The 126,262-nt window shown below is 37.3% G+C and overlaps 3 protein-coding genes and 2 long non-coding RNA genes across 22 annotated transcripts; 2 read left to right on the top strand and 3 right to left on the bottom strand.

Annotated features, from left to right (window-relative positions):
* Positions 1-9,380: 9,380 nt before the first annotated feature.
* Positions 9,381-11,052, bottom strand: LOC148114944 (uncharacterized). Its single transcript, XR_015733427.1, has 2 exons — positions 10,872-11,052; positions 9,381-9,958 (listed from the first exon to the last, which is right to left on the bottom strand). It is a non-coding gene; the product is annotated as an uncharacterized LOC148114944 (long non-coding RNA).
* On the top strand, positions 9,949-17,427 carry KLF10 (KLF transcription factor 10). The gene is made up of 4 exons (XM_034422140.3): positions 9,949-11,267; positions 13,922-14,158; positions 14,315-15,233; positions 16,077-17,427. Exons 1-4 carry the CDS (start codon positions 11,220-11,222, stop codon positions 16,334-16,336), a joined length of 1,464 nt encoding a protein of 487 aa, XP_034278031.2. The 5' UTR covers positions 9,949-11,219; the 3' UTR covers positions 16,337-17,427.
* A 13,110-nt stretch (positions 17,428-30,537) lies between these two features.
* ODF1 (outer dense fiber of sperm tails 1) lies at positions 30,538-33,514 on the bottom strand. The gene is made up of 2 exons (XM_034422312.3): positions 33,114-33,514; positions 30,538-31,063 (listed from the first exon to the last, which is right to left on the bottom strand). Exons 1-2 carry the CDS (start codon positions 33,407-33,409, stop codon positions 30,676-30,678), a joined length of 684 nt encoding a protein of 227 aa, XP_034278203.1. The 5' UTR covers positions 33,410-33,514; the 3' UTR covers positions 30,538-30,675.
* Positions 33,515-39,253: 5,739 nt separating this feature from the next.
* Positions 39,254-42,015, bottom strand: LOC117668426 (uncharacterized). 2 transcript variants are annotated; one of them, XR_004592285.3, is made up of 2 exons: positions 41,892-42,015; positions 39,254-39,597 (listed from the first exon to the last, which is right to left on the bottom strand). It is a non-coding gene; the product is annotated as an uncharacterized LOC117668426 (long non-coding RNA). The 2 variants fall into 2 exon arrangements; XR_009620095.2 differs by lacking the exon at positions 41,892-42,015 and adding an exon at positions 41,124-41,257.
* A 185-nt stretch (positions 42,016-42,200) lies between these two features.
* On the top strand, positions 42,201-122,468 carry UBR5 (ubiquitin protein ligase E3 component n-recognin 5). Of its 17 annotated transcripts, none has more exons than XM_087890812.1 (59): positions 42,201-42,633; positions 55,957-56,001; positions 56,824-56,905; positions 57,059-57,135; positions 57,877-57,996; positions 59,557-59,746; positions 61,371-61,530; positions 69,304-69,453; positions 71,683-71,894; positions 73,731-73,847; positions 74,673-74,783; positions 75,262-75,416; positions 78,474-78,591; positions 78,952-79,136; positions 79,749-79,858; positions 80,920-81,032; positions 82,001-82,144; positions 83,008-83,119; positions 83,790-83,944; positions 84,711-84,908; positions 85,595-85,805; positions 87,136-87,259; positions 87,938-88,089; positions 88,475-88,570; positions 88,894-89,017; positions 89,307-89,404; positions 90,149-90,294; positions 91,476-91,567; positions 92,489-92,635; positions 92,725-92,843; positions 93,868-93,994; positions 94,099-94,228; positions 94,422-94,582; positions 95,923-96,162; positions 97,712-97,835; positions 98,216-98,327; positions 98,880-99,011; positions 99,775-100,032; positions 100,786-101,054; positions 101,865-102,076; positions 102,286-102,516; positions 102,959-103,032; positions 104,162-104,334; positions 105,453-105,566; positions 107,839-108,056; positions 109,561-109,681; positions 109,766-109,864; positions 111,879-112,122; positions 113,293-113,407; positions 113,525-113,669; positions 114,437-114,567; positions 115,100-115,160; positions 116,218-116,393; positions 116,580-116,664; positions 117,282-117,437; positions 117,622-117,735; positions 118,405-118,549; positions 118,908-118,993; positions 119,975-122,468. In XM_087890812.1, the coding sequence occupies exons 1-59, from the start codon at positions 42,572-42,574 to the stop codon at positions 120,185-120,187; spliced, it is 8,391 nt and encodes a 2,796-aa protein (XP_087746938.1). In that variant the 5' UTR covers positions 42,201-42,571; the 3' UTR covers positions 120,188-122,468. The 17 variants fall into 17 exon arrangements, with proteins under 17 accessions (XP_087746938.1, XP_034278023.1, XP_087746939.1 ...); XM_034422132.3 differs by having other exon boundaries at positions 90,146-90,294; XM_087890813.1 differs by having other exon boundaries at positions 87,133-87,259; positions 94,105-94,228.
* Positions 122,469-126,262: the final 3,794 nt, after the last annotated feature.

The following is a 126,262-nucleotide window of genomic DNA, read 5'->3' as shown; positions in this document are numbered from 1 at the left end:
AGGTATCAACCAAGGTGTATCTCAAAGATGAAAAGGCTTTGAACTAAGCCACACATTTACCCGATTATATTAAACAATCAAATAATCTCATTAGAAAATGGATAATTTACGATTAGGGACTCCTAACAGGACAGCAGAGCTTATGATTTGTATCAACTAAAACTCTGACTTTGCCAGCCAGCATAAACAATGCAAAGGAGCACAATCACCCTACTGATTGTGTAGGTAGTCCTCATCAGCAACCAGTCAGTTACAGTGTTCTCCCAAAAAAGTACTTATGACCAGGTTCAAGGTCTTAAGTCTGTACCTTCCTGGTCATGTGATCAAGTTTTGGGTGCTTGGCAACCAGCATGCATTTACAGCTACTGGTATTTGCAGTGTCCTGTGGTTCTGTGACTAATTTACAATGGTTTTTTATGGGAACCAGCATTATTACTATTTCCAGCAAAATGTGCTCATTGGCTAAAATGGATTCACACAATAACTAAAGCATTCACTTAACAACTGCCATATTCACTCTACGACTACTGCATTCTCTTAACTGCTGCTAAAAAGACATAAAATTGATTGTCACATGATTGTGCTTAACTGGCACAACTTACGACCGTAACTTCAAACTCAATTATGGTTGTAGGTTGACTGCGTGTGCAACTTATTTGTGCACGCAGCAGCAAAAATTGCATTGTGAACTGTACAGCTTTTGCTAGTTTTAAAATTGCTCCAGCCTTTACCCAGCCTGTCCCAGGTCATTTTTCAAAAATAGGACTGGACTGAAGGAGAGTTTACTCATTTAAAATGTATATGCCATCTAGAATAGAATATCAGAGTTGGAAGGGACCTTGGAGGTCTTCTAGTCCAACCCCCTGCTTAGGCAGGACTACACAACTTCAGACAAATGGTTATCTAATCTCTTCTTAAAAAGTTCCAGTGTTGGAGCATTTACAACTTCTGGAGGCAACTTGTTCCACTGATTAATTGTTCTATCAGGAAATTTCTCCATAGTTCTAAGTTGCTTCTCTCCTTGATTAGTTTCCACCCATTGCTTCTTGTCCTACTCTCAGGTGCTTTGGAGAATAGCTTGATTCCCTCTTCTTTGTGGCAACCCCTGAGATATCGGTACAATGCTATCATGTCACCCCTAATCCTTTTTTTCATAAGACTAGACATAACCAGTTCCAGCAATCGTTCTTCATATGTTTTAGACTCCCATCCCCTAATCATCTTTGTTGCTCTTCTCTGCACTCTTTCTAGAGTCTCAACATCTTTACATCGTGGTGACCAAAATTGGACGCAGTATTCCAAGTGTGGCCTCACCAAGGCATTATAAAGTGGTATTAACACTTCACGTGATCTTGATTCAATCCCTGTTTATGCAGCCTAGAACTGTGTTGGCTTTTTTGGCAGCTGCAGCACGCTGCTGGCTCATATTTAAGTGATTGTCCACTAGGACTCCAAGGTCCCTCTGACCTCCCTACTATTGAGCGAGATACCATATACTGTACCTGTGCATTTTGTTTTTCTTGCCTAAATGTAGAACCTTACTTTTTTCACCATTGAATTTCATTTCGTTAGATAGCGCCCAATGTTCAAGTCTGTCAAGACCCTTCTGTATCTTAAGCCTATCTTCCAGACCGTTGGCTATTCCTGCTAGCTTGGTGTCATCTGCAAATTTGATGAGTTCCCCATCTATCCCCTCGTCGAAATCATTGATGAATATGTTGAAGAGTACTGGGCCTAAAAAATCTATTTCATTATGTGTCTAGGCAGCAGATAATGATAAATACATATACAAAAATTATAATTATGCAGCCAAGAACAATATCCACATAGTCAGGAAGCAGGTTCCCTCACATACTCGGGGCCCCAGGCCTAAGCACAGAGTTGTCTCTTTAGGGCCTTGCAAAAGGCCAGGAGGACTGGGGGCTACCCTATCTCTGGAGGGAGAATTTACCAGAGGCAGGCACTATAGCAGAAAGTCTTGTCTTCTGGGGGGCCCCACCCCCACCCTACATTCCTTAGCAGATGGGACCTGCTGGACTGGGATACGATAGGTAGAAACAACCAAAGAAAGACAATCCTTTAAATAACCTGGCCCCATGCCGTGAAGAGTTTTACAGGTAACAACCAACAACTTTAACTACACCTAGTCTACTGGCAGCCAATGCAGTTCAAGGAACAATGGTACAGTACGCACGCATCAATAACCAGCACTATTAACCACTTGCACCACTGCATTCTTCTCCAGTTGGAGGTAAGGATTTAAGTGGGTGAAATGAGTGGAAGACAATGCAACTGGCATTGTTACCTGTGCTATTGCATTCTGCACCAGTTGAAGCCTCTGAAAGCTCTTCAATGACAGTCCCGTGTAGAGAGCATTGTAGTAGTCCACACGGAAAGTCACAAGGTACGAGTAACAATGAGCAGGACCTCCCAGTCCAAGAATTGGTGCAACATGCACAAATCTTGAAGGTGTGCAAAGGCTTTCTTAGCCAGAGCTGCCATCTGTTCTTTAAGCAGGAGTCATTAGTCCAGGAGGACTCCCAGATTGTACCCTGAGTCTGTCTGAGACAGTGTTACTTCATCCAAGATTTGCAATACAAAGTCCTTATTACCATAAAGTCAAAGTACTCAAAGCCACTCAGTTTTGCGTGGGTTAGGCTGAAGACTGTTGTGCTCCATCCAGCTTCCCAAAGCCTCCAAACATTGAGAAACTACATTCATGTCATCACACAAATGGCTATCAACAGGTATCAGCAATACACTGCTGCTCCATACAGTATTGGTTATTTTTCCCCAAATGTGAATCCTTGCTTAAATTTTTTAAATGATGTATGTGCTTAGAAATATCTATGGAACATACATAAGCCAGAGGCATTTTGTCAGAAGTTGGATATTTTGCTTTATAATACGTTGGCTTCCATTTTTTGTTTCTCAATATTTGTTTTAAACAATAGGTAGGGCAGGAAGCAGAACAAATACTCCGTTCTTTCAAGTAGAGACTCTGAGTTACTGTTTCAAAAAAAAAAGAGCAAACTTTTAGATATAATTTGAAAGAAATGTTGGATTTCTATCAGCAAGATCTGGAAGATTTATTGTCAATTCATTTATTTTCTCAAAACATTGGCAGAAGGTATTCCATAGGCAGTGATGGTCAACCTTTTTGCCATCGCATGCCAGGAGAGGGGGAGGCGGGGGAGGGTCGTGCATGCACATGCCCACATGCATGTGCGCGCAACCCACTCACCCCCCGCTCCTGGCACATGATGGCCTGGTAGGCCCGTTTTTCTTTCTTACCTGGTTCCAGATCCTCTCTATTTATTTATCTGGGAAGGGCAAAAGCAGCCTTTCCCACTCCCTCGAAGGCCCTCCAAAGGCCTGAAACAGCCCATTTCCCAACTCCCGGTGGAACAGGAAGTGACATTTTTTGCTGTCCCCAGCCTCCAGAGCCTCTCTAGGAGTCTCTGGAGGCTGGGGACAGCAAAAAACATCACTTCCTGTTCCACTGGGAGTTGGGAAATGGGGCTTTTCAGGCCTCCGAGGGAGTGGGAAAGGCTGTTTTTGCCCTTCCCAGATAAATAGAGAGGATCTGGAACCAGGTAAGGAAGAAAAACGGGCCTTCCCCCCCACCCCGCCCCGCCCCTCCAGAGGCAGGAAACAGCCTGTTTCCCTACTTCTGGTGGGCCCAGGACGCCCGAAAATCAGCTGGCCGGCGTGTGCATGTGCCCCAGAACTGAGCTAGCATGCCCACTAATATGGCTCCACGTGCCACCTGTGGCAAGCGTGCCATAGGTTCGCCATCACGGCCATAGGCTCACACATTCAGAAATATTAATTAGTAAAATACTCCTTACAGTTTCTTCCTGAAAACATAAATTTCAATATAAAATGTGGGGTCCTGGGTGCTCTCCGAGCTTCGTTATTTCCCTGCAGATGTTTCATTACCAAACTAGGTAACATCATCAGTTCACATTAGGAAACAATCAAGCTCATACAGCATTAAGGACTTCACAGTTCAACCCTGAGCCACAATATTCTCTTCTACTAGTATATAACTCTCTGTAGTAAAGATGCATACTTCTTTATCCGGTGGCCCAACCATTCCCTAGATCACCAGCCTTTCTCACCTGAGGTTCGGTGAGAGATTGCTAGGAGTTCCACAAAAGGAGCTTCTCATGAGATTTAGCATACTTGTCATCCACTGTCCACTAGAGGTCGTATTTTACTAACCTATTCAGAAGTCAGAACATTCTTCGAACTATAAGCTAGAAATTTATTGCTGACAACCTGATAGTTTTAACCAAAATGCTATGTGCATATTACAGATCCTCTCTACAGGCAAAATGACTTCATTAATTGTTGTTCCACAAATAAAAGTACAGTATTCATAAAACATACCTGATAAGTGATGGAGCGGGACAAACAAACAATTTTGGAAAAGAGAATCAAGATCTCAATTTTTGAGGAGCATATGGATAGACTTAAAGTAGATGAAGAACTACTGAAAGATTCCTAAAATAATTGTACATCAGCCATAATAACTGGTTTTCAATTATATTAATAGTTTCCTTGGTCAAGGAGGAGCAGCTTGCCTTTTTAAAATATGTATTTAAGCAAATGACTTCTGTTTTTTGTAAATATATATCTGCGCTCTTATTATATTATTCTACATTCAAAACACAACTGGACAACCTAATCAATTTCTTCTATTCATGGAGCAGCACAAAAATGTATCCTCCAAGGTCCCTTCCAATTCTGTTATTCTGTTTTGCTCTATATTTGACCTGATAGATAGACTCTAGGCTGCCACACTAAGAGACAGATGAGCAGCACAATAAATTTTTCATTTAGGTTTAATGGCTTCCAAATCAAACAGCAGCATATAAAATTAAAACAGCATCAAACAACATATAAACTACAAATACAAGACATTGTTGCATAAAGTGCAGCAACTAATGGATTTTCTTCTCTTGGAAAGAATAACTGGATAACTGGGTAACTGGAACTGTGAGGACAGGTTTTGACACATGGCTGGACCTTCGGCTTTAGTCGTCTCAGATCCTGATAGTGGGGGAGGGGGGTCCTGTCTCCCAATAATGCAGGAAAGGTGTTTCCTCTGCCACTTTACTGGAAAATCCTGGCCCACTGTGTGGGTGATCTGCAGATTACTCCTCTCTTGCTCCATCTTGCTTGCTCCATCTGTTTCTCACTCTTAACACTCGGTTCACCTGTCTCCCTCATTTATCTTTCTCATTCTCTTTTCTGCTTCTTCTTTGTTGCTGTAATTCTTTTCTACCACTTTCTCCCTCATTTCCTCAGTATTCTTCCACATTCATCTGTCTCACTAAAAACAGCTGATGGGGGAGTTAATGTGAGCTGCCTGCCGGCTGGAGCATGTTTCCTATGCGAGTCTCACATGCAGATAAGGATTTTACAGGATGCCTGTCAACACTTTGCAAAGCACCGGTGAGGCATTACATAGGCAGATACTTTGTGCCTGATCCTTTCTACTGTGAAAGCCAAAATGGCCATACTGTACAGTAGAGGAAAGTGATGAGCAATTGGAGAAGACAGAGCATCCTAACAATAGCCCAAAGTAGCACCCCTGCTTGGGGTGCTTCAAGGTATGTGCTGAGAAAATATGGATAACAGTACAGAAGTGGGTTCCCATGTATGTTTGCTTGAATTGCTGAATGGCTCATTAGAAATCTGAACTGGTTGTGCTGAGTTATATTTCTGAATCGATGACTCATTTCTTTGGATGAAAGTTAAGTTACCATCTCCCTCTGGGCTTGCAATTTCATTCAGTTTTGGTTTTTTAGTTTGTTATTATAAAACTGATGTTATTGTCATGCCTCTTGGATCTGATCATTTTAAATTCACAATTTAACACTACCAACCTTATTTATGTCTTCTCAAAAGGAACCTGAGTCCATTGAAATTTACTGCCAGGAAGACAGAATAGACTGTCTGGTGTCTGCTGCCTATAGGTGTCATGAATACTTCTCGACTTCTTTTGTTCTTTAATTATCTGCAATACCTTTCTTAATCAGTTATTAGCAGTTCAGTTCTCATCTGTAAATATGAAAAATAAATAGTAATCACAGGTGTAAGGGCCCTTATAATTATCAGGGGCCATTAGCAGACATGGAAAAAGAGTCTAATTCTTTCCTTTTGTGCTCATAGTGAAACAATTTCTTGAAGTCATTCCTTGTACTGGCAGAAAGTATCCCACTTATACTAATAAAGGATTTTAGTCTCATTGATCCTTCTTCAAATCCCATAATTATCAGCCTATTCCTTTGTCAACTACCTATCTTTACATTTTTAAAAAGTGTCTGTTAAATATAAAATGTCATTCATAGTTTGTTCTATAATAGAACAGTTGTAAATATCTATGAGGTTCCAAACATGGACCCCTACCATCACTAGAGAAAAATCCTATTGCCATCATCAGTCTTCATTTATTCCTCAGAATACTAGCCAGGCATGAGAAAGTATCTTCCCACTTCTTCCTATTTAACACGAAAATGGCTTGTTTTAGCTATATCCCTGCTGTGACTTAAATATAAATATTTTTTACTGGACAAAATTATTGCCAGTGCATAGATGTATTTATGTATATTGGTTGGGGGAAGCCATAATTAGGATTTACTTTTTACCCAAAATTCTTATGCAAATCAGGGGAACAACCCACCTCCCCAAAATGTGTGCCTTTAAAAAAAAGTTCACATATCCAACTGGTAGATGTAACAGCTTGTTGGTCCTTGGATATATTAACAATTCCATGGTGATATAAAATGAAAATTATGTTGTGAACCTGTAGCTTTCATGAAAGAATAAGTTCCAAACATATATTATTTTAAATAACTTTGAGCTACAATGAGAATTAAGCCCATTCAATGACCTTTTGACAGGTAGCTACAGAGTACAGAATCAGATTGCAGACAAAGAACAGCCACTACAAACAAAAGCGTAATGAAATATGGGGAAAACAGGTTAAATTTCTTACATTAGAACAGAGTGGCCTTGCATAAATCAGGCTCTTAGCTGAGGGACTGACAGAAGGCCACAACATAAATCCTAGGCCAAGATACAATGTAAACAGTATCATCCATATCCAAATTTAGCATTCCCAGTATAAGCTTGTTTACTCCCTGAAATATATTACTTTGAATTAAACTTTGGTGGTATGAATTTTCCAGTCTTTTTAAAAATGTGCTAATTTTTCATTTTACAATACTTATCTTCATAAAAATAAAACAAAACCTTAGTAGACAATCATCAATAACATTCTTAGATCCACAGTTAATTTGTTAACTTACACAACTGAATTCAGCTGCCTGCATTCACAAAAAAACAGATCAGTCAAATCCAGTGCTGTGGAAATACATATTAGTAGAATGGAAAGTATGGAATAGTCTGCAACAGAACAAGAGGGGATATTGTTTTGATTTGTATAACAATTTCTGGAAGCAATGATTCTTTTCTAACTTTGCCGATTACTTTTGGGTTGACAATGCTTAAACTTTCTGGTGCATGGGGGTAAGAAAACATGCTTTCCCCATAATGGAAAAGGTTCTCAAATGGTGGGTTACATCATCCCAGGGATCTTGATGATTGTATGAACTTAGGAAAAGTACAATGCTTTTTAAAGCTAGTTAAACTTGAACAGGCAAAGCAGGAGGCAAAGGCCCAAGAGACTTGAGGGAGTTGCCTAAACCTCTGGGTATTGTTGGAAGAAATGTCCATCTGAGTTCAGATCCAAGTGGGGAGAAAGACACTGGAAACATGGAGGCTATTTGGAAAGATGGTTTAATGGTGGACAGGACCACATAGTTTAAGATCCTGAGCAAAATGAGCACATGGGTGAGAGAGGGGGAGAGATTTATACCCTCGTTTGGGGCCCGACTTGGAGCTTCTTGTTCCTGTGTAAGAAATGTACTCTGATTGGTTGTCAGACTCCCATGGGGCCATGCAGGGGTAACTTTGTAGTTTGTCTTGAGTCCCAGGCTGGTTGAAGCTTGCTGGGTGATGATGTAATGAAGGGGCTTTGGGCAATTCCTATTATGGCTTAATGGCTTTGTCCTGGTTTGCATCTTGAGTGAGGACTAATCCTATCACGTCCTAAGGGCCATGTCTTTTGTTTTGTAGATAAGCTGGCCCAGCCTTTGTCTTGTAAATAGGTTGGCACCAAAATATCTGCTGGAGGGGAAGCAGGGAGCTAAGGCTCTGAGTTTGTCTTTAGAAACTTGTTTCTCCTTAGGGAAAATATAATATTCTGCCTTTTTAATATTTCCTAGAATATTTCATTTTTCTAGGAGAGGGGTGGGTGCTAACTTCCTACAGTATAAAGATCAATTTAAAAAAATATAGCAATCAGAATTGTTTCATTTATTCTTACTTATTGAAAGATCATCCATGTACATTATTATTTTAGCAATCACATAACACAATGTAAGAATCTATAGACATTTAACTTGAAACTCATTGTACTCCAACAGTTAAGATAGTTAAGATACCACCACTGAAAATCCAAGATAATTACCATGTGATTGGTATAGAAAAGAGCAAGAGTGTACAGAGCTTTAGTAGCCAAGTATGTGCAAGTGACTGCATTGGAGTTTCTTTTTTGTGCACTTTCTATGCAACCACCATCTTTATATATAGGGATTGAGGTTTAAGAATTGAAGTGTGTGTGTGTGTGTGTGTGTGTGCATGCGCGTGCGCGCACACACACACTTTATTACACTTACACTTCATTTTAATTAATCCAATTTTAGGGATACATGTGATACCTGAATTTCATAGAACATGACTGGTTAAGATGTAATTTGCTACTCAATAGTTTTATGTAGCATGTAAAAAAGTCAGGACTATTTTTAATTCCACTGATTAACTTTGCTTTAAATCAAGAACCATCCCCAATTAAATCTTATTTTTTTCACATTAATTAAACATAACAAAGAAATAGCTACCATGCAGAACATGAACAGATTATTCTCAAATGCTCTTTTATGCAAAATACAACTAAGAGCAAAGGCTTAATTTCCCTTTGAAATTGTAGGAACTGATTCAGTCTGACATCGTCTTGAAATACTCAAGAAATTGTGAATGAATGCTTTTTAAACCTTTTATTTTAAAATATACTAGCATAAAACAGTGTTTACTAAAAGCACTGAATGAAAATGTAGAATCAATAGTTTCCATTTTGAAATCCAAGATCGATTGTCTTTCAGGCAAAACAGCCATACCACCACACTAATGTCCAAATAGGAACACTTTTATAAGTTCTGCCCAAAGTCAATTTCATGTAAGATGAGAACTAGATAGATAGATAAATAAATAAATAAATAAATAAATAAAACACTTTACAGGTAGTCTTTGACTTATGGCTATTTATTCAGTGATCATTCAAAATTACAACAGTGTTGAATGAAGAGACTTATAACCTGTGCCTGAATTTACAGTTGTTGCAGCACCCCCACCGTCATATGATAAAAATTTGTGTGCTTGGCAACCTGCTTCCACTCACAATTGAAGAGATACTGCAACTCTCCTCTAAGGTATCTCCGCCCAATTATGCTCTTTTGACTGTCCTGCAAAGTGTTAGCAGTGGTATAGGAAGGTTATTAGGCAGAGGGCAGTGGGGTCTGGTCTGCAGTTCAGAAACCAGGAGCAAAGAAGGCATAAAAACAAAAAAAAGGGTAATGCAGGTTCAGGCTGTTTGATTTTGTGCAATGTCAGAAAAGAGGCGAAATTGTTATGATCAAATGAGAAACCTAGTGGTCTATCAAAATGAGTACCAAAAAAGTAACCTATATAGCTAAGTAATATAATCCAAAGTATTCAACATAGTCAGGAGTTATTCCCAAAGGATTCCACACAAGAGAAACAGGCAGATAGGAATGAGGTGATGACATAAAGCAATGCTAGGTATTACCTTCACTGCCTTCAGTGCCTGCAAAAAAGATGGGATGTAAATACAAATTAATAAATAAGGCTAACTGTACGCTCTGTTGCTATATTACATTTTTACAACAGCGTTATGGAAAACCCTGCAATGGCCTTTTCTGCACCTTACCAAGTTGTCTTTCACAGTAACATTTCTTTTCACCCAACTAGTACGCCATCTACACTTAGTCTCTTCCTCTGTAACAAAGGTCATTCTAGACACAGAAAAAGAAAATGCCAATAAAGGAGAATATTTGTAGCCCAGGATTGAAATGAGGGATCCTTGTTCTGTGAGCTTGCTTGTTTTCTTGCAGACGTTTCATTACCCTAAGTAGGTAACATCATCAGTGCTACTAAGGAGTGCTGTTTCCTGCCAGTTTATATTCTGGTGACTTGCCTGTCTATGTGGGTGTGGGTAGTCTTAGAGATCCTTTGTTTGTGCTGTTTAGTGATGGCTCTTTGGCACGCCTTCTATCCATTTCTCCCATCCCATCATCACTGCACAAAATTACCAACTTCATTCATATCCATGTTTTTTTTAGCAAACAGCGCACTCTTCCTTTAAAAAAAGTCGCTAATAGATGGGACTTCTGGGATACTTTTACGCACAAAAGTAATTTATTTTGGCCAGTGAAAACTTACTGTATTTAAGGTACAGTGTGCGGTGCGGTACTTTTGAGGTGGCACAAGACACTGACCACCTCCAAAGCGTTTTAAAACTGCACTCCATAAAGACTTTTTTTTCCCGACACGATGGGCGTCTTTATTTAGATGCTTTCCGGAAGAGACCCAGCATGGCCCTTTCGTTATGAAGCAAACGATCTTCCCTGCCCACCTCGCTTCTCCCACAGGAACCCGGAGAAGGAAGAGAAGGGGTGGGAAGGGACGTGACACTGACTCAGCCAACAAGAGGGACTTACCCAAGAGCCGCGCTGGGACACGCTGCCGGTTTCTGTACACGCAGGAATGACTCCCTCTTCACGCTGCCGGGCAGCCGCTGATCACGCGTGACCCCCGCTCGCCGATTGGCCCGCGCTTCACACACCTTTGAAGGCGATTGGCCGGGCCCGCGCCCGCCTCCGTCTACGCTTCAGCTGGGGAGACACTACCTGAATGGGGAGCTGCCCGCGAACAAAAAGAGAAAAATAAAGGCAGCGCCAAGCACAGAACGCCTGAGGCGGGGAGGGGGACGGTGCTTGTCAACAACTGCAGCCCGCTCTTTTAGCATCCGTCCACCGCCTAACACTGAAGGCTTTGCCATTAGAGTCATGCTAAATTTTGGAGAGCCTGCTTTCCAGCACACCGTCCAGCACACCGTAAGTACAAATCTGAGCTGCTCGAGGGAGTGGTGGAAATAATATCGCTTATCGAGGCAGGATAAATAACCCTCGGAGGGAGAAGGAGGCGGCATACACGCCAGGCCACCGGTGGGGAAGTTTGCAGGGTTGGGTCTCCAGAATGAACGCACGACTATTAAAAGTGATCTATTTTTGAGGAAGGCGAGCGAAAATGGGGGGGGGGCAATGGAAAGGCGCGCAAACGTTGCTAGGTAACCTATTGGAATTGGCAAAGGGATCCCAAGCAAAACTTTGCTGGGAATTGGGGATTTGGGAGCCTCCAGGGGGTCAATGGAGAGAGCCCTTGGAGGACGTGAGGGAAATGGGTGTCTTGTGTTGAGAGGGCAGTTAGGGTTCGACGGGGCGGGACACACTGAGGGACGGGGAGAAGGGGAAGACCTCGGCTGAAGGGTTAGCTAATTTAAGCAGTTGCGGGGCCGGGGTGGGGGAGGGAGGGCCGAGACGTGATGGCAGCTGGAAGGGCTGCTCCGGAAAGCGAAGGCGGGCAAAGAGATTGCAGCCTCGGCGCTCGGGAAGTCGAGGCATAGCAAGGAGTGAACAGTCGCTGAAAATAGCCTCGGCAATAGGGAGGGAAGAGCCGTGAAATCCAAGCGAGAAACCGGAAAGCAAGAGGGGAAGCCGCCCCCTGGCTCTGGCTTTCGACGGAGAGGTCGAAACGGCTCAGGAAGCGCTGCTCCTGGATGGCCTAGAGACGCCTCAGGGAGGGTGGGGGTCGCAGAGGCGGAGAAGGCCAGCGGGGTGTGTGTGTGTGATGTGAGGGGGTGGGAAGGGCGGGAGAAAAGCCTCCCTCATATTTCCGACTCTTAATTCTTGTGACCGGTCTTGGCGGGAATGTTCGCCCCCACAGCGGCCCGTTTCCCCCACCCCCCCACCCACCCCCCAACAGCTCTGGGGTCTTGGCGCTCGTGCCGCGAGGCGAGCGAAGAACTTCAACCGTCCAGCGCCTTTCGCGCTTTCCACGAGGCGACCCCCGCGGCTGTGGAGCCAATCGGGCTGGCGCGGGAAGAAGGTGGGCGGCGGGGCCCGCTGAGGCCAAGGTCTGTCCGTCGCGCCGCGCCCTGGTATTGGAGCCTTTCTGGGAAGGCGGGATGCCGCCCTGCTCCGGCGAGCCTGCCAACCCGCCCACCCAGCTTTGCCTCCAGGCGTGGGAGCGGCTTGCGGATGGCGGGCGGGGCGGGGCGGGGGGGGAGGAGTGAGGAGGCCTCGGAGAAAGTGGGTGAAAGGTCGTCGCGCGGCAAAGCCCAGTTCACGTTCCCCGACGCTTGAGCAGCAGCCCCCGATCACGCTTTGTTCACATGTCTCCGCCCACTTTTTCGGGCGGGGACAACCAATCGCAGCCCGTGCTGCCTGCCCCGAGGAGCCAATGAGGGAAGGATGGGGGCCGCCCTGGAAGGAGGGGGTGGCGAGCTGTTCGGAAGGCCGGGTGAGTCACGTCGGAGGCGCTCTGAGGTGAACGTGGCTCGCTTCCAAGATCCGGCTGCCAGAGCGAGGAACTCCCTGGCCTCGATTTTCCCCCTCGAAGCCTGACTGGCTCAGCGGCCTCTGCTGGCAACCTGGTTCCCTCCGGAGTTTCCAATTTGAAAATAGTCTTTCCGTCCGCCCGCGTAGACTCTGCAGAGGCCAAGGCGTCAGAGCCGCTCAGTCTCGGGGAAACTAAATCACTTTCGGAGGAATCCTGATTGTATACGGTGTTTTTTCTCTCTCTCTCTTCCTGGAAAGGAAAGCGGTCGACAAATCTTACAAATGAAAGTCTGGTTGCGTTTTAAGACGGTGTTTCTCAACTGCAGCAACTTTTAAGATGTGTGGACTTCAATTCTCAGAATTGCCAATGTTGAGATAACGCTGCTTTTAAGACGAACCATACGCAAAACGTGGTTACTTTTGCACGAAGAAAAACATGGATAACCAACAATCGAAAGATAATTTACAGCATAAACAGTGGTAGAATTACAGCGTGGGGCTACAAACATTCAGACTACCGCTTGAGGGTGGCAAAAAAATTGAATGTTGTTATGATGTTGCATTTATTTAAGCAATTGTTGTGGCTGCTCATCTGACAGTACTGCCTCTAGGTAGCAAAAGAAGAATAAGACCAAATCACAACTGAATACAATTTGTTAAAGTAACTGAAAATGTTACAAATACCCAAGATCTGAAAACACTCATATTCACACTCGGTAACAAAACTATAAACAGGTCGAACAAGTCAGCCGATGTGGTTCACTTAGCATTCGGGCCCAAGGCTACAACCAAGTCTTCAATCCCTTGTGAAAGGCTTAAACATAGGATTTTTGGTCCAGTGGCCTACTTCAACTTAACAGCCTTGCTAACTCAGCTTCTAAATATTTTGTGATCAAAGGGAATTATTTGACTTCCTGATAGTGTTGATAGATTGATAATTGTCATGATTACTATGTTTATACATCCTAAAATCTTATCTCAAGGATAGAAAAAAAATAAATATGGACTGAAACTTACTGTTGTTCTTTATATAATTCATTTTGTGACTTCGGCAGGTTTTGCATTTTTAATCAGTTTAGCTGATCAACACCTTTGTGTTACTTAATAACTGAAAAATGGTCCATTCCCCCCCCCCTTTTTTTTTTTTGTAGGAAGAGGGAATGGAGATGATTGCTAAAAAGCAATGCCTCAGGAAGTGTTATTGGAACTATACCAATGAAAAGAGTGCTTTTGAAGCAGTGGAAGCTCTCATGTCCATGAGCTGCAGTTGGAAATCAGACTTCAAAAAGTATGCTGAGCGGAGGCCAATGACGCCAGCTTCGGATACATCTGAGGAGTTTGAAGACAACTTGCTACCTCCTGCTGATTTTCGTACAATACCAGCTTTTGTAAGTTTTATTCTGTTATAAATTACTAATTTACAGCTTAGTGCTGTGCTCTGCTTAAATAAATAGCACTTATTCTAAGATAACATCTCTAAGATAAAAGATAAAATCTGCAGGATTCAAGTCCTCATAAACTTCTCTTTGCTTTGTTTTGTTCAGTGTTTAACTCCACCCTACAGCCCTTCTGCTGACCTTGAAATGTCTCAGGCAGTCCATCCAGCAACATCTGCGCCACCTTGTGTACAGAACAAGCCATATCCAGACCTTTCTGATCAAGTCTTTACAGCATCTCCTAAAGACACACAAAATGTTCAAGTGCCAAGAATATTGAGAGCTCAGGCAACCAGCGTCATTCGCCATACAGCAGATGCTCAGCTTTGCAGTAGCATAACCTGTCCAGCAAGAACAGATCATGTTAGGAAGTATGATGATAACATGGGGGAAGCAAACCAGAATGGCAGTACAAAATCACATTCAGAAGACAATACAGAAGAAAAACAAAATTTATCTTGTAAAAACATATTGCTGAATACTGCATTTTCTGAAGATAGGCTGTCAACCATAAAAGAATCCAAAAGTCCACTACAGGCCATCAGCCCACTGCCTTTCCCACAGACTGTACTTGACACTTCTCCATCTGTCTCTTGGGCTTCACAGGTAACCCCTCCATCATCTATGCAAGTAGGAGGAGTCTCTTCTATGCCATTGGTTTGCCAGATGGTTCCATTGTCTGCTAACAACTCTCTTGTGACAGCAATAGTATCTAACACTCCTTGTGGTCAATTGCCATCAAACCTTTGTCATCCAATGGTCCTCATGGGAACTCAAGTTCCCAAAGCAGCAGTTATGTTTGTAGTGCCACAGACTGTTGTGCAGAATGCCAAGGTTCCGGTGACCAGTCCTCACAGCACCAGACTGTCCCCTATTGCTCCTGCTCCAGGTTTGGCCCCTCCTGCCACAAAGATCACTCCATCTGTTGACTCTCTCAGAACAAGAAGCCATGTCTGTAACTACCTGGGTTGTGGAAAAACATATTTCAAAAGCTCCCATTTAAAGGCACACATTAGAACACATACAGGTAAGTTGAGGAATTGTCTAGTGTGAAAAATTCTAAATGAACTTCTCGGTGACATTAACATGATGGGCAGATTTGCTGTTACTCACTTATGCAACTCTTTCCAAATGTTTTGGTCTGTATCCATGATGGTGAATTTATGGCATGAGTGCCAGAAGTGGCACGCAGAGCCATCTCTGGGCCCGCAAGCCATCGCCCGTTGCTCTTCTGGATTCCGGCGCACTGGCCAGCTGGTCTTCACGCATGCATGCGCACCAGAAACCGGAAGACAAAGTGGCTAGTGCGCATGCATGTGCCAGAAACCGGAAGATCATCTTCCCGGCACACACATGCACACTGAGCAGCTGCTCTTCCAGTTTCAGCACTCTGTGCCGAAAAGATTCGCCAACACTGGCCTATATGTTTTTGTGAGAAACCATGGTATCAAATAAGGAAAGAAAGAATCACTTGAAGATAAGGAGCTTTTCAGATTTATAATTTGAAATTTAGATTCCTTCTCAGAATAAAACAGCTATTATCAGCCTTCACAGATTGTTACTAAAATATCATTTAATATAAAGAAGATCTGCAAGGTGTAACTTGGAGACATTAATTATAATTTGTATTCTGATAATATGGAACTGTAAAAATATAGTAGATACCATGTAAGATTTTGCCTGGATTATGATATGATTACTATTATTACTTTTCAAAAGTTTTTTTTCTGTTTGTTTATAAATAGATACAGAAACAATTTATTTTCTGGTATTAATAAAGGTCTGTCCCCTGCTAATTAAAAAAAAAACACTTGTGCCACTTAACACTTAACTTAATTAATAAGACTTAATTCTTCATTTTGTATTTTAGGAGAAAAGCCATTCAGCTGCAGTTGGAAAGGTTGCGAGAGGAGATTTGCCCGTTCTGATGAACTATCCCGCCATCGCAGAACACATACGGGAGAGAAAAAATTTGCCTGCCCAATGTGCAGTCGACGATTCATGAGGAGTGACCATTTAACAAAACATGCACGTCGCCATTTGTCAGCCAAAAAATTACCAAACTGGCAGATGGAAGTGAGCAAGCTAAATGATATTGTTACGCCGCATACTTCTGTGGCTGATCAATGAATAACTTTGTCTAAAGAGGCTGTTTAGCTTCTTTTTTTTCCCCCCAGTGTATGACTGGTACCAATGGTAATGTGAAAAAACATTGCAGAATAAGTCTGTGGTTCTATACTATCAGATTGAAACAGAGGCAATGGCTACCTGTATACCTTGGCTGTGATATATAGGGTAGCAGGCATTTTTGTGCTTGGAGAAAGGAGACATGGAAACGTCAATGCCAGTTCTGGAAAGAGCTGTTCCTGTGTCCTCTGTAGCTGACTATAAACTAAAGAGAAATGCAGACATTAGGATGTGGGAATGTTTTCAACACTGTTGCAAACAAAATGCAGAATCTCAGTTTATGGTACAGAATCAGGGATAAATTCCAGTAATACTAGAATGCTGAAAATTTTAAGTAGAAATACTTGCTGTTTTCTCAGTTGTGAATGATGATGAGAATGTAGTTATCAACTTCCCGAGATTAAGTGTATGTATCTTCATTTCCTGGTATATAAAGTATAACTAATTTAGCAATTCTGTATAAGTTATGTATATCATTGAGAAAGTGGTATCATATGGCTGGATTATTCTAAAGACAAATTTTTACTACTTTGAAAGCATCACAGTTAGTACTATTAGCTGTACTTCAGCATCTTTTGTTACTTGTGTGTTTAAGTTGTGTGTTTCTTTTATACGTTTAAATTTCTATATCATTGAAACCTTGATACAGTGCACTTTGTTTAAAGGATAATTTAAGTGTTACAAAAGCTTTATTCTCCAGGAAGAACAAAAGCAGTGTGCTATGTTACTTCCTGAGATTTCTCTAAAATAGATTACAATAGAAATATGATTGACCTTTATATGTTATAGATATAATTTAAAATGACATAAAATTGGAAAATGATGGATTACTTATGAAGCAAAGAAAGTTGAGTCATCAGTCCTAGATGTGTATACAGTGATTTTGCCATCATTTTTTCAATTCTCTTACTATACTAAATAAATATAAAATTATAGAGTATTGTAATATCTATTTTGTGACTACTTAAGATTTTGCACAAGATTTCTTATGTACTTTATACTTGTTTACAATAAACGTAATTTTCTTTAATAAACCATGTGTTTTCTGTTTTTTATATTTTATTTTAAAAATGACATTAAAATTCAGTGTGACACACTAGTGTTCTGAACTTAGTGATCTTTTGTAAATTACTAAGGATGTTATATACAATGAATTTTTGCATGATTGCTTGTAACAATGACCTCTAAATTCTCCTTTGAGCCTTGAGCATTTAGAATAATGGGATATAAGCCACCCATGGTTATCTTGAGGTAAAATGGGCGTGCTATAAATTTTATGAATAAATAATAAAAATATCTAGCATCAAATCACATGGTGATTGAAGATGTTCTGTAAGATGATAGAATTACAAAAATGGTGGTACAGTGTATATACCACTCTTGTACATATGTATGTTGTGACATGTGTCCAAAAGGGGCAAGGTTGGGTTGTGATCTAAGTATATCAGGACATACCCATTAATGTCCAGGTTGCCATGTTCTGTACTACTGTAGTTGTAGCTTCCAAATATTGTTCAAGGGCAGCTCCACATATTGCACGTTTATGTAGTCCAAATGAGAATTTGGGCATAAGTGCTACTGTATAAACATGGCTTCCCAGACCACGAATGGTCACAATTGGCACACAAGATTTAACAGTACCCTCCTAGCCACAGCTGTCCCCTGCTCTTCAAATAAGAGCTGTAAGTCTAGAAAAAGTCCCAGACTGTGGACCACCTGTCAGTAGAATCAGAGATGGAATTTCCCTGGAACTGGTGGGCCCAGAAACCGAACACCACTTTGTCTCGGAGTGATTCAGTCAGTCTTTCCCTCCCACATCCAGACTCTTGAGACTTCAAGAACTGAGTCACCACCTTTATCACCTTTTTAGCCTGAGAATGAGATATAGAACTGGGATCATCAGCAAATAGATGATCCTGAATCCTGTGCTGACAGATTATTTCCTCCAGTGGTTGTAGATGTTAAAAAGAAGAGAAGCAATCCACTGAGTAGAAATCTCTGGCTAGATCTCTCCCACCATCACTTCCTGGAACCATTTCTTCAGAAAGGGGTACCATAAATCAAAAGCAAATGTCTTTGGGATAGAAGCTCTTGGAACAGGACCATTTTACTGCTTCTGAATCAAAAATCTCATATTTTAAATATTGCAAATATTTAAACTTTGGAAATCTGAGAGTCAGATATCAAATGGAAGCTTTTGATATGCAAGCTTGTAGGGTTATTTTTAAAATGTTCAGACATGTTGACACATGACAAATATAAATATCTTACAAGGGCAGTCCTGCATTTAGTGTGCCGTGAGGCTTATAAGTAACGGAATTGGCAAGCATCCAAGTTGACCCAGCCAATTACAAAACCTTCTGAAACTATATTTTCCAAAATCAATCCCATTCAGCTTGTGGATGATATCTGTGCTTTTCATCCTGCAATATATGATTTTTAAAATTGTTTTCAGTTCTTCATAACTTATTAATTATAGTTTAATTAAAGCAGACATGATAGGTTTCCATATACTTCACCAAATTCCATGGATTCACAATTTGTTCAGACCTATGACTGGGGTGTAAACCCTTATAATTGTGGTATGTTCAATAAATCAGATCAATGCAATTTTTTCTTGTGCAAATCCATCAGGGCAATTCTATCTTGTGCAAGTCATGATAGTTTGTGAAATAGTGTATTAGTGAAATAGTATATTATATCAAACACACACACCCCAAATTGTGGTTTATACAATTTAATAAAACTGAGAGGAAATCATATTTGTTATCTGGGTAGTTTTTCTTCATTGTTTTGCAGATTTATGAGGACTAGTATATTGCCCAGTTCATTATCACTTTCTGGCTAGATTCCCATTTGTTTAACATACAATAGAAAAAATTACTGTGACATTAAGTTGAAAAAGTATCATGCCACCTAAATTTATTTTAATATAGCTATTCAAGTTTAAACTATACAAACTATTTTAATAAAAATACCAATAATCATAGTGTTAGAATTGTCTCAGTAATGACATTACACTACATTATAAATGGAGAAATGAAACTTGAGTCTAGCTAAAGAATATCCTTAAATGATTGTAAACAATTTATAAAAATTACCAACAATGTTGACGTAGAAAGTTTTGCTAGAATAGGAAGATTGAGAGTTTAACAAGAAATCAAGAGAACAATTGACTGCAAATTCATTAAGCAAATAGGTTTAATTTACCGTATTTTCCGGCATATAAAACGACTGGGCGTATAAGACGACCCCCAACTTTTCCTGTTAAAATATAGGGTTTGGGCTATACTCGCCATATAAGACTGCCCCTCTTCCAATGCACACCAAATAAAAATTAAAAAACATCAACTGGCTCACCTACAATGTAAAAGCAGCTGTGCTAGACCCAAAATGGCCCCTGTAACAAGCAGGAACCTCACACAGCCACAAAAAGCCCCCCCAAAAAACTTTCACACTCTAAACACACACAACACAACACAACTGGCTCACCCACAATGTAAAAGCAGCTGTGCTAGACCCAAAATGGCCCCTGCAACAAGCAGGAACCTCACACAGCCACAAAAAGTCCAAAAAACCAACTTTCACATTTTACACACACAAAATTCCACATACAGCTTTGTGAGATTTTGTGTGTTTGTGTAGTTGGAGTGAAACACTACAGAAACACACTAAATCTCAGAAAGCTGCACAAATATTGTTTTATTTTATTTTATTTTTATTTTTATATGAAAGCTAAATTTAAAACTTCCTGAACTTTAAATGGCTAGGTCTAAAAAAGAACAACTAAAAAAACCCCAATTGACTATTTTTTTAAAGCTCCCAAAGGGGAAAAAAACTTACCCAATAGAACAGGGGTCTCCAACCTTGGCAACTTTAAGACTTGTAGACTTCAACTCCCAGAATTCCTCAGCCAGCTTTGCTTTGCTGGCTGAGGAATTCTGGGAGTTGAAGTCCACAACTAACTCCTTGCTTGATTGCAGGCAGGGCAAGCAAAGCAAGGCAAGCGTTGCGACTAGCAGCTGAGGTAAGCAAGCTGGAGGGGGAAAACTTTTTCCCTTTTACATGGCTCTGGCCATCCCAGCTGAGTTGCAGGGAACTCAGCTGGGATGGGATCGACCGTCAGAACTGGGACCGTCAGAGCCATGGTTCTGGCGATCCCAGCTGAGTTGCAGGGAACTCAGCTGGGATCGTCAGAGCTGGGATCCTCAGAGTAAAAGGTAAAAAACCTTTTTCCTTTTACGTGGTTTCTGGCGATCCCAGCTGAGTTGCAGGGAACTCAGCTGGGATGTCAGAGCTGGGATCCTCAGAGTAAAAGGTAAAAAACCTTTTTCCTTTTACGTGGTTTCTGGCGATCCCAGCTGAGTTGCAGGGAACTCAGCTGGGATTGTCAGAGCTGGGATCGCCAGAGCTGGGATCGCCAGAGCCATTTAAGGCTCGTCAGAGCCTTTCGGGCTGGTCTGCCTGATTACAGGAGAACTACACCCGGCGTATAAGACGACCCCCGACTTTTGAGAAGATTTTCATGTGTTAAAAAGTCGTCTTATACGCCGGAAAATACGGTACCTTTGCTTCAATTTTTAACTTTTAACCTTTTCATTTTTATAATTATTTCTCCTGTCTAATTCCAGTTAACAATCTTATTGCCTATGGCAATCTCAAACAATTAGTGTTCCAACTTCCAGTTTTGATTCAGGTCACCATTTTTTCCAATCTTACCATTTGTTTTTGATACATTTACTCGGTAAGTTAAAAAGATGTGGGAGAACTATGCATTTTTCTCACTTTTTTCTCCATTCTGAACCAGTCTGTTCCTCGAAATTCAGTTTATTGCAAATATACATTAGAAGAATAAGCAAACTTTCTGGCACACATTTAGCTCTTTCAGATAGGTCAGATCAGGAAGCAGACAAGAGACGTATTCCAGGAATAGTACTTTTTTCTTGTAGTTTATCAGAGTTTAGAAAACCTGACAAACTTTCCTTTTACCCCCTATTACACCAAAGATGATCAAGGAGGGATACCTTGGGTTTCTTTCTAATCTCCTCTTCCTTCCCAGTGCAATGCTAATTTTTATCTAATATTCTTGCATTCCTTCTTTAAGATTAGTTCCGTACTCTTCTGCACAGCTGTGAAATGCACTTACCTTTGCTACCAGTTCAGAAATGTGAGCGCACACACCTCTTCTGCACATGCGCAGAGGGTCAAAAATGGGACGTAATGACCCTAACCCTCTTGCCACTGGCCCTACCAGTTTGTGCAAGCCAGATAGATCCGGCCAGATTTCACCGCTGCTTCTGCACATATCCATTATCCTTAATATACTCCTCATTTTGGAATAATCTACATAGCGAAAGCCATGTAGTATTTAATGTATTTCTATTATCTCTTATGTTTGTTTTTGGTTCCTCTCCCCTTTCTAAAACCTCTTTGTCTCTTTGACATTTGCCTCTTCACTAAGGCTGCACTTTTCTTTGTAAGCCAACACTTAAGACCATGGCGCAGGCTTTTGACATGTGTCCAGCGGTGCATCATTACAATGCTAGACAAATATCAAAGAATAAAAACATTGCTTAGTGGTCCAGAGAATGAGGAAGTTGTGGTGCACGAAAGGTAGGAAAGAATGGAGATTTCCTCATATTTATATTTGCTGAAAGATGAATTTAATACTTGTAGTTTTTGTCTGCTCTGTTATGATGTTATTGTTTCATTAAACTATTACACATCAATAATAATACTCAAAACAATGTAATGAATTGCAACTGGAAACATTTTCAGTATGAAATTTAGTTCATCTTTAAATGCTTGGGAGTTCTTATTGTGGGGGTGTGAGTCAAAAGAAAATAATTTTTAACTTGATACTTACTTGTCAGTGTGTCATGCATCTTGAAAGGACTTTGCAGCAATTAGGAAACAAGCATGCAAAACAACTGGCCAAAGAAGAAATTTGCCAGGCCTGCCTCCGTTCAAAACCCAAGAAAGAAAACCCCAACTTCATTGAGATAGAGAAGGAGTACTTTTACTGAGTTTGAAATGATAGCAGCGAAAGCAAGGCAAGATCTGATTCAAAACACGCAAAAGTTACAGACTGAAAGTTTCCCCAAACCCCTCCCCCCCAGGGTTCCCTGCTGAGTGTCCAATCAACATCCAGTATGATGTTGTGTGAAGCTCATGTTCAGGTATTTTGCCCATCTGGAGTCCTAGGACAGTTGGCCTTGACAGGGTGTAAACAACTCCACTCAGCAGCACAATAATTCTTGAGATCAAACTTTCCTTCCAGTTCACATGGGAGTGCACCTTATCAGCTCACTTCCCCAACTCAAATGCCATGCCCTCCCTCCCCGTTACTATAGCAGCTGTTAGCAAGGATGCATCAAAGTAGAATCCTTTGCTGGAGATACGGCTGACAAAATGGTTCATGAGAGTGCTTCCAGAAAAGGTTGCAACTGGGAAACCTTGACAGCTAAAAGTTTGGTGTTGGAATTCCTTCTGTAAATGAGGCAGCACATCTGATGGTTTTTCATGAGCAATTGCTGCTCAGTACAGGTAGTCCTTGAGGAAAGTAACTGACAACCACTGGTGTTTACAACTGTTGCAGGATTCCCAAAGTCATATGATGTATTTATGATGGTTGCAGGTCCTGGGGTCATATGGTCGCTATTTATGACCTTCCCATCCGGCTTCCAAAAAGCAAAGTCAATGGCGTTCACTCAAAGACTGTCTGATTCACTTAACAACTGCAGTGATTCATTTAACAAGCATGGGGGGGAAAGGGCATAAAATTAGGCATGACTCACTTAACAATTGCCATGCTTATTTAATGAAATTTTGGTCCCATTTGTGATTAGCAATAGCAATTAGGTTTATATACCGCTTCATAGTGCTTTACAGCCCTGTAAGCTGTCAGCATATTGCCCCCAACAATTTGGGTCCTCATTTTACTGACCTCAGAAGGATGGAAGGCTGACTCAACCTTGAGCCGGTTAGGATCGAACTCCTGGAGTGAACAGTGAGTTAGCCTGCAGTACTGTATTCTAATCACTGCGCCACCATGCAGTAAGTTAAAGGCTATCTGTAGTTACAAACAAACAGAACAATGTAGAGTAATATTCAACAAATCCATAAAGGGAGAAAGGCTGTATTTTTGGTGATTTGCAATACAATATTGCTGTTAATAAGGCTGAGGACAGACCATATCTGAAGCTGCACCATTCTATTCATCAGTCTGGGTAAATATAAAATATTGGGCAGCAGCTGAGAGCTGCTAAAGTATCTTAGATCAAAAACAAGTTTTTTAAAAAAGAAATAATATAATTACTAGTTCCTTGAAGGTAGAAAGGAAATCTATTTGCAAAACAGGTGTTAATCTGAGAGATCACTGGCAAGACTGAATCTATAGAGTCATAAGCCAGCCCTTATGGGGTGGGGGTGGGGGGGGAAACTAATATGAAAGTAGTAGTACAAAGAGATCCATGGACCTTAACTAGTTTCTTAGACTACAAGAATCAGAATTTATTCGGACAGATGTTAATAGCCAATGAAGTAGTTACCCAATATGTGTTATTGCTGAACCTTACATTAAAGTTCAAATCAAACTCAAACAATTCTTGTCTATGAATAACTGCCCAAAGTCCTCAAAGGGCATCAGAGTATTGATCGAAATCAAAGGACACTGTGTCATCTACCAGCCACTCTATCATGTTCTTTTTTATTCCATGTATCAACCTGGTCATTGACAGAGTGGTCAGCCTTTTCTCAAATATCCTCTAGATGGCTAACCTTTTTGGGAGGTTAAAGCTTAAAGTTGGCAAATGGGCCATTTCCGGCCTCCGGAGGACCTCGGGGTGGGTGGGTGGGTGGGGAAAGCTGTTTTCGCCTTCCCCGCGCTCCTAGAAAGGCTTTGGAGCCTGGGGAGAGCAAAAAACGGGCCTTCGGGTCCCACTGGAAGTCGGCAAATGGGCCGTTTCTGGCCTCCGGAGGGCCTCCAGGGGGTTGAGGAAGGCTGTTTTCTCCCTCCCCAGGCTCCTAGAAAGGTGAAAAATGGGCCTTCCCCACCCCCTCACCCCCAAGGCCCTCTGGAGGTAGGAAACAGTCTGTTTCCTTACTTCCAGTGGGCCCAGAAGGCCAGAGTACACCAACCTAAACCAGCCCTACAGAACTACTTCCTCAAAAGGCAATCCAGATCTACCACCTCAAAAACAAGTTTCAATAAGATGGCAGGAAAATGGTTGAATTTCACTGTCCACAGTTGCATCTGGACTCTTACCCCAATTCCTGTCTCCATCTCACTAACTTCCACTTGAGATTCAGGGTCTTCTTTCCCAGAATACTTCATGCAATCTTCCTTAGACTCCATTTTGTTATTTTTGACTGAGTCTGAGAAGATTCAACACTGATTAAGCTTTTTGGAAATCCCCCTTTCATTTTTAAATTCTGTGTTTATTCCAGCAAACTGGAGAAGCCTGTCGCAATATCCTCTGTTTTGTTAGGATGGTGCTGTTTTGGCTACGAAAGGTTCCAAACTTAAAGAAAACCTCTATTGCCCTAAATGCATAATTTATTTATTTTTTGTAGCTCTATCTTGCCCTTTCTCCAAGAGTTTAAGGGTGCCTAACATTGGCATTCCCCCCCATTTTTGTCTGTCCTCACTTTGCCCAGAGAAAGAGCCCATTAAGGCAGCCAGATAGTAGTTCAGTTGGAATGGGAGAACATCCGCACATCTGTAACTATACATACATGCAAACCTATGCATATAATTTGGGGGTTTGTTTGTGCATGACTTCTCAAGAAATCCATGAATCAATCTCAACAAGTTCCTGCTGTTTTCTTGGGAGGATTTTTCAGAAATGATTTGCCTTCCTAAAGCTAAGAGAGAGTGAAAGCCCAAAGGTCACCCAGCTGGCTTCCTGCCTAAAGAAGGACCAGAACTGATGCTTTCCTGATTTCTCATTTAATGCTTTAACCAGTACACCAAACTGACTCATGTATATGAAGGTAAAACGATGACATTGTACTATGTACTGTAAAGCAGGAATTGCACGAGAGTTTCTACTAGATTTCCGTTCCAGGAATATCTTTGGCCCACCTAAGGAAAATCAATATCCATGCCCTAAGATTAGCCTAAAACGGGAATGAGGCCATGCTTATTTTGGCCTGGGAAAATTTCACTGGGAAAATATAAATAGAATAATGCTTAATCTATACAAATACATGCCACCTAGTGGTAATGTTATCAAATTTCTCTCAATGTCTTTTATTTTCGTGAAGACTGGAAGATCAGCTGAAGTTTGATTAGGGCAGGGGTGTTAAACTGGCGGCCAGTGAGCCAGATGCATCATGTACTGGCCATGCCTACCCTGGCTCTGCAAAAGCAAAAAACATCATGATACGTCATGTGATGTCACATGACGCGATCAAATTGGACACCCGTGGATTAGGGTATCTATAAATCACAATTTTCTGTGCAGAAGGATTTGCTGGTTGTAAACAAAGCATCTGTGCACTTTGAGAACGATACTAAAGCCGATTTAGGGTAGCTCACAATGAATTACCACCTGTGTACATAGAAATAGTGAAACCATCTCTCACAATGTAGGGACATACAATGTAGTTTATTTTTCAGAGGAAAAACAATTGAAAACAGGAGAGGATAATCAGTGATGGTATGCTCTTGCTTCTAGATGAGCCAATATTTAATACATATAAGGAACTTGCTTATAAATATGGCACAAATAAGTTTTTCTATGAAAGTAATTGTATACTGCCATAGCCATATAATATGTACAAATAGGAGAAAGTGGCAGAACCTGTGAGTGGAGTTAAAAGAGAGATCAGCCTAGAATCCCTACATGGACACAAGCAAACTAAGTCCAACCTCTCTTGATTTCTGTTGACTCTTGTCTTACCTCAAGCAGATGTTAACCGTTAGTTGAGAAGATTCCCATGCATAGGCATGAGCAACAATAAATCAGTTTAATTGGACCTTCATGTGTGGACTTCACACCTGTTAGTGCACATATTCTTACAGAAAATGTATGTCTACATTTGCAAATCATAAAAACACAACCATACTCACAAATTAAGTCCAGACAAATGTCCATTAGCACCATCCAGATGTTATTATTATAATAGAACAATTATAATAATTAGATGCCTACCGTGTGCTGAGCTATTGTCTTGACCTATACTCCAATAATAACTATTGAAGAGTTAAATCATTTTAGTTCCCATGAGATCTTCACAGGTCCTTCCCCTACTAAATTTCATTATTTATACAGATCTGAGTAGAATGCCTGGAATATAGTGGAAGGGCAACATTTTCACAATATAATTCTTTGCCCCATTTTATCTATTGGAGACTGTGTAGGGTTTCTGCTGCTCATCTGGCTACATCTGTTTAGCCAATATGTACTCCCTGCCATATGGGATTACAAAATGCCATCCAATGCTGTGTTCCAAAAACTTTCTCTGTTAATAAACAGGAAAAATGTGAAGATGGTCTAAGTACAATCAGGATCGTGGCCACATTATATCAACATAAAGAGCAGTGAAAGGGGATTGTCTGATCTGAGAACAAGGAGCCAACCCCACATTCCATCAACACATGTTGAGCTCAAACAGATCTAAACTTTATTGGAAACTTCAGGAAATCCTTGACCTGTGCTGCAATTTTTATCGCTGAATTGGAAGAAATTATCAAGTCCAATTTCCTGCATGATTCATTAAATCATCCCCAATAGATGACTAATAGAAAGTGACCTTTGCTATTCTAAAATAAAAGCATTCGTATCAGGAGTAAACGAGGCTCTTTGGCATGAGGGTCACACTGTAGCTGAAAGCCCAGATAAAAATCAATTTTGATTTCATTTCCTTTATATTTAATTACAATTAAATGTAGTTAATTACTGCTAGATTATTATCTAGCATTTAATTATTTTTTCCTACATTCATATAAAATCATTCTCCATTTTTTATTAATGAACATTGGGCAAAGTGTAGAGAGACAATAATAGTGAGCAAAGAAATATAACTAAATATAGTTTACACCAACACAATTTAATATTCCCCCTATATCTATCTTTGCAAATTATTCATGCTTTAACTTCCACATACTGCTTCATATATTTATTGCTTTTTGCTCTTTAAACATCTGTCAAGTTTTTGAGGAGCTAACAAAACCAATCTCAACTTTCTCTTTCTCTTGACCATTCACCCTTCCTTCACAAATGTATTTTGCAGTTTGATCTTCATTCTTTTTCTCAGTATTAGACATACATTCTTTCACACTACTCATTCACTCGTTTATTCACTATCAATTCATTCTGCGACCATTTCCTATTAATCCTTTTGCTTGGTTTACTACACACTGTTCTTATGGTCCCCGTTTCCACTCTATTGGGTGAATTTTTGTTTCTTCTGACGTATGCCACTGAAGGGACATAATAATAATAATAATAATAATAATAATAATAATAATAATAATAGAACAGGTAGAATTGGTGGGAAATAATAGTGGAGTCACTAGAATTGGTTTGACTTGTTGTTTTGCTTCTGTAAGAATTGCTTTGCTAAGAATTAGAACTGCCTCTGCCATTTGTTTCTACCAGTGATCTCACTTCTTTGTTATGTTTTTCTGTATCATTCCGTACCTGGTGGATAGCTCAAGAAGTGGGGTTGCTAAGCACCCACCCACCCACCCTTCCTTGCTGCACTGCCAAAGGAAGGGATGGGCCAGGGGGCCAGAATTGGGTACTAAGCTAATGCCTCTGAGGGTATAAAAAGGATGCCATACCTTCCCCAAGGTGTGGCTATCTCCTCACATGCATTGCATCTGTATGTTCTGGAAATAGTCCCACCCAGTATTTTGTTTTTGGCCATAAATAAAATCTGCTTCTTTTTGCAAGCCTCGTCTTGAGTCTCTCTCTTTGGCATTCTGGTGATTCAGCTATATTTTGGGACCTTACACCGCTCTTCCTGTCAAAGAAGAAAAGGGTAGCTGCACGCTCCTATTCTCAGCCTTCTTCTTTTTAACATTCATCCCTTGAACAGACCACCTCCCACCCACAACCAGCATTTGCACATGCTTTAATTAGCCCAGTTTCCCATTTTCATCTATTTGATTTGTGTCTGTTACCATTTATGTATTATTATTTGCAGTTAATCTATTTCTCTTGTCAAACACAATTATAATTTCTATTGTAAACAGAACAATTTGGCAAACATTTTTAGAGGTCTCCTAAGATTTTGATTTAGCTCCGAGTCTTCAGGATGTACATTTCCGATCTCCATGATAAGAGGCAATAAGATTGGAGAAATCAGAAGTGGGGGATACTGACTGTATAGGAGAAAAAAAAATCACCCCTAAAAAGATATGATGGAAATATCAGAAAATCTATACTGTGGACGAGTGGTAGAAATTAGGCAAGGTTTTTTAAAAACTAAATTTATCTTCTTGTATACAATTGCAGCACAAGGCTGCCTTGTTCTTGATATTTAGCAAACTATGTGATATACTAGGATATATGGATATCCTATAAATTAAATATTATTTGATGAGATAAATTAATTGCATAGAAATTAATAAATAGTGATTCTAGTCCAGATAGATCAATCCTAATTTATATGGATTGCAGGAGTTTTTAAAATTATTTTAGCACCAAATTAAAATGTTTCAAGTGAGTTTTTTTAAAAAACATATTACAAAATACTTGATGATTTAACATTACTGGAATTCCACAACCTAATTCCATTATCAATGTCAAGATGTGAAGGCCCCAACTCTAATTCTCCAGCCAGTTATGGTGGCTGGGTAATTCTGGGAGTTAAACTCTAATTTATATGGACCATGACAGCTGCTGGAGTGATTTCCTCCAATTTATAATCTTAATTTCCTTGTTGTCATTCAACAATGTGCTAATTTTGTATTCCAAGGTTCCCCCACCCCAAAACCCCATCCTTTTGCTGTCCTGCCATTTCCCCTGGATATACAGCAAAACAGCCTGGAATCTTAACTACTTACCTGAAATCTTCCATTGATCTCAATGGGGTTGACTTCTGCATGGATATATATATACAACTATGTCACAGGCAGGGGTGAAATCCAGCAGGTTCTGACAGGTTCTGGAGAACCGGTAGTGGAAATTTTGAGTAGTTCGGAGAACCGGCAAATACTACCTCTGGCTGGTCCCAGAGTGGGGTGGGAATGGGGATTTTGCAGTATCCTTCCCCTGCCATGCCCACCAAGCCACGCCCAACCCACACCCACAGAATGGGTAGTAAAAAAATTTGGATTTCACCATTGATCACAGGTGATACTGTACCAGAAGGCCAGATACCCTTGGAATGAGGCAAATGACAATAGGAAGATTGAGACCAAAGCCAATACAGAAGGGCAAAGTCAGCCCAGACATTTTGTGATGTGACGCAAAAGACATGATGCTGGGGGAAGTTATAGGTGGGAAAGCCCATACAGAAATGCATCAGCTAAATTTTACTTCCCCACTAATGATAATTATCTTTTCTACCACTTGCAAAACAGCAGGATACCTTGTGAATGGTACAAGGTAAGTCAAGGGAGGCACATAGCTTCCTCCCTCACCATCATGCCAACCATCAGTGTGCATTTTCTGAGGAGGTTGTTTTACTCTATCTGGCCCTCGATAGGAGGTAGCCAGAGAGTTAGAAACACAATTTTTTAAACCTTCTAGTAAATGCCGCAAGGCATATCATCATAAAAGGTTGTAGGGATCTAATATTAGGTTGGAACATCTAGTATCCATACTTAATTAAAAGCTGCTTTGGCACAAGTTTCTTTTTATTATACTACAAGTTTAAGAAGTTAAGTTGCCTTCGGTCAGACTATTTGCCATTAATTCCAGTACCTTCTGTTTTAACTAGCAGCAACTCTCCAGTGACTGAGGCATACAGACTCACCTGCCCTCTGCTATTCAGTGCCTTTTTAAATGGAAGTGCCAAAGCATGTGTCTGGTTATTGAATTACTTCCCTTCTCTAAAAGCTTTCTTAAGAAAAATAAAAATACTATTTTCTATCCTTGTTTCAACTGCCAACTAAGCAGGCATTCTTCAAGGAACAAATCACGTCGTTCCCGCCCACCCCCACCAAAAAAAATGTACAGCCAAACCAATTGATGTGCAACATTGTCATTGTTGGAAGAAGTGTACACATTTCCTAACACATGAGCAAAGGGCGGTTTTCATGAGATCAGAATGGTGTCCCATCCTTACACTGTACAGCTACCAGAGCTGCTTGCCCAGTGTTTAAATTAAAGTTTAAGACAACAAGAAGGTGGACAACAAGGAGATGGACAACAAGGAGATGGACAACAAGAAGGTGGACAACAAGGAGGCAAACAACAAGAAGGCACACAGCAAGGTGACTCTATCCTCACAAGACTGGTCGGTCCTATGCTGTACGTTACTTCATTCTCACAAATCCCTGGTGGTAAACAAATCTCCTTGGTGACAGTTGAATAGTTGTATTCCTTCCCTCTACAAGTCTTAAATTCTTCTTCATGTTCAGCACAAACTTTAACCTTCCCATCTTGCACTTTCACTGTAATGTCTTCTGGATCAAAACCTTTAACATCCATTAAAGCTAAAAGCTTTGGACGACTACATGCTGCCATCATTTTACAAACCCTTCTTCGAATCCTGCAGTTATAACAAAGAAGAGGATAAGAGTGCAACATACCAATTTAAATATTAGAATATCCTATACAAATCTGATGTTATACATAGTTCAATATTTAGCAGTAAAAGTTAATACATCTCAAATGTTGATGGAAACTAAACTGTAGAGATTAAAAGAAATGTTTCAGGGTTGAACTCATCTATATTCTACTGATGTTAGCAATGACAAGGTCATTGCAATGTTAAATTAGTGAAATTCTTATCAGTGTTGGCATTACTGACATGATTATACACAAGACACATCCACATAAATTTTGTTATTGGGAAGCACCAGCTAGGAAATGCTGAAAGATTGTCAAAGGTTGCTAAAAAAAGAATTGGAAAAATGTATGATGCAAATCATGTTTCGGAATACTTTTTTTTTTTTGCTAGCCTGTTATTCACACAATGCTGAGTGTGATGTGAACCTATCTACTGGAGTTTGTTAATGCTAAACAAACAGCATTATAAGGTAGAATACAAACAAAAGAGAATATATGTAGCTCAGGTTGGCCAGTGGAGTTCTTGGTATTCCCTATATTTGTTGTTTGCTTGCAGCTGCTGTCTTACCCAACTATGTAACATCATAAATGCTAGTCAGTCTGAGGTTTGCCCTGGTTATATACAGTGGCTTATACCACAAGTGTTGGTGGAGGTACATTTGCACACTATTTGAAAGAGACAAAAACCTAGGAAGGAAACAAAAAGATCAGAACACATCCTCTCCAGCAGCCCACACACACAGATAAGCAGGGATTAACACCATACAAATAAGCAGAAAACAATACCCTAAATCAAGGAACTACGAAGGAGAAAATCACTCCCCCACCAACACAGGCAGGTATTTGTGTTATTATATATAAATAGGAAGCAAACCTCACACTCACTAGCACTGATGATGTTATCTAGCAAGTTAAACATCTGCAGCAAATAATCAAGTTTAGAGAGCACCAAGCACTCCACAGGTTTAGTATGATTTATGGATTGGATACTTTAAACAGGATAAACTGGCCTTTAGTTCAGATAAAGTGAGATCTTGTTCAGGAGTATCAGGGGAATTTAGGCTAAAACAGAAATCTAAAAAAAACCCCACCCTATCAACAACTACACACATATCTTGGAAAAGGCATTAATAAACCATTTTCAAATTTTGTCAAGACAATTGCATGGAACTGTCCATGAAGTTTCTGGGAGCTGAAGAAAACTTGAAGACTTTTAAAATCTTTATTCAATCACAAGTTTCTCATTGAAATTTTATATCTCTGTCTATTTTCCATTGGACTATCCAATTGTATAGTCATGTATGACCTCAAACTAATTATTTCCATCTGGTTGTTCCTAATCAGAATGGCTTGTTAAACATACAATTGTCTAGGCTCAGACACATCACACTAAGCCATACCTACTACAACACTCTCTCTATACCAGTTGGCTTAATGCAATATGTAAACCTAGACAAAATGGTGGTATCAGATTAGAATGATCTACCTTTAAAATGTACCAGTAAATTCTGCCTTTTTCTCAGTCTCAGAATGTAAATATTTTGAACCAAACAGCAAGCAAATTTTTATAATAAATAAAATATAGCTCTAAATATAAGAAAATAACTTTGGCTATGGAAGACTTAGCTATATTCAGACTGCCCAACCAAAATGTATTCAGGATGAGGCTGCCTTTAAATAAATCAGATTTCAGCTGCTACGGAAGGCAGCCACTGGAATCTTTGTTGCAGACAAATGGTTGCATTGTGTTACACCATTTAACCAGGAGCCATATTTGCCACTGTTTTCCCAGGCTGATTCAACAAAGCTGGCTGAGGAATTCTGAGGAAGTTGAAGTCCACAAGTCTTAAAGTTGCCAAGGTTGGAGACCCCTGGACTATTCTTCATCCCAAATAAAAATATGAGGCATGTAAAACAAATTATGCCCAGCCTCTGTTTCAAAGACCAATGGAACTAAGTACCATTCATTCTCATTTCATTCCCCGCTGGTTCTTGATCTAGTAAAATGAAGAAAGAGGAAACAGATTTACCTGGCCAGTTCTTGCTCAGCTTCTATTTTAGCTCTAATAGCTTTCCGCTCCAAGGTTGAGAGGCAGAGCGGCCGACAGGGACGGCAACATAGTATGTCACACAGGCAATGGGGGTACGGATGGAGAAGGCAGCAACAGTAGGGATGGAGATTTATATCACAGCAGCAGTGGGTCTGCACGTCGCAAAATTTAGGGCAGCAACTCATGTCTAGAAGCCTTAAACGCCTTTTTATTTCTCTGTCAGTTCGCTTTAAATCTCGCCTCACAGTTTCCAGTGCGTGACAGAGAGTTGCCATTAGAAAGCATTAAACCATATTCACGTACGAGTACAACCTTTGCCAAAAGGGCACCCGTCAGGAGAAAAAAATTGGTCTTGCAAGCCCTGGCCAGAAGTTTGCATTAAGGAGCCAGCTCCTGATGCTTTAGTTGTACTTCAGTATGCTCTTTATGACATCATTACTGTGTAAATATGTCACAATCTCACCGTTTCCATGGAAATGGCAAACAGTATATCCCAGAGTACCAAATACAAACTCAGTAACAGAAAGTGTCAAAACTGAATGCCATTATTTAATAGCCTACATTACACACATTTTTTTTTTTAATGCCGAGTTCCTCTTAACAAGGAGTGCACTTTGTGCTTGTGTTAAAAGTTGGGATAGGAGAACTCAAAGCTTTGTAAGTCACAACAAGGCATCATTTAGCTTCAGGGGAAAAAACATATTTAAAGAAAGGAAGATAGTGTATCCTGAAAACTGAAATGGATTGACAATATATAGTCATAAAGTTATAGTCTGGGGCTAAAAATAATGTTGCATTATTGATAACCTTCAGTTCCAAAGGAGCCTTCATACCTTTTGATTGAAAAACATTAACAAACAGAAAGCTTTTTCAAAAGAAGAATCATTTATTTGAAAACACTTTGGGTTCAATATGGCTGCTGTTTAGTAGGAGGACTCCCTGAGGGTTTTACTCCACTAGTCATTGCTGACTATAGGGGGCAATGTTCATCTCTTGTCAAGGCCATTAAGAAATGTCCGAAGACATTTCTGTGATTGCTCTTTAACTTGGTGGTTTTTACTATGACTTTCTTGCTATTGTCAGATAGACCTTAGTTACTGTGTTTCCCCCCAAATAAGACCCAATCTTATTTTCTTTTGTGCTTCAAAATAAGCACTAAAGCTTATTTTCAGGGGATGTCTTGTTTTTTCCCCATGTACTATAAGAGTACATGGGAGGCCCACTTCTTCTGCTTGCTTGCGGTGGGGCAGGAAGCCGCACAGTACACCAGTGCCACCGCAGGGCAGGGGGTGGTGGTGGAGCTGCCCCATGCACCCTTCATGGCTTACTTTAGCACCCTGGCTTACAGGCCACCCGCACCCCAACACCTGCCTCGCCTTGTGGTGGTGGCACCAGCACATTGCTTGGCTTCCTGCTCTGTTGCGGCCGCACAAGCAAGCAGAAGTGGGCCGGCAGCTATATCTGAGGTACTGTTGGACGGAGCTCGTGGAGCCACCACTGCAAGGCAAGGCAGGTGTTGGAACATGGATGGCCTGACTGCGGGGGCCCTGAGGTAACCAGTGCAGGGCATATGGGGCAGCTCCACCCCTTGCCTTGCCTTGTGGCCCTGGCACCAGATGGAATAAGTGAGTGGCCAGCTGCACAGGCGCTTAAGTAGGGCTTCTTTTGTGGGATAGGACTTACATTGGGTGCACATGCAAAAAACATGGCAGGGCTTATTTTTGGGATAGGTCTTCTTTTTGGGAAAACATCATATCATAAGCCTGGATGATAAGTAAAAAGATGTAGAGGGTATAGGAATGGCCTTGAGGGACAGGACAAAGAGCCGCTATCAAAACAAGAGTCAGATAAAAGAGTCCAGGCCAGGGATGTTGCTTGAGTAAACATCTTAGACAAAACCCTCCTGAGTTCTCATGAAAGATAAAAGATAAAATCTTCCATTCAGATTCAGATTCTTTTACTACAGCTTTACAATAAAAGTAGTACTGACTTATATGACATTGGATTCCTAGTCTGATCCACCTTGCAGGGCTAACATAAGATTGAGTTTTCACTCTTTTGCAATGGTCAGGAGCCTAAGAGCTTCTGAAGTACCAAATTCTGATGAGGTGAGGGTTTTGGTGATCGAAAGTATAATAATATTGCATAATAAAATAGTTATACTGTAAAGCATTAGCCGAGATTGCCCCGTTATCACTTCATTAACAATATAATACCGAGCTATTATTCATAAATGGTTAGAACACAAATGTCAGTAACTCTACACTGAAGGGCATATTCAAAAAACTGGATGTTCCTAATCTGATGGCTACATACAGTATATCCAACAACTGATATAATTTTGTTTTACATGCCACCACAATTATTAATGAAATATTGCTCTAATTTCTGTTAAAGAGCCAGAAATTTGGTTTGCTTAAGACATTAGGCTAGAAACAGGGAGGGTGTGGGTTCTAGTCCTGCCTTGGGCATGAAGCCAAGTGAGTGACCTTCGATCAGTCACCCTCTCTTAGCCCTAGCAAGGAGGCAATGACAAACCACTTCAGAAAAACCTTGCCAAAAAACTTATCTAGGCAGTCTCTGAGATTTGGACATGATTGAACGGAATAAAAAAATATTCTGTTAAATGCATGTGTTTTGTATGTCAGATGGAGCTAATTTTATTGGAGAATAAATATAACTAATACTTTTGGATGTGCAAATAGAGTCTACCTTGCACTACTTTAACATCATCCTATCTCCCAAAGGGTAAAGCAATTCATCTTGGACAGCTCCAGAACGTCTCATAATGTACTCTGCAAAATTATTAAAGCCAGTAATATGGTGCTAATTATTTACTGACAACTTACAAAACGTTTATTGTCTGTGAATAAGTATCATGTCAATGCAATTGACTGATCATGTTGATTTGGCTCCTTTTGCTAGGAGCTATTTATCAATACTTGCTTAGTGTTTTCCAACGTATGTAGAAAAATTCTCAAGGGAAAAAAAAGGTTGTTGAAATGGGTTTTCAAAGAGAGGACTAAGCCAGATTACATGTAATAAATAACAAAGCTTTACAGTCTGCATCTTATAGAAAACTGGCTCCCAGGTGGCTTTTTACAGTAGTAGCTGATTTCTGTGTATGGATCCAACCATTATCTATATTATTTCCTCTATTTTTAAATTTGGGACACAGCAATAGGTGGTGTTCTTTCACTGCATTCTGGTACATGCTACTCAAATAAGCCAAGTCATTTAATAGCCAAACTAATAGCAAGACAATAGTTACCCTAATTATTATTGTCAACAGATTTTTTTTTCTATTTAGACATACATAAGGTTGTATTGTTAAATACAGGTAGTTCTCTACTTATGACCACAATTGAGCCCAAAATTTCCACTGCTAAGCAAGGTAGTTGTTTAAATGAATTGCACCCCACGTTACAACCTTTCGTGCCACAATTGTTAAGTGAATTGACTTTGCTGGTTGGGAAGGTTACAAATGGTGTCCACTTGATCCTGGAACACACCAACTGTCCTAAGTACAGGCCATTTGCTAAGCACCTGAATTTTAATCACATGACCATGGGAATGCTGCTTATGGTTTTAAGTGTCAAAACCAGTGATAAGTCACTTTTTCCAGTGCCACTGTAACTTTGAACGGTCACTAAAATGAATGGTTGGTAAGTCGAGGGCTACCTGTTTGGATAAGGATCCCACTGATAGGAGAGCTAAAAAGTGCTGGGAATTGTTGCCAAAACCCAAAATATTATTGTTGTGCAGGAAGAAATGCATAAAATCAAAAAAATTAATTATTATTATTATTATTATTTATTGAATTTCTATACCGCCCTACTCCCGAAGGACTCAGGGCAGTGTACAGCCATGAAATAAAACACATAGATATACAAAATTTAAAATCAAATAAAATGAATTAAATAAATTTGGCTGAATTAATACCCATAATTTAAAATACCCATAATTTTAAAATACATTAAAAATTTAAAATTTACACTTAAAAGGGAGAAGATTTAGGCGAGGCCCGCTTGATGAAATAAAAGCATCTTCAACTCGCGGCGGAAGGTGCGCAGATCCGGGATCCTCCGTATCTCTGGGGGGAGCTCATTCCAGATCGTCGGTGCCCCCACAGAGAAGGCTCTCCCCCTAGGGGCCGACAGCCGACATTGTTTGGCCGACGGCACCTGGAGGAGCCCTTCTCTGTGGGAGCGTACTGGTCGGTGGGAGGCTGTTGGTGGTAGTAGGCGAATGAAAAGAACCAGTTCTTCCAGATACAGGAAATTAAATTAAATGATACATCCTGAATATCCTTGGAGATATTGTAGGACTGTAATAACTGGAAAATCTTATATGCATATTCTTATTCTTTTTTTTGGCTACAGACACATATCAATTGACAGCATGCAGTAGTGTCTTTCCAGTCATTTTTCACAGTGGCTGCTCAGAATCCCTCTTCATGGATTTTTTAAAAAAATCCTCTATATTTTATTGTTTGGGAACTATGATGATAAACTGAAGAATTATATTTTACCATTGTTTAATATCTAAGGGGGTAATAAGCATGTGTCCAGGAAGCAAAAACAATACTGTGGGCATATTGTTTTATTGAAAATTGTATTGATTTGTTCTCTCCCCTAATGCCAGCTCAGCTAGACACAAGAATACAGATTAGGGTACTAAAAGTTGGCAATAACATTGGGAAGCAAAACTGCTCAATAAGACCTAAAGAAAATAGCTTTTGGACAGTATCTTCTCCTCAAAGAAGGTAGCCTTTATTTATTTCAATCAGCTACTGTTTTGTAATATCTTAATCACTAAACTTATCTCATCCCCAAACATGCCACTTAGACCAACTGGTTGTACTGTATGTGTACATATCTGAATCTATCAATCAATCAATCAATCAATCAATCAAACTATCTGTATATCTGTATCTATCTATCTATCTATCTATCTATCTATCTATCTATCTATCTATCTACCATCTATCTGAATCTATGTAATTATCTAACTATCTATCATCTACTTACCCATCTATCCATCCAACACATACACAAATATACCCACATATATTGTAATTAGCATAAACCTATTGAATACGGTTGCAGACTTGGCCTAGGTAAATCAAGTCCACACAAAGACTAAGACTACCATTATTGAAATTGGCAATAAGAACAGATTCTTTCAAGTCTGATTGTTCCAAACTGGTAGGGGAACATGGCAGCCCTCACCCATGTTTTGGCAATTTGACATTGGAATATTTATTGACTGACCAAAAGATGGCAGCAGAGACCCAATTTGAATTACCATATGCATTTTGCTAAGATCCAAGTTAACCACTGCAGTGTGCATTTTTTAAAATGGAGGGATCTGCCACATTTATTCTCACAGGTTTAGTTGCCACTTGAAAACAACATGGCACCACAATCTAGCTTATTCATGTTTCTGCTACCTCTTCTATTTAACCTTTTCTTGATTTGGCCCATGAATAAGTCCATGAATAATCACTCTGTTCTTTAAAATCTTTTCTGCCCCATTTTTTGTTTTAAATAATATGTTGCCTGATGAAAATTCCAATGACTTGGAAAGTGTGCCCCAGGTTTTTTGCCTGTTTGGCTGATCCTTTATATAGACTACAATACTTTTTAAGGTATACATTTATAATAATGACTGTAGTTTGAATATTTTTAAATTAGTTTTGAGGATCCCCTTGAGCTTCCTGTCAGAAAAAGAGAGATGGGATATCAAGTGAAATGTGGATGCCACCTCAAAGGCCTTTTATAGTACAAGTTTTCCTGATGGATGAACTGCCTTTCTTCTTGGAAAGGGATTCTTAACTCTTCTACATGCCTTTCTTGCTGATAAGGGCTGCTTCTGTTCCAATGTTAGTTGGGGCTGTGGTTTTTTTTTTAGCTTTACCAGAGTTCAGAGCTAACTGGGGTACTATATCAATCCTAGGAGCCCTAGCACAGCAGCACAATTCATAAGCACCAATCTGGACATGCATAGCTATTTGAGGATTGTCATGGGTGTGGTGTTGTGTTGTGTTGCATTGTATTGTACTGTATGTATTTTATTATATTTAACTTGGAAGAGACTATAGAAATAACTAGAGGAACTATTATAAAGGAACTAATTTAATTGAGGGAATGCTACAGTTATGAATTACATTTTAAAAAATTACACAATGGCTGAAGAAATTCCAACTGAATTTTAGGAGGATTTGACAATGTGAAGAACCAGGTTGGGAACATATCTTCCTGGATTGCGGTATATAGTCAATCAATTTTAACATACGAAAAGGAAATGAATTGCTGCTTAAGAGAAGCACTGATGGCTCATTTAAAAGCTGCTCCACAGGAAGAAAACATTCTTAGAGAAGCAGAGAAGATTTCAGATAAATTGACCTTCTCAAAACATCTGGCAATAGATCTCATTCTATTCCATTACAGAACTTCTAAACCTGAAAGATGAAGTATGTAATATTATTCATCCATTTGTGATACAAAATAATTACTGCTTCATATATGTTCTTCCAAATTAATCACCAAATCTTGTTTGCCAAATATAAACCAAGGAGCCTGCATTTGTTATTCTTTTCAACAGCTATAAATCAGCTATTTTAAATTTTCAAATATGTTTTCCAAACTTCTTAAGACCTTTAAGTTTAAGGCTCCTTCTCATGATCTCCTAACCACAGCATAAAACATGCTACATGTTTTTAAAGATTATATCCTTATCACATAACCTTCATCTCATCTCCAGCCTGCTACAGAGGCAGCTTTAATTCAACATTACTGGTTTCTATTTAAACTTAGTATTTCATCTCTTCTCCCGATACAAATCTTGCAGAATGGATTAAGATGCCAAAAAGGCCACAGGGGACATCCTTTAATTCCTGGCGGGGTTTTCCACTGCTATTCTGCTTTGGCAGTGAGGTAGCTTTTTTTTCAAAATGGGTCTTCCCCCACCCCCAGCATTTCAATGTAGTTAAATTTCATAGGTGATCTAATTGTTTTCCACATCTCCAATTGTATAGATTTGATCCATGGGATTGGGAAACTCCCCTCTGCCCAAGTACCTGAAATGTAAGCTGCCAGGGCTAGGCAGGGTAGCAGGAGAGACAGTGGCAAGCCTCTTTAACTGCAATTTTTCCAATCTCATGGATCAGCTTTGTACAATTAGATTTAGCAGCTGAAGAGTCTGCACCCCTCCCACTTTTCCTCTCACCTCATCCAACCCTAGTGAGGGAGCCTTAGGCTGTTAAGGTTGCAAAAGAACTGGGAACAGGATTTTTAATTTAAGTTCACCCTCAAAAGTACTAAACTCCATCACAAGTCCCTAGAGTAACAACTGGGATAGCACATTGCTGAAACAGACCCCATTTTACCAATATGGCCTCCCAGCACTTGTCATTTTTATTCATCCTAATTAACATGCATTCAGTATAATTAATCTAATGCACATTAATATTTAAGTGATTTTCTTCAGCAAACTACATTTTGCTCCCCATGAACTCAATAAACCTATCAGAATTCTGTCCATCACACTCAAAAACAAAAATTTCACATTTACTTGGGGTTTTTTTCCCCATCATTTCAGGCTAGGCCTCTCTGGGAAGGACTGGATTACAACCAGATGGAAATTAGCACAGCTATTAATACTTGGGAGGGCAGGAGTTGCTGTTTGGCTTATCCACATAGCAGCAGTATGAAGAAAGGCTCAGCAGCAATTTGTTTTTATTTTTATCCAGCCTTTAATATTTTTTTTATAAATAACTCAAGGCAGCATATAATACTCATTCCTCCTATTTTCTCCACAACAGCAAGAACCCTGTGAGATGGGTTGGACTGAAAAAGGGATTGCCTAAAGCAGTGGTTCCCAACCTTTTTTTTGGTCATGCCCCTCCTAAGCATCTCTAAAATTCTGATACCCATCCCCCTTGTGACATATAATTCTTACTTTACTCAAAAAGTGAACTCTACTCACTACAGAAAGATCTCCTGTATGGAGAATTAGTGCAGGGAAAGCATCTCAGAGGGAGACCACAGCTGTGATATAAGGATATCTACAAGAGGGACCTAAAGGCCCTGGGAATGGACATTAATAACTGGGAAACCTTGACCTCCGATCGTTCAGCATGGAGGCTAAAGATACAGCATGGCCTTCTCCAATTCAAAGAGACACTTGTTCGGCAGGCTGAGGCAAAGAGGCAGTCAGAACCAGCAAAATCTGGGGGCTGGGCAGGGGACAGAATGTATCTGCCCTCAGTGTGATTGCCAAAGGGATTGCCACTCTCGAATTGGCCCTTTTGGTCACACTAGATGCTGTTTTAGGACCTCTTCCCAGAGCACGATACCATAGTCTCTTGGGACTGAAGGATGCCAATGTGTAATTGAACTCTACTCACACTGGAGGAAGCCTAAAAGGCCATTAACTTGGTTTAAACAAGGTTCAAATTGCCCCCATTAAAAATCCCCCCCCCCGTGGAGCATGGGCCCCACAGGGGGAACCACTGGCCTAAAGTCACCCAGCTAGCTTCAATGTCTATGGGGAGTCCTGGAACTCAAATCTCCGGATTTCTAGGCCAGCACCTTAGCCAATACACACGTGGCTCTCTGTATGGTCACATATCTGGATGCTCCCCAATCCTCAAATGCACCCCAACGTCCAGAGAGAAAGCAACTAACTAACTAAGAGAAGCCCTTTTTCAAGTTTCCTGCACGTAGCTACCAAGGACAGATTTCTCTCCCTCACCCCTCCACCCCAATCATGGAACTGCCCAAATAGGCCTTCCTGTAGGTTTCACACAGCAGAAGAGACACCATCGCCTCGGCGCCAAGATAGCAAAGAAGCAAACCGCCTCTCCTTCCCCCCACGCGGACTCCGAGCAATCAAAGCTCCGCCCATCGCGGGTGGCCGCGCGTTACCCCCCCCCTCCGTCACCCCCAACGCCTCCCCCTCTGGAAAGAAAGCAGCACTAGCCCTTCCTCCCCTTAAAACGCTCACGTCTGACGCAAGCACGCCGATCCCAGCCCCATCAGCCAATCGCCGCCGACTTTACAAGGATACTGCCGGTTCGCCAGTCAGTGAGGGCTTTCTATTTGCTGTTGCTCAGGTGACGTCCCACCTTCCGCTCTGTTCCCGGCGCAGCGGAGGGAGGGAGGAGGGAGGGAAGCGAGGGGCAGCTTGGAAGTTAAGATGGCGGCTCGTGTGAGAGCGGGGTGCTGACCGAACCCTTTCCTGCCGTTCCTGCGCCCCGCGTTGCCCGGTTTTTCTCCCTTCCCTCGTGCGGAGCGAAGGCTCCCGAGTGTGACCGCGACACCCTGAAGGAGACGCCAAGTTCCCCCTCGCCCGTCCTTCCTCCCGCCCCCCCTCCATTTCCTCCTTGTGCGCCTGGCCCCTGCCCGCCTCCCTCCAGGGAGGGGGAGCAAAACATGACATCGATCCACTTCGTGGTGCACCCGCTGCCGGGCACCGAGGACCAGCTCAATGACAGGTGAGGCGGGAGGGGAGCCCGGTCAGTGCCCCCCGGGGGAGGAGGAGGAGGAGGAGGAGGCGAAGACGAGGGAGGAGCCCCCCGTGCGTGAGGGGAGGAGCCCCGGTAATGTGGGTAGCGAGCGCGGAGGGCTGGAGGTGAAATGCCGGGAGGGGGCCTCGAAGCGGGAGCTCTTTTCCCCGCGGACTCGTTTCCTCTCGCCCTCCGGGAGCGTTGAAAGCGAAGGCCGCGTGGATGTAGCTTGCCCGAGCCACCCCTCCAGGGCACCTCGTCGCTTCATTTACGGCGGAAAAGTTGCAGTGTTGGACTTGCTTATTTGAATTCAGCACGTCCAGCCGGGGTTGTGGGTTGAGATCCAGCAGGAAAACGGGTCGACTAGTTTTTGGTTTAGGTGGAATCTGGGAAAGATGGGCTGGACTCCGTCCTTCCAGATTCTCTCGCCATTGCTGAATCCAAGGGGCGGTGGGCGAGGGGGGAGGGAAGGTTGGGGGCTGGGGCAATTTCATATTTTGTATAGTTGTGATTGTGAGTTGCCCTCCTGCTGCCTTGGATGGCATGAAAATATGGATTTGCAGTATGATGATCCCGTCGGGCTTTAGGACCATAATGGATCTTTTTATTTCTTGCGGTGTTGCCGATAGGATCAAAAATCTGTAGCTTCAGGATTTTTCCTGACCACCTTTAGAATGTTCTGGGATGCTTTTTGTCTTTTCGGTTTATAATTTTTAGTTTTCCATATTGCAGTTTGCAATGGGTTATATTTTATATCATAATTTATTGTTAAGCTCTGTAGCTTTTTTTTTTTTTTTTGTACAGTACTGAATGTAATTCAAGTCCCTGTTCATTGATATCATGCAATGCATTTCTGTGCCACTGATTTAGGATAGCATACAAAAGGATATCTGCTATGAGTAACCCGAGATTATTTCAGGATGAATTTGCCTCCCACTCCCAAATGACTGAAACAAAATGAAAATGCTGAATGCTGAAGGACAAGCATAGATCGGTGTGGGAATTGCATCTCATCCAAATTACAGTATGACTGACCATAAACCAGAAAGGGGATCTATAGTTTAAAATGTCTTGGTTGGGTGTGGTTTTTTGAATGACCTACTGACACATTTTGTACTGCAGTGCCATTTACTGAGAAAAAGGACGATGCTTCAGGGATTGTCTACAGCTTCAATATTACTTTGAGCTGGCATATTGTTTCTAACATAGACTTACCGAGTAGTGGAGATAAGAATTTGATTGTGTGAGAGACCTTTATGAAGCTACTTGATTCTAAAACTCTTCATACTTAAAAAGGACCCATTGGGTTCTGTGAGAATTTCTTCATAGTTTTTTATTGCCTTTCTAGGGTTTATTGTGTTTTCTAAGAGGCTTTTTAATAAAGTACAGAAGTTAAATATAAAGGATTTTTCTTCAGTGTATTATACTTTTATTACACATTATATTATGTATTATTATACATGCACTATGTATTATACATACATATTATACATACATATTATTATTATACATTATTGTATATCTTTGTAGCATACCTGTATTACAGCACCTAGTAGTGACAGGGAGGTAGAGAGAACCCATTCAAATGCTAATATTTCAGATATAGTATCATTATTTTTTTTTCTTTTCATTTCTCTCTTCACATCTACAAATGTTTAAAAATCATTTAATTCTTAAGCAGGTAGTCCTCACTTGAAAACCAAGGCAGTTTTTATGTATTGTCACTGGGTAAGTAACTTACCTGTGATTTACATTGATATAACCACCTAGATTGTATAAATGTAAAGAATATGTAATAAAAGCTACTTGCTATTGTAATATTGTAAGATTTTCTGTTTTTCCCCCCAGAGATAATTGATAATGACATACAGTAGATGTAGTAAAATACATTGTCGTGATGTCACAAGAAATGACAAGTGATACAACACTTCATGGGTGGAGAGTATGGGATGCTTTGCAGCAACATCCTTGAGTTCCTCTGAGTTTTAATTCTATTCATACTCTTAATAACTATTGACACTGCCATAGTTTAATGATACATAGAGCAAATTAGTGGACTGCATTTCATTCTCATGTGAATTTGGTCTGGGTGATTTAGTTTATAGATCAGAGAATCATGTGAATCAGATGAATTGTAGAAACTATGATATATGAACCTGAAAAGTTTTGTGCTTAGCTTGTTCACAATATTTCATTGATATTTAAACAAATTAAATCCAGATTAATTGAATTTAATTTCCACTGAAATTAGTGGAAATAGAAGTCATATTTAGTGTTGATGAAATCTAATCAATACTAATCAATCTGTGTTGCTTTTACAGAACTTGAAATATAAAAATGTGAATGTTATGTTAGACTTCGTTTTAAAGATACAACATATTAAATGAAAAAAAATATTTCCTGCCAGCGAGTTTTAAGGAGAATGTGGATTACTGGATCATAAAAAGGATTTTTTAAAAGTTTATGAAAAATGTATATTCTGAACATTAAAATATGTGTAACAATCTAAAATCCTACATACATGGGAACAGGTTATCTGCAGGACTGCTTCTCCCTAACCCTTCCCCCTAGGGTCTTTGCTTGTCCCACCAAAGCAGATACGGTAGGTAGGTTCCAGGTGTCTTACCTTAAAGACCTTATGGGTCCTCAGAAGTGTGACTTTTCCATGGCAGCCTCTGTGGAACATCCTTCACATGACATTTGAAGGACCCCTACTCTTTTAACCTTTTGGAGAACATTCAAGACTTGAGTCTTCTCCCAGGCACTGGAATTGGGTGAAGTCTGAGCAGGATGAGAATATGATAGGTTGCATCAGTGGAGTATGGTTGCAGCACCAGCTTTTTTTGGTTTTGTTTTCTGGGTTTACTGAGTTAAAAGCTGCCCAGTATTTAGTTTCAAGATATGCAGCTATAGAAATATTTAAAATAAATAAAATAAATGATTTAGTCCACATTGAAGATTTATGTTACTGTTTGTAGTCATTGCAGGATCGCTGCTGTAATCCCCTTGAAATATATGGAGAATATATTGTTATATATCTGTCAGACCTGGAAGTCATCTTTTACTTTTGAACCTTCAGGCCTGCCACAATTTCTATATGGGGATAATGGGAGGGGGATTGTATGGAGTAGGTGTTATGTAGTAGTCTAAATAACATTCTTTCCAGAAGGCCGCTTTGCCCTGCAGCTGCAATGGAATGACTGGAAGGCATCGTCAGATTTGGATGGTGCCTGATTGGGTCGTATGATGGACATGTGGATGCTGGGCAGGGACTTGAACTTTCTTTTGGGTGGAGAAAACCCGGAAGTTCTCAGATTCGGGTTTTCACAGATGTGCCAATATGACAAATTGTAGCTTTGAGGAAATCCAAGACTCGGAGTTTCTTTTGGGGGTGTTACTTGGAACCCTGACAATAACTTTTCCTCTCTCTTCAAAAAATATACATTGGTTCAAATTTAAATATAATTACCCCCTTTGCCTTTCTACCTCAAGAAATTGTGAATTCAATATGTAAACATATCACATTTTTAATAAAAGTCATCTAACAAAAATAACTTTGAAATTATCTAGTTTGACTGGTATGGCTCAATTTATTACATCAGAATTTCCATTGTTTTAAAAATGCAATAAAAGTGCTGAAGATATAGTGAAAATCTTTTGTATAAATTTTCTTCTGTGTCTATACTCTAGCTGATATTCATGTTTTTAAAGAGTGTATGGATATGGCTTGAGAGTGCGCATTTGACTTGGCATAATGAGTAGATAAGTAAATGGGACCACATTGACTTGGAAAATGTCTACTCTTGTTTGCTATATGATTAACCTTTAATCTTCATGTAGTTATCTTCCAAACTTTTATATTTTGCCAATATTTTTATTTCATTGTGACATCCAAAACTAAAAAAACCAACACCACACACATGGCTGAGTTAACACATAATGCTAAGTGATGATGTGGTTAGTTTATTTTACAACTTAGTGTGTTGTGTGACCCTGGTCAGTATATTAAAACAGGTCTTTTAGTACTGTATTATTGTTTTCAAGGCTTTAGATATGACTATAATCCATTAATTTTCAATGGCCTTGTAGTCATTAAAATGTACATTTTCTTTCCCCCAACTCAAGAATCAGATAATCAGGATTTATTGCTGCTCTCTGTGTTACAGGCATCGTTCTGTAATGCAATTCTCTATTTGGTAATAAAGGCTGTAATTATTTTTTTGATGTATTTTGGAAAAGCATGGAATATTTCAGAAATGCAGTGAAAAAAGAATCCTTGAATTCCTACCCATGTGTGGGGTAGTTGAGAATTTTCCCCATAGACTAAGTGTTATGAATATCTCTTCTGGGAAGGAAACTAGAGCAAGACATTGTAGCATGACAAATTGTAAACTTGTAGATAAGATATTTTGATTGAAGCTGCATAAAATAAAATAATTAGCTTTTGTAAGGAATTTATTATGCATTATTTCTTGAAAATAGTGAATTCCTTAAAAATACTATGAAGCGAGAAATCTTGGTTTCTTCTACTTCTCTTCTTAGATGTGACTAATACGAGTAAATGAAATTGTAATATTTTCCCCTAAATTATACTAATCCCATGATAATAGAAGGCAGGGTTTTTGCAGTTTCCAGACCCTCAGCCATTGGTGGGTGTTATGAGGGATATAATTGCTTACATTGCCCTAAAAGTTTCTCTAAATAAAAACATAATTCCCATTAAAGTAAAATAAAATGTAGCTGTTAAAGACAAGGATTAAAAAAAGATATAACTCAAATCTGGTTTAGTGGTATACCTGCTGAAAAACAAACAGCAAAAGTGGGTAATTAAAAGGTGTAAGAGAATAAAACTGGTTCTTGCCCAGGGCTGAAAATAAGCAGGTAAGGACCAAGTGGATTTTCTTAAAGGTGTTTCCAATTGGAACTACCATAGAACAGTCTGTCCCTCAATGGGTAACTTGCTGAACTTTGGAACAGATCTTTGGAATTGCTCAAGTTACTGGAGTTATCAGGTTATTCATCAGCATGGCCTAAATTTTTCTGGACTTGTGTTTCTTAGCCTAGCTTTCATACAATAGGTTTCTAGAAACTAGACAAATTCTGAATTATTTTTGAAACTCACTACTGGTTCTCTTCTCCCACTCCCATCCTGTTAAGTAGTTATGGGGTGATATTTGAATATTAAAAATAGGAGACTGTCCTGGTAATGATGTTTATCATGTCAGAGTGTACTGGAAGTGAATAATAATAAGAGCGTTTCTTTTTGAATCTTAAATATAGCAATAGACAGCACATTTTTTGTTTCATCAGAGTCATATTCTTGTGAGTTGGTTGTACTTAAAAAAAAGTTCAAGGAATTAAAATATATTAAAAATTGCATTTTTCATGTGGTTATATTAAATGCTTCTCTGTTACTTATTACGGTACTTACTTGCTTTTGTCTACTTTTACTCTAAAATTAATAAGCCCGTAAGGCTAAAATTCGAGCAGTTAATACTCAATTGTCCTGGTAATTATTTTCAAGCAACAAATATTGATTTGGGCTACTATATGTTAGATTTTCTCATTAATAAAAGACCAAATAGATTTGATCCAGTCTACTGCAGCTCAGCGGCTCTTATTTTCCTGTTTTCTAACTTATTTTCATTTACGGTAATATACCAGGCTATTGTGAGATATTCAGAAATGTTTGTATTTATTTTATATTCTCATTTAGCTTATCATTGGCTGAATCAGAAAATGTAAGTTGGACATTGCATGCCTTAACTGAGTAGCTTTGACACTGACCTGGCAGAAATTTGAGAGAATCTCAGAAATCTTGGTTAAATTTGATATTAATGGTTCTTTCATAGTAGCCTCTTTAAATTTTGTGATATGACTTGGTCCAGGGAAAGCCTAAATGTGGTCTCCATTGTATTAATACGTATGTTTATTTATTAGATATTTGAACTGCTGCAAGATAAAAACATCCCAAATGCAACAATATAAAGTAAAAGAGTGAAATCATAAAACATTATTAATTTAATTTAAAATGGTACTCTAATTCCCTTTTGCCGGCTCTGGCATTTATTAAACAATTCTTCAGAAAAATTCTACTTTAACCAGCTTCTGGAAGGCCCACAAGATTGTGGCGATACTTTCTCTGGAGGACTGTTCCATAAAATGGGAAGCCCTTTCCTCTACGTTTTGTAGGTGGTTATAAGTGTCAGCTGTTTTTCCCATGTAGTTCATTGGTTAATTCTGTTTGCCAAGTCATATAAGGCTTTATAGTTTAAAGACAGCACTTAAAATTGCACTATACATGTGTGTGTGTGTGTATATATAGAGAGAGAGACGGAGGGGGAGGGGGAGGGAGACAGAGAGACAGAGACAGAGACAGAGACAGTATATGGGCGTGCGCGCACGGGAGTGTCATGTTTATGTAGGGTATATTGGAGGTGGTGACCTTTTGAGAACTGTATTCAACAAAATTTCATTTTAATGTATGATGGTTAGTGTACATTTAAAGCAGTAGTGGGTTCCACTTACCTTCGCCACTGGTTCAGAACTGTGAACACGTGCACGTGCTCGCTTTGCTCATGCTCAATACTTCTGTGTGTGCACAGAACCTTCTGTACATGCGCAGAGTGTCCATGATGACACCTAGGCAGGTGGACAGAGCTTCCCGCTGTTGCCACTACCGATTCTCTCAAACCGGGGCGAACCGGTAGAAACCTACCACTGATTTAAAGTGACAATAACATTATTCTAAGACTAAGTTGTGCTTAAAAACTTGTTGCCTTATTCAGGGGGCTCTGTGAGTCTGAATGGGAGGAAAAGATTGAAACTAGTAGGACTGAGGAACTGTTAGTCTTGGGACTTCCAGACCTGAGCCTTACCCTCTTTTTGAGTAGAGTAGCATTTTCCCAGATGGGATCCACCCCACCCTGGGTTCCTGCTCAAAGAGCAGGTAGCAATCTTGGCTAGGAGAACCGTTGTGCATATCCATCTTGTGTGCCAATTGCACTCATTCTTAGATCAGGAACTCCTATGTTCTCCACTTACAACCAGTCACTTAACAACCATTCAAAGTTATGATGGTTTCAGAAAGAGTAGTTTATGCCCATATAGCACTTCCAGCTATCATAAAATGTCACACAACTGCATTTTGGATGTTTGGCAGCTGGCTTGTATTTATGACTGGTTGCAGTATCCTATGGTAACAGACTTTTTGTGACAGCAAAAAACATAGTTCTGGGACAATGGATTCATTTAGCAACTGCCATAAAAACAATTGAAAAATCAGGTCTCTATCACATGGCTTCCTTGACTTATGACCATAACTTGTGAAATTTCAGATCCAAATTGTGGTTGTGAGTTGAGGACTATCTGTACTGATTTTTTGGTTGTCTTCCATCTGAATTATTGCAGTGCAGTCTATGGCTGTCCTTGAAGCTTCAGCTGATCCAGAATTTCAGTAGTTACTGGTATGCCTTGATAGGTCTCTGTTTTGCAAGATAACAGTGTTTCCTATTGCAATTCAAAATGCTGGTTGTCATGGACCAGTGCCAAGTTATTTGCAGGATAACCTGTCTCCAGTTATTTCTGCCTGTCTTATGAGATTTGACCGGGTGGGTAGGCTATGTGTCCCTTATACCAAAGAACATTATCTGATGAAGCCCAGGAAACAGGCTTTCTCTATCACTGCATCTACTCTGTGCACTAGGACTAGAAGTGACATGATAGCAGTGTTCCAGTATCTAAGGGAAGACGGGGGCAGTCTATTCTCCAAACCACCTGAAGGCAGGACAAGAAGCAATAGATGGAAATTAATCAAGGAGAAATCCAGCCTAGAAATAAAGAGAAATTTCTTGACAGTGAGAACAATTAATCAGTAGAACGGCTTGCCTTCAGAAGTTGTGAATGAGCCATCATTGGAGGTTTTAAAGAAGATATTGGATAACCATTTGTATGAAGTGGTGTAGGGTTTCCTGCTTGAGCTAGGGGTTGGACTAGAAGACCTCCAAGGTCCTGTCTGTTATTCTCTTACTCTGTGCCAGGCTGCAGCCCATTTGGAACCGGGCCTTGGAAGTGGTGGGCGAGTGCATGCAAAACTGCATTTGTGAAAGTGGCGCATGTGCAAGCAAAACCATCCCCTTTCCCCCCCCCCCTTGCTGTCGTCTCCACTTGTCCGCTGAACTGGAAAGGTTGGGGAATGCTGTTCTATGGAAGAGCATTTCTTCTGACATTCCAATTATGGGGACCTTGCTGGTCTTTTGTAAGGTGCTAAGACTTAGTTCTTCCCCTGGCCAGTGTTCTAGGATGCTGGGTAAGGCTGTCTTCAACAAATAGATCGTGTAGCCTATGAAACATCCAAGCATGAAATATGTTGCTTTAATTGTTTTTGATTATTTATGATTGATTGATATTCATTGTTAACTCCACAGAGTCATAGGGCAAGTGAACAGTCATGTAAGTGGCATAAATAGTAAATAACTCCATCATAAATGTAGTTAAATTCCAATATCTTGTAACTTTATTTTTTCCTCAGTTGAAATTGATTAGATTGATTCAGAGGTCATAAAAATGTGTAAGCTTTTAAGAACTCAAAAGCTCTTTATTCAGTCAGATGAGATAAAAGTAAATTAAAAGGGAGGAGGGGGGAGAGAATGGTTTGTGTTGCAAATTCTGCATAGTAAACCTTAGGCTAGAAAGTTAGTGAAAACAAAAAATAACTTAGATCTGTGATTGTAAAAAAAAGCTTTTTGGAAGGAAGAAATGAACTGGAATTGAAAATATCAGATCCAGTTCACTAGAGAAGACACAGGTGCTTTACTAGGTGGAAAACAAAAATCCTCAGCTAGCATATATAGTACTAAATTTTCCCATCCTAAGGGAAAATCCCTATCCCTTTGATAGCACCTCTGCTGCTTCAGGGTAGTAGATCTTGTAGCTCGGGGAGCAGGATGTTGACAGAGATGTTCAACAACCTGGTCCTGCAGAGACAGCTAGAAGCCGGTATTAGCTTTAGCAGCTTCTCTTGCAAATGGGTGCTTATTTACGTGTAGAACATTCTCACAAAATGTATTTATTTAGTTCTGAGTACATTTGCTGTAACATTCATATTTTTAATTTCGATTCTTCACTTCCTTTTCCTTTAAAAATTATACATGGTTATACAAGTAGCTCTCAGTTTATGACATCAATTATGACCGGAATTGCTATACATTTGTGATAGTTGTATTTTATATTCCAGGAGATGGCGGTAATTGACACCTCAAAGATAAATTTGGGAAAACTTGGTCAAAGCTCAAAATGAATGCAATCTAGAGAAAAAATTGTTATAATAAGTGACATAACTAGTTGGGTGGTAAGAAGGTAAGAGTGTATGGAAAAGGTGATAGATCATTCACAAGGATTGGGAATTGTGGCTTGGAAAGTATTTAGCAAAAAGTCTGTTTCTACTACATGGTTTAAGAATAAGTCCATTTACATGTACTTAAGGCAAAAGAATTAACACAATATCTAGCAGCATGATCAATCTTTTGTTAACGATGAAATAATGAGAGAATCGGTAAGGATGCAAGAGGAATGATTTTGGTATATGGTCTCCTGCTTGAGCCGGTGTTTTGATTAGAAGACCTCCAAAGTCCCTTCCCCTTTGTTATTCTGTATTTTAAATGTGAGATGGATCATTTCTATACAGCATCAAAACTGGATCTTGGGGGTGGGGGGGAAACAGGGAAGAAAAGATAGAAAATGGAATGGAAAATAGATGGAAAGAAAGAGAATATATAAACTGGTTGGACTAGAATAAAGAAATGTTATAGAGTGCCACATAAGCATGAAAATGATGCTTGGGGAAAATGTGGGAGAGAAAAAAATACATGTAAAAGAATGATACAAAAAATCAGAACTAGAAAAAAAAATAATGCATAACTATTGCTGAGAATGTTGACAAAGAGAACAAATATTCAGGAAGGAAAGCATGTCCCAGGACTGACCAGATTGGATCCTACAGAACAAATATTGATATTAAAATAAGCATAAAAAAATGCAGAGCAGTTTGATGGAAATAAAAATTATTTTGGAAGTGAATGAAGAGGGCTAAACAAAGAACTTCAAATAGATGGAATTAAATTTTTAAAAAATAGAAAATGATTTGGGGTGAAAATTAAGGAAATCTTGGAAGCACATGTGAAACTAGAAAACAAATGCAAGTTACGACCACTTGTTCAGCAATCATTCAAAATTACAACAGAGATGAAAGAAAGACTTATGATTGATCCATGAAGTTGCAACTGTTACAGCTTCCCCAGAGTCACCTGATTGCATTCTGGGTGTTGGAGTGCCAAGAAAAATCAATAGGGAAGCTGGCAGAGAAAATTACACTTTTTCTTTTGAGCCCCAATACAGAGTACTAGATCCCAGGATAGCAGCCAGAACTGCCCTCTCTAAGTAATGCAGTCACATAATATTGTGCTTTGCAACTACATCACTTGGCGATGGCAATCTTTGTCATGGTTGCCATTGTAACCCGAGGACTATCTATAAATGAAAACTCAATGGTTAGAAAATTATTTTAAAATGCTAAATGAATATTGAAAAATCCCAGGGATCTCATACTCTGTAGCAATCCTGTCTTCCTACACTCAGTGTTGAGCCTGTGGAACCCGACTGTCCACCTATGGCCTGTGTACCCAGTGCTCACTTGTGGCATTGCTGGCCTACCTGTGCTCTCCAGAGCCCACCCATGCCTCTGCTTGTGACTTGTGGCATTCCTCCACCCTCCCATGACACTCATGCACCTCTCTGTGCTCCTTATCTGGAACTCCCGCCTCTTCCCACTTAGCCCATGTGGTCTTTAGGTTATGACAACAACCAGGACTGCTGGGCTTGCCAATTGCTAAATGATGCAATGACGTGATACCACATTTTCGTCCACAACACTTAGCAACAGCAATCTCGGGCCCAATTGCTGTTGTAACTGAAGGATTACCTATATGATACTATCCAAGGAAAATTCAGTAAATAGAAAGTTCTTTAAATACACTAGTTGAATGTTGAAAATTGGAAAGCTTCCAGATTTAAATGATGTAACTGAAAAACGAAAAATAGAAAACTGGTTTGCTTATGGAATCTCAAGTCTTTTCACTTTCTTTAAATCAACAAATATACAATAAACACAATCGTTCCCATGATTTGTGCGTATGTCGTGTTGAAAATTGGTTGGCGAATACAGTAAGAGTGATATGATGGAACTAGAGCAGGAGTCCCCAACTCCCGGTCCGTGGACCACCCCCGGTCCACAGCATGCCAGAAACGGGGTCATGCAAATAAGCGAAGGCCTATCCATGGGATGCAGGCAGCACACAAAACCATGCTCCCTCTGGTCCCCAGAAAAGCCTTTCTCCACAGAACTGGTCCCTGGTGCCCAAAAGGTTGGAGGCTGCTGAACTAGAGAATGCCCTTTAATAAAGGGAATGCTTAGCAGATGATTTCAGAATTGAGCAGGAAATAAGATTTGGTGGTGCAGTATCACCTTGACTGTTTAATTTAATATATGTAGGGATAAATACATAAAAATGTTTGTGACTTTTGAGATGTTTTAGTCAGGGACATGACTGTATATATGAAGTTTTGATAGTGGCTGAAGCTGTACTGTTGGCTGAGAATCTGAATGATTTGCAGTAATATTCAATTGTATGCCTAGAAAATAATTTATTGAAGACCAAAGTAATTGTGTTTGATGATGAAAATGGAATATATAGTTATAATTTTTCAGCAAGGAGGTTTACCTGGATAAACTGGTATAGAGAGGTACAGTAAAAGTTGCTTGTGTAACTTGATTTTTTGTGTAACCTATTTTTTTCTTATGCCTTAATTTATATGGCTGGCTACCTTGTAATCCTTTTTTATGCTTTGCAGAAAGTTCCTTGCTCTGAAAGGGAATAATTGATGTGTATGTATTTATGTACACTATATAAACATTAATTAGTATGTGTGATTTGTTCTGATTTTGTTACCAGGATACCTGTTAAACTGCAGTTCTGCCTTATACAGGTAGACCTTGACACATGACCTTTCATTCAGCGAACATTCAATATTAAAAACAGACTTTGAAATCATGCTCTAAGTTATGGCTGTTTCCGTGCTCCTGTACTCATGTGATTACAATTCAGGTGCTTGGCAGCCCTGCTGTAATTCCCCTCGCCCAATTATTTCTTCCCGCCCTCCCATCTATACACTTTTGGCTGCCTGCTCCCTGCCTTGTGGGATAGCAAGCAGTCCCTAGAACGGTGTGGCTCTGGGACTATTTTCTATGCCTTGGAAGGTCAGTCTGTCCCAGCAAGCACCAGCATTGGTTCACTCCCCACTTGCCTTCTCTTCCAGTTCACTGCACCAATCATTCATCTTCATGCCCAGCCACTGTGGCTGAAGAAGAAGCACCTGGCTCCCTTTACTGTCTTTCTTTTCAGAACCAGCTTCGCTGGCTAATATTCTACATTTGGCCCTGAGCCTTTTGTTAAGTGGTGCTGTTTTCATAAAGTTGTGCTAACTTCAGAACATCTTCGAAAGGATGCCACAGCTTGCTTTGGATAGCTGGCTTTGGACACCTTTGGAAAATTGTAATGATTATCTGTGATATTAACGACTACAATAGAGAGTTGCAGTCATTGGAATTGTGGTTGCTAAGTGAAGGGGTACAGTGATGTCTTGCTTTATAACCACATCACTTAGAGGCTGAAATCCTGATCTCAATTGTGGTCATAGGTTGAGGATTACTTGTAAGGTTTCTGAAAGCACATAAAATGTGTTTGATTTGGCACAATACTGGATGGCGCAATACTGGAAGAAGGAAGAATTGCCTACTATTGAAGAATGGACATTAAAAGTGGCAAATTTGGCAGAAATGGTGAAAATTTCAGCATATTTGAAAGATCATTCACAAGAAAGATATATATCGGAATGGAGAAGATGGATTGATTATATTCAAAATAAATATCGAACTAAAAAGTATCAAATAGCTTATGAATGAATAGAAAAGTTAAGAGTGTATATTTAGTTAAGTAAAAGGCGAGTTAAAGTGTTGGTGGGGGGGGATAGGAATCCGTAGTTAGTTAGCTTAGCTTAGCATATGATTGTTAATTGTTTTACCCTGTATTTTGTTCTGGGAAGTCCGGGAAAGGGGTAGGGGGGGAAGGAAGGGAGGAGGGGGAAGGGGAAATATTTGAATTTTTTTTTCTTTTTTGTAAAACTTTTCAATAAAAAAAATGTGTTTGATTAATACATGCTTATATTTGCTAAAATATGCATTGTTTTCTCTTACAGGTTAAGAGAAGTTTCAGAAAAGCTCAACAAGTACAACTTAAATAGGTGAGGAATCTTTACTGTTTCAATTCTGAATTTGTAAATTTGATATCTTCAAGCTTATTTTTCTTCTCAGCTACCTAATGGGGTGGGCACTAAGGGATGAAGGAGAAGCAGGTGTGTGTACCCATGTGGCTGTATGTTTGTGTTAAACTCTTCATTGGATTCCAGGCTGACTACAACTTGGAACACAAAGGTTTGGTTTGATTGGTTTCAATAGATCTAAAAATGGACTGCCATAACATGACCTGTAGCCACTGTATCTCAAAATCTTTTTTGTTCTGTATGTGGATATATAGATATCTGTGATACATTGAATTCCTATGTAACAAATGAAATCAGATGTTTGTAAAAAAATAAATATGACTAAACACAAGATGATAGCGATACCCCTTTATTTAAAAATAGGTATTTTCTTCATCAAGTTGTTCAGCTAAAAATATTTATTGGAAGTTCTACTAGAAAAGAAAAAGGGAATAATAAAAAAGCAAGAGAAAGAAAGATACCTAAAGAAGCAATCTTCCTTGTGGCTGTTACAATCATAGCAATTACCAACTCCTCCGTCCTATATTGCATATCATCGTTCCCGTCTTCCAATAAACAAACCTCCTAATCAATAAACCCCAAAATTAGCAGTTTACTTTGATTCGTTTTCAGTGAAGAAACCTTTATAGAGAATTTCCAGAAGTGTCTTTGTTTTTTAAATGTAACAATTGAAAATAAATTTTGAGATAGCAATTCATGTTATAACACATGCTACTTCTTTTATTTCTTAAAGCAAGAGTGTTTCACTCATGGGATTTTTCTTTTTTGCTTCTTCTTTTTCAGCCATCCTCCTTTGAATGTATTGGAACAGGCAACAATTAAACAGTGTGTAGTGGGACCAAATCATGCTGCATTTCTTCTTGAGGTAAATTGCACACATTAGGCTGCAATTAAAATATCCTGGTTGTATAATTAAATTTAGTTGTTCAAGGTTAGACCAACTTAATAATTGCTAAAAAATGTTGTTAATGCAATTTAAGTATAATGTTTAATAGACACTCTGTTTCTTCAATTTTAGGATGGTAGAGTCTGCAGAATTGGCTTTTTAGTTCAGCCAGACAGATTAGAATTGGGTAAACCTGATAACAATGATGGGTAAGAGCTACTTTTGTTCTGATTTGTAACAAGTATCAAATATTTTAATCCACTTTGTTTTTAAACGTTACTCATTTGGATTGTTAACAGAATTGAAAATAAACATGGGATAATTTTAAAAAAATATTTTGATGTACCTTTCTGATGATGATTTTATAGATTGCTAAAATTAGTTCGAACCTATTTGCTTATAAATAATAAAGACATGAATCATAAATGTTAAAAACAATTTATATCCTAACCAACATTGACTGCTGAATTGAATAGTCTTAATAGAACTGAATTGACATTATATTTTCATTTATGATGTTACACTTCTCAGGATATGTTTTCTGAATCCACATTTTTATCCTGAGTTTTTAAAAGGATATAGGAGTATTACATTAATTCAAGTCTGGGATTAAAAGCAAAAGTTTGAAATTTGATTATGTTAATCTATAGTCTAACACATAGTAATTCATTTGAACACATACAGAATAGTTTCACCATGACAGTTAATACTACTTTTGTAATAAAACATTTTCTAATAAAAGAACTGTATTGGCATGCTTTGCATGCTTTTCCTTGGTCCCTGTTAGATTGTCATATCCTTTAGCTAAGTTTGGAAGATTCCCCAAGGGTGTTGCTTAAGCTGGTGTGTTACCAGACTAAGTCCCTGAGAATTTAAACCTGGGATTCCAGGGCTTGTTTTTAACCCATTTGGGATTGTATTGTAACTGATCTACCATCTTTTACTTTCAGTTCAAAGTTGAGCAGTGGCTCAGGGGCAGGAAGGACATCCAGGCCAGGCAGGACTAGTGATTCCCCATGGTTTCTGTCTGGTTCTGAAACTCTGGGCAGACTGGCAGGCAACACCCTTGGGTAAGTTTTGATAGGATTGAGGCTGCAACCTGTTTGTATACCATGGTTATAAAAGTTTACCTTGGTTATGGGTGAATACGCATAACATCATATCCATATGTATGAATATTCCATATTCCAATGCAGCGGTGGTTTAGGTAGTTTTCTTTAAATGCTATTAAGAAAGATTTTATATTTCATCAATATAAACTTAGATTTTGAAGTAATATTTAATCTACAAGTAGTCCTCGGTTTACAACCATTCGTTTAAATACCTTTCAAAGTTATAACGGCACTGAAAACAGTGTCTTACAATTGGTCCTCGAACGTACGACCGTTGCAGTATCCCCCCAGTCACATGATCAAAATTCAGGCGCTTGGCAAGCGGCATGTATTTATGATGATTGCAGAGTTCCAGAGTCATGTGATCGCCATTTGCAACCTTCCCCGCCAATTTCAACAAGCAAAGTCAATGGGGGAAAATGGATTCGTTGAACATCTGTGTTATTTGCTGCAGTAATTCACTCAACAACCGTGGCAAAAAAGCTTATAAAAATCGAGCATGACTTACGTAACCACAGCCTTACTTAACAACAGAAATTCCGGTCCCAATTATAGACATAATTTGCGGGCTACCTGTACTTTATTTTTTAATTATAGGTAGTTTAGATTTTTTTTCATCAATAGCAATAAATATTTTAGATGAATATATGTCCTGCATATTTTTCCATGCAATACCAGTATTAAAAATACACTTGGAAAGCTTTTTAGGAGAAATATTTGAAGATATGTGTTGTTTTGTGTTCTAATTTATTGTTGCTTTTTTTGTTGAATAAAGCTAGCATGATTTATAAATGATTCATGATAGCATTTCTAGTTAGAATTGTAACTAAAATCATTTGAAACACTTATGTTTAACTTCTGTTGTGTTGTTCTAGAATATATCACTCAGTTTTAAAGATAGTGGTTATGAGCAGCTGCTAGTATAGATTTATCTTGCATCTGTTCTGCTAGTAAAAACAATTTAAAATGAATCCTGGCTAACATCAATGTTTTTTTTTAGTTTTTTACTCATAAACATTTTAAAACAGTCACTGATTTTTTAGGGGAAAAAAAAGAATATTCCTGAGATAATGTGAGATTTCTTAATATCTATGCGTAGAAAAATACTTAATGTGATAAAAATTTAAGCATATGTTATATTTAAAGTAATTGTTTTTAAATTATTTGTGGATTGATATTCGGATTGTGAAAGTCAGTGTCACATCTGCATGTGAAAAGTTAATCATATTGTCTGATGGATGGATGGATGTTGTATAGTGTTACTTTGAACAAATTACCTTTGAATCCTTTGAAACAAAAGATTTTCACCCCTAAAGTGAGCCTCGGTGCTCAGAGAAGATATATTGGATAGCAAAGGAAAAAGAATGTGTTGCAGTGTTTCTAATCTTTTGCAAAACTGCAGAGTTAACATGAAATAACAGACTGTCTCATGGAGAGGGAACAGTTTAGTTCAGATATGTGATAACTTTACGAATAATTCAGAAACATTGATCCTTTGCTTTTATTTTTTTTTTCCAGAAGTCGATGGAGCTCTGGTGTGGGAGGAAGTGGGGGAGGATCATCTGGTAGATCATCAGCTGGAGCTAGAGATTCAAGAAGGCAAACACGAGTTATTCGAACTGGACGTGACAGAGGATCTGGTCTACTGGGTAGTCAACCACAACCGGTGATTCCAGCATCTGTTATCCCAGAAGAACTCATTTCACAGGTATGAATCTCGCTTAGGATGAATTATTTAAAATTTCTATGACAAAGAAATTGGTTGTGTCAGGGAATTCCATATTTTTCAGAGTATAAGACACACTCCCCCCCAAGAGGGTGGAAATGTTGGTGCGTCATATACACCGAATACAACCATTTTTGGCCTCCCGAAGCCCCGCCCCACTCATCATGTTTTTTGTGAAAAATGGGCCGATTTTCCACAAAAACAGGGCATTTTTGCTCTCCCCCAACCCCCAGGAGTACTCTGCAGGCCTCCCAAACCCTCTGTGTGCCCCGTTTTTTGCAAAAAGTGTCCGTTTTTGCGAAAAATGGGGCACGCAGTGGGTTTGGGAGACCTGCAGAATGCTCCTGGGGGCTGGGGAGGGCAAAACCCTTTTTTTTTCCTTACTTACCTCTTCGAAATCTTAATGCGTCTTATACACTGGTGCATTTTATAGTCCAAAAAATATGGTAGTTTTAAAACTTGTTCCATAATCTCCCCCTCTCCCTCCCTCATAGAGAGAGGGAGAGAGACTTCAGTTTCTTTTGCCTGCCTGCCATTTTCATTTTGCTTCATATGCAGCATATGCTTATCAGCTGTTCTCCCTCAGTCTGACATCTAATAGTACTGGGCTTGTAAGTTCAAGAACTGATATTTAGTATGGATTGAAATAAGAAATTTCCATTGACAGAATTGGAAACAATTGAAAATTAGACTAGTTGCTGAATATCTTTCAGGGTATGTCTACTAGTTTTGCTTGCCAATAACATAACTTATCACTCAGGCTTTTGAAAATATCTTCTTACTGCAGTATTTCCAGAGATAATTGCTATTGTAATCATACACTCTTGTCATAAAGAGTATATGTATGACAAATCTTCCAAGACAAAGAGGTTTATATCCAGGATTCACAATGGAGCAGGCAGTTGCATGTTTCCCAATTACTTTTACCTCCAAGTCACTGTATAAGTGACTCTTGGGATATTTATAGTGAAAGAGACCATTAAAATTCTTATTGAACATCTTCTTTCCAAAAGCTTGTTGATTTTCTGCAGTCAGCATCTTTACCTTGCCTCTGTAATTCCTCTTGAAAAGAATAGTTGCCATAAAAATAAACTAATGGAAAAGTTGCGTGCACCTTTCTGTTTGGGCGTGTGTGTGCGTGCAGTTTGGGCATTCGGTTTCTAAAATGTTTGCCATCATTGCCCTAGAACTAGACTAAGGAAGAGGGATTTTTTGTTTGATGACTTGACCAGATTCTATATGAAAAGGAGTAAGGGAATCTTCTCATCTTAATCTTCTCCATCTCCATTCTGCTAACTACATGGCTGGGTAGAACTCATTCATTTGGAGAATAACCACAACCAGACATGTTGGAATTTAAGTGGAGAGAGTAGGGATAGGTGGAACTCTCAGGAAGGGATCTGGCAGATTTAAGTTTCTCTTTGCCACAGTTCACTTGCATTTTCTGTTGCACAATTTTAATTGCACTAAGATCTTGTATTTACTTTTTAACCTATTTGTAGCATTCAGTTTAATTTCTCAGGAATATTTTCTTTTTTTGTAAATTGGAATTGTCTTGAGAATCATTTATTCAGCTTAATGTGCGCATGCGTTCTGTTTTGCATAGGCACAAGTTGTTTTACAAGGAAAATCTAGAAGTGTAATTATCAGAGAGCTTCAACGGACAAATCTTGATGTTAATCTTGCGGTGAACAACTTGTTGAGTCGTGATGATGAGGATGGTGACGATGGTGATGATACAGCAAGTGAATCCTACCTTCCTGGAGGTTTGTGTGGGAAATGTTTTCTTATTCCTTTTTAAAAAAATCATTTTAAGCTCTTATAAGTGTTTTGTAGATATTCATTCTGCAATATTTATAAATAATTAACATTCTCTTCTAAAAAATATTGGTGTTTTGGAAGAAAGAACAAAAAGAATAGGTAAGGCAAAATCAGGCCAGCTTTTTATTACTTTTACCATTGGAGTGAATATGTCAAATATGAGGGTTGAAAGGAATCTTAGGATTCAAATAGTCCAAAATACTGCCTAGTGCAGGAAGACGCCACACAGAATCATGAAATGTAAGGGACTCTGGAGGTCATCTGTATTAATGTTCAATTTAAAATTCTGTGTTATAAGAATGTACATATTTTGAGCATCTTAATTGATACAGTTACAGTATACTTTGAAAGGTTTTTATTAAACAATTCATACTGAAACAAGTTTCTAATATTTACAAATAAAAAAAAGTCAAGAAAGAGCCTGAGTAACTTGGTTCAAAAACATGTAACTATTGCATAGATTAATGTTTGGGAGTAAGACAGCATTGAGATGCAATAAATAAACCTACAATTAGTGTTTGTTTTTGTGCCACAGATTATGTATGACTTAGAAATAAATACTTTAACAAAGCACACTGCACGCAAAAATAAATCTTTATATCCTGTTTATTTCTTCACAATTACTTTCTAAAGCAGACTTCTATTGAAATAGAAATTGTTGAGGAAAAGAGATTATACTAAAACAAGAAGCAGGAAGGCACTTTTATATTACTTTTAATAACCAGAGAATTAGCTTAATGTTAATATTTTTAGAATAAATCATTTGCAGTTTAAATATTGTATTTTTGAAAACGAATGGAATAGTAGTTCTGAAGGATAAGAAATGCCTGGGGAAGAAATTAATGTGGTTATGATTAGACAAAGGCTTATTTTCTGTGGTGTAATATTTAGCCATATAAGACTAAATAACCATATGAGACTTGCCTTGAGATTCCCATTGATTAAATAAATAAAAAAATGCACACCTAAATGTATGAATTGCCACTGTGTGAGGTATAGAATGTTACTATTCTACTACTGATTCTACTAACTAGTGGTTTTCTAGTTGATTAATATATTACTTTTGATCAATTATTATATAGGTAGTCCTTAACTTACAACAATTCACTTAGTGACCATTCAAAGTTACAATAGCACCGAAAAGACTGTTTTTCACACACTTTCACACTTCACAACTGTTGCAGCATCCCCATGGTCACGTGATCAAAATTCAGACGCTTAGCAACTGACTCATACTTATGAAGGGTGCAGTGTCCTGGAGTCATGTGATCATCTTTTGTATCCTTCTGACAAGCAAAGTCAGTGGGAAGCCAGATTCACTTAATGACCGTGTTACTAATTTAAGAACTGCAGTGATTCACTTAACAACTGTGATAAGAAAAGTTGTAAAACGGGGTAAAATTCACTTAAGAACTGTCTTGTTTAGCAACAGAAATGCTGGGATTAATTGTGAGAGTCAAGGACTACCTATCATCCATTTCTTACGTTTTCATCCTTATATTTGTTGAAATGTCCCTTTTCTTAGTTTATTAACATCATAATAAGAAATGTAACTTCCAAATTTATTTATTTATTTATAACTCCAGTAGCAGATAGGATTAAAAAACCAACAATATAAAACCCCAGAACCCTCCTCCCTATAGTGGGGACAAACACAATCATATAATCATCAATGCATTTCATAGATGACATATCAATGCTGCTAATAAGCTTTTTTTAAGACTAGTTAGTTTGATTTGTATGGTGTCCTGCATTTCAGCAAGTTGAATGGTAGAACAGATCTTAATTTAAGGCAATTTATTATTTCTCATGCTAGAGATACATAATTTAATGCCTTGGTTGCACATAATTTATTTATGGAATTTTATATACTGCTGTTTTTAAAAAGGAAGTACTAAAAAGCATTTCATAGTTAATATGTTCACATTGGCAGTGGTGTTTTTCAATCTGTTTTTGTTCATTTCAATAAAAGAAAATCAAAGTGATTTTTACAGAGTCACCTCACATATTCTACTAAGCCAAAATAGGCCCCTTTGTGACTTGTCGACTTCAAATCCCATAATTCCTGAGCCAGTCATGCTGGCTCAGGAATCGTGGGAGTTGAAATCCACAGGTTGTAAAAAGGCGATAATTGCCCACTCCTGTACTAAGCTATAAGTGTGTAAAATTAGAAGATTGGAATAAAAATCCTTATGCAAATAAATATAGCTGCTGTAATGATAAACACATCCTTGAGTACCTGCTGATAACTTATGGAAACTATGTGGGGAAAGAAATGTCTGTGCCTCGTTACTCAGGGATAGCACGACATGTCAACAATGGATTCTGGTTTTGGGAGAAACCAGAGAATGAAGCTATTAAGAAACTAATATCAGCCCATATCTTCTTTCTTTAATTTCTTCTTTGTAGATGAAAACGTATACATTTACATATCAGACTACACTTTGCTAAGCTAGTGACAGTTAGTTTGTTAGAGATGCTCACTTACAGAGAAATCTGCAGCTAAGTCAGCCTAACTGACAAAATGCTGTCAATGAAAATGATGATGATTAAATTTATACCCTACTTTTCTGCTTAATATATGACACCTTATAGTAGTAAAACAAAATATGACATTTAAAATGGAATATTACAATCAGTACGGTGAGAACGAGAAATTAAAATCATTTTTGTAGTTTAAAAGCTTTCTGGCTATAAGAGAATTGCCAAAGTTATGTCAATGTCAGAAAATATTTGTGTGAAAAAAATCTATAAAGCTAAGTGAGATAATTTGCTCTTTTAAAAGCAGATGTTAAAAGCCTTGCTGGTTGATTGCTAAGGTTCTCTTGCTTCTCATAAGCATTTCCACAATTCTGCTTTATGGTTATGCCAAGCTGTAATTTTGTTTTGCTTATACAAAACTTTTGAATTCTGACTGCAGTATTCAGTAGCAAATGTGTATGACATCTGAGGCAAAGTAGTAATTTAAGAAAAAACTTTGGAGTAGCTATTTTATTATCATTTAAAAACCCGTTTAAATTCTAAGGCAGTAGTTGTTTGTTTGTTGAATGCTTGTGTTTGGCCCCCTCTTGAGGGTCAAATTTATGGGCAATTTAAGTCTAATCTATCATTAGTCTTATACAGTATTATAATTCTGTTCCTGCTGAATTGACCAATTTTCTTTTCCAGAACATTTTATACTTATAATCAATACTACAGTATAGCTCTATTTGTTACCAAATGGCTTTCAAAATCATATCACTTTAGCAACTGTACTGGGGAGATATTAATATGATTTTCACTTAAATAGCATGTTAAATAATGCATAAGGCAGAGTTAATATTATCCTACAGTACTTTTTTGTTTAGTTTTCACTAAGTAGAATTGAGAAGACATACCTCTCAGATAGATGACGGAGAAAGATTCATTTTCAGTATATTTTATTAAAATTTAGAATTGCTCCTAGTTACAGATCTGGAAGAGAACATTACTTGTCTGAGTCCCTTTGCTAGTGACTCTCCCCTTCAGTTTAAATGTAATAAAAAACTCTTTCTGAAATTCTAAAAACACAAGGGTAGCTGAGCAGCTATGCTATCATACAATTAATTTTTTTTAAAAATGGTAATGCCATATATAAAGGTATAAAGAAATAAAGAGATCAGAACATATCATCTCCTTCAGCCAGAACCCAGATAAACAGAGGTTAACATCAGACAAACAGTCAAGCAGAAAGCAATACCTCGATCAAGGAATTGCCGGGAGGTGAGAAGAGAAGAAAAGAAGAATGGGAAAAGGAGGGGAAGAAAGAAGGGGAAAAGAAGAGTAGGAGAGAGGGTAAGAAAGGGAGGAAGAAGAGAGGAGAGGGGAAAGAGAAGAGGAAGTAGAAAAGGGAAGGAGAGGAGGAATGAGGAAAATAGAAAGAGAAGAGGAAAGAGAAGGGAAGAAGAAAAGGAAAGGTTGTATTAAAATAAAGAAAGGAGATGGTAGAAGAGCAGACCCGAACAACTAAATAGCAAATGGAAGTTAAAGAATAAAATGAATGAATAATGATTAATGATGGACAAAAGACTGTACATTTAAATAAGTTGATAAAAAATAAAAATAAAAAACTTTGATTAAAAAAAAAGACCAAGGAATTGCCAAGGAGAAAACCACACCTCCACCAATATTGCTAGGACAAGTACTGTATATAAACAGTAGGGAGCAATCCCCATACTCACTAGCACTGATGATTGCCTAGTCAGGTAATGAAATTTCTACAAATAAACCACCAAGCTCAGAGAACACCAAGAACTCCACAGCTAAATATTTCTCTTCTATTGAAATGGGGAAATGATCTGGATTCTTAATAATCGTGTATTTGAATCGTAGATATGTACCTATTATACGAAAAAGCTTAAATTTTGGATGAATGTAAAGAAAGAATGCAGTATATGTCTTATTCAGGTTCTTGGTGAGAGTCCAATTTGCCAACTGCTCAAGGAAACTGAATACATACTTCTTAAAATTTTATAAGAATATAGGATCATTAATTAGTTCTCAACATAAATTTGTACAACCTTTTTATAGAGTGAAATATCTTGCCCAGGTATGTAAGATTACAAAGGAAAGCAGTAAAAGGTTGGTTTATTTTTAAATTGTAATAAACATTTTTAGATTATGGTGAATTAATATATATTATATGAATGATAGTCTAGTTTTTATTAAAGTGAATAATTTATGAATTCCATTTGCTTATTTAAAATACTTATATACTAATTACCTTCTTAATAGCTCTGGGCACAAAGACACAGTAAATATATACATTACACTATATTAAAAACAATATATAGAGATGTCTAACTATATTTTAAACAGCACCCTAAAATGTAATAATGGGGGGGGTAGGTACTATTGTCAGATTGTCAGTTCTATAATATGGGTCTGCAATGGGCAAAACAAATTGATTTGAATTTTCAGCTGTGTGTGGTGGGGTTGATATCTTTGATGGAATATCTAACAGATAGAAGAGCAAGACAGTTAAGGGAAGAAACAAGCCCATTAGAGAAAAGGAATGGGGAAGTATGAAAAAGAGACTAGGAATAACTTTGCCTTAATTACACTATGTATAAATTGTATGAGAGAATAACTTTGTTTAGTTTTCAAATTTCTTTTATGTTAGTCTACTAGCATTACAATTTTTTCAGAATTCCACATGGTACCTGTTTCCTGACCTTGTCAGTCTTGTGGAGTGTGACATGACCAAAGAATGCATACATGGCCCTGTGGAAATAGGCATTCTATATTGTGTACCCCAAAGCAATTAGCAAATAGTAAAGCAGTTTCAATGTTAGAGTAATGTGGAAACATAAACAGATAATCTTTAGCATATTTGGTTCTATATTCCAGTCTAGCTGAAATTTCTGCACCACCCCAAGAATTAATCTTGCCTTAAGCTTATCATCCCACAAATAACCAAATCTAGGTTTTCTTCTTCAGGATTTATCAGCTGAAGTTAATGAAAAACCTAATTGCCATAGTTGTTACATGGCTGTCTATCATCTGAACACCCATGGGCTGAAAATGTATTACTTAAGGAGGAATATAGGCCTGTGAAAGAACAGGTTACAATCTCCATCCTGAATCCAGCCTACAGAATCAATGTAACACCATCTTGTCAGAGTTACCACCTTATTCTGCTACACTATATCCAGTGCTTTACAGCCTGGAGATCCACAACAGCTCTGAAGATGTTTAGCACTGAGTTCATAAAAAAAGGAACATTATAATTATATACGTTATAATTATAATTTATCGATATTATTAACAGTATTGAGGGCAAACATTTAGTGAGTTGCCTATCTGTATGCATGTAAAAGTAAAAGCTCCAACTTACATTTGATTACTGGTGACTGCGTGGAAATGATCATATAATTGTCCTGGCAACAATACAGAGTGGTTTGTTATTGCTGCCATCTAGGATTTTTCTGCCCCAACTTCTTAGTCTAGTTTACAACTCTGATATTTCCAGGTACCCACTCATTTAGCTAACTAAATCTGATTCTGCTTAGCAGTTAAGATGATAGAGTTACTGTATTGCTGTAGTATTTTGCCTTGCAGTTTCAAAATGGATAAATCAGACTCCGAGCATGAATGTATAAGAAAAGTAATAGCTCTGAAATGCGATGTTCTAAGATGATTCACAGAGCATTTTAAATAGTTACTGGAAAGCAAGAACCAATAATTCTTGGGGGTGTGTGTCAGTATGAAGGGGGATTGAATTATATATTATTCAGTACTCTGATGAGAAGCTTAAATTAGGAAGAAAGGAACTAAGGTGCTGGAAATTATCCTTTTTTTCATTTAGTAAATATGTGGGATTTATTTTTTTTTTTGAATTAAATGCTAATGGTTAGAGCTTCTTTTGTGAAACTTCACATACCTCTAACCTGTTTTTTAAAAAGTAATTGGTTTTTTCATTAATAAGATATGGAAAAGTAGCTAAGATGCATTTAAAAGCAAATCTTCCTGCTCTTAGTTGCTAATTGTAGTTTATAATTCAGAAACGCAATATATTTCCTATAGGATACCATAGGTGGAGAAGTGGAAAGTTATTGAGGTACTGCTCCATTGTGGTGTAATTCTTGGATGGACGCTGAAAGGATTGCATAAACCAGTGTTTTCTTAAAATAGGGCAATAGGACATGGTTTCTGGGAAGAAATACAGTAATGATGGACATGGGAAAATAGGGAACATAAATATTTATATTGTATATTGATCTGTAAAAATCAGAGTCAGGTTATTTGAATTGAAGGATTATTGTAGCAAGGGTCAGACAGATAATACTTGACAGCTAAGAATTCAGTTATGGTAAAAAAAATGGGAAATAAAAGAATTGCACATGATATCATAGTGAGGTCATGGAATTAAAGCGACAGGTGAGTAAGGATAAAATAGTGTCTGTTGTAGCTGGATTACGTGTGGCAAGCGGTTGGTTAGGAGTCTATTAAAATGCAAGTTGTTGAATTTATAAAGCTTGAGTTTTACTGGATAAACTTAACTGCGCCTGCTGACAGTTTAGGCAGCATTTCTTACCCTGCTGGAAATTAAATTTAATAGAAAGTGGCAGAAAAAAAAAAGCTATTACTGGGAGAGCATTTGTTTGTTCTATCAACAGCTGAGATTTTATGCCAAGATTGTGATTCAAAAGTGGGACACTCTCCTGCCCTATCAATGCTTCAGTTAACTTGATACCATAAATGTAGTCTCATAAAATATTTTCTTCAGGAGATATGTGTATGTATTTTTGCATAGTCATCTGTAGACTCCATTAAAATGACATTTTTCAGTTTAGGTAACAATTGTCTTAGTTTTAGATAAAATTAGAGGTTCTTTCTTTCTTTTTTTTTCTTTTCTTTTGAAGGAAGCATTTCACATGCTGTTTTCTGGAACGATTTAGGATCTCTTTATATTGCTTAACTGTTCATAGCTTTGTCTAACATTTGAGTTCTTAGGATGAGGTTAGATTTAATGGCTTGAAGCAGCAAGCAGGCAGTTGATATACAGTAGATAACATTGGATTAGCATTCTAGGATATTTTGTTTGATTGAAATGTGAGCAGTAGGCAAAATATTTATATGTTAGGGAATTGGAAGACAAGATCAGTTTTGTTGGTGGATTTGTCTTGTTTGGTGATGGTCTTTCTAGATTATTTTCAAGTAGCTGATAATTTACCTCAGATCCTTGTCTCCTCTTATAGAGGATCTTATGTCTCTTCTGGATGCTGACATACATTCTGCTCACCCAAGTGTCATTATTGATGCTGATGCTATGTTTTCAGAAGATATTAGTTACTTTGGTTATCCATCCTTTCGGCGCTCATCACTTTCCAGGCTAAGCTCGTCCCGAGGTAATTTTGCACCTTTTTTTCTTTGTAAATAAGTAGTATTGCTGTGCAGTACTAGTTATAGCACATGCTGGTGATTTCTGTCTTAGATTTGTGTGTGCAATTTCTATTCTAAATATAGACAATTAAAAACTTTCTTCTAAGTTGTAACATTTCAAAAATATTCTAGTAAGTTACAAAATAATTACTAGTACTATGTTTGAAATGTCTTGACAGATGAAATGTGCATGAGGCTTTTAAAATTGTCTGCCCGAAGCCAGTATTTTTTAAACAAAGACTTATGGAGGATTGGCCTAAAAACTTATTCTCTTCTGAAACATCCCAGAAGATCACTTGTTTACTTTAGAATAAGTTAAAATTAGTTGGTACATAGAGAATTTTCTGCCTTCTCTGATATGGAGGCATAATTTTATAGCAAATATAGAAAACCTACCTGTGTTCAGATGGGTAGCAGTGAAAGTTATGTATCACTCAGATAGTTAATAATTTCTTTGCAAAATATAATATCAGTGACACTTTAAAATATATTAAGCCTAGTAATTTTTTTTTGCATATAGATATAGAAATAGCAGCTACAGAATATTTTGCATAAAAACAAATTATAAGTAAGATTTGAAAATATATGAAATCCAATACTGGATCTGGTGCTTCCTTCAAAAGAACTAGTACTTTGTCCAGAGCATTTTATCAGTTGTTAATCCAACCTCTGCTACAAATCATTCTTGAATTTCATTCTACCCATTTAATATTTCTCTTAGTATTCACATGCATAAATATTTAGTGCATTATGTTAAGTTAGTTAAAAAAATTATTATGGTTGCTGTACATTGTGAATATAAGGTGATTTTCCAAATTATCATATATGGCTTCATTGTGCTATTTATGAAGCTTCTAAAAGGGTAGACATCTTGAAGTCTGTTTACTTTATTTTAATTCCCATAAAATCTAGCCAGTAGGGCAAACAGTCAGAAATTATGAAAATCACAGTTGAAGGGAAATGGGTTGCTTACTCATGCTAGTGAAGATTAAAACCAAAGGCCTTATCTATATATGCATAGGTCTTCGGGACAATCTTAGAATTATATACATGCCACTACTTCTTTTTAATGCACATTCTCCTAACCCTCCTCATTATAGTCTCATTAGAAGTCAAATAAACTGTGAGGTCTGATTAAGAGGAAAAAAATTGTCAAAACATTAGTAATAGAGAAGTTATGAGAAAGCTAGATGGACATTCATTTTTAAACCAATTGTTGAAGGAAGTGGAGAATAAGATGACAGTGACAGAAGACAGAGTAAAGAAGTAAGGCAAAAGAAAGGAGGCATGTTTTGATTAAGAATGTTACTAAATAAGGAGTAATATAGTTTAAATGCATTATGTGCATGTATAAATATTCATCCTCTGATTTTTCTTAAATCCCTTCCCTTTTCCTTTCTAAGGTTATTTCTATGTTAAGATGAAAAATCCTTATTTTCCATGTATATATTCTCTTGGATATTTAGTTTGATTACCTGACTTAACATTTTAATTGTATGAGAGAACTGGCGTACTGGCTTTAGACAATTTGTAGGCCAATTGAAGGGAAAGCATTTTGGTAAGGAACATTTTCCTTAAAAAAATCTTTCTAGAACTTTTCTGATTTCAAAATTTTCCTTTAATCAACTTTATTCTTGAACTTTTTTTAAAAAAATCACATCAAGTGCTATATATTTTGTTTAACAGGTTGGATTAGCAAATTTACAACACTGTAGGATTGTGTGTTAACCTTTCAAGAGGTGGTGGGGGAACTGCTGAGACTCTCTAATAAACACTCCTTTTTTGCTAGATTAAAAGTCTCTTCAAATCCTTGTTAGTTGAAACCAGGTTTTATTTTGTTTCTACCGTTTGATACATCACCCATAATATACTCTTTGCATATGGTACTACAAATTTTGACAAACACTTTTTATCTTGTTCTATATATCCAATGATATATTTTTAAAAATGAATTCATTTTAGGTAGCTTGAAGCTTCCTGGGTCTGAAATAGATTTTGAGTATCATTCTTACATTTTAAATGATTTGGGCAATAATAGTACATATGCTTGAAAGGGTTAATATTTTGAGTGCTGCATGCCTTTTTGATGTTTATATTTTATAATAGATTGTAATTGCTGTTAGTTGCATCCTGAAGGGTCTTTACTAGAGAGTGGCTTACTTTTATCCCACTGGTGTGACCCAATTGCATACCAGTTCTCCTTCTTCCCTTAGAGAGAGACTCTGAGCTGTTGCGTGAACGTGAGTCCGTTTTACGTTTGCGTGAACGAAGGTGGCTTGATGGAGCCTCATTTGATAATGAAAGAGGCTCTACAAGCAAAGAAGGAGAGCCAAACCTTGACAAGAAGAATACACCTGTCCAAAGCCCAGTCTCATTAGGAGAAGATTTGCAGTGGTGGCCAGATAAGGTACTGATTTTTTTTTTAAATTAATATAAAAGATGTGTTAACTATATATTACATTTCTTCTCTTTCCAACAGTCTGAAAATACGCTGTCTGCTTGTGTTACCTGTATGCGGTTAGCATTGCTTAATCTTTAATTAATGGTCAATACATACATACATACATACATACATACATACATACATACATAAAATATTGATCTTAATGATAGGACAATTCACGTACCGATAGTCCTCAATTTACAACCAATTGTTTAACAGCCATTTAAAGTTCCATCTGCCACAGATAGGGTGCTTTATAGCCTATAAAGCACTTCCAACACTCGTAAACCCCCCTTCCAGTCAGGTGATCACAGTCTGCTGCTTTGCAACCTGTTTACATTTACAACTAGTTGCCAAACACCCATGATCATGTATGTAAACACCATTTGTAATCTTCCCTGTCACCTGCCCCAGAAAATCAGTAGGAAACCAGCAGGGAAGGTTGCAAACTACCATGGAGTTGAGATTCCCTCCTCACTCTTTGAGGGTGCTTGCTGGGAGAGAATCTCAACTCTATGTGGAGCTGAGATCCACAGGCAGCACTTCTAGAGAGAAAGAGCTGCCTGCTGAGGTGGGGGGAACCAAAGGGCTGCAGAAATGGAGGTCAGATTTGAAAGATCTGAGCTCCGTTTCTGCAGCCATCAGAGCAGTTTTCTATGCATGGAGAAGAGATGAATTCCTCCAGTAGGGTCGAGAAACAGAGCTTAGACCCTGAAGATCACAGCTCCATTTCTATAGCCTGCCAGAGCATTTTCTTTCGGTACATTGGGGAGATGAATTCTGCAAGCAGCTCTTTTGCTCCATCCACTTAATGATCTGGGAGAGTCCCTAATGACTGCAACCAGGTGTCTCGCTTTACACCTTTTTGTTCAATAATTGAGGTTTCATATTTCAATTGTGGTTGTAAATTGAGGACTACCTCTACTGCCTTAAACAGGTTAAATGTAACATGCTACTAGTTTTGGCTAGACTATTGGTCGGCAACCTTAAACACTCAAAGAGCCACAAAAGTCCTAACTGGAAGCCCCCCGTTCAATTCTGGAGCCAACCGGAAGTCCGGTTCCCCCACCATAGAATCTCCTTCTAGCACAGTGTCCTTTTTCCTCTGCCGACCGGAAGTCTGGTTCCCCCACCATAGAGTCTCCTCCTAGCGCAGTGTCCTTTTTCCTCTACTTGTCCTAACTGAAAGCCCTATCAATTGTGGAGCCGACCGGTGACAGGGAGCTGCAGCAGACGGATGAAAAAGCCACATGCAGCTCCAGAGCTGCGGGTTACCGACCCCTGGGCTAGACCATTAATTTTGGCATCTGGTATACTATGTCTTTTGGGAAACTTAGCTAATTATTTTTCAGTTTTTCTATATGTTTTTTTTTCCTTTGGCAGCCTGGGATTGTTTTTCCCTGAGACTGAGAGGAAAGACAAAAATCCTTTGTCTTTGTTTTACCTTTCATTATTTTTATTTACCTAATGTAAGCTAACCTTATCAGGAAGGAGGCAATTTTGTAGAATTGTATTAAATAGTAATTAATGATACTTATAAACTTCCTCAGTCCACTCTGATATGGATGATGCGTATGAGCGTTCAATCGACTAAATAAAAAGCTGTGCAGAAAAGTCTTTCCTGATTTTACAGACAAAGTATCATTTTTATCAGTCAGCTTCAGTCTTTGCAGATTGACAAATTTTTATTTAATCAGATACACATTTCTTATCTTGGTATTCCTGTGTGATAACATTAAGGTGTACATTAAATAAATAATTATGACAATGTTGAACATTTAAACTTATCTGATTTTGTAGGATGGAATGAAATTTATTTCTATTGGTGCTCTGTATTCTGAATTGGTGGCAGTGAGCAGTAAAGGGGAGCTCTATCAGTGGAAATGGAGTGAATCTGAACCATACAGAAATACACAGGTACATACAATTATGTTTGTTTGATTGATTCATTATTTGTCATCAAGTTAGTATTGACCCTTGGTGATCACATAGATCAGGGTGTCAAACTCGCGGGCTGAATGTGTCATGTGCTGGCCCTGCCCCTGCCCGGTTTAGCGAAGGGGGAAAAGTCCCGATATGTCACATGAGGCCACTGTGACAACGTGAGTTTGACATCCCTGACATAGATTTTCTCCATGATGATCTGTCTCGGCTTGGTTTTTCAGATGCTCCAGTGGTGTACCGATTGCCATGTAATTAATTCCATCCATCTTGCTGCTGGTTGAGCTCTTCTTTTCTTTCCCTCCTCTTACCTTTTTCAGCTTTATAGTCTCCAGAAAGTTAGATCCTTGTATAAGGTGTCCCTAGTATAATAATTTTAATCTGATCATTTGTGCCTTGAGTAATTTGTTCAGTGATCCATTTGTTTATTTTCTTGGCAATCAATTCTGTTTAATGCTATCAAATATATATTTAATAAAAAATAATGTTCTATGATTACATCAGAGTGTGACCAAAATCTAGCTAGTGCTGTGCAATAAGTGGAATGATTTGGCATCCAGCATAGTTAGAAGGAGCAGTGATAGCAATGAGTTTTTAAGAGGAGGCCTTTTCTGACTTGTAATTCTCTGTCTTACTTGAATAGAAGAAAATCACTTTCATGGCAAAAAGTGTGCTGCTGTTCTTGAAGATAAAATTGGGATGGGACAAAATCTGCTTTTTAGTTGACCCTTGGCAGGAAAGTAATGCCAGGAGTTCATTGATGAGTTCATAATATACTGTCTCATGGTTTTGTTTCCAAAGAATCCATCAATACATCATCCACGTGCAGGATCATTGGGATTAACAAATGAGAAGATCATTCTTCTTTCTGCAAATAGCATTAGAGCAACTGTTGCTACTGAAAATAATAAGGTATGAAACATTTGAGAAAACATTTTCTTTTTCTAGTTTGTATTAGTTTTTTTTATCATTCTAGTAGTAATTTTTCTAAAATTGTTATTAAATTTCAATTATATTCATTTTAAAACTTAAATGCAAGATTAAGGGTTTTAATTGTTATCAACTACGCAAAGCTGTATAATTGGTAAAGAAATACAGTAGTTAAGTAAAAGGGAAACTTCTTTAACAAAAAAAGATGAAGGAAAAACAGCTATAGAAAGTTAATAAAAACCACATTGGGCTTTTTCTGCCTTGAATAAAGCCCTCAAAACTTGCTTCTTAAAATTATTTTTTTTAAAAAAATCTTTAAATTTTTTTGTTAAAATTTCATCTCAAACTTGATGGTAACAGATTGTTTATGTTGGGTATTAAAGAGTTGCCAGTAATTATTGGTTAAAATAAGATTCTGAAATGAAACTATCTGATCACTATTCTTTTTTTTTCCTTTCAGGTGGCTACTTGGGTAGATGAAACTTTGAGTTCTGTAGCTTCTAAATTAGAACATACTGCACAGATCTACTCAGAACTTCAAGGAGAAAGGATAGTTTCACTGCATTGTTGTGCTCTTTATACCTGTGCTCAGTTGGAGAATAATTTATATTGGTGGTAAGTGTATATTTCTATTCAAAGTTTTAAATATACTTATATGTTTGCAAAGAACAAAAAATCTCTGCAGATCAGCTTATGTATTTATATTTGAAGAGGTTTTTTTGTTGGAAAAGTAGTAGGTGAAAACATGATTAAAAAGATGCCAACCTTCTTTGAGTTTAATCTGATTAATTACAATTGTAAGGCTGCCCAATTCAAAACAACCTACTTCCCCATTTATTTTAATCAAATAGAAGAAAATACCTTTCTTAGATAATTTAATAAAGAGCCTTGGTAGTACAAGGGTTTAAGGCACCCTGTTATTAAGCTGCTTAAGACCAGCTGCCTGCAATTACTGCAGGGTTCGAATCTCGCCAAGGCTCAAGGTTGACTCATCCTTCCATCCTTTCTAAGGTCGGTGAAATGAGGACCCAGTTTGTGGGGACAATAAGCTGACTTTGTATAAATATACAAAAGGATGAAGGCTATTGCTTAACGCCCTGTCAGCCACCCTGAGTCTTCGGAGAAGGGCGGCATATAAATCAAATTTTAAAAAATAAAAAATAAAAAATAAATTTTATTTGCTGTATTCATATGGGCTTGAGAGTCAGGCTATCTTGAGAAAGAGGGAGAAAGGATGATTTTGTGAGAGATATTAATAGATATTAATTTGAATACTGGATTTCTGACTGAATGCTTAAAATGGCATATGATACCACAATCTATATTTACTTGATTGAGATTATATTATTCTGCCTTTCAGTCCTTGAATTTAAAAATAAAAAGTTTGTATCTATTAATGAAATAAAACACTGTTGTAACAAACAATAAGGAAAGATTAATGCTGCCTTCAGTTTGGGAACCAAAATCTTTTCCCCTACAGCAAGTTTCTAATTTTTATTGGTCAGGAAGATGGAATGTTAGGAGTAGTCCTGCCTGGACTACTGCAATGCTCTCTACATGGGGCTTCCCTTGAGGAACACCCGGAGGCTCCAATTGGTGCAGAATGCGGCCGCGCGGGGGATTATGGGAGCAAGGGGGCGCTCCCATGTGACACCTGTCCTGCGTGAGCTGCATTGGCTTCCAGTGGTCTTCCGGGTGCGCTTCAAGGTGTTGGTCACCACCTTTAAAGCGCTCTATGGCATAGGTCCTGGGTATTTGCGGGACCGCCTTCTGCCGCCGATAGCCTCCCACCGACCAGTACGCTCCCACAGAGAGGGACTCCTCAGGGTGCCGTCAGCCAGGCAATGTTGGCTGGCGACCCCCAGGGGGAGGGCCTTCTCTGTGGCAGCTCCTGCCCTCTGGAACGATTTGCCCCCGGAGATACGAAGGATATCGGATCTCCGGGTGTTTTGCCGTGCCCTGAAAACTCTTCCATCAAGCAGGGCAGGCGTAACCCCCCCCCCCTTTAGTCTTTTTTAGTCTTTTAACTTTTTAAATTGTCAATGGGTTTTAATTTGAATTGTTTTAAATTTGGGCCAAAGTTATGTAATTCTTTTAATAATTTTAAATTTTGTACTGGTATGTGTTTTAGTTTTGGCTGTGCACCACCCTGAGTCCACTAGGAGAAGGGCGGTATACAAATTGAATAAAATAAATAAATAAATAGTCTCAATTTATCTAAAAGACAGTAGGTTTATTGTGTGTGAGAGAGAAAGAGAGAGACAGGGGTTGATTAATTCCATTAAAGATTACAACAGGTAATATAGATCAAACACCAAACATGCTTTAATAATTATTGGGATTTTAATGCAAAAATTGGACACATGTATTGAAAAATGTTGAAAAACCAAGACTAGGAACCCCCAGTATGTTCAACAATGTCTAATAGATTTCTGGAAATAAATTTGGGCTGTGTGTTGCTAACTTATTTCAGTAGCTCAGAAGATGGCTGTATCCAAAATGTCCAAATAAACAGCATCATAATCTAACAGAATTGCATCTTACATAGTCACAGATGGAACAGTTGTCTGCTGAACTGCAAAATGCTGTCAGATGCTCACTGAGGATCAGACCATCTGCTGCTGATCACAGAAATTTCACATCAATCTAAAAAAGACTAGAAAGGATCAGGTTCCAATGAGATAAAATATCAAAAGCAGGGGTGAAATCCAGCAGGTTCTGACAGGTTCTGGAGAACCGGTAGCAGAAATTCTGAGCAGTTCGGAGAACCGGTAGTGGAAATTTTGAGTAGTCCAGAGAACCAGCAAATACCACCTCTGGCTGGCCCCAGAGTGGGGTGGGAGTGGAGATTTTGCAATATCCTTCCCCCAGAAATGGGGAGAGAATGGGGATTTTGCAGTATTCTTCCCCTGGAGTGGGGTGGGAATGGAGATTTTGCAGTATCCTTCCCCTGCCACGCCCACCAAGCCACACCCACCAAGCCACGCCCACAGAACTGGTGGTTAAAAAAATTGGATTTCACCACTGATCAAAAGCATTCCTGAAGAATATGAGGTCACAAACAGATTCAAAGACATTAACTTTGTACAGAGAGAGCCTGAGAAAGGTAGAAATAAATAAAGAATAATTGCAAAAGAGAAAGGCAGAAAGAAACAAAGGGCAGACTGCCTATTAAACCAAGCCATAGAAATAGTTAAGGAAAGAAGACTATGAAAGCCAGAGAGGATCTTGGGAAAACTAAAGACCTCAATGGAAGCTTTCAGTGGTAGGCAAGAAGAGAATATACTAACTTGGAGTATCGTCAGGTAGAAGAAAATTGGGAAAAATAGGGATCTATTTAAGCAACACAATCATGAGTACACACTGCAGAGTGGTGGATGAAACATGCTGGGAAAACATGCTATCTTCTTTTTATATATGAAATGTCTAATTTTCTATCTTGACCTCCATGGACATATTTTCCATAGATTTCAAAGTATATATTCTTAACTCAGTGTGAACAGTTAACTATTAGAACCACAATTTTAGGAACTGCCTGATATAATCTTACCTTCTAAGTCTTAAAATTCTTTTATTGGCTAGATGTATTTGTCTTTTATTGTCTCTTGTTTTAATTTCTTACTCTACTTTATTATACCCATTTCATATTAACTCTAGTATTTTTCTTCCTAGGGGTGTAGTTCCTTTTAGCCAAAGGAAGAAGATGCTGGAAAAGGCTAGAGCCAAAAATAAAAAGCCCAAGTCTAGTGCTGGTATATCTTCAATGCCAAATATCACTGTTGGTACTCAGGTATGTACAAGCTTATTTTTTAAAAATGAACAAATTGAACTACAAACGAGTTGTAAAATGTCACAGTATCTGTAAATGGAATTCTTATGTTGAATTACCTTGTTTTCTGTACTGACAAAATTTCAGATATCCATAGTATGTACTGTGCCTAGTAAATATATTCTGCCTTTTCTCCTTAATCATTGATTGAGTTATAGTTTTAAGCACGCTGAGAGTCTTACTGTTAGGGAACTGTATCCTGGATATTTTGCATTTAAACATGTATTTCAGTATCACGTTTTTATATATAAAATACAGTTTTTCCTTCTGATTTTTTGATGTTTAATTTACTATAATTAGTTCATTATCTCTTTATTTCAGGTGTGTTTGAGGAATAATCCTCTCTATCATGCTGGTGCAGTGGCCTTTTCAATTAGTGCTGGAATTCCTAAAGTTGGTGTTTTAATGGAGTCTGTTTGGAATATGAATGATAGCTGTAGATTTCAGCTTCGGTCACCAGAAAGTTTAAAGAACATGGAGAAAGCTAATAAAACTACAGAGACAAAGTAAGTGCTCTAACATATTGTGAGGAACTTCTTTAATACACTTGGTCATGGCTGAAAATCTTTGAGAAGCATTGAATTATGGATCTCAGTCTGCTAACATTTTTGACCTAACTGGAATTCTGTTTAATTATAATATATACTGTTAAATATTTCTCTGAGGGTTATAGCAAGTAACGGAAAGAAGCAATTAGGTAGGCAGCTTTGTATAAAGCATAATTTTCAGGTTTTTGAGTTTTCATTTCAATTCTAATTTTCACTAAGGACAATTCTTTAATTTGTACATTTTAAACAGTGTTTTAAATGTTATATTAACAAGGCTTGCTTACCTAAAGATAGCAGAAAAATGAATAGATATATCCAGAGCTTTCACCAGTCTTTATAATGAATTTGTGAGAAAGTAGACTTACTTATTTATGACTTTTGCGTGCTGTCCCAAAAGAGAGATTTCTTACAGTAAATTAACTTGAAAGCAGTTTAGATATAAATTAACAAAATTAGAAACAGTGTAAATGGGATAAGAAACAAATGAAATGGCAATTCCAGAATAAAAATACGAATTCTAAGCCTGACTGATTCAAAATACATGAATTATTTCTTTCTTTGAAATCTTAGGCCTGAAAGTAAGCAGGAACCAGTGAAAACTGAAATGGGCCCACCACCTTCTCCAGCCTCTACCTGCAGTGATGCGTCTTCAATAGCAAGCAGTGCATCAATGCCATATAGTAAGTTACATGGAAGGAAATAGTTCATAATTGCATTGTCACTAATTTCCCAGTTGTAGTAATTTATCAATAATTAATGTCCAAATATTTAAAATCTTAATACAGTTATTTGGAAAATGGCAATTTTTTTATCAATTTATATTTTTTTATTCCTTTTAATCACTGATGTTTTCATATTTTCTTCATTACATTGACTATATTTGAACATAGTATCAAGACGCAGTTGCTCTGAATTCTGCCTGTTGCTTATAGGTAGCACATGGCCCAATTGCTCCCATTGCATTCTGCAGCCAGCTTTGCAAGTTGACAGGGAGTCATTAATTCATCCCAGCAGTGTGAATTCCACATCAGACATATAAAATACATTATTAGGATATTGTCAGATCGATGTAGCTCTGCAGGAAATTTTTGTTCTTCAGCTGTTTCTGGTTACTTTAATTGTTGCCACTGGTGGGAAATTTTGAATAGCGGCAGTTGAGTAACACATATACAAATGGCCTAGTTACTTGTTCTTCCAATATTAATGGCTTTGCAGATCTCTGGTGGGTTAAATATAGACCTCTTTATCTGCAATAAAGGTTGCTGCCACATTGTTTGACTTAGAAGACATTGTGGAGGGGGAAATATTTCACACATTGCAGAATGTTGTGTGGGCTTTTATACATGTATAAAGTACTTTTTTCATCTGTGGTTTCTTTATCTGTGGTTGTTAACCTGAAATGGAACTTCTGTAAATATTAAGATTCAGGTTTATGCAGCTTGTAAACAACAAGCTAGAATTCTCAGCAGTTCTGCTTTATTATTATGTCCAAATGCAGCCAACCTTTTAAGAATAGATTCAGATATCAATAAAATATTTAATAGATGAAAGTGTTTTAATGAGAAAGTTTATTTTTATTTATACTTCATATTTCTTAATCGCCCATCTCACTCGTTTATAATATAATTATATTGTATATAAATAATATAAATTGCATTGCAGCCATATGCAGATTTTCTATGATCAAACTTATTTTAATCTCACTTCTCCCCCCCTCCCAAATTCTTTGTGCTTATCCAAGAACGGCGAAGATCTACCCCAGCTCCAAAAGAAGAAGAGAAGGTGAATGAGGAACAATGGTCTCTTAGAGAAGTTGTATTTGTGGAAGATGTTAAAAATGTTCCTGTTGGGAAGGTTTGTATAAAACAAATTCCATTTTTGTTTACTTTTGGGTATTGATTTTCTGCTTTTTTTTAATTACGTTAAAACTTGTCACAGTAAATACTTTAGTCTCAAATAGAAATGTGTACAAATATTTTTGAATTAGATGCTGTCTATTTTGTATGGCCTTAATCAAAACAAGATACATTACAAGCTGCTTCTCTGCTACAGAATATTATCTCAAATAGATGAATATTTTTCCTCTAGTTACTCTGCTACCCTAGAGCTAGTGTTAAATAGATATTCTCATATGCAGACTGAAATTATAAGTGATGTAGCTATCACAAACCACTTAATTAGAATATATCACTTCAAAATAGCTGATGCATTTTGAGCATATAATTTTTTAACATGACAGTTTTAGTTAGGTAACTGCAGTTTTAATGTGTTGGGAGTGGGGAATACTTTTTTGTTTCGTACTTCTTTAAAGGCAGCATAAAAATAAAATACATTTATTTATCTAGGCAATTATTTGGCAACTTTCAAAGCTCTTTAGTATTCTGTAAGTGATATATTGGATAACATGCTATGTTACAAATTAAGAAAGATTCTTTGTGTGAAGTAAGACACTAGATTTTGTTTTTATTCTGTTCTGATAAAATTCTAAAATGAGCAATCCTGGGAGAATAGATGCTTTTAGTGAAGCTGGAAGATATGTTTAAATTGAACATTGGCCTCTTCTGCAAAAATAGATTATAATACCACAGTGCTGTGTTGCTATCTCGAGTGCATATTCTTTAGCAAAATAAAATTATGTATTATGATATTGTGGTATGCATATGGTAGAAGAACTGTGTCTGGGACTTTAAAAATAAGGTAGGCAGCCTCTATGACGCTAAAGGTATTTCTTAAAACTTCAATATCTTTAGTGTATTTTAAAACTTAAGTTTTCAACTTCATTATGTCTTTCATTTTATTCTATTTACATACTTTTGTTCTAGGTATTAAAAGTGGATGGTGCTTATGTTGCTGTAAAATTTCCAGGGACATCTACTACTGCAAATTGTGCAAGCAGCACTGGTTTAGATCCTGATCCCTCTTCGCTTCTTCAAGATTGCCGATTGCTCCGAATAGATGAACTACAAGTATGTGTAGTAATGAGAAAACATGACAGTTTAAATGGTTAGCAGTTTGCTGCTAAGGGCTACAAGTTACCATTTGCTAATCATCTTTAAAAATATGTCAACTATAGAAGATGCAGCAATGAGCAGATAATAGAAGGAACTGTAGGACTGATAATGTGAAACCTTATATTTCATGAGCCTTGATTATATTTTTTTTTAAAATCAGCTAAGTATGATGCAAGAGCCACAGTGGTTAGAATGCAGTACTGCAGGCTACTTCTGCTGCCTGCTGGCTGCCTGCAATTTGGCAGATCGAATCTCACCAGGCTCAAGGTTGGCTCAGCCTTCCATCCTTCTGAGGTCGGTAAAATGAGGACCCAGATTATTGAGGGGCAATATGCTGACTCTGTAAACAGCTTAGAGAGGGCTGTAAAGGCTCTGTAAAGCATATACTGCTTTACAGTCTAAGTGCTATTGCTAAATTGAGATTTTAGAATTACTCAAATTCTATCTTTTAAACAGAAACCTGGGACCATTTATAAAACCACACTAAATTCAGAATAAGTAAAAAAGTATAACTTGCTTTTAGTTAATATATATAGGATACAATGATAGATAATTTGTTAGATTACATTAAAAAGAATATGTCTAATGATGAATGATAAATTTATATTTTTAGCCAAATCAACTTCAATAATCCCAATTATGTTGAATAAATGTCGGAATGAAGGGAAGGAATTGATTTCTAGCATCATGATGCCCTATTTGTCACCCTGCAAGAAAAAATAGCTTGGCTGAGACTCCAGAAGAATCTTATTACGTTCTTAATGAGAGAAATGATTAGCTACAGCAAGTTGATTGAATTAGAGTCTTATTTGTTACAGGTGGTAAAAACTGGTGGGACGCCAAAAGTTCCAGATTGTTTTCAGAGAACTCCTAAAAAACTATGTATTCCAGAAAAAACAGAAATTCTGGCAGTTAATGTAGATTCGAAAGGTGGGTGTGAACTTTTTTCTTCCTCACTTTCTTGGCTTATGTATATAGTAGTTTAATAATAGATAAACTGTGACCCTTTGTATCATCCTTTCAGAGACATTTCCTTACCCTCAATGCCATAAAAAAAAAAAAAGACAGAATTTCTAATGCCTTCACTAGAAAAGTTATGATGCATTCAGAGATGTATTTACCTTGCAAATAGCCCATGCTGAACTGTAATAGCACAATCAAACATCAACAGAGATAATTCTTTGCAATATTTTATATTATACCATAAACAGTTTTATGATAATTTTTATCTCATAAAATATTTTATAAATTTTTCCAAGCTTCAATTCCATAGGAGTTGTAGGTTCTTGGATTTTGGGTTTGTTTGTTTGTTTATTTATTTATTTATTTATTTATTTATTTATTTATTTATTATCAAATTTATATACCACCCTTCTCCTGAAGGACTCAGGGCGGTGTACAGCCAAAGTAAAAAACATAGATACAAACATTAAAATACAGTTAAAAAGATATTCATTCTGTAATGAATGTACCACTTGAGGTACCTTGGTTCAAAAATGATGAACTATGATGAACTGTTTCACCCAGTTAAAGGTTACAGGAACAAGGCTTTTAGTAGCAGATAGATATGTTAAACTAGCATTTTTTCCCCACTTTTTAGGAGTCCATGCTGTCCTCAAGACTGGAAATTGGGTTAGATATTGCATTTTTGATCTAGCAACTGGAAAAGCAGAACAGGAAAACAATTTTCCCACTAGCAGCCTTGCTTTCCTTGGGCAGAATGAGAGAAGTGTTGCTATTTTCACTGCGGGACAGGTTTGTTTTTATTCTGAATATTTAGAAAGGGGCTTTAGTTAAACTTGAATTATTTTGAACTACGTCTTTATAGGAAAGCTGTCAATATTCTCTATCCGTATACAAGGTGCCTAATTTTTCTCTATATTTGGAATGCAAGGAATCCGAAAGAAAGAAAGTTACAAATATTTAATATTATCGAGAGGGTTTGTCTAAGCCTATGGCACAGTTTAGTGGTTAAGGGGAAGAAAATGTTGGGAAAGTCTCCTCCTTTTCTGTGACATTTGGAACAATTTCATTGGGGAATATACCATCCCTACACAAAATAGGAATGATCAGTTCCCATCATCCCTAAAATTTGTGATATTGTGAATTCTATGTTACTGGATGAAATAGTAAAATGTGTGCATATAGTCTTTTATACAAATGGGATTATTCACTTACTTAAGTTGGAACAACGTATTTCAAACTAGAGTGTTGCAAACTCTATAAACATTTTTCATTTGAAACATTTTGCATGTTTGTAACAATTGCCCTTAGTTTGTGATTGCTTTGAAGACAAAGAGGTTGTGTCTAAGATGAATTGAGCTGGGTTTACTTCAGGAGATGATGCACTGCTGGAGGCCACATTTGTCCTGTTGCTAAAACAGGCAAGAAGGCAAAAATGTTCAGCCAAGAAAAATAGCTGGTAAATAAGGAATGTAAACTTCTTTGTAAAGTATTAACTGAAACAGCAAGGAAAAATAACTAGAATTTTGTATTTCATAACATTTTGCTTCTTACATAGGAATCACCAATCATTCTTAGAGATGGAAATGGCACTATATATCCAATGGCAAAAGATTGTATGGGTGGAATAAGAGATCCTGATTGGCTTGATCTCCCTCCTATTAGCAGTCTGGGAATGGGAGTACATTCCTTAACAAATATTCCTGCTAATTCAACCATTAAAAAGAAAGCTGCTATCATCATAATGGCTGTTGAGGTAATTAAATATATTGAATGTGCCATATGCTAAATAAATAAATATATCAAGCAAAGTTAGAGGCGCACTGTATCTTTCATTTACTCTCTTGGTTTGCATTCAGTCTTTTGTAGATATTCCTAAATAGTGATTTTAATCTGAGAATTATAGGCTTTATATAGATTTCTGCTGTATTACAAATACCTTGATTAAACCAAAGCTCTTTTTCAAAGTTAGTTGATTTCTGAAGAGTTGTGCAATTTAAGTGACCATTACCTTATAAAGTTAAAGCTAGAATCTTTAAAAATATAGTCCAGTAATTGCAAATTGTTCTGCTTTGGTGTCAAATATGTTGAAAATTAAAACTGACATTTTAGCTCTTTTTGTGTTACCCAGCATTTGGCTACAGTCAGAGATTTTAAATGTACATTATATTGCTTACCATTTCAGGCAGGTAGGTTTCAAAGGGCCAAAATTTACTAGCTTTCACATTACTTTATAGATCATGCACTTTGACTGAAATCATTAATGGTAAACTTAATTAATGTATAAATGCAACATTAATCTTTTAATATCACATTTTTATTGATTGTATTTTTGGCTCATCCCTTTTCATGGAATTCAGAGCAGCAAAATAGTTTTAAAAAAATAAACTGCATACAGTAGCATATACTGAATAATGGTGCCTGTTTATTTTCTGGGTGCAGAAGCAAACTTTAATGCAACATATTCTGCGATGTGACTATGAGTCCTGCAGACAGTATCTTATGAACCTCGAACAAGCTGTTGTCTTGGATCAGAATCCACAAATGCTACAGACATTCCTTGGCCATCGATGTGACGGAAATAGAAATATTCTGCATGCTTGTGTCTCTGTGTGCTTTCCAACCAGTAATAAAGAAACTAAAGAGGAAGAAGGTAAGCTTAACAATCTGATGCAAATTCTTCTGCACATTGTTGAAAGAAGGATCCACCATTATTCAGAAATCAATTTTGAAATAGCTTTGTACATATATAGACAAATTAGTCACTTTGAGATTTAAATGTTATACCCATGGCCAGCATAGCCATAAAGTGGACACAGTGACATTAAGCACTTTAGTTTTAAAGCCAAACATATGTTTCAGAGCAGCGTGGGCCTGCATGCCACAATTGCTGGTATTTATTTAAGCTGCATTTTTTTCCTGGATCAACAGTCCTTTAGAGAAGGTATGAGAATGCTATCAGCACCTCCTTAAAACAAGCATGTAATTTCCTGGAAATACAGAGGATAAATCTTTATACGCATTTGAACTGTCTGGATCTCCTGATTTTCCTGGCGCTTGACAGCTGTAGAGTAAAGGGGAAAGAAAGCTAATTTTGGTCTCCATTCTCTAAATCATTGATAGGCAAGTTATGAGTTGCTTGTGACCTCTAACTGCATCACCAAAATTTAGTGGCGAAACTTCTGATTTCAAATGATATATCATTGCTTTTTTTATAAAATAACAAAATGGCTGCCTTTCGTTGCTGGGAGATTATTTGCACTTTCATTCCTTAAATTTTCATGCAAAAACAGGCTCAAATATATTTGTTTCCATACATTCTGGTAACATTACTTGGAGGAGGAATAATAATAATAATAATAATAATAATAATAATAATAATAATAATAGAAATAGAAATAAAAATAATTACTTGGAGGAATAATAATAATAATGATGGTGATGAGGTGATGTCAGCTACTTGCTGCAAATGTTGTCCAGTGCTGCTTTAAATGCCCTGTAAACTATTTTTGAGCCTGTGAGCATTTTATCCTCTGAATGCCTTATTACATTGCTAAGAGATTGACATCCACATTTACTGAATGTTATAGTAAAGAGCTTAAGTTGCCTTGCTGGCCATTAGTTGACCGTAAATTTTTTAACATGCAAATTACCTTCTGTGATTTAAATTACTCTAACCTTCTGATCCCTTTTAACTTTATTAACTTTATTCCTGTCATTATTTTGCATTTGAGTAAATATTTGATATTACCCTGTTTCCCCCAAAATAAGACATCCCCTGATAATAAGCTCAATCGGGCTTTTGAGCGCATGGCAATAAGGCCAAGCGCTTATTTCAGGGTCTTATTTTCGGGGAAACACGGTAATTGCTATTGATTTCAAATTAGGACACTTGCATATAAATGACAAATGCATGTGAACGAGAAACGTTTGAGCCATGATAAACAACAGTTTTGTCAAGGTTTTTATTTATGCTTCAGAAGCAGAGCGCTCTGAAAGGAATACGTTTGCTGAAAGATTATCTGCCGTTGAAGCTATTGCAAATGCTATTTCAGTGGTGTCAAGTAACGGACCAGGAAATCGTGCAGGTTCCTCCAGCAGTAGAAGGTAGGTTAGTGGTGATGATGATGATGTTATCCATTCAATCGAGTCTGACTTTTGGTGGGCCAGGTCGCTCCACATCTTCCACTACTTCTTTGAATTTTCCTACATTCTGGCTGGTGTCAGCTTTGATGCTGTCCAGCCACGATGTTCTTTGAAGGCCCAGTTTCCTTTTATTGCTGACTCTTCCAAACATAATTGCTTTCTTCACTGAATAAGCTTCTTGGATGAGAAGTGAAATGCTTTCAAAGAAGAAAGAAAGAAAGTCCAGTTGCCTTTTGGAAAAAACACATTTGGGACCTTTGAATTGTGATGCTGGAGAAAATTGTTGTTTTTAATAATTAATATTATTATCGAGTAATGTAATGTGGATCACAAGAAAACCGCATCATTTCAGATTAGGTGAAATCAGGTTTGATTGCTTAGTGGAAGCCATAATGAAAATAACACATATATTTTGGACATGTAATATAAAGCTAGGATTCACTGGAGAGAGCTGACACTTAGAAATATCAAAAGCAGTTGGAAGGAGAGGCTAATGAAAAGCAAGATGGCTGGATACTTTTACTTGATGATAGAAGTATAAACTTAGAAGAATTTACCAGCTTAGCAGGCAATTTTGGTAAAATTACATATTTTTTTCTAAAAATGCACCATTATTTATGAGTTCTTTTTTATTGTTAGTTTGCGACTGAGAGAAATGATGAGACGATCTTTGAGAGCAGCGGGTTTGGGCAGACATGAAGCTGGAGCTTCATCAAGTGATCATCAGGATCCTGTTTCTCCTCCCATAGCCCCTCCAAGCTGGGTTCCTGATCCTCCAGCAATGGATCCCGGTAAGACCCTGAGATGTTCCTCTGCATAATTGCAGATTCCAAACAAATGTTAATGGTATGCCAGAGGAACCCTGTAGTGAGAGTCATGTAAATGTAAATGAAAGACATATATACTAGCATTAAATATCTATAATAGGTATGTAATATAACCTATTTGACTGCGTGCAGTATTTAATGAAGTGAAATTACCACATGAATGTTTGTAACAATTGTTGCTCATTTTATCCTTGTTGCTTGCTGTTTGCTAGTTACTTTTAGACTTATTGAAGAACCTTTGGCTAGAAGAAAACTTAAAGCAGTGATTTTTTTTAGTTAATATGGGAGGGGGTCATGTTGGGATATGTTTTATTTATTGATGTACATCCTGCTATTCTGTTTGCTAAAGATGGTGACATTGATTTTATCCTGGCTCCTGCTGTGGGATCTCTTACCACAGCAACAACTGGCACTGGCCAAGGACCAAGCACTTCTACCATACCAGGTGAGAGAACATTATTTGATATGCTTAAATATATATCTTTGCAAACAGATTGCAAGTACACTCTACCGGTGTACTAGCTACTGTTGTTTGCAAGTATTTCTGTAACTCTTACAAGTATATTCCATAATAATTTGGATGCATTAAAATATGTTGTCAGTTAAAATGTTGCTTCAGAATATAAAACGTCCAGTGCTTCTATTTCCACTAATATTGATAATTTTGTCATATCACATTTCAAATATAGTTGCAATAACAGTCATAATTGTCACAGCAACAAAGCAACTTTTAAATTTTGTTTTTCATCTATCTTTTCTCATTTGTAGGTCCTTCTACAGAACCTTCTGTAGTGGAATCAAAAGACAGGAAGGCCAATGCACATTTCATACTGAAATTGTTGTGTGACAGTGTTGTTCTACAGCCATATCTTCGGGAACTGCTGTCAGCCAAGTAAGGGTCCTCTTGATAAATTTCATGCATTGGCTTCATACTCTTAAGAAGCAGGTAGAATAACTTGCCTCTTCAAGAGAGTCAGTATTTGGCTTTATTCCTGCTTTTTCAGTCAAGCAGCTAGGTTGAAATTATCTGTCCTCATATTCCCCTATGAATTTTTGAAAATCAGAACTCAAGTAAAATGTATGCTGTTTTTTAAAAAGTCTTTACAGTGATTATTTTTTAAAAAAATCTTTCCTGAAGATATTTTAATTGGAAAATGATATGGATATATTTTTACTTGTAGGGATGCAAGGGGCATGACACCATTTATGTCTGCAGTCAGTGGCAGAGCCTATCCTGCTGCAATTACTATTTTAGAAACTGCACAGAAAGTTGCCAAAGGTATGGATATTTTTTTAAATAAAAATTGCTAATGATTTAGGGGTTTTTTTTCTTTGGGAGTTTGACATATTTTATAATATAGAATGAATAGAAAATTGCAGTTTCCTTGCTACTTGTCTATATTACTTGGATTATTCCTTTCTCTGTAGTTGGATTAATTCAGTTGAAGGAATTTTCTTAGAAAATTTATTTCTTTACCCTTTATGTAGTGGATTATATTTTAATTGAGACCCAGGTTGTGGAGTGGTTAAGGCTTCAGGCTAGAAACTGGGAGACTGTGAGTTCTAGCCCTGCCTTGGACATGAAGTCAGGTAGGTGTCCTTGGGTCAGTCAGTCTTTGTAAGCCCTAAGAAGGAGGCAATGGCAAACCACTTCCGAAAAACTTGCCAAGAAAACTTCAGGGATTCGTCCAGACAACCTCTGAGAATCGGACATGATTGAATGAAGAAAAAAACTATTTTCATTACTTATTGCCATTTTATCTTGTTGACTTAAAAGCAGTTTCAGTTTATTAGAGGAGAGTGTATAGCAGTTTCTCTCAATAAAGCCAAATAGTCACGGGACAACCTATTCCTAGGAAGAATTTAAATTTAGTGTAAGTATTGTATAATATGTCACTGAAGTAAAGCAGTGTTTCCTTTTCACTATTGCGGAGCTTCCTGAGTATTGAGGTTTTTAAACCTCTAGTTCTGATGTTTAATTTGGAACCTTCCCTCCTCTTTTTGCTCCTTCTTTTTAAAGCAGAGGCAATGTCAAGTGAAAAAGAAGAAGATGTCTTTATGGGAATGGTTTGTCCAACTGGCACAAATCCAGATGACTCTCCTTTGTATGTTTTGTGTTGCAACGATACTTGTAGTTTCACATGGACTGGTGCAGAACATATAAATCAGGTACATTTAGGGAGTCTTGGTTGGCATTTTTGTCATTTGTTTTTTGTTGCCAGGTTAAACATCTCTATTTCCCCAAGTTTACAATTTATTTTTAAAAATGCACATTTGTTTTTCCCTCCCTCCCTCCCTCCCTCCCTCCCTCCCTCCCTCCCTCCCTCCCTCCCTCCTTCCTTCCTTCCTTCCTTCCTTCCTTCCTTCCTTAATCTCAGTATTTAAATCCAGATGTAATTATTCTTGCAATAAACTCATTAACTTATGCTTAATTTATTTCCTTTAAGTTAAAACTATGACTAATTTGGTATTCAGTCATTGATAAACGAGAAGTGTTTACTTAGATGTTACCTGCCTTGTATGCTAAATTAAAAATCTAATCTTGGGTAAATTGGGAAAGGAAACAGTGCTCAGCTGATGTTTAATAATGAAAAGGTACATATAAATAATAAACCAAAAGAGTGGCTCGAATAACATTCCTATATGGATTTATAAAAGAGAATTTATTAAAATTTTGAAAGATTCTTTGAGAAGAGACAAAAAAGAAAAAAAATCTATTCTAGGATATATTTAAACAGATTAAAACCCTTAATGGTAACCCTTAATGGAATTTTGCTAACCAGAATGACAAGACTTTAAAGTTTTGTTTATAAGTAAGAAATGAGACAAAAGAATTCTTTTGTTGTATTTTAGGTGAAATTTAAGTGATAAGTTACTAAAATTGTTTTATACTTGCTGTGATGAAGGGGGAAGTTACTTCTTTATATTTTTCTTTTTCTTTACTATATTCTTAATTTTCCCCTTATTTTTTATTTTTCTGTTTTTTTTTCCTATTTTTCTGGGTTTTTCTATCTTTTCTACAGTTTTTATTTTTATTTTTTATTTTTTTAGTTTGTATTAACTTTTATCTTTTTAATTGTAATGCTTAATAAAATTATTGCAAAAAAAAAAGTGAACAGAGCTGAAAATTAACCCAATTTTTAAAAATGTGTCCAGAAGTCTTAATATTCTTAAAATAGTTACTGCTGCAAATGCACTTTTTGCAGTGGTTGTCTATTCTACAGAATGAGAAAAGGAAGTCATAATTTATGCCAAACATCCAGTATACGTCCCATATCTATGTGTAGAGAGAGAGGGGAGAAGGGTGTTATTTTGACTTTTTCTAAAATGTTGTTTTCCTCCCATTTCAGGATATATTTGAATGCCGAACATGTGGTTTACTGGAATCTCTGTGCTGTTGCACAGAATGTGCACGAGTGTGCCATAAAGGCCATGATTGCAAGTATGTTTATGTTTATTGTAATGAATATCACAGATTCTTTTAACTACACCCATTTTAGTGGGCTCTAAACACAAAAGAGCCATCACAACACAGGTATTCAGAAGCTCTACTCACCATTATTCCGCTATTCCCCACTGCCATTTCTACTCCTACTCCTGCTATTCCAACTACTACTTCTGGTGAGTTTTGCTAGAGAAAATTATGGTACCTCTTTCTAGGTGTTTTAGGCTACTTCAAGCTGCTTTATTTCCATACATGAACACAGATCCTCTACACCCAGCTGTCTCTCAATAAGTTTTATATCCAATAATGTGCTGACTGGGGAGATGACTGAAAGAGACGGGACAATAGTAGCACAAGTACTGGCCATTTTCTGGGCAGCCTGCTCTCTCACAATGAGATTTAAAATTGTTCTTATGTTTTTCTGTTGTTGATATATGGAAACATAAGACACAAAAGTTGAAATTCAACATGTCGAGGCCATTTCTGTTGGGGTGAGAAGATGAAGATTCCCTCAAGTCAAGATTAACTCTAAATGACTACATGGCCTTTGCCATTTTCTTTTCTTGGCAACATTTGGTAGCTTGCAATCTCCACTTTCTGAAATGTTTTCCTACTTCCCAGTCAAATATACAGCATGACTTGACTGTCTTCCATCCAAATGTCGACCAATCCCACTTTCTCTCTCTGACTGTTTATCTCCTTTCTGTTTAGACACAGGGGTTTGAGTTTTCCTTCTTGGCAACATTTGTTGTGTATTCACAAATACATAGGCAAGGGACAATTTACTCTTTTTCACAATTGTTACTCTTAAATTAGTACAGCCTTTTATACATGACCATAAAGCTCACATTTTTAGATCTACATTACATATTGATATGAAAATTGATCATAGCATAATTAAAATTTTCTCTCTTTCAGGCTTAAACGCACCTCACCTACAGCATACTGTGATTGTTGGGAGAAGTGCAAGTGCAAAACATTAATTGCAGGACAGAAATCTGCCCGTCTTGATCTGCTTTTCCGGCTGCTTACTACTACAAATCTTGTCACCATGCCAAATAGTAGGCAAGTGCCTGTTTATTCGAAATGGGAGAAAGTGATCTGGGAAATTTAGAGCAGTCTTTTTTTTTAAAACACCTCTCTCTGTGTTCTAGGGGGGAACATCTCCTACTGTTCTTAGTACAGACAGTTGCGCGACAAACGGTAGAGCACTGTCAATACCGGCCGCCAAGAATTAGAGAAGATCGTAATCGTAAAACTGCAAACCCTGAAGGTAGGCCGTTCAATGATTTTACACAATTTTCTGCTATAGTCTTACCTGTCAAGATCTCCCAGCACACATAAAACGAGGAATAATATATAATATAAATACTATTATATTAGCTATCCCAGGCTTCTCTTTCCATTATTTTCCTGCCTTACTTAGGATGAACTTAGCTGTTTTTATCTTGTATTTCCACAGTTGTCTTCCCTTTCTGATCTTAATGTTTACTTCTCCCATCATCTTTCCAGTCTAGGAGTATACAACTGAACCTCTTTTCTTTTTTTGAGGGTCCACTCCAAATTGATAAACTCACCCTCTGATTTGGAGATGTCAAAGACATTTTAAGATGTGAAATGGGAAGTCTTAAGCATCTACAATACTTAAGGCATCCATTTTGTTCTTTAATTCACCAAGCCTCAAAATGCAAAAGAAATTGTACATGAACGAGAAAATATGTATCCTATCCATAGATGTCTCTAAGTACCAAACATAACAGAATGCTGTTCACTTATTTCGAAAGCTCTTTCTGCTTTGAGGCAGGGAGGCATCAAAATAATACTATTTCCACTAAATTAATGTTTTTGCCATCCTCTTATAGAAAATAGTGGAGTATTTTTTTATTGTTTCTCAAATTATTTTATAGTGGCTTCTCCAGACTCTCTTCCAACCAAACAATAGATAAAAATGGAAGGGAAGTTTGTGAGAGAACGTAGCAGCAGATTTAACCATGTAACTTCCTTGATTTCCTGAGCAGTTCAATTCATACTTGCAAGCTTACCAAACTGGAAGGACTTTTTATTCCTCCCATTTATATAACTGACTATCTCACAAATGTGACTCTGGATGGCTTACAATAAAAAACAAACAGTTAAAAAAAACTATAATAAAAGTAGCAATATTTATCAATGTGGCCATCTCAACAAGTTTCCATTTCCCTAAGATCCCAAAACCTGTTGATATAGCCATATCTAATTATGGAAAAGATATTCCATTCTGGAAAAGCTATTGAAGTCTTCTTTTATTTGTATCTTAGATTCAGATATGCCTGATCATGATTTAGAACCGCCACGATTTGCACAGCTTGCCTTGGAACGTGTTTTACAAGACTGGAATGCCTTGAAATCTATGATCATGTTTGGCTCACAGGAGAACAAAGACCCGTGTGTATAAATAGCATGTTTCAGTTACTTTGAAAATTTGTTTTGTGTTGTAGATGTGCAACTACATTTTATTCTCTTTTTCTCTCTTTTTGCTTTTTTCCAAGTCTTAGTGCAAGCAGTAGGATTGGTCATCTTTTGCCTGAAGAACAAGTTTATCTTAATCAGCAGAGTGGTACTATTCGGCTGGATTGTTTTACACATTGTCTCATTGTGAAATGTACAGCAGATATTTTGGTAAGGCGTGTGTGTTTCTTTCTTTCTTTCTTTCTTTCTTTCTTTCTTTCTTTCTTTCTTTCTTTCTTTCTTTCTTTCTTTCTTTCTTTCTTTCTTTCTTTTTGGTATACATGGTGCCAATTTTCTTTTTCAATTTAAATCTCATATAATAACTTGCAAATCCAAGCTGTGATGTGACAGTTGTTTTCTTTAGCTTTTAGATACTTTGCTGGGGACACTTGTCAAAGAATTGCAAAACAAGTACACTCCAGGTCGGAGAGAAGAAGCAATTTCTGTTACAATGCGGTTTCTGCGTTCTGTAGCTAGAGTTTTTGTAATTCTTAGTGTGGAAATGGCTTCCTCAAAAAAGAAAAAGTAAGTTCCTTTTTTTTTTAAAAAAAGAATCTTTACCCCAATTAACATTGGGGTAAAAACTGCCACTGTATTTATAAATTATGTATACATTCATGTAGGTTTTTTTTAATAATGAAGCTCAAGCTTCAGTTCAGTATAAAAGAAGAACAGAGAATGGCCACCTGCGTTTTGTAAATAAATGTCCCTTTCATATGGAAAACTTGTGACTCACTAGCTTTTGTCAAAATGGGAGCAATTAAGAAAAGATAATAATCATTTCCATTAGCTTTAAGCTGTCTGCTTGACAGCTGTTTTGGTTCTATAAATTAGATGGAAATGTAGCATATTATGCCTCTGATCATTACTATTTTAAAGACAGTGTACTGAAGTGTTTATTGGCGGAAATAATTTGGCATCATGTCTAGTGACATACATGGGTTCCACTTTTATTTATTTGCTTGTTTATTGTTTAAACAATATAGTGGTGCTTTTATACCTGTCAGATCTCTGGGTATGTGCATTGGAGAAACTATCCATCTTCTTAACAAGAGCTGAACAAACTGCTCCATAGGGTTGAATTAAGACATATTTTATTTTGCTATTTATTTTGACATAAATATTTTGCTATTCTTACTGCTTTTCATTTTGCATGGCGTTTACACAGTCTGATTCCTGAGAACAAGTTTACTATTGAAGGAAAACAGACAATGGTAATTGGGTAAAGAATAAGGAATCATTTTAGCTCTATATTCCTAGATTTATCTACTAACAAAATAACAACAATTTTGCAAAATATGTCAAAGGTTGATTTTGCAAGAGTTTGAAAGATGACAACAGGATAATGATATGCTGGCATATTGGATACAGCAAGGGAGTAATTAAGGGTTGTTGAGAGGAAGGATCATGGATTTGGAGGAGTAAAAGACATAATTGAGTGATCTATCAAGATACAGCAGTACAGATAAGGAGATGGAGCAAAGTCATAAAGGGATTTAAATAAGGATGAGGAATCACACTGGAGTAAGGAAGCCAGAATTTAAGAAGGGAGGTTTATTTAATTAGAACGAGAGAAGTGACCAATTTGAGAAACAGAATGCTAGTTATTAATTAATTCTGGATAATGTGAGAACAATTCAGTAGTTCTGAGACCTGATCAGGACTTTGACACATTTTTTCTTCAAAAGGATTTTGTTTTGCAGCATTGTGGGAGGAAAAACAGCTTGACCATGGAGTGAATGTAAGGAGAAATCGCTGTAATTATATGGGTAGCAAAAGCATTAAATAAGAGTAGTCTTGATTTATATGTCTTTTATATTTTGGTCCCTTTGGAATTAATAGATTCCTTCCCAACTCTTTTCCAGCAACTTTATTCCACAGCCGATTGGAAAATGTAAGCGTGTATTCCAAGCTTTATTACCTTATGCTGTAGAGGAATTATGCAATGTAGCAGAGTCCCTCATTATCCCAGTTAGGATGGGTATTGCACGTCCTACAGCACCTTTTACATTGGCAAGCACAAGCATAGATGCCATGCAAGGCAGTGAAGAGCTGTTCTCAGTAGAACCTCTTCCTCCACGGCCATCTTCTGATCAGTCCAGCAGGTAATGTTCAGCATGTAGCTTATTATGATTACATTCTTCTAAATGCAATGCCATATGCTCTTTGTCAGGTTGTCTTTGGTGCAGGTGAGTTTACTTTAAAGTAACAAATGACACCCCCCACTCCATGTATAAACACATACGAGCAAACAGTAAAAGACCTGGTTCACCAGTGTGATACAAATAAAAAGAATCCAAAATGATAAGTTTCTATATATTTTAGAAGGACAGCATAGCTAAGGATCCCACAAGTAATCCTCAACTTTTGACCTGTCACTTAGTGACTGCTTGAAATTATGATGGGCTTCCCTGGGGTGCTTAAGACTCAGTTCCAATGCTCCCCCCGGTCACATGAACCCACATGGGGCACTCAGCAGCTGGCACACATTTATGGCTGTTCACAGCCTCCCGCAGTCACATATCTGCATTTTACAATGGTTTTGCTGAAAGATGGCATTTTCATACAATTTTTGGCAAAAGTGGCCCATAGTGAACCCTTGGTTTGCTTAATGACTGCCGCAAAAAAGAAACCCAGGCCGTGGTTGTTGCTGTCTGCTTGTGCTGCTTCCTTAGCTTCAAAACTGGATCCTAAAATGTTTTTCAGAACTTGCCTGGTAGAACAGCCTGCCAACCTAATTCACCCTTGACACTCTTCCAAGCTACTTTGGGGTTCATTTCACCAAGATGCCTCATCCAGAGGCCCAGTGCTTGGAAAAATGCCACAAGTTTTCTTCTCTATTTGTTCTTTTTTATTGTCTTTTGAGAAGAACATGGCTTTGTGTTCCCACAGTGTGCAAAGGAGAGAAAACCAAAGAGCAGCATTCTTTTGTTCTGCTTCATTGTTCTTATTTGGAAAGGAGGACCAAACTGCAGTTTGGGTGACATGTTTAATATACGCTGGGATGCTCAACTTCCATTCCAGGACTGGGGGACAGTCCTTCAGCTCTGGTTCTCTTATTGTTGCTTCACACTGAGAGCATTGGAGGGAGGACTCAGCAGGCACTAGTTTTTGGAAACAGGGTGGCGTAATCAGATTGAACATAACTGGAACCCTGTCAGATTACCAAAAATAATTTGTAACTCTATCACCATCAAAGTTGCTCACAGTCCCCAATCTAGTTTGAGAACCAGTGAATTTTTGTAATCTAAACAGAAGCATATTCTTTGGAGATAAAATGATTATACCCCTCTTTGATTTGGATGACTCCGACTTTCTGGCCTCCGAACTCTCTGGCCTTTGCTAAGGCACTGAAGACCTGGTGCTTCTCCTGGACATAGAGTGAAGTTGTGGGGGGAGCCCATCTTGTGTTTGATTAGAAGTTTGTTAAGTGACTTTAACAGTGCTTGGTTGATTTTCATTTTCTAAAATGTGTTTTCCAGTTTGTTAACTCCCCAGAGTTTGGGCAGGCGTATAAAGTCAGTTACGTAACAAAAATAGTCCTAGAAAATCTTCTCTCCATTGATCTGTTTCATTTTTGATAACAAAATTATTTTTATGAATATTGCTTTATGTTTGTATTTTTAAAAGGCTTTTTCTCCCTTCTTTTTTCAGTTCCAGTCAGTCACAGTCCTCCTATATCATTAGGAATCCACAGCAAAGACGGATCAGTCAGTCTCAGCCAGTTCGTGGCAGAGATGAAGAACAAGATGATATTGTGTCAGCAGATGTGGAAGAGGTTATTATTGTAATTGTTTTCAATGCACAATGTTGTATGTATTTCAAAACAAATACTGGTTTAGGATAATGTGAATTTTGTAAGCATGTGCACTTCTGCCTGTAAAGTTAGAACTGTGCTTCATAAACAATTATCTAACTTTGTAGACAGCAATATAAAATATTAGAAACACTGTCTTGTTGACTTCTAAGTATCCTGGACTTTGAAAAGAACAGTATGACCTGTTGTGTGTATTTCATTTCTCTTTGCTTTGGGGAATTCTGTTTGGCAGTTCTTAAACATAATAAAAAGCACATGCATAAAATATCCATAAAGGTCAGATTTATATATACAAATAGGTCATAATATGTGTGACTTGATATAATACTCTTTCATGCCAGGTTGAAGTAGTTGAAGGAGTTGCAGGAGAAGAAGATCACCATGATGAACAAGAAGAACATGGTGAGGAAAATGCAGAAGCAGAAGGCCAGCATGATGAACATGATGAAGATGGTATGCTTTATCTCTGCCTTTGGTTGAGACTAGGCATAGATATAGCCTTGTTTATGGTTACTCAAAGAATGCAGTAACATTTTCATTGAGGTTTATTTTCTAGCAAGTCTGTGTTAAAGGTAGCATAAATTATCTTTGCATTAGTACTATTATAAGTTAATAAGAGCTGACTTTTCATATTGATTTCAGTTCTTCAATAAAATATTGCAGAATGTATATCTTTTATTTTAACACAATAAAGTCCACAATTCATCTTACTTTGCCACAAAGGTGGTACAAATAATAATGTAACTTGTATATCTTATCAAAAGCATTGAAAAGGATCATATTTACTATACAGCACATCCCCAGCCTGTTCAGCTAGGGTTAAGAGAACTACTTTCTGTTACAAGCAGGAACATGGTGGAAGAAATATACAGATTTCCAATGCGATGGTAAATAGTGGGTGTGATTTAAGCTAGGTTTTTTTTTTTTTTAAAGAATCTGAATTATTTTGTAATCTAAAATACAGTGCTAAAATAGTTGCATAAATTTCATTATACTTACCATTAGGAAGCGATATGGAGTTGGATTTACTGGCGGCGGCAGAAACTGAGAGTGACAGTGAGAGTAATCATAGCAACCAGGATAATGCTAGTGGGCGCAGAAGTGTTGTCACCGCAGCTACGGCAGGATCAGAAGCAGGTAACGTGCTTTGTGTTGGCTTCATTTTCCTGGGATACCCCAATACAGTACATTGAAAGAAATTGGGATAAGAGTTGCTTTAAGTTTGAGAGATAGTTTGAAAAGTGGAGAGATATTTTGTCTGCATATTATCTAAGGTAAATATATGCCCCAAAGACTCCAAATAAGAGAGTTGCTTTAAATTAGATTGTTTTGAAAAGTGGAATGATATTTTGTCTGCATATTATCTAGGGTAAAAAGATGCCCCGAAGACTCTGAATAAGAGTTGCTTTAAAAAGTTAGATGGTTTAAAAAGTGGAGAGATATTTTGTCTGCACATTATCTAGGGTGTAAAGATGCTCTGATGCATCTAGTTTTATTTCTTATGCTAGAAAATTGAATATAAATGCAAAAATAAAATCTTGTGAGTGATGTACATAGTACGGTATGCAAAAATAGAGTTGTGTCTATTGTTACAATTTTTAAAATAAATATTTTATTATACATGCTGGAAACAGGGATTTCCAGTTTTCCAAACAAGACCGATCTAATTGAAGCAAATGAGGCTAGGTCATTTGAAATCAGGTTGGACAGTGTGCATTCTCCTGATGTTGGACTATAACTCCAGTCATCTCATATCACTGAAAATACTCACTAAGACTAGTGGGATTGAGGTTCAATTGTTCAATTGTGTTGCTTGTCTTTGCTTTGAAAAGCCATTAAAGATATGCTCCTTCATAGAAATGTGAAACGATCAGCTTTTGGGTATATGCTTTTTTCATAGGAGCTAGTAGCGTGCCGGCTTTTTTTTCTGAGGATGACTCTCAATCAAATGATACCAGTGATTCAGACAGCAGCAGCAGTCAGAGTGATGACATAGAGCAAGAAACCTTTATGCTGGATGAGCCACTGGAGCGAACAACCAGTAGCTCTCATGCCAATGGTGCAGCCCAGGCCCCCCGCTCCATGCAGTGGGCCGTACGCAACACCCAGAATCAGAGGACCACTAGCACTGCACCATCTAGTACCTCTGCTCCAGCAGGTATTTCAAAAGTCTTTTTTTTAAAAAAAAATTCCTAGTCTGACATTTTCTGATTCACTAATTTTTGTTGTTGTTTTTTTATTTGAGTTTTATTTGGTTTTAACAATTAAACAATTCTTATTCAACTCTTGTGCATGACTGTGACCATTTACATATCATCACACTAATGTTCTCCTATACTCTATATAATTTTACAAAATCTACTATCTGTTATTTCCCTTTTTTTCTATCTTCAATCCAATTATACCATTTCTCCCATATTACATAAAAGTCCGAATCCATCACTCCTTTCAGTTCCAGTGTCATTTTATCCATCTCGGCGCAATCTAATATCTTTCTAATTATTAAATCTCTGGAGGGTATGTTTGAATTTCTCCAACATTGCGCAAATGCCAATCTTGCCGCTGTTGTCCTATGTAGAATAATATATGTTGTTGTTTTTTCATATTTCTTTTTCATTATTCCTAGAAGAAACAATTCTGGTGTATATTCTATCTGGAAGCCTGTTACTTCCTGTATCCAACTATGTATTTTCATCCAGTATTTTATTTTGTTGTTCTTAAAGTAGATGCAAATTTTTACATGGTGTGACCCTGCAGAATTGTCTTTTTACCTGTCATGTGGTGGTTTTTGTTGTTTAAGAGCTACCTGCAAGCAGGACAAGATGGAAGTTCTGCTTTGGGTATAAATACTTGGGGTTTGCTTTTGTCTATTTCTTCTTCCCAGAATGCTCTTTATTTTCCCTCCCTTTAGCTAGTTCAGCAGGCTTAATTTATATTGATCCATCTAACCTGCGTCGGAGCGGAACCATCAGTACCAGTGCAGCAGCCGCAGCCGCGGCTCTTGAGGCGAGCAATGCTAGCAGCTACCTAACATCTGCAAGCAGTTTGGCAAGGGCGTACAGTATTGTGATTCGACAAATATCAGATCTTATGGGACTAATTCCCAAATACAATCATTTGGTATACTCCCAGATCCCAGCTGCAGTGAAGCTGACATACCAAGATGCTGTGAATTTACAGGTACAATGCAATATTCTTTCTAGCTATATATATATAAAAGAACATAAAAATCTGACCTTTTCTCATTCCAACTCATAACTCCTTTTCTCTCCATAAATAGTTACTCATTTGGTCAGAATCTGTTAACTTGCGTATTATTACTATTTTTCTTATTTGCTCTATATGCCTCTTGGCCTTGTTTTGAAATTACTGGGTGGAATTTCCTCCCTGCATTATAGCTGAGAAATTCCTATAGTTCTTCCAGATGCTCTCAAGCTGTGCCAAAATATGTTGGATCTACATACCAGCAATGGATACGCCCAAATACAAGCATGCACACAAAGTATGAACCTAAGCCTTCTTACATGCCTAATGATGTAAATAATTACAGGACTCCATGGTCTGCATTTGTGTAGAGGAAAATACAGAATGATTGAATAACAAAGAATGCTGGATAAACATTTCCAGCCATTGTTCTTCTTTTGCTACTTTACACTCACTGATGCATTTCAAAGGGTAAAATCCTAGCAGGAGGCTTACACTTGTGTGTGCCTGGAGTGAAAGAGGGGAACTGAAAACCTGGCATGGATTTCAGACTGTTCTGTGATCCAGATTTAAACTGCAATTAGAAATTCCTTATACTTCTTTCCAATCTCTGGTTTCTTGGTTGGTCAAAAACATGTTAAATGTCTGCTTGTAAATCAGGAAGTTTTTAAAAGGAAAATTTGAGAAGCGATCTAGTGCTTGCAAAAATGTAAAAAGAAATATTCTTAAGAAAATTATCATCTATCTGTATTATTTGTAACAAATGGGCAATAATATTGTTTTTAGAATTACGTTGAAGACAAACTGATTCCCACTTGGAATTGGATGGTGAGCATTATGGACTCCACTGAAGCTCAGCTGCGTTATGGATCTGCACTTGCCTCTGCTGGAGATCCCGGCCATCCAAACCATCCTCTTCATGCATCACAGAACTCAACCCGGAGAGAGAGGATGACAGCACGTGAAGAAGCTAGCCTAAGGACTTTGGAGGGCAGACGGTATTTTAAACAATTTTTTTAAAAAAAAATTCTATAAGTAATATGCTTGTGCCAAAAAATTCGGAGCAGCAATTTATATTCAGATATACAACTTTTATTATAGAATGGTCATATTTATGCAACTAAATGATAATATTTTGGACTTAACCATGATTTTTTAAAAACAAAATCAGCAATTATAGAATGTGTGATACTACTTATAATTGCAGGCGTGCTACACTGCTCAGTGCTCGACAGGGGATGATGTCTGCAAGGGGAGATTTCTTGAATTACGCCCTCTCCTTGATGCGTTCCCACAATGATGAGCATTCTGATGTCCTTCCAGTCTTGGATGTTTGCTCACTGAAACATGTAGCCTATGTTTTTCAAGCTCTCATTTATTGGATTAAAGCAATGAACCAACAAACAACTTTGGATACGCCTCAGCTGGAACGGAAGAGGTAGAAACCAGATCAGTAATAGACAATTAGCTATTTGAGCAGCAAGTTGTATTTCTTCCTCTGTCTTTCCTTAAGATTAAATATATGTTTTAGGATATATCATGCATTTGTGGCAGACATACATAATTATACTTTTATAAGATTAAGAGCTGCACTTAATTCACAAATAAGGCAAGTGTCTTTCCCTTTATTTTGAAAGAGTTTGAGAAACTATCATAATTGTACCATCTTTAAATTGCTTTTACATAGGTTTTTCATTTAAAAGTAGAATACTTCCTGGAATTCTTAGGTTACAGTTGTAATCCACGTTCTAAGAACTATGGCTAATCACAACTTTGAAATACTGATTTTTGGATTTATTGTTCTAAGTTGCTACAAGAGAGATTTGATCGAGCCTGCTGAGTTTTACTCTTGGCTAGCTAAAATGGAATCTTTTTTTTAGGACTCGAGAGCTTTTGGAACTTGGCCTGGACAATGAGGATTCCGAACATGAAAATGATGATGATACGAATCAAAGTTAGTATTAATATGGTTTGGGGAGAAAAGAAAATGAATGGAGACTTAATTATGCCTCACATGCCTAAAGGATTTGTTTTGAGGCTTAAGAATTTTAATATTAAAATTAATAAATTATTTTTAGAAATAAATAAAATAAATAAATTGTTTTTGAAAATAATTTAATTATTCCATTTAGTATAGTAGAATTACAATTCAAGAATAAAAGTAGTCATCTCATAATGTATTGTCATTTTTGCATAAGTATTGAGATATTAATGTAGTGAAGCAAATTATGTTGTTTCACTAAAGGAAAAAACACTTTTTAGTGGAAAAAAGTATATTAAGTATTTCTTTATGGGATGTTTTGTGCAAATACAGACTGACACATTATCATTTAGCAACCATAGATAATTTCCAGGTATCTGGCTTTAAAGTAGTAATGGAAGACTGTTGTCTCCTATATCCTCATTTACTGGGTTGGATTTTTTTCCTTTTGGAAAGAATAATATTAATATGCATGGATGAACATTTTACTATGCTCCTTGACTATCTCTCTTTCAAAAAAATTAATTTTGCAGAGCATGATGGGAATAACTTTAAGCTTAAATTCTGCTTGTTCATGCAGAGTGTTTCTTCACTTAAAATACAGGAAATTGGAATCTCTGGTGGATTAAGCCAGAACTTTGGAAATTCAATTTCCTAGACTCCCAATGTTCATAGGTTTTTCTGTATTCCAAGGTCTTCCTATGTGATCAGCATTCATATTCTTAATTCAGCCTCTCACCTTTTAGAATTTGAAGAGCTCAGTTGAGTATCAATTAGAAGTAATAATATGCTAGAAATAATAATATCAATTTGTCACCTGAGAGATATGTGTTCAGTATGAAAAGAAATAAGATCTTGATAGCTGTTCCTGCTGGTGATGCTGTTGTGTATTCAAACCACCCTTCGTGTTTGAAAAAGGGAAGGGAATTAGAAGAAATTTATGCCTAACAGATCTTTTTTGCATGGAACTGGTAAAGAAATGCAAGAAGGAAGAAAACTTTGTATCAAAATAGTAGTATCATTGATTGATGATTACAAAATTAGTGATTTCCAAGTATTCCAAAATTGAATTGTTTCCCTCCTTCACATTTCTGCTTTCCAGGTACTACACTTAATGACAAGGATGAGGACTCCCTTCCAGCTGAAACAGGCCAAAATCATCCATTCTTCCGGCGATCAGATTCTATGACATTCTTGGGCTGTATTCCACCTAATCCTTTTGAAGTTCCTCTAGCGGAGGCCATCCCTCTGGCTGACCAGCCTCATCTGTTACAGGTAACCTTGACTAAGAACGTTTATTTGGTAGGTATTCTGCTGTTCTGGCCTTTTCAGGTTGAGGCATCCAGAGCATATTGGGTGACGTAAAATGACTTTCCCCCCCCAAAGTAGAGATCTGTCATTTCACTAGTACTTTTGTTGAAATATGGAACACCATTCTGGTATCCTTAATAGCAGTAGAAATCAAGTATATACAAGATACTTCAGCAGCAGGCCAGACAAACCAACATATGTTTTTTGGGTTTTTTTACATTTACATCACTTTTGTATGAACGTTAGTTATGTGTGTGCAGAATCACATTTTTGATGCTATCTCTGCTTTCTTTTTGCAGACCATACATACTAACTCATCTGCACAAAGGCAAACATCTTTACAAAATGCTTTAAAAGAAATGTTAGCAGTTTAGCTTCCAGGCAGTTAGGCAATGACATGAATGGAGAAGATTAATCATTTTTCCCTGTATCTCGGCTTTGTGATCTGTGTCTTGGCTGAGGATAAATTCAACACAAAATGTTCATGTGCAGCGTGTGCCCGCAGTTTCAGAGCTAACACATCCTGTTTAATCCAGATTGCTTAAGACCTAGGGGGACCCAGCAACCTTGTAACTGGTTATATTTGAATATAATTAGGCTGTGGTGGTATGATTGAGGGAGAGTGGTGGTGGGGAATATCATAAGAGAATCCCATTGCAACTCAAATGATACCGGATTGGGCAAACCAATGTGGAGTAACTTCCAGAATGAATTTTATTGAGTGGGGTGTTCCACCTTCCATCAATTTTATTCCCTTACTTTCTAGGAAGCATGTAGATATAGGGAATCCCTGGAGGCCATCTTTTCATTGGAGGTGTTACTTGGAGCGCTGAGATTCATCTATTATTAACTAGGGCTTGTGAAGCTGGCTTCAAACTGTAGTTTGAAATCAAGCTTGAATTTATCTTTAATATTGATTCTGATTTATGGCTCAACCATGGAATGACACAGGAGAAAATTTTAATAGAAATAAGATAGATATGTCAGTACCACCACCCCACCCTCTGGTTAAACGATCAGTGTGTTATATTTATCTTAGTGTTAATACTAATATTGTTTTTCATGGATAAATTGTTTTTCAGCCAAATGCTAGAAAAGAAGATTTGTTTGGTCGGCCAAGTCAAGGTCTCTATTCATCGTCTGCCAATAGTGGGAAGTGTTTATTAGAAGTGACCATGGATAGAAACTGTCTTGAGGTAAGAATTTGTTACGTGTATTATATAATTCGTATAGCCTTTTTCCCTTTCCTTTCCTCCGTTTCTTCTTGCTGTTGCTATTCTGTCGAAAAACCAGTGCAGCAGTGTCTGTGCTTTCCTCTGTTCTCCACTCTCAGTGAACTTCCTGCCCTTGTGAGACCCTTGCCTTGGCTTAGAAAATTAGAAGACAATTTTCTTTCTTCTTTATAATTTCTACTCTTATGCAGGTGCTGCCATGGTGTTTTTACCTTGTTGGTTTTGATTCCTTTTTTAAAAACAAATTTATTTAAGATTATAATTGCAATAGTAAAAATTAATAGACGGTAAAAGAAAGAAGAGTTAAAAAAAAGGAAAAACTGAAAAGGAAAAAAATAAAGAATAGAGAAAGAAATGTAAGAATATAGTAAAGAAAAAGAATATGTACAGAAGTGACAGTTTTAGTACATTTTCATCTCCTCTTAATTTACAACCTATGATCGCTTCATTCCATGTCCCAACTCTTTATCTATAAAAAATCTATAAAGCATCATCATTTGAGTCTTGGTGTCATAAAACGTCTGTTAAGATTTGCCAGAAATAATAACATATAATTTATAATCTGGATCAAACAACTATTCCTTGTTAATCCAAAGAATTCTAATAACTTTAAATTAGTTAATAAGCAATTTCTGAACAGAAATTAGAAGGTATGTAAACTTAGTGTCCTTTTAAACCACTGATGGTGGTTTGACCATGGTTATTTCATCATCCCCCATATTCAAAATCTGTCAAAGACCACTGTCTTGTAGTGTCCTTGTGAGGAGCAACTTCTGGAGTACTTGTGAGCAAAAAAAAAAAAAAAAAGTACTTTCCATCACACATTGGTTTTGATAGGTTCCAAAATGCTATTTTGAAATACTGTATGCCATTGTGATTATGTTCAAATTTTTGTCAGTTCTTAGCAACCACATAGTTAAATTTCTCCATGATGATTTGCCCCCAACCTGGTCTTTCAGGTTTTCTCATTGTGCACACATCATCACTGTAACTGAGTACATCTATCATCTGGTCATCCTCATCTTTTCGTTCTTTTCATATTTCCCAGACCTAGGTATCAGCATAATGTGTTCAAAGTATGATAATTTAAGCATGTGTTTTTTTTAATTTTTTTTTAAATATAAACATTCCATCTTCCCTTAAACAGTGTGTCGTCTGGGTACAAATATCTCTGTGTAATAACCATCAAAATTTACAACAGTATTCATTACATTGATATTAATTCTCTGATTTTACAATTGTAATATTGAACATAGTAAACCTATTTATTTTTCCTTCTTAACATATCTTCTAATAAAAATCTAATAATATTAAGCATAATGATCCCAACAATCATTGTTAATCATAACAATAATGAGTGTTATGATTGTTAATCATAACAACAATAATAATAACAATCATTATCATATTGTTTACATCTCTGTGTTATGATATTTTCTACTCTTATCTCCTCCTTTTAATTCCAACTTCCATTTTTATTCTCTAAAAATAAATAATGCCCATATTGTATAATATTCTGTTTCTTCTTTCTCCTTAATTGCAAGTGTTAATCTGTTCATTTCTGCACATTCTAATATTTTCCTAATAATTTAAGCATGTTGATTTGTGCCTTGAGTGAGAACTCCAGGTTGATTTGATCAATGATCCATTTGGGGTTTTTTTTTTCCTTAAGAAGAATTAAAAAGTTGCTGCTTATGCTATCTTCACTTACCAACTGCTCTTTCACTGACCATTCAAAAATACAACAGCACTAAAACACAAGATTTATGACTGGCCCTTGAAATTGTGGCTGTTACACTGTCCCAGCAATTAAAGATGGTGATTTGTGTCCTTGGCAACTGACATATATTTACATTGCAGTGTCCTGAAGTCACATGATTTTCATCTTTACAGCAGGCTTCTAACTAGCAAAGTCAATGGGGAGACCATTAGTAAATCTAAAGTTGTTGCAGAACATTGTACTTAACAAACACTGCCAGTAGTGCTGAAGTGACTTAACCAAACTGGGCACGGTCACCTGACACTTCATTTTATGATTGCATCACTTAATGTTAGGAATTGTTAGTCCCAACTGTGGTTGGTACGTGAGGACTTTAGGCAACTAAAATTTCTGATCCCACAGATTTCTTTGGAAATTCAGCACTCTAAGTTGTATTTTTCAGAACCACATTGAGGAATATGTCCTGAAAGTGTAATGACATTATTTCAAAAGCATTTTAATATCCTTTTCATTTAGGTTCTTCCAACCAAGATGTCCTATGCAGCCAATTTAAAAAATGTGATGAGCATGCAGTATCGGCAGAAGAAAGAAGAAGAACAAAATGTGCCATCAGAAGAATCAGAAGGTTCAAAGCCGGGGCCGTCAGCACATGATCTTGCAGCACAACTGAAAAGCAGTTTACTGGCAGAGATTGGGCTAACTGAAAGTGAAGGACCTCCTCTAACATCCTTCAGGTAGCATTGTTTAAAGAAGATGTAAAGATGTAATTTCCCATGGGGTTACGAAAGTTCTCTGGCTGGGGGAATTCTGGGAGTTGAGTTAGATAGCAAAAAGAGAGAGAAAGAACAAGTGGCATCTACTCCTGGGTGTCCCTATGCAGTCCAGTGTGTAGTTTCAGGATGATAATAGAGCCTTCTCTCTGTGCCTGTTGAGCAGTTATAGATCCTACTGTCTTTCCAGTGTAGAGAAAAGGTCTGCATCTTCCTGCAGCAGCACAGCACAGTCTGGGCTTGGGAGGAATTGAAATAGGTAAGCTGAAGTGAGGCATTTCTAAAAGCAAAATAGACTTATCCCAGCATCAGAGAATTCAAAACTTATGGCAGACAAAAAACCAAGTATGAGGATAGAGGAATCTTGAGATTCTGAAAATCACGGGATGCATATGCCTGTTGTGTATCTGTGGGGAGTATGAAAAGGAAGGGAAAGATGTCTGAGGAGGAAAAGAAACATGCTTTATTATTAGTTACTGTTGTGACCCAGGCCCATGTAGTTAATGTTAAATGCAAAACAGTTCCAAAAAACAGATTTTATTAAAACAGCTGAGAATTAACTCAAAACACCGTTCTTCAGTTTATCTCTGACCTTGGGATAATTAGGCAAACTGCCAAAGGCTTTTCTTGGCAACAGTTCACGAACAGAAGATGCTGACAAGAAAGAAATACATCCAAACACAAAGCAAATCTCTCAATGGTTGTTTTCTGGCAAAGAGGCCAAGAGCCATTGCTGGTCTTTTAAGCCTTATGGGAGGGGCCAATCATCTCTTGGCCCTACTCCCGAGTTGCCCTCTCTGCTTTAGCTGCTCCTGCCTTCTGGCAGTTCTTCTCATACGTGCACTAGGGACAGGCGCCTCCTCTGCCTCTACTGTCAGCCTCTGGAGGCTCCAAAGTCCGTGCATCACTCCCTGATGGGCCCTGGCCCTATCTCTGCCTCCAACGCAGAGCTCTCATCCATGCTTTCCCCATCCTCCAGGACTGGCCCATGTTCTTCCTCAGCCTCATCGCTGTTCGACTCCGCTGCCAGCTCCGCAGGCTGCTGGCGGACCACAACAGTTGCCAACAGATAATCATTAATATAAAACAGGCTCCCTGCCCAGTTTGTTCTCTTTCTTGTCGACACAATTAAATGGTTTGCTTCCTTTTTAAATAATAATGCTAAGAACACAATTTTTAGAATGGGCTTTGGAAGCAAAAGTTAAAAGAACTGGTTGAATTTTCAACAAGACACTCCACAAATTCGGGTTTGATTTGGCAAGCAATTTTGAATTGCAGCTTAGTTTGCCATTGAATTGGGTGGCAGGAATAGTAATTTCTTGAATATTAATTCATTTTCTTGCTTATGTTAGAACACACCTTGATCTGATTTGTAGGATAAACATTTATCGTGCTAGAAAGGCAAGAATTTGGGGGTATATAAAAGTGATTGCCTTCTTGATTTGTTGTTTGTATTTTTGTTTCACAGGCCACAATGTAGCTTCATGGGAATGGTAATTTCTCATGATATGCTGCTTGGACGTTGGCGTCTTTCTCTAGAGTTATTTGGGAGAGTATTCATGGAAGATGTAGGAGCAGAACCTGGATCGGTATGTTTTTGTTTTGTCAATCGAAGGGCCACTTGGTTGTATTGTGGGATTTTTCTTCTATTAATGCATACATTATCTTTGTAGATCTTGACTGAATTAGGTGGTTTTGAAGTGAAGGAATCAAAATTCCGCAGAGAAATGGAAAAGCTGAGAAATCAGCAGTCTAGGGATTTAACATTAGAGGTAATGAAATTGATCTTTCTTATTTTAGTTTGATTTAAAAGATGACATGTAGTGGAATATCCTGTTTTTCATTTCAGCATTTAGGGTATAAAATTGATCTAACCATCTAAAATCGTTTCAGAAGAAGTGACAGAATAGATTTCAGAATCGGTAGACTTTAGGGAAGTAAAAGAAATCTGCCAGATTTCTGTGTGAATTAATAAGTAAGATCTGCTATAATGGATTCCGCCACATTATGGAAAGTGGTATTGATTGGAGTCCACAAACATCTGGGTTTGGTTTTTTTTTTTTATTTGGAAGTAAGTAATCTGCATATGCACAGACATAGTCAGTATTAAAGCCAAAGAAAAAATGTGTTAGAAAAAGAATTGGGGGGGGGGTGGGATTTGTATCACAAACTACACATGTATATAAAAGTTCTATATATCAGAAAAAATTACCAATAAAAGTTGTAAAATTATTAATTTTTAAATAAAAACTTGATAGACTAAAATACTATTTATGTTCAAAGACAATAAAACAGTTATCTAGCCATCAGAAATATAGTTGAAAGCCAGTTTAAGTCAGTGAGATGATATACTGTTGATTGTAAGGCCATTGAGACTAGATGAATTCTGGTTTTGTAGAATCATTCTGGCTGTGTGTCTGTATTTTTCACAGTACTAAAAATTGGTTAGGATGCTAATTAAATTAGAAACTCTGAGGAAGGTGGACAATGAATAAAACAAATAAGTATAAACCTCTCAAGCCGTATTTTGCATTTCATCAAGAGATTCCAGTCAACAATATCAAAACACCATTAAGCTACTATCAGGAAACCCTAAAATTAGCTAAATTGCCAGGTGGTATAACAGCCAATATTAGGACTTGGCTGAACCTTCTAGAACATTAATGCTACAGTCAAGAAGTCCATTTCTCCCATTTCCATATAATACATATAGCTTTCAATAGTGAGAAGCAAAGGAGAGCTTACTTGGCCAGCTATTGAGCCATGTACATATAGAGAGAATTGCTGTCTTGAATATCAAAACTCCAACTTATTTGGAGCTTTAAATATCATTGCTAATTCTTTGGAATGGACCAGTATCTTCTTGGAAACCAGAACAGTTTAGATAAAATTGGTGTGATGTAGTTCATGTATGGTATTCACTATAGTAACTGAGCCACTTTGTTCTGTGCTACTTCCAGATTTCAGATCTCCTGGGAATAGAGAGCCAGTTTGATCTAGTGGTTAAGGCATCAGGCTAGAAAGTGGGAGACTCTGAGTACTAGTCCTTCCTTAACCATTAAAGTTGCTAGATGACCTTGGATTACTCACTCTCAGCCCAATTCACCTCACAGGATTGTTGTGGGAAAAATAGGAGGAGGAAAGTGTGTTGGATATATGAGTTATTTGTTAAAATAATAAAGGCAGGATAGAAATAAATAAATAAAATTATAATTGATTCTCAGCTATAGATTTTGGAAGGACCAAGCTATCCAAAAAGTTCAAACTACACGTACATAGTAAATCAGAGTAATTTAATCAATATATGACAGTCTCAGTTGAGAATAAGTTAGATGGATTTGGGAAATGCAGTTTTTATTATATTTCCTTCATTGATTTTGCTAAATGGTATCTCGGGAAATCCTAAGCTAAGGAAATTTGTTGTTCAGCCTTAATAGCACTGATTTCTAATATTTTAAAATAAAATTTCTTGACATGATGATATTTATTATTGCACTACATGACTTTTTATATTAAGGAAAAATACTGAAACAGTACTAATGTTACAGTTTTAATATCATTTTGAATCTGATACCGCCTTAGTGATCTTCTAACCCATATTCCTCTGATTCTTTTACTGAAACAGCTCATGGATAGCTGGTCATTCTTACTACAGTCATATCAACTTTCTGAATAATTGGTTAAATGCTGCTGCTAAGAGATATTATTGGGCAGACTTTGAGAGGGAGGGTAGCCATATAACACTAGTGTTTGAGGTTTAAGCTCTTATTCTGATATGTCTGCTAGGTTGATCGGGATAGAGACCTTCTGATTCAGCAAACAATGAGGCAGCTCAACAATCACTTTGGTCGAAGATGTGCTACCACTCCAATGGCTGTCCACAGGGTAAAGGTTACATTTAAGGATGAACCAGGAGAAGGCAGTGGTGTGGCACGAAGCTTTTATACTGCTATTGCACAAGCCTTTTTGTCAAATGAGAAACTGCCAAATCTAGATTGTATTCAAAATGCCAACAAGGGGACGCATACAAGTAGGTATCCCAAATAATATGTTTTGTATGTTATTTAAGATGTATGCATTTGGCAAAGAGAAGGACAAAAGGTTATGCTGTAGTCTAGTAAGATGTTTTTAATGGTCAAATTAAGGGTCTAAATTGTGTAGCAATATTGTTCCGCACCCTTGATACAATTGTTCTATGTGCACACATAGAACAATAGAATAGAATGCAGTTTTCTGCACAATCGGTGCGAAAAGAAAGTTACTAAATATAGAAAATAGGAAGAAATTGTCAGAATTTCCCCATATTTCATGCGTATTGTTTTGGAATAAAAGGGGCACCCCTCTGCTGCTAAGAGGTTTATTAATAACATTCAGCATAGAAGAAATACCAAATTCAGCATAGAAGAAATACCAAAGGAAGAATAAGGAAAAAGAAACAATCTTACGTAGGAAAATATACGTATTCTATATTTCTATAGAATATATTCTATAGTACTCGGGCCTACCATTCATTTAGAAATTGTTTGAAGTTAGAGTGGCATTGGAAAATGTAGCCAGTCCTCACATTTTAACTGTCACAGCATCGTCACAGTCACATAATAAAAATTTGGGTGCTTGGCAACTGGCATGTAGTTGCAACAGTTGCAGCATCCCAGCGCTGTGTGATTGCCATTTGTGACCTTCCCAGCTGGCTTCCCAGAGACAAAGTCAATGGGAAAAGCCAGATTCGTATAACAAAAACACGATTCACTTAACAACTGCAGTGATTGGTTAACAACCATGGCGAAAAAGGTTGTAAAATTGGGCATGATTAACTTAACCTTGCTTAGCAACAGAAATTCTGGCCCCAGTTGTGGTCATAAGTTGAGGACTAACTACATTGTAAAGGCCTTGAGAGCCAATGACACTTTGAAGCAAGGAAGGAGTCACAAATAAGGTTGGCATATCTTCACATTTTCTCCTGCAGTATATTATATTTTTTGAACTAGGATAAAAATCTTCTAAAATGTTGCTTAGAATGGTGAGGTAAAATTGAATGGAAAAAGTGTTATTGCATCAGTTCTTAAATCTTTTGTAGAAAGCTTCCAAACTTAATTTTTGTATTCTTCTTCCTCAGTGATAGATCTCACAGTTCATGATTCTTTGTATTAGTTATGATTCTTATAGGAAAAACTCTGTACAAACTTGATTGTCTCTTCAGGTTTAATGCAGAGATTACGGAACAGAGGGGAGAGAGATCGAGAAAGGGAGCGGGAGAGAGAAATGAGGAGAAACAGTAGTGGGTTGCGAACTGGTTCTCGAAGAGACAGAGACAGGTAAGTTGTCCCCCTAACATATAAATTTTGCTCAGAGAATTTCAATTCAATACCTTGGTTGTATGGGGAACAACAATCATTTCTGATAAAGAACGTTTGTGTGTGTGTGTTTTAAAGGGATTTTAGGAGGCAGCTGTCCATTGACACCAGACCTTTTCGACCTGCATCTGAAGGAAATCCTAGTGATGACCCTGATCCTCTTCCAGCACATCGACAGGCCTTGGGTGAAAGACTTTATCCCCGTGTACAAGCAATGCAACCTGTGAGCCTGGGTCTCTCTACTTTGGGAGGGCATTATTTTTTTTTTCTTTTTTTAGAAAATATTCTAGTCTTACCCAAGATCACTCCCACACCAACCTACCTGCCATCCTTTCTTCTGAATGCCAGGGTAGTGGCTATTAAGTTTGAAAAAGCCTCCCATTAAAATAAACTTCTGAGTTAGTATGGAACTTGTGAATATTGCTGTATCTTAAGAACAGAATAGACTGGTAGATTTTAATTAGCATTGTGACTGTTTGTGGCTTGCGTCCTTGGAAAAGGTTCCAGTTGGAAATCTGAAGGGAATTGTTTTAATTATTGCTGCAACAAAAAATCAGAAAGGCTGAGAAGGATGGCTGTAAGCTGAAACTGGAAACAAGCAAACCTAAATACAGAAGCATTGATAGATAACTAGAAAAAAAATCCAAGGCTGGAACAGAATTTGTTCTGAGTCTGAATCTGTTAGATTAATTTGCTTATTGGGCTGTTTTTTGTGATTGGGAAAAACCCCAGAAAAATAATCCTTCCACATTTTCCATATTATTCGAATTCAGAATAAATTATATTTTACTATCTGGATTTGCCCTTCCTATGTCTGGAATAGAAATTTCCTGGAACCAAATTCCATCCTTTTTTTCATCTGCTTCTCTACCCATAATTTTAACATATTGGGAAGCAGACAGATTTTTTTCTGCCTATCTAGGATAATAATTAGGTAGAGGGAAAAAGTGTAAAACATTGGAAAATAAATATAAATCTACATCTTTTTAGGCATTTGCAAGCAAGATTACAGGCATGCTATTGGAATTGTCACCTGCACAGCTGCTTTTGCTACTAGCAAGTGAAGATTCCCTTCGAGCAAGAGTGGATGAGGCTATGGAGCTCATCATTGCACATGGGAGGTAATTTAATATTCATGAGAATTAAAATATGCATGTGAATTTCAACTATGGTAATGATTAGCTTCTGAGTTCCTAAAGAAGCCAAAGTATCTAGCTTACCTCCTCCATATCTATAAACAAATGGCTGAAAATTCATCCCAAATTTTGGACACAACATCTGCTATTACACAAAATTTTGGATCTTTTTGATAGTGGAAGGGGCTCTTTTATTTTATCATAAGGTGCATCCACAGCATGCAAAAATGATGTAATATATATTGTGACACAAACTCTTCTTGTTATGTACTTGGGTGCAGTGTGTAACACAAGTGCAGAAAGGGCAACATTTGTTCACAATCTGTTTCAGAGATTCCAAGTGGGGTCTTTAAAATTTCTGCAAGAAATGGAGAATGCACTATAGGTGTGATAAGTAATGCATTGAAATCCAACAGAGGAATGTGAATAGTGCAGTTTCTGCTGATTGCTGCTTTACTATCCTCTATCTGTAAACATTATATTGGCTCAATGTAATTGGTTTTTATTCTTTTCAAAGGGAGAATGGAGCTGACAGCATTCTAGACCTTGGCTTGTTGGATTCTTCTGATAAAGTACAAGTAAGAAACATCTGTAGACAATGCCTTTATTAATTTACTGTTTAAAGATGTCTAAAATATCTAAAATAGAGAAATTCATTTACCAAGAAGATTCTTTTACTCACATACACGAGACCAGAAATCATATGAATTCCCAGAGTCATCAAATTAAATAACAACTGTAAAAGAATCTCTCAAATTCCATGAAGCCACCATGGCAGTTGGAGTTCTGAACAAGAGAGACTACATTGCAGCATATTATTGCAACTTGCTCTTGTAACTTACAGCCTCAATTTAGTCATGGAAATTGATCATACAGCTAGTCCTCATTTAGTGATTGCGTCATTTAGGGACCATTCACATTTTGGGCAGTGATGAAAAATTAACTTGATGATCAGTCCTCACATTTAGAACCTTTGTAGATCTATAAAACAAAGGAAAACTGAAATAAAATTATAAGCACAATTGACATTTCAATTAGTTAATGCTTAATTATCAAGTTTCTTGTCATATTCATGATCACTAAATGAGGAGTATTTGTAACAAGTTTCCATGCCCAGCAATGGTTTCATTTATTCATCTTAGTCTTATACCTAGGAAAACAGGTGGCATAAGATTAGCTGTTTTCTGTGTTAAGATGAAAAATAGTCTCTGGGTTGAATATGTAGTGAACTCATTCAGACAACATTTTTCTTCTTAGTTTCATTTCAGAGTGTTTTGCATGCTACCTCTTTACAAATTACTGTTCCTTTGTTCTTTCCTTATGTTGAATTGATAAGAGAGTACAAGCCTAAACCTTTTTTTTTTTTTTTTTTGCATATCTGGAAACTAGTTGTTAGAAAGAAATTAGACTATTCCTTTTAGTTTTTATTTGTTTGAAGATTTGACACACACAAAACTTAAAGCAGAGCCCATATTTTAGAAACTTGCTAGATACCTACATAGATGTATATTATTAAATTAGCATTTGTTTAAATCACCTTTTTGAATGGCATATTTTGAATATACAGTTCAGTACTAAAGAAGTCAGTTGTTACAAACACTGTTTTTATTTCTATTGTGTGTTTCTTTTCAAAAGGAAAATAGAAAACGACATGGTTCTAGTCGTAGCGTCGTGGACATGGAATTAGATGATACAGATGATGGTGATGATAACGCACCACTGTTTTATCAACCTGGAAAACGTGGTTTTTATACACCGAGGCCAGGCAAAAATACAGAAGCCAGACTGAATTGCTTTAGAAATATTGGCAGGTAAAATATCCTCTAGATGAGTGAATTGCTTTCAGAGACAAAAACAATACGGAATGTATATATGACAGTAAATGTAATAAGATTGGGATTTTCAACTAAAATTTAATAATAATTACTCTTTCGTTTCTTAATACTTCTATTTTGATATTGCTCTTAAAATATTAACTGCTTTCTACTGATTTTCAGAATTCTAGGGTTGTGCTTGCTGCAAAATGAACTATGTCCGATTACATTAAATCGACATGTAATAAAAGTTCTTCTTGGCAGAAAGGTAAGCCTTAATGATTTAGCATAGGACTGCTGCATTATTTGATGAAATTTGTATTCAGCTAAAAATGTAGGGCATTGCTCCCATGACCTCCATCCTTCTATTTAAAATGTTTGTTCCCTTCCTTAATGTTGGATACTTTTCTGGATAAAGATAATAATATTTCAAAAAACTCCTTTCTGGGTATAATGCAGAACTACAAATAAGATATCAAGTGATTTTTTTTTTTTTGGTAGATCATTATAGCTTGTCTCCTAAATTTTTCATTCATAATCTTCTGAGCAGAAATTTCATCGAACAACTAAAATAAGCCATTATTTTTAAAACAAAGTAGAATTCCAATTTTAGTCTGCTGGGGGTCACAAGCTCAGTTGGTCATAAACCCAAACTAGATGTAACAATTAGTCTGAGAACTAACCCATGCCCATATAGTCTTTAACTTTTGTTTTTGTATTGTGATTTATTTAACTTCTTGATCAGGTAGTGGAAATGTTCATACACTATTATTCTTAAAATAGATATGAGAATATTAGTTGTAAAATCTTATAAAAATCCCAACAATAAGCTTACCTGTAGAATGGAACGTGAGTAAATGTTGAATGATTACTTTTTATTTTCAGGTTAACTGGCATGATTTTGCCTTTTTTGATCCGGTTATGTATGAGAGTTTACGGCAACTCATCCTCGCTTCCCAAAGCACAGATGCTGATGCAGTTTTTGCAGCAATGGACTTAGCTTTTGCGATAGACCTGTGCAAAGAGGAAGGTGGAGGACAGGTAGGCCTAAATTAATGTGGTTAATGTTACTTCCTCAGAATCTCTTTTAATGTTAACATCAATAGATACGTCAGTAATTTTAGTGACAAATGTAAGCAAGACTAAGGGGAGTTGTGAATAAGTGATGGTTACAAAGCCTTTAATAATATTTTAAAAATAATTCTGTGTTTCATTGTTTTTCTAGGTTGAACTTATTTCCAACGGTGTAAATATACCAGTCACTCCTCAAAATGTGTATGAATATGTCCGTAAATATGCAGAACATAGAATGTTAGTAGTTGCAGAACAACCTCTACATGTAAGTGATGTGAAATGATGCCCTTTTTCTTAGTATTGTTCTGTAATCTGTAAAGAAATATCGTGTTGAATGGATAGATACAAACTTTTAAGCCATCCATGAAATATCACGTTTCATAAAATATTCAGAAAATCTGTCGCAGAAATACTTCTCTTAGTATTCAGCAGTATATCTGTGTGAAATTTAGAATTAGCATAGTAAATACTGTTCTTCCTCCTGATCCAGTTATGAATAAGGGTGAACAAATCTGCCAATTTCCCATTTGATTCTTCATTTTTCTGCTATACTGTTTCTGGAAAAAAAATGTACTTATTCTCAGTTAAATTTGATTGGCCTTGATAGCTGAACTAAAACTTGTGATAACTAATATTCTGCTTCTCTGTGAGCCCAGTTTCCCAGAGTAGCTCTCTTGAGGCTTAGAACAATTCCAGCTGGTCCCTGATTCCAGAACATAAAATAGTTAACTTCAGTTATCACACACACACACCTCTCTACTTTACCTCTGGGTCTGGATGATGTGAAGCAAAGGATTATTCAGGGAAGGTGTTGCTGCAGTTCGTGACAAGAACATGGCAAGACTTGTGTATCACAGCAAGGAATCTTGAATTGCATTGTAACCCAGCAGTGTGCTTTTGAGTGCTAAAATTCTATTTCTGGTGGCTTTCTCAGGCAATGAGGAAGGGTCTGTTGGATGTACTCCCAAAGAATTCATTAGAAGACTTGACAGCAGAAGATTTCAGGCTTCTAGTCAATGGATGTGGTGAAGTTAATGTGCAGATGCTAATCAGCTTTACTTCTTTCAATGATGAGTCAGGTATAATATATTTTGATTATAGGTTGCACCATAATAAAATTATGATCAGCTTCTTTGCATACTTATTAAAAATAAAATGTTTTATAAGTTATAAAGGGTTATCCAATGTTGTATAAGCTGTTGTATAAGATTTTTGGATTTTTTGAAAATTTGAGACTTGATCATTTGCTTAATGCAAAATGTAATTTGTAATGAACATTGTATTACTGACCAACTAAAGAGTAGTGCTATTGAATCATACTATTTCAGTAGGATTTAATACACGATTACTATATTTCAAGTATTTCCATGAATTCACTTTTGAAAGTAATATTATGGGGTATCTGCTTTTAATATTCTTTTATTTCATTTTGAATAGGAGAAAATGCTGAAAAACTTCTGCAGTTTAAACGATGGTTTTGGTCCATAGTAGAGAAGATGAGTATGACTGAAAGGCAAGATTTAGTAAGTATTATTTCTTTTCCTTGGAGCATACCCTTTGAGTATCTAATTGTTAAATTCCTTTAATGCTTTGAAAAGTTAAAAAATGTGTTTTTTTAACATATTATTGTAAAACATACACTTATATATTATTGTCCAATTTTTTTCTCATGTTGGCTTATATCCCATATACTTCGGGTTTAGAATTTCTTTAATATAAAGTCCTGAGATTACATTGCAAACTTTTGAAAGTGAGGGATTTTGAATAGCTATTTGAGATATGACATAGAACTTTCCATGGAAAGTGAAAAAAATGTAAATGACAAATATCTAATCCTTGAAAATATTTAGAACGTAGATGTTTTGCTTCCCACTTTTGTCCAGGCCAGGTCTCTAGAGATTAGTTGTTGCTCACAAAAAATAATAGTACAGTGGGGCAGTAAATTTGCTAGAATGTTATGCATTCACCATATGAATACAAATTCCCTTATTTGTGGAAATCAAAAGTAATGTTAAGAATCAGATCCTAAGGAACATTAATGAAATGATGGGTCTCCTTCCTAAGACTGTAATGTTCCTATAGTTCCAGTTAAGTACATTTAACTTAAATTATGGAAACCTCTAATCAACATAAAAAAGTACAACAGGTGGAAAAGGACATTCAGCACATATAAGGCATTTTCACCTGAATATTACCCTTATTACTTGAATGTTTACCAGTAAAGGGTTTTTAAGACAAGCGATTTGACACAAATCTTTGTTAAAATTAAATATGTTAAGAAATTGGTAGGTGTTCATTTTAATGTCACTGTATTCAGATCTTGGGGTTAGAACAGAAATATTAACAGAAAGTGAGATAGGTGAAAAATTGTTCATATAAAAATATGTGTTGTTTGCAAGATACTATCCATTTATATTTGTTACAGGATATGGAATGATTAATATCAAAATTGGGTATGAATTTATTTAGTGAAGGATTAACACATTTTTTTAAATGGCCCTTAGGTTTACTTTTGGACATCTAGCCCATCATTACCTGCTAGTGAAGAAGGATTTCAGCCTATGCCATCCATCACAATAAGACCACCAGATGATCAACACCTTCCTACAGCAAACACATGTATATCGCGCCTTTATGTTCCACTTTATTCTTCTAAACAGATTCTTAAACAGAAGTTACTACTCGCCATTAAGACCAAAAATTTTGGTTTTGTGTAGACTATTAAAAAAAAGTGTGTATTGCTGTATAATTATTACTAGCTAGATTTTTTGTAGAGTTTCCATTTGTCCATAAAAGTTTATGAAAGTTAATGCTGTCATGCCCCCTCCTGTTGCTGGTACTGCAATGATAAAATGCAACATTCCCAAACAAAGTTGGCAACCTAAGGGCTGAAGAAGCACTGGCGATGTTAGATTGTGATCATTTGCTAGTCATTAACTTCTTGGTCAAATCCAGCCAAAGATGACAGCAGAACAATATAAATTACACTGTGATTTAACTTTTTGCAAAAGGGGTGGAAATATGTCAAATGTTCTTAAAAAAAAATTCACTGCTGCCTTTCTGGAAAGTGTTTCAGCAAAGGTGCTTGTATAGAGGGAATAGGAAATTTCAAAATAAAAGATGAAGTATGTCCTGTGGTTTATTTTAACTTTTTTTTTTTTAAAGAAAAATGGTGTTTAAGTTTGTGGTTGGCTGCAGTTGTGCATCATGTATATTGAACTTGTAAAAAGTTCTTGCCAGTTAGAGCTAAGAGTTGAAATCATTCACGTTTGCTTACAAAAACCACTGCCATTGCAATTTTGTCTGCTTGCACTGGACTCTGGCACAATAAATACCACCATTAATGTTTTGCATGTAGTCTGTATAACCTTAGTGAGATTCTTTTTGTACGTAAGAAGGAAGCCAATGCACAGTATTTAATCGTTTACAATCAACATTTTGTATCCCTCTTTCTTTGAGCAGTCAGTTAGGAGGCTTATACCTCCAGCTCAAATCCAGACACTTGTTCTGCTGTGTCTCAAGCTGGTTAAATTTTCAGCCTGGGCACTACCTGGTAACTGTAAAATGTTTATAAGATCATGATTATTTGAAGGTACATTTTGAAAAAAAAATTTAATGTTCGTGAGCAGCTTAACTACTTTTGTATCTAGCCTTTTTTAAGTATCTTGTTACAGTTTTTAATAAATTACAGTCATACTGAAAAAAATAGTTTTTATTTATGTGACCTGTATATTTTAGTTGCTACTGCACACCACAGTTATCTATTAAGTTATTTGTAAGTGAATAGAACTACTCTTCCTCTTCAGTTAAAATAGAAGCAGTTCAGTCTGCATTTTACAGTTAGCAGAAAAGTTAAAGATGGCCTGATCCAACAAAGTATAATCTTTCATCAGAGATTGCTTACTCAGCACAAAAACGTTTGCCAAATGCATTGTGGTGCACATACAAAATGCTATTTTTATTAAAGCATTTTAGTGCATAACATTTCAGTATATTAAGATCCTACTTAGTTGAACACTAACGTATTGTAGGAAAGGGGAAGATTCTTTGTTATTTTACGCTTACCATCTCATAGTCAGGAATTCCTTATAATTTGTTAACTCTTTTTGTCTGTGGGGTTTTGGCGGGGGGGGGGGTGTAAATTGCACATCATTAAGAACTTGCCTGAATTTCTGCCAAAATGGACCACCTCTTCTCTTTCTCTATGCCAACAACTTTCACGCCTCTTTCTGCCTTAGCTTGAAAATAACAACCTGCTTCTGTAGAGTATCTATTGATTTGGCAGGCACTCTAGCAGTGTAAATCCTAACTGTAACCTCTTTTAAATAAAGACTGAAGACTGTTCTCTTAAGAGCTGACTGTGCCAGGCTTACTCAATTTTAAAAAAATTAAATAGCAGGTGCTTCATTTTTTTCCCCTTGCACATTTTGATGAAATCATTCTTTCTGAATGACAGCCCTTTTAAGGATAAGGATGAAGTTTTTCATGTTTGGCATAGAATTCAGGTTCTGTTTTTGAATTTGCTACTTGGCTTATAGCAAGTTTCATAATGTCTGAGCCTCTTGCATTCTGTAATTTAAAAAATGCTACCTACCTCACAGAAGAGTTGAGGCATAATAAAGGTAATATTCTCCGAAGCCCTTTTAGGAAAGGCTGTGTATATTGTAAAATATTGTTATATATAACCTGTGTATATCTAGCATATCCCTATGTTATATGTATAGCTCTGTATATAACACAATTGTTTTACAACAGTCACAGCAAAATACATTACAAAAATTCATAAGGCCTATACAATAGCGTGTGTGTGTGTGTACACACACACATGTACACAAACAATACTTTGTTGTTACTCTAATACCAAGGGGAAAGCTAGAATGATTAATGTTGTAGTCATTGACTCAAAATGTGTATGTAGCTATATAAATAGCTTTTCTCTGTATATTTGAACATTATCAAGCTTTTAATAAGAAATGCTTATTAAAATTGTACACCGCATTACTGTGTGGCTTAAATTAGTTTCTTTTAAATATACGGCAAGAAAAATAATAGGAAAGTTTTCCAATAGTGTCTTGAATTTTATCTAACTTTTGATAATCATATTCTTTTAAAAGCTGGATTTTGGTTACTTTTTTCCCTCAGAAGCTACTGAGCTGAATGGGCTTGAAATCATGACAATTGAGTTGCTATGGTAACCCTTTAAAGTCCTTTGGGACTTTCTTGATCCATGGAACCTCAGTCTTGTAACAAGATGTATTTTGGTAACTGGGTAATCACCAACTATGAAATCAACCCAAATAAGTACAAGAAATGATATGTGTCCCAAAAAATTATGGTACATGCAGAATTGCTTACTTTATATTGCCCACATTTTAGCCTTTTGGATTAATGTTAATTTGAGAAGACAACTCAAGGTTATTCTGTACATCTGTTAATTAGCACCACAGCTTTTTATTTTTGCAAGAACAAAATATGAAATGGTGAAACCTATGCAGATTTATGAACAATTAAAAAGTCTTCTTGAATCTGGTTTTTAGCACTATATATACGTTTAGCATGGCATACATGTAAAACTGTCAGAGATAGCATGAGTGCTGCCACTTGTTCCAGTTAAAATTTCAGAAGATGAAGGCAGCTGAAGATCAGCCATCAAACTAGTTTGTAGGTAATCCTTTAGACACTATATCCTAAATTTTGTTATGCTTTATAAGTAAACCAATACTTGAATTGTTCAAGCAGCAGGCTAGCCACTAAAAAAGCATGTTATTGCTGATGAAATTTGTGTTAGGGTTTCCAATTCCTAGTTAGTTTAGTGCAGTGGTGAGATCCAAATTTTTTTACTACCGGTTCTGTGGGCATGGCTTGGTGGGCGTGGCAGGGGAAGGATATTGTAAAATCTCCATTCCCATCCAACTCGGGGGCCAGCCAGAGGTGGTAATTGCTGGTTCTCCGAACTGCTCAAAATTTCCACTACCGGTTCTTCAGAACCTGTCAGAACCTGCTGGATTTCACCCCTGGTTTAGTGGTTATATCTTAATTGAACTGTACCTATTAATAGTCTTTAAAACTAGCCTCACTTACTTCATGTCATCATTAGCCCATCTATTTTACTTAGTTCAAATAGTTTTTTTAGTCTGATAAAAATAAATGCTTTACTCCCAATTTTCCAAGGAATCCAAATAGAAATAGACTGACCAGATAAGCAAAATAAGGTGTTTAAGCCTCTGAAAGCACTTAATTGTAGCAATAGAGACATACTTTTTACAGTTATAGTTTTTTGCATGCTATGTTTCTTTACAATAAGAAAAGGTTTTTGTCTGTAAGGCTACAACTGTTTTACAGAGCTGTCTTTTCTTCTGGATAATAAGGAAAGCTCTTTTTTTTTCTCTTCTAAGTATGTCAGGATGTTTGAAGACGTGCCTATGTCTGGGCTCTCATTCAGTGTGATGTAGAGATTGAAGCTGTTCGGACCAAGATTGGAGACATCTAGGCTTAAATCCCTCCTAGAAATTTATTGAATAACTGGGAGAGTCACTTGCTCAACCCAACCAACCTTACAGGATGGTTTTGATAGGGATAAAATGGAGATAATCATGCAATCTGCAATTACTCAATACTAATTTTTAATCTAGCCTCAACCTGTTTTGGGACTTCTGGCACACGTATACTGTTTCACATGCATATATGTTGGGGGGAGGAAGATTATGAAAGGTACAGGATGTTTTGACCTAGGCTTCCTTAGAAAGTTTAAAGCACAATCTTAGTCCTGCAAAACCTCTTATTTATACGACTGTAAATTACTTTCATTTACAGTCCGCAAGGCTTGATAAACAGTCTTTCAGAGGAAGGTTACCAACACCCACCTATCTCACATGGAACACTGCCAGAGAGCTAATTTCCAGGCACAGGGCAAGGCCAAACTTGGCACAGAGTCATGAACAGAATTTTCAAATCTTGAATCAGCCAGATGAACTAATTGCTTCCTGCAAAAACTCACGTCCCATTCGCTTCTCTTTTATGTCTTATGGGAGAGGCCAATCATCTCCAAGCCTTACTCCCAAGTCAACCCTGTTTTCTTAATTGTTCTCGTCTTCTGGCAGCTCTGCACATCTGCACACTGGGAACAGGCTCCCACTGTTGTTCTGCCTTGCTACTGTCAGACTCTGGAGGCTGCACATAACTATCAGATGTCCTTGGCCCCATCTCTGCCTCCTATGCAAAGCCCTCATTTGAGCTTTCCCCAGCCCCCAGGATTAGCCCAAATTCCTCCCCAACCTCCTCACTGTCTGACTCTGCTGCCAGCTTGCTGGCCGCTGGTGGCCCACAACACAGGACAATTGCACAGGATTTTTTAAAATTTAATTTAAAATCCAGTTGCCCTATAAAATAAATTGAGATAAATACCGATTTGCATTAGAAAAATCCCAATTCTAAAAAAGCCGTATCCATTCAGCCCTGCACCATGTCGTGATGACTGAGCACCATAGAATGTGTTCCCTGTCATATCCAATAGACAAATGTATTCAGAACTCAGAAGCAAATATGATCTGTTTTTCCTATTATTATTCTCTGGTAGCTGTATTTAAAGGCCTTTTGAGACCAGGCAGTTAAACAGTCATCAAGATTAATAGCAGCTGATAGTCTAGTTGTCCCTCAACTTTTCCAATTCCCCTTTAACAGCATCTAAATGGCTGAGTATCACTCTCAGGAGCAAATTCCAGATACACTTTTAGGAAGCGACACTTAGAAACACAGCAGAAACTGACCAGAGCAAATACACATAGGATTGCACTAAAATCTCTATTTGAGAAGTAACATCTAAACTTTTTTTGGGGTGCCTTCTGCTGACTTCCTGGACTAGTCCCTGCAGTATTTTTGGCAAAATTTCAGAAGTGGCTTGTCATTGCCTGCTTCCTAGGACTGACCCAAGGCTACCAGCTGCTTTAGGCTTAATGTAGAACAAGAACTACAAACTCCAGGTTTCTAGCCTGGTGCATTTCCCATATCAAATGGCTCATCTCAACCCCCATCATACCAACTGCCATACCTAGGAGAAGAAAAAGTCTGCACATCTTGGTAAACTTCCTTTGAAACTTCTTTCCTTCCCAGGATCTTCAATTGAAAGAGATTCAGGTGCATATTCTTTGCTTATCACAGAGCAAGATATCAAAGCATGAAACCTGCCAAAAGACATTTTCACATTCTTCCTTTGTTTAGACTTAAGTCTTTTTACTTCTCACTGCTTTGGTAAGGAATAACTTCCCTCTCTTTCAAAACTACCCTTCTTACTGTCTACATTTTAAAGAAATAACAACATGCTTTTATAGATTTTATTTGTTGCAATTTATTTTAATTGCTGTTTTAAGGGAATATATAAATCTTACATCATGTGCATGTATTTTATGATCTGATGATTTCATGAACTACTTATAAGGTAGATCAGACTAAGAAACCAATGCCATACAGAGCTAATTATCTTTATTGTAACCCTTATAAGTATCATAATCTTTCAAGTCCAAATGTGCTTCCCCCATTCCTCACTTTATCCTTTATGTGAATTAGAAAGAATTCCATTTGAGATGTTTGCTCAAATACATTTATAATTTTATTTATTTATTGGAATGGGATATGCCACATTTGTTTCATTTTTGCCTCAACAGTGGCTCTTCCTACTGTCCTTCAAGGTCCCTCCCTATGCCCTTCACCTTTGTTTACTTTTTGTAAAAAGTAAGACATTATTAGGTAAATGATAGGGAAGGAAATTAATGCAGTGGCAGACCATACTTTCCATA

Source organism: Pantherophis guttatus, chromosome 3 (assembly GCF_059756535.1).
Source record: "Pantherophis guttatus breed Tessera chromosome 3, ASM5975653v1, whole genome shotgun sequence".
NCBI classification, from domain to species: Eukaryota; Metazoa; Chordata; class Lepidosauria; order Squamata; family Colubridae; genus Pantherophis; species Pantherophis guttatus.
The sequence above is the reverse complement of the archived record's forward strand: the minus strand, read 5'-3'. Positions and strand labels throughout refer to the sequence as shown.

Bases quoted from the DNA above. Each gene is read 5' to 3' on its own strand.
- KLF10 (XM_034422140.3), top strand. From the start codon at position 11,220: ATGCTAAATTTTGGAGAGCCTGCTTTCCAGCACACCGTCCAGCACACC. The intron at 14,159-14,314 runs GTAAGTTTTATT...TGTTTTGTTCAG, and splicing joins TTCGTACAATACCAGCTTTT to TGTTTAACTCCACCCTACAG. The intron at 15,234-16,076 runs GTAAGTTGAGGA...TTTGTATTTTAG, and splicing joins ACACATTAGAACACATACAG to GAGAAAAGCCATTCAGCTGC.
- ODF1 (XM_034422312.3), bottom strand. From the start codon at position 33,409: ATGGCAACTCTCTGTCACGCACTGGAAACTGTGAGGCGAGATTTAAAG. The intron at 31,064-33,113 runs GTAAATCTGTTT...TTATAACTGCAG, and splicing joins GCTGAGCAAGAACTGGCCAG to GATTCGAAGAAGGGTTTGTA.
- UBR5 (XM_034422131.3), top strand. From the start codon at position 42,572: ATGACATCGATCCACTTCGTGGTGCACCCGCTGCCGGGCACCGAGGAC. The intron at 57,997-59,556 runs GTAAGTTTTGAT...TTTTTTTTCCAG, and splicing joins CTGGCAGGCAACACCCTTGG to AAGTCGATGGAGCTCTGGTG. The intron at 94,583-95,922 runs GTAAGTTCCTTT...ACTCTTTTCCAG, and splicing joins GCTTCCTCAAAAAAGAAAAA to CAACTTTATTCCACAGCCGA.